We start from the raw sequence: 112,476 nt of genomic DNA on the forward strand, positions 1-112,476 counted from the left end.
CTCCTGGGTGTCCTTTGGCGTGGGCCTGGCGAAGCCGTTTGGTCCAGAACTTTCTGAGGTTTCCAGATCACAAGCTACCCAGGGACAGGCGAGAAGCCCAGGCTGCCGGCCAGGAGAGAGGCGACCCAGGCCTCCTGTTGAAAGCTGGTCTGTCCCGGGCCTCTGTCCTCGGCACAGCCTCTGCTGCCCAGGCCTGGGGTGGGCTCCTGGCCTGCTCCGGGCACAGAGGACTTCCCAGGAAGGCCCAGGGATCCCTTTGCCCTAGCGGCAAACCTGCCTGGCCCCGTCGTGGGCCACTGGTTCCCAGCGGCTGTCCTCGGCTGCGTGTGGCCTTCAGATGTTCCTGAGGCAAGGTCTGGGCCCTTCTTCTGCCTCAGTTTCCCCGTCAGTTCAAAGGGTTAAGTGTTCTTAGCCAGACTGACGTGGACACGTGTCGGGGCTTGGCAGGGCTTGTGGCTGCTGGCCCTGGCCGGGCCCGCCCTGCGCCCACCTGCCCGTCACTCGCTGCTCAGCGGCCAGGGAAAGAGCAGCCGTGCGTATGGAGCGGGTTGCCGTTCCCGGCACTGGCCGCCCTGCTCTGTGAGCTGGGCCAGTCTGCCCTGGGCCTGGATGACTTCCCTTCTCGGAGTGCAGGTCCCTACCCTAGGCTGAGATGGCCCCCACAGGAGAGGCCGCCCCTGGGGGTGCGCAGCCACCTGGCACAGATCCCAGGCACCCGGGGCGACCCTGAGACGCAGGCTGGGCCCGGAGCCCACCCTCCCCAGACAAACCCTGGGCTCCTGCAGAACACCCTGAAGATGCAAAAACCCCTCACTCCTGGCAAAGCCTGGGCTCCAGCATGCAAACTCGTGTTTACAGGAACGTGCCAGCTTGGTGCCAGCTTGGTGCCCGCCGGTGCGAATCCTGACCTGCGGCCTCCTGCCTTCCCTCCGAGGGAGACCCTTTTGCGGGGATGTGTTTGCCGGACTCCCCATGCTGGTTTCTTTGTTACTATTTGGGGGTTTGTTTAAGGTCTTTTTTTTTTTTCTTCTTTTCTTTTCTTTTCTTTTTTTTTTTTTTTAAATACGTGGCTGTGAACTTGAATGACCACTGCTCAAAATTTCTGCTCTTGGGGGTGGGGCGGGGAGGGAAGATGGGGCGTCTGTTTTATTCTTGGTGTTTTCAGTGCAATAAATAGCTGAAAACTTCTGTGAACTCCCGTGGGAAGTATTTGCTTCCTGTCCCAGGTCTCCCGCATGGACCAGTAAGTCCTGGCCTTTGTCCAGACTGGACCCCCTGGGGGCAGGTGCTCGAGGCAGAGCCAGTCACCGAGGGATTGCATCCGGACCGCGTGCCCTGGCCTTGGGATCGGGGCTGGGCGGGAGGCAGCTTCCTCCCAGGTGTGCCCTTCAGCGGGGCAAGCGGTGGATAGGGGTAGCCCGGCTGATGGCTCTCTCTCACGGGGGGCAAGGTTCTTCTGCAGGCCCCAGTTTTCCTGGTACTTCGAGGATGTTACTCCAAAGCCCCCTGCCTCACCCCTTCTCTTCTCAGAGTCAAGCCCCCAGGCCTCAGAGCTCCTGGAAGCGGTTTAAAGAACAGGGGACAAGGGGCTGCAGGTTCTCTCTCTCCACCAGCACACCTGTGGGCCAAGTGCTTGGGGCAGGGGCCTCAGGCTGCGGAGTGCAGTAGCCTGAGAGGAGCTACTGGCCAGGTGATGATGCGGAGGCTTTGCCCCTCGGCTGGCCGCAGGAGAGTGACCACCGGCCCCAGGATGCTGATGCAAGATCATCAGAGCTAAAATTGGGACAGCCGCAGGCGGGCCAGAGGACAGCGTCACCCTAAGCCATGCCCCTCTCCGAGGCGTGGATTCCACAAGGCCAAGGGCACGAGCCCACTAGAGCCCACAGTCCTGTCTCCGGCCACCCAGGCCTCCCACTTCCCCACATCAGCAGTGCTTTCCAGGCTGTGGCTGGTGTGGTCCCGAGGGGTGCCTAAGAGAGGTGCCCCTTGCATGTGTGAGGAACTTGGCAGTGAGAGCCTGGGCTGAGAGAGCAGAGATACCTGGGGGCTTGTGTTTGTATCTCGCTCTGGAGCTGGCAGACAGGGGCGCCAGGGCTTCTTCCAGCTCTGCCCTCACCTGGCACTGATACTGCAGCCCAGGAGGTGCACAAAGGCTTGAGGGCTTGGACGGCCATTGCAGGTACTGGCCAGCAGGTGGCAGCACAGGAGCGCGTTACAGGCCCTCCTTGACCTCTGTGCGGCTACCATGCTGATTTTGAGAAATAACATTGAATTCTCAGAAAGCACTCACTCCACCTAAAACACTGCCGTTATCTCACAGGAGCTTGATGCATTATAGCTCACCAGGTGCTTTCCCCACACATCCTGTCCCTGTTACATCAGCACTGTTAAAGATGACAATGACACTCAGGCCAGGAGGCTTCTCTAGGACACAGCGCTCACAGGCCTTGGTGTACCCCTCTCAGGCTGTCACGGTCACTCTCTTCATTCCCTGAACAGGAGCCTGCACTGCTCCAGGGGCCCCGGGGTGGGGGTGGGCCGGGAGAGCTGGTCTCCCAGCCATGGGAAAAGCCTGTTCCCTGTTCCTGCAGCTGGCTTGGCTCTGCGAAGACTCCTTGGGTCTGGCCCCCAGGAGCCCCTGACACCGTCCCAGACAGCGAGAGATGCTCTGAGAATAAGCAGTCTATGCCGGCTGGGACGGGGGCGGGACCTGGCAGTGCAAAGTGCACCAAAGCCCGGAGGGTGGGGGGGGAAGGAGAGAGTCCGTGATGGGCTGGGTGGGCTCTGCGGAGATGCTCAGTGTGGGGAGCATGGGGTAAGGCAGGGGCTGACAGCCCAGAACAGCGGGGCTGCTGGCAGGGGGGACAGAGTAGGCTGGGGGGGAGGGGGCAGAGGGGTCAGAGGGCAGAGGGAGCCCAGATGGGCTCAGACCTTCCAGGGTATGGGAGGGCCCCAGCAGGTGACGTGGCTCTCCCCAGCCCCGCCTCACAGAAAACCTTGGGAAATGCCCCCCAGCAGGTGCCCACAAGGTGGGGCAGGTATGCTCTTGTGGGAACTGCCCTTCCTGCTCCACCCAGGGCTGCCAAGGTCTCTGGGAGCACTTCCTCAGGGCAGCCTGGCCCAGAGCCTCAAGGGGGGGAGGGGTGACGGGGCTGGAGCCAGGCCCCCTGTCTCTCCGGGAGGAAGGGGTGCTCACCACTCTCTCCCATGCACCCTTGCTTGGGTCAGGCCCCCAACTGGGCCTCAGTTTCCTCCCTGGTGCCACTATGAGCCCAGGATCTTTGGGTATGGGAGTCGGTGGGGGGAGCAGGCCAGGTGCCAGACAGGGGTCCCGGCAGCTGTCATTTCACTGGTATCCAGGTTTGGGAACCCTGCGTGGAGCGCCTGTCCCCGGTTCCCACGGTTATCTGCCAAGCCGCCCCACCCCAGGCTCCCCACTTCCCTGACTCAGTGAGCTCAGCACAGCCTGTAGGTCCCTCCTTGCCACCAACTCCCACCACTCCAAGCCCCAGAGCTCTCGGAGACCCTGAGCGTGGTCCGCAGCACCAAGGCCAAAGCCAAGCCTGGGGCACAGACCATCGTCTTGTCGTGCCCACTCCCACTCTGCACCCTCCTCCTGCTGCTGCTGGGAGAAAGCACCAGGGCTCCCAGCGACTGAGCCAGACCAAGGCCATCTCCGAGGAAGGGGTGCTGCCGCCCACCCCGGCAGGCCCACAGCACAGCCCTAGGCACCCTGTCGAGCCCACTGCTCTCCCCCAGCCCCTTTTACTTCTGAAGGGCCAGGCAGGCCCAGCCTCCAAGGCATGTAGTGCTGAACCTGGCTCCATCTGGGTGCCCGTCAACGTCCCACTCGTGAACGCTGGCATCCGGCCAGAGCCTGGGCAGGAGCATCCGTGGGGTCCTCTGTGGCCCTCTGTGCAGGGATCCCCGCCTCTGCTTAACACCGCGGACGCTGGGTGCCACGGATCCGAAGCGGCAGACTGGCCTGTGACCCGCAGACAAGCAAGTCTGCCTGGGGTCCTCCTGGCTGCAGCTCCCCGGGGCTGCGGAACAAAAAGCATGGAGACCGAGGGGGCCTGGGGGGTGCTCTGTCCCCGGGAATGGGGGGCAAGGCCAAGGCTGCAGGAAGTCACGTGGAGGCGTAGCCCAGGGGCTGCTGGCCAAGGACTGGCAGGGCAGCCGGCCCCGGGCTGGCCCTGGACCAGCGTCGGCCGGGCCTCAGGCCCACAGGGAGTAGCCTGGGGCTCGAAGAGCCGGACTTTCCATGAGCCAGCAGCAAAAAATGAGCCACAGACCCCGAGGCTCCACACCCAAGGGTCACGCGGGATCAGTGGCCTGCAACTCTTAACCCTTGGCTGATTCTACCCAAAGCCAACAGAAAACTGCCCAGAGTTTTGTTTTGCTTTTAAATGTATTTATCTGAGAGTCAGAGAGAGAGAGCGAGCGAGCGAGCGAGCGAACAAGCGCGCATGCTCTCATCCACTGGTTTACGCTCCTAATGAGTGCAACAGCCAGGAGCTCCATCTAAGTCTCCCACATGGAGAGAGAAGGACCAAACTACTTGACCTATCACCACTGCCTTCCCGGGTACAAAGCAGCAGGAAGCTGAACTTAGGAGCTGAGCCAGGAATCGAACCCAGGTACTCCAGTGTGAGACGCAGTACCTTAACAGAGGCTTCAACCACCAGGCTAACCTGCCCCTGCCTGCAGCTTGCTGCTCCTAGGCACGAAGCCATGATCCAGCTTGGAGGGGTCATTGGGGCAGCCTGGAGGTGGAGGAAATGCAATTTGCTGGAGGCAGTAGTGGGCTGTGGGTGGGGCTGGGGCCATGGACACACACAGACGTGTGCCGTATGCCCACCGAGGCCAGGCCTGGGCTGGGGGCCTCACATCACCCCAGCCCAGGACGGTGCTGCCACAAAGGAGGCGTTGTCATTCCCCATGCTGCAGGGGGAAGAAACTCAGCCGAGAGGGGCCGAGTGGCCTCCCCGGGGTGGGGTGCGTGTGGCTGAACAGCTGCTGTGGCCCGGAGCTCCAGGCGAGAGTCCTGACCACACAGCCTGCGGAGCAGTGGGCTTGAGTCTGACTCCCTGCGGACTCCAGGCGTCCACCTCTGGTTGGGGAAGCGAGGACGGTGCCCGGAGGAGGGACCTAAAGGATGCCTGGGACGCCAGCAGGTGGCAGCCAAGACAAGGGGGCAGGCTGGAAAGCACTGGGCCAGGCTGGGCTACAGTATGGAAATGAACTTGGCTGTGGGAACAAGGGTCATGGGCGGGGGAACTGAGGGACCCCTGGGGTCTGCTGACCCTCGCCTGACCCTGGGACTCTGGCTGCCCCCCAGTGGTGTGAAGAGGAGCCCTCCCCCTGCTCGCCATGTTTGTTGGAAGTGACTGCAGATTCAGACCCTCGCGGCAGGAACACCTAGGACTGCAGGGCCCTGGGCACCTCCATGGCACCCCTGCCTCCCAGGGCCGCTCGCTGCTCAACCCCATGTCTGCAGAGTAGCCGGCCAGCACAGGGAGGGCACAGGTCCTGAGTCCCACTGCTTCCTGTTTTCTTATTTTTAGGATTGATTTACTTGAAAGGCAAAATGACAGAAAAAGAGAGGCAGAGAGAGAGAGAGAGAGGTAGGTCTTCCATCCACTGGTTCATCCCCCAAATGCCTGCAACAGCCAGGGGTTTGACCAAGCTGAAGGCAGGAGCCAGGAGCTCCATCTGGGTCTCCCACGTGGGTGGCAGGGACCCAAGTACGTGAGCCACACCCTGCTGCGTCCCAGGGCGCACATGAGCAGGAAGCTGGATCAGCAGAGGAGGTGGGGCTCGCTCCCAGCACCCTGGTGTGGACGTCCCAGTCAGAGGCTCAGCCCACTGGGCTGTGCGCTCCACCCATTTCACATCTTTTGAATCAGTCGCCCACATTTCAAACTGGGAAATTTCTCGTAAACCTTCAGACTTCCGGCTGCTCTTCCCAAGCCAGGGGATCTGGCACCTGGATCCGAGTCTCTGAAGTCAGGCGTGCTCTCCTCTCCCCTGCTCCGCAGTCCCCACCGCACTCCCAGAGGGTCAGCTGCCCTGCTCACCACCCACCGCTCTGCTCCCCGCTGAGGGAGGAGGGGGCTGGCGCTGCAGGACGTGTTGTCTGCGAGCAGTGGAAACGGAGGAAGCAAAGACTGGAAGACAGGGCCAGCGAGGACAGCACGGGTCCACGGTCCAGGGCAGGGTGGGGTGCGGGTGGGGGCACAGGAACAGAGGCAGGGTGCAGACCCCGAGGCCCCTCTAGCCTCCCACTTGGGACTTGGGGGGCTGGCCAGTGCTGGGGCCCAGGGCGCCTCCTCCCACGCAGGATGCTGGGAGCAGGCCCAGTGCCAGGGACCTGCCAGCCAGTAGGGGGCAGCACCTGAGCCGGGGAGGCCATTCTTCCAGCCACAGCCGTCCGCAGACAAGCCTTTCTGTCACCCAGATCCCCACACAGAGGGCTGCAGGGGGCATGGCCTTTGTCAGGGGGAATTTATTAATATCTCAATATGCCGCCCTTCCTTCCCACCCCCAATCAAAGCCTTTGCAAACACCCGGGCCTCGCATTTGAAAGGCCCTGGGACTCTTTTATATGACAAGGCCCTGCCAGGAGGGGGTGGGTGGAACCCGGAAATTCTGCAGGCCTGGGAAACTCTTGGCTCCTCCCAACCTTGGACTTGGAGCTCCAGCCCTCACCTGCTTCCCAGACGGAGGGAGCTGGAGCCAGCAGGGGCCCCTGTAGGGGATGGGGATGTTCCCCACACAACTCTGCCTGCCTGCCTTGGCTAGGTAGCCTTGAGCGAGTGCCTTCCCCTACATCTCCAACCACCACCACCACCACCACGCTGCCTTAGGGAAACCCACAGCAGGTGTGAGAAGCAAGGAGCACACCACAACAGGAGGCAGCTGAGCCCCAGCAGCCTCACCTGTCCAGGCAAACTGTTGGTGCCCCGTGCAGCCGCTTCTTGCTCTCGGTTGTAAGGAGTCAGGATCCGGAGGATGACCTCATTTGGTTTTATTAACAATCAACCAACACAGGACAGATGGGTTGGGGTGGCGCCAGGAGAGAGCCAGGGCCCCGGGCCCGGCTGCAGCTGCACGAGGGCGCCCTGCCCTGTGGGGAGGGCCGCGTGCGGGAGCCCCGATTAGGTACACCTGCACCCGCCCCCGGTCACTGCGGGCTGCCTCTCTGCCTCTGCCCTCTCATGGGCTCCAGGACCCGTGCTCCGGAGCAGGATGCGGGGCCATCTCCAAGTCCCTTGGTTGCCCTGGTCACTCATGGTCAAAGCCAACTTCCCAGCAGTGCCAGAGCTGGAGGAGACAGCGAAGGCTGGGAGGAAGGAGCAGAGGGGGCCTGGGGCCTGGCTGCGACTCCTAAGGCCACCTCCACAGCCGAGCCCTGGTACAGGGCTGAAGGTATGGGCCCTTCTCCTTTCTTCCATACCCCAACCGTAGCACCCTACCCAGGCCGTTTATACCTCCTGTCTGCCCTCCGCAGGCCTCCCACCTCCACCCTGTGCCCCCGGTCCTCCTGCTTGGACCCTACTCCCATGCAAGTCCCCACCCACCCCAGCACCCCTGGCCCGCCCACCCACAGTTCTTCCTCCTGACATGGCCGTGTCCGCCCCAGACAGCTCGGCCTCCTCCTGGCTCCGCTGGCAGCTCCTGCCCGGAGGCGCCTCAGCCTGCCCTCCTCCTGCTCTGTCTTCAGGCCTTCCCCATCCTCCAGGGCCCCCAGCCCCCGCCTCTTTCAAGAAACCGGGCCTGCACACAGGAGGCTATGGGTTCTTTCTTCCCACTTAACTGACCAACCCCCGACACCTGGGTGTGCGGGCATGGGCTCCCAAGAGAGGGAGGGGCAGGCCTGGACAGAGATGAGCTGTCCCATGGGAAAGAGGGCTGGTGGTCAGGAGGCCTGGGTCACATCCCCTGTACCATGTGACCTTGGGCCAGCGCCTCGCTCCTGGCCTCAGTGTGTCTGTCTGCAGGGTGGGGGCTGAGCTGGGTCATCCCCAGCTCTGCACGGGTGCACGTGCGTGTGTGCGTATGTAGGGGACCTGATGGGGCAGCGCTGCAGCGGGGACTTGATGGGGGGACTGGCACCACTGCAGTGACCTCCCACCCTCTCACAACCTCAGAGGGCAGGGTCGCCCTTCGAGGGCTCCCAGCAGGGCCTCCTGTCCGTCTGCCTCCTGCCTCACATTACAGACTCCTCCTCCTCTTCAGCAATCTCGCGGTCCACCTCGATGGCCGTGTTCTCGAAGCTGGTGACGCCGCCGTACTTGCGCATGTGCACCATCAGCGGCTTGGGTGACTGGCTCCCGGCCAGCGTGGCCACATACATGCCTGTCCGGTTCTCCTCCAGCGATGGGCCCCAGTCCATGGCCGGCCGGCTGGCCTGCTGGAGCCGCTGCACAGGCGAGGGCGGAGGGCAAAGCGGCGGCGGTCAGGGAGCGCCTACCGTGCCCGGCGGGGAACTGAGCTGGCAGAGTCCTTGCAGCAACCCCAGGACGTCCCCCAGGGAGCACTGCCTGCATCTCTGTGCAAATCCTGCCCTGCCACGCACACACCGTGGCCTTTGGGTGGTAACCGGAGCTCTGTGTGCTCCGCCTCCCTGTCCCTCCTAGGTTGCGGTAAGGGTCCTGGGAACGGAGGCTGTCATGTGGATGGGTGGCAGGCCTCCAGAAACTGCTCTGGGGTTAACTACTTGGCGCTACGGAGGCAGGGGCTCTTGGGAAAGAGCCGTGGACCCAGGGGTCTGAAGCCGGACTGCAGCCGCCCTTCTGGTCCCTCCCAGCCCTGACCTCCTGCCTCGTTCTGACAGTGACCTTGTCCTCTCGGAGTCCCAGCTGCGTGGAAGGAGGGAGCTGACTAATGATGACTCAGCCTGGACAGTCCCGACTTCCTCCTTCCTCAGACCGCACTCCAGGGCCTCTGCCTGCCCCACCAGGGAGAAGCGCTCCCCAGCCCTAAGGAAACGAATCGGCTGACAGGAGGTGAGGCCCGCAGTGGGCAGGGTCTCGGGTGGTGACAGGGCAGCCTCGGTGCACGGTGGCACTGCTTCCCATGTGCTAGGGGCGCACTTCCCACCGCTCAGGGACTGCCAGTGGCTTCTCTGGCTCAGAATGGGACCCAGAGCCTTGACCATGGCCTCCACGGCCTGGCCTCTCTCCCTCTCTTGGCTCCTGCCACCTTCCCTCTGCTCCAGGCACGGAGGCCTCCTGGCTGGTCTCAGACACGAGTGCCCCCTGCCTCAGGGCCTTGGCACCTGTTGCCCTTCTGCCTGGAGCACCCTTCTCCCTGTCCATGCGGCCAGGTCCGGTGCTTCCTTGGAGGTCTGCCCGGACCCCCACGGCACCACTCTATTCCTGTCTTCCGGGTTTTGGGTTTTGGGTTCCCTTGTGAAGTGCTATTGCTTCTATGCTCCATGCCTACAGATAGTAACTACCCCTTGGGTCTCAGAGACGGTTCCATGGCCAAGGTCATGCTGGTGGGAAGTGGAGGCCTGGGACCTGAACCCAGGCAGCGGGGGCTGGGCGGGGGCGGGGGCTGGCTCACCTCCCAGAGCGAGCCCTCCTCTCGCAGCACGGCCACCAGCATGCCGGCTGGGATCATGAGGCAGGACAGCAGGCCCATCAGGATGCCCAGGAGCTCGGCCCAGGCGGGGAAGCGGTAGCTGCCGTACTCGGAAGGCTGGTACTTGACAATGCTGTACACCAGCAAGGCCTGCCACATGGGGGGACAGGGACTTGGGGCACCATGGTGGGCCCCGAGTACCCAGCCCGGAGTGCCCCACCCCAGCATGCTGAGCTGTCCCAGAGCCCGAGGTGCCCAGCGGCCTCTGCGGGTCTCGGCTAGCAGCCCCGTTCCATGTTGACCCAACCCCAGCTCCAACCCCAAGAACCAGGCCCTGAGGACTGGGGAACCCCCACCCACTTCGCCAACCAAACCCAGCAGAGCTGGGCCCAGTGCTGCTGTGGAACCTGGGACATCGGGGAGACCGAGGTAGACCAGGATCCTGGCGCCCAGGAGGGACTCCTGCTGTCAATCCCAGCCCCGGTCAGCACCCCTCCCTCCCACGGCCATTACCAGGAGCGTGGCTGGGGACAGGAGCAGCCAACAGGCCCTGAAGTAGAGGCCCGGCTTGAAGCCCAGCATCATGTGGATGTCCCGGCAGAACCTCTGGATGCCTGCACAGGGCAAGGAGGAGGAATGGCCCACCCGCAGCCCCCGCACAGCCCCTCCTGCGCCCCAAGTGCCCCCACCTGGAACGCAGGTGCAGGGGGGCTGCAGGGTCGGCCCCCAGTCTCCCACCGTGGGGAGCCTCAACTGCCACCCAAGCCCTTCTCACCATACACCCTGGTGACGGCAAGGCACGTGGTGATCACCACCACCATGAGCCCGAAGCTGGCGCTGTAGTCGTCCAGGAGGACCAGCCAGTACATGCCCCCCTGCAACACAAACGGCGATGCTGGGGTCCCCGCAGCTCACCACGTCGGCGCCACGTCTGCCTAACCTGCCTCGCCCTGCACGGGCACCTTCTCCTCTGAGTCTACAGCCCGCATCCTGCTAGCCCTGTTACTGATGCGAAAATCAGGCCCTGGGTGGGCAAGTCTGAGACCACTCAGCAAGCGCAGGAGTGAGGCTCCCACCCTATTCACCCCCTTCAGGAGACAGGGCCCAGGGTAGGGAACAGGCGGCAGAGCCGCTGCTGGGGCCGAATGCCTCACCCCACGTGGCCCACGTCCTCCCTGCAGCGCCACTCACGTCCGTGGTGAGGATCAGCCCCATCAGGTACATGGCCACGCAGATGAGCCCTGAGAACACGGCCTTCTTGGGCCGTAGGTAGTACGGGAACTCATCCGTCACCGCTGTCACGATCGTCTCCAGAAAGGCAAACTGGAGAGGGCCGGAGGCTGGGAGTCAGCATTCTGCCCCTCCCCCCAGAGACCCCGCCCACTGCCACAGCCAGGGCTCACCTGGCTGTCCAGGCCTAGAGTCAGCAGCATGAAGAAGAAGAGGAAAGACCAGAAAGGCGACAGAGGCAGCATGGTCATGGCCTGTGGGTAGACGACAAAGGCCAGGCCGGGGCCTAGGCCCGGGGCACACGGGGTCAGCAGTGGGGCACGCGTAGGCCCTCACATGCACGCATGCGCACATACACACACACACACACACATGCACTCAAGTCCACTTGCACGCGCCCATTAGTGCAACCCAGAAATTAGTGCTGAATGCATGCTTCTGACGCTTTCTTGACTTCTAGGACGTGGTCCTAGATGAGAGCGAATGAGCTCATGGGGCCAGCGCGGGGACACAGTGCCAGGCTGCCCCTTGCCATGCTGGCATCCCGCACCAGTGCTGGTCCCGGTCCTGGATGCTCCGTTTCTGATTCGGCTCCTTTCTCGGCTAGCGTGCCGCAGAAGATAGAGGAGCATGGCCCAGGTACTCTGGTCCATGCCACTCACAAGGGAGACCAGGTTGGAGTTCCTGGCTCTTGGCTTCGGCCTGGCCCAACTGGCCGTTGCGGCCTTTGGGGGAATGAACCAGCAGATGGAGGAACTCTCCATCTCTTTCTGTCATTCTGCCCTTCAAATAAGTAAGTAATCTTTAATCAAGAAAGACTTAATGAGTACACAAATCAACACAGGACCAAAACGCAAACCCCCTGAGAATATACTTTTGTAGTAATTCTGCCCAGTTAGTCTCCAGGACACACGTGAGGGCTTCAACAAGTTTGTGGAAAGAAATTAAAAGATCAGCTTGTTTTGGTGTAGAACATTCTGAAATCCACACACAGCTTCTTTACAACACACGTTTTTCCATGAGCTTTCTGTTTTATTTTTATTTATTTTTTGCCAGGCAGAGTTAGACAGTGAGAGAGACAGGTCTTCCTTCCATTGGTTCACTCCCCTAATGGCCACTACGGCCGGCGCTGATCTGAAGCCAGGAGCCAGGTGCTTCTCCTGGTCTCCCATGCGGGTGCGGGGACCCAAGCCCTTGGGCCATCCTCCTCTGCCCTCCTGGGCCACAGCAGAGAGCTGGACTGGAAGAGGAGCAACCCAGACTAGTACCCGGCGCCCCAACCAGGACTAGAACCTGGGGTGCTGGCGCCGCAGGCGGAGGATTAGCCAAGTGAGCTGCGGCGCCGGCCCTCCATGAGCCGTTTTAAAAACCCCTGGTCTTAGGCCGGCGCCGCGGCTCACTAGGCTAATCCTCCGCCTTGCGGCGCCGGCACACCAGGTTCTAGTCCCGGTCGGGGCACCGATCCTGTCCCGGTTGCCCCTCTTCCAGGCCAGCTCTCTGCTGTGGCCAGGGAGTGCAGTGGAGGATGGCCCAAGTGCTTGGGCCCTGCACCCCATGGGAGACCAGGAGAAGCCCCTGGCTCCTGCCATCGGATCAGCGTGGTGTGCCAGCCACAGCGCGCCAGCCGTGGTGGCCATTGGAGGGTGAACCAACGGCAAAAAGGAAGACCTTTCTCTCTGTCTCTCTCTCACTGTCCACTCTGCCTGTCAAAAATTAAAAAACAAAACAAAACAAAAAAAAAAACCCTGGTCCTTACGCACACCCACTAGTGCAGGGTGGACTGACTTGAGTCCCTTCCACGCAGATATCTAGCACAGGACATGATTCACTGGGTAAACAAGACACAAGCCCATCTCATACAGGAACTCCAGCCTCAGGTTAATGTACATTCAGGTACACACCTGGCCTGGTGCATGCCGGTACCTAGACACCCATGAGGACAGGCACATGTGCACAGGTGCGCGCACACACACACACACACTCCCTAGCTCGACCCCACACCCCAGTGCCTGGCCACCTGCTCACCTGCTTTGGCTACTTGGTCCACAGGCACGCCTAACTCCTGAGACATGTAGCCCAGCACGGAGAAGATGGCGAAGCCAGCCAGGATGCTGGTGACAGCGTTGCCCAGGGTGACGATGAAGGTGTCTCTACCAGGAGAAGTCCAATCACAGGCCATGGTGAGCTGGCTGCACCCTCAACTGCCAGGCCCTCCCTGGCCACCAGGGGCTGGAGGCAGTGGGCACTGACCGGTAGATGTTCTGGTGAAACGTGTTGTAGGAGGCAAAGGTGAGCAGACCCCCGAAGCCCACGCCCAGGGAGTAGAAGATCTGCAGGGCAGCTTCGATCCACACCTGTGCCAGGGATGGATGAGGGAGGGCAGAGAGGAAGGGCTGGCCCCAGGTGACAGGCGGAGTGAGGCGGAGCCTGGCTCCCAGGGGACATCGGGCCTCAGCTGCCCACCCAGCATCTGGAAAGGGGTCTCTATCTTGGTCCAGTTCTGGAGGAAGCAATGCCGGAGGCCCACTGTCCGGTGGATTCGTGTGAACAATGAGCCTGTGTGACCCATTCATTTCCTCCCTGGAGTCGGTCAGAGGGGCCTGGCATTGGACCCCAGCCTTGCTGCTGTCCAGCTGTGCAGGCTGGCCAAGCCCCACCACCTTGCTGGACCAGAGGTCCCTGGTCCACAACAGGGCAGATAGGAAGAGTGCCCGCCTCGTGCTGGCGGTGGGAGAGATGACATAATGACTTAAAATGCCTGCACAGAGTCAGCATGCTCGCTGTCAGCGTTGTCACCAAGGTCTCCCTTGGGATCTGGGATCCGACACTCCCTGGCCGTGCGACCTTAAGCTTCCCATGAACCCTTTGGGACCTCAGGTTCTTCCTTTGCAAAACGAAGAGAACAGCATCTATGTCAAAGGACGGTTGGACTCAGTGAATGAGCCTGGCCCTGGGGCTGAGCACTGGGGGACTCCTGGCCCCTGCCCCTACTCCTCCCAGCGAACACGATTGCCTGTCCTGGGCCCAGCCGACTCCTCCCTCTGCGCCCCAGCCCTCCTGAGGGTCTCACCTTGGAAGACAGCAGGTGGTGGAACTGGGGGGTGAGATAGAACCGGATGCCCTTCCAGGCCCCAGGGAGGGTGACTCCACGGACTAGCAGCATGAGCAGGATGAGGTAGGGGAACGTGGCTGTGAAATACACCACCTGTGGGCGGCACACGGGAGCTCATGGCATGAGACGCTAGCTTCCCATGCTGTACCTCTGCCCCAGACCCTGCTCAGTCCTTCGCCTCTCCAGCCTGGGGTGCTCCACGCCCGGATCATCGTCCAGGATGCTCCTCCCTCCACTCTTTTGTCCTCCCTCCATGCATCTGGCCCGTCGTCGGCAGTTGCTTCCCAAGGCTGTCCCAAATGCCCCTCCCTTGCCACTCTCTGGTCCAGGCCACCTCCTCCTCCATGCCTGCCCCCCACCAAGCACTGCACGCGGCTGTCAGACACCTGACCTGCCCCAGCTGCTCGTGGTCCTCCCTCATCCCCCTCCGCTCCAGCCACTCCCGCAGCAGGTGCATTCCAGCCTCCACCTGCCCACTGCCCAGCTGTGACGCCGAGGACCCCTCAGCCCTCGCCAGATGGCTCTCTCCTGTTCTGTGCTTTGAGTGGCTCTCCTTGTGCACGCCTCCCAGACAGCCCGAGGGCCCTTCCTGTGCCTCCACCCCCTAACATGGACATGCGTGGCTTCGTCTCCCAGTATTCAGTCTGTCTGCTTCTGCTCACAGGGCCCCAACTTTCTCCAAACGACACTGATCCTGTCCCCAGCCCCAGGGGTAGGCACGTGATCCAGGCTGGGCTGAGCAGAGTGCTGCAGCCTCCCAGCCACAGACAGCGGTTCAGCCCCGCTGACCCAAGGAGACCGGATTCCGGGACATTTGCAAACTGGGCAGAGAGAGAACCCAGAGCAGCTAGCCTTGTGAAGAAGGAAGCCAGTGCAGAAGAGAGCGTTGCCCAGAGACCGAGAGAGGCAGATTCCTGAGAGCATCCAAGGAACCAGCAGCCCCTGCTGTGCCCGACACACACCCTCCAGGCGTCCAAGACTGTGACAACTGGACCCGGGTCACTCACATCTCCGAGAGCCCTGAATCATACCCTTTCTCCCATGTGAGCAATTCCACAAACTCTGGATGAACCCTCCAAGGTGCCTGCCTCCTCCAGGAAGCCCCCCCCCAGCCGACCCCCCCCCCAGCCTCCAGGGCCACCCCGACTTCACCTTGCCCGAGGACTTCACCCCCTTGAGGATGCACAGGAAGACGATGACCCAGGCCAGCAGCAGGCAGAGGCACAGGTTCCAGCGGATCTGCCCGGGACTGCCGATGCCCTGGCTGCCTTGGATGTGGAGGACATAGCGGCTGTGGGAGACAAAGGCCGGAGGGAGTGGCCCCCGCTGCCCTGCTCTGTAGAGCAGGGTTCAGGGCTCCAGCCCTCTCCACCCTTCTGCCTAGGCTCTGCTCCTGGGAGGATGGCCTCTCCTGCCCCAGCATCCAGCCTCCCTTCCTCCTGGGCTCCCACTTGGGTTTGGCGACAGCAGGAGACTGGAGGGTGGGAGGAATGAGGGTTCTGGGTGTTTGCATGCACAAGTACACACCCCATTGGGGGGCTGGCCATGGCTGTGCGTTTCTGCAGCCACTGCCCTCGGTGGGCATCCCCTCTCCCACGGTTTCCTTCGCCCCTCGTCCCTCGCCTGCCTCCTTGGTTTAGAGGCACTAACAGTGCTTCCCACTGCTGGTCACTGATGGAGCCTTTGCTAAACTGGCTGCAGTTAAGCCCTCTTGCCAGTGCTGTGTGCCTCCTGCCTGCAACCCAGGCCGAGGCAGTGGGCCGTGGCATCGCCATGGAGACGTCACATCAAGTTCCTGGGCTGCAAGCTGCAGACACGCTCGTCAGCGGGTGCAGGCACTGCAGATGGACTTGAACTGAGCAACCGAGTGAACTGCGCAGCGCATGCGTGCTGGAGACACAGGGCCCACCGGGGGCAAAATCCCAAAGAGCAGCCCTTTGCAGGTGCAGGAATAAGGCTCTCGGATCTAGGTTCTCTGGGCAGCCCAAGTCCCAACTCGGGAACCAGGCAGGCCACCTGAGAAAATTCCAGAACAGGATCAGGAATCAGGAGTCCTTGATGTCAGCACTCACTACTAAGCAAGCTCTGGACTCGTTTTCTGAGCTGTCGAGTGGGGAAGGGGACAGGCTGAGGACTAGCCGGGCCACCAGACACCCAGCATTCCCGGGGCTCACAGGGCGCCTGGCGCTGTGATAACCATTTCACCCGCGTTGCCTTGGGTAATGCTCACATCCAGCCCTTACTCTGCGATCGGCTCGTCTCTCCTGTTAGACTAAGCTGAGATCATCTACATCCCCGTGCTGCCAAGTGCTTTCCGCCTGTGGATACTGTAGCTGCTGCTCACGAGTGAATGACCGCGTCAATGGCTGGACTGCTTCCTAGAGGTGGATGCTACGATCAGCCCCGTGACAGATGCCAGGGTGTCGCCATCACTGGCAGCAACAGCTGGTCCTTGCTGAGCACGTACGAACCCCTACACGGACCGCACAATTTGTATGCACCTCTTCCTTCCCACCTCACCACAGCCTTCTGAAATCATCGCGCTCATCATCCCTATGCTAAAGACAAAGCAGCAGAAGCCAAGTCCAAGTTCAAGATCAGGCAGCTGGTCGGGTGAAGTGCTGGGGGTAGGATGTGGGGTCCACTTGGACCAGCACTGCACGCAGCTTTCTGGGCCCCCCTGCAGAGTCTCCGCACCCCCTCCCCACACCCCCAGACAGCTGCCGGCCCAGGCCCCCTGACCTCCAGTACTCCTCGCTGGGGCTGACGGTGCTGGTGAGGTTGAGGGGCAGCGCCCCGTTGCGGTCCTGGGCCCCCCTGTGCTCGTGGCAGAGGTCTGTGTTCCACCAGTTGCCACAGTGCTCCCAGGGCAGGTTGCTGGTGAGGGAGGCGAAGAGGTAGAAGAGCACGTAGGCGATGATCATGTTATAGTAGATGGCCACCAGGCCTACAATGAGCAGCATGGCCGCGCCAGCACCTGCGGGGCAGCGTGGGAGGCTGTGCTGTGGGGCCTCCAGCAGGCTCCACGTTTCTGAGCTTCTCTGGGCTTCTCGTCCCTGCCTGCCTGGAACTCGAGGGGGTGGGATGGGGTGTGTGCCACCACGGAGGCCTCACCTTTGAAGAGGGGGCTGATTTTCCACACGGCCAGGGGTCCCAGGCTGGAGAACTGACCCAGGGCGAGCTCCAGGAAGAAGAGGGGGATGCCGCAGATGGCCAGCATGAGGAAGTAGGGCACGAGGAAGGCACCTGCGAGGACGAGGAGGAGGAAGGCCGTGGGGAGGTCTCAGGCGGGCCAGCTCGCAAGCCCTCCTCCCCGGCAGATGCCACCTGCCCGTCGGAGGGAGCACCTCTCATGGTGGTGGGGACCCCGAGCCTGCAGCTCTGTTTTCTCTTTCACAGCGGATAAGCAAGGGCCACTGGCAGGGACCGCTCACCTCAGTCACCCCAGTGCCCAGAAGAGGGCCAGGCTGAGAGCAGACGCATGAGAAACGCCTGCTGGGTATGAGTGAGTGTGGGGAGGAACAAGTGGACTCCCCCACCTCCTGCCCCCAGGAAAAGGCGACCGGTGCAGCCCTTGGGGATCCAGCTGCAATCCACCCCTCCCCCTCCCCAGTCCCTCTGTGCCTCCTCCCATCGGGTGACAGCCACCTGTGGTTTCCTGGGCCTCCCAGCCCCTCCCCTTTTCTTCTCATATTGGCAGTCATCGGCATCGCCTTCAGAGAAGTGCCCACTGCCATATGGCTCTGGAACGGCTGCCAGGCCCAGCAGCCCAGCCCCTGCTGCCCTCCCGCCCGCCTCCACAGCCTGCCCGGAGCCACCAATCGCAGGCCTTCTCTGCGGCTCTGTACGCATTCATTCAGATCTTGCTGGACCGCCCTGGGGCTGCTCAGCCAGGCCGAGGCCAGGTTGAAGTCACTCGGGAGTCGCCTGTGGCCACCCCCACCCCAACTGCAGGGAGAAAATGAGGTCACTACAGAGAGACAAAGAGCCCGGAGCCAGCCATGGATGACATCGCGTTCCTGGAGGGTCCGGGCTGGCTCCACCCTGCACTTCCCAGTCACACAAACACACCCTCTCTCTGCCCCGTCTAGCTTTGTGCGGCTCTCACTTCGTCCGCGCGCACTGCCTGAACAACTCTGGTAGAGATAGTGGCGGGAACACACTGGGCCTGGAGAAGAGAGTCTGGGCTGTGGCGTGGGGTCTGCCGCTGTGCGACCTCGGCCAAGACCCTTGGCCTCTCCTAGCCCTGGCTGGCTCAGCACTTGTATGGTGCGTTTGCACGAGGGCTGTCATCGGGGTTGAACGAGATGGGCACGCAGCCCAGGGCTGGCAGGCAGTAAGTGCTCAACCCTAGCTCCTGGGAACGAGACTCAGAACAGCAGCTTGATGGGGAGAGGGACAAAGATGGGGGAGTGTGTGTTTGTGTCAGAATGGAAGGAACTGGGGAGGAAGGGGACTGAAGATGCTGAAAAGGGAGTGATGCAGGGAGCACGGCTCTGGAGGGGGTGGAGGGAGGCAAGTGCCCAGCCCGAGGGAGAAAACCACGTGGGCAGCCATCTGGGCGTGAGAGGGAAGGCAGAGGGGCTTGTGATGGAAGGGACAGGAGGATAAGCCCAGGCCACTGCGAACCACTTTCAACCAACTGTGTCCAAGGTAACGGACAGTGGCCAAGGCCACGGAAAGCTCCCTCTGCCCCTCCCCCCAGGCGCCCCCGGAGGGACCTCACCCCCACCTCCTCCGTTGGTGTAGGCTCGGTAGGGGAACCGCCACACGTTGCCCAGGCCGACGCAGTAGCCAATGCAGGAGAGCAGGAAGTCCAGCTTGCCCGTCCAGTTTCCCCGGTCTGCAGCCAAGTCCATGTCCAGGTCCACATCCCCCTGGTCACTGGGGGTCATCAGCAGGTCTGGGGTGATGGGCTTCCAGGAAGAGAGACCGAAGGGGAGAGGGAGAAGGGTGAGGCCAGGCTGGACAAGAATTTGGAACTGAGCGGGGCTGAACGGGAAACACAAGTGCTGGTATCTGGGCTGCACGAGCCATGTGCAGGAGCCCCCATGGGTCAGCAGGGTGTGTTGGCATTAAGAAGACTACCTTGACCTTAGCTCGGCTGACACAGAGGTCAAAGCCAAGGGCTGGCCCTAAGGATGAAGATGATGATCCTAGTAACCATTACTGGTTATGAAGCACTTGCTATGTGCTCACCACACCACTTCATTCATGTTGCCTGGTTTCATTCTCAAAACAACTCTGAAAAAAATATATGTACATATTTGAAAAGGGTGGTTGTTTAGCCTAACAGTTAAGGTGCCCATGTCCTACCTCAGAACACCTGGGTTTGCTACCTGGCTCCAGCTCCTGACTCCAGCTTCCTGCTAGTACAGATTCCAGAAGGCAGTGATAAAGGCTCGAGGAATTGGGTCCTGCACCCACTTGGGAGATCTGGACTGAGTACCTCACCCAGCCCAGTCCTAGCCATTGCGGGTATTCGGGGAATGAACCAGTGCATGGGATCTGTCTCACCTGCTCCCTCACTCTCTCAAAAACTAAACCAGAACCACAACTCAGTGCGCAGGTGCGCATCTAAGCTCCATTTGAGTCACAAGGAGAGCTGAAGCTCAAGAGGCCTCATGCTTAGCGAGCTTGTAGCAGGTTGCCTTGTGGAGGAGCTGGATTTGGAGCCCAGGGCTTCACCCTCCACTGCTGGAGTTCTGCTTCAGCTGTGGACACAGGGTAAGGCGTGTCCAGAGGCAGGCGGCCAGACAGGAGGGTGTTCGGGAAAGAGGCCGCAGGAGACAGGGGATGAAGCCAGGGGCCCTTAGCATAGCAAAGGCTTGGAGGGCATGGGAGGGCCCCTGAGGGAGGCCTTAAGAGGCCCACTGAGGACTGTGAACTTTGGCCCATGGGCAGGAAGAAGCCACTGAAGCCTGATCTGTCTTGGAAAGTCAGTCCTGCTATCCCCAGAGGAGACGAGAGCACAGGAGAGTGGAGGCTGCTGTCTGCACGACTCCAGGTGGGCAGGGAGACCCACTGGGCTTTCTCTCTTTGGGCTTGGGGCTGGGAGGTGAGGCTCTTCTCCTGCCACTGGGGATCCTAGCCCTGGGGGATGGAAGTTGATTTGTCCACAAGCTGCCTGGGCTTGGCACCTGGAAGGAAGCCCAAAGACACGGCTGGAGTGCCGACAAGGCAGGGAGCTGATCCCAGCAAGTGATCCTGAGGAGCGGGGCAGGAGGAAGGGCAGCCACACCTGGCCTGCTTGCCTCCGGAACTCACACCCTATGGCAGAGGAGGGTGGAGAGGCAAGAAGGCGGATTCCCCAAATACCATCTGGGGCTTCGGAGAGCAGGACCCCCTGCTGCCTGGGGGAAAACTGTGATGCCACTTGTCTGAGAGCCCACAGACTGCAATTCTGGTCCGGGGTCTGTGCCAATTCACTGTGTGACTTCAGGCCTCAATTTCCCCATCTGAACAATGGGAGCACTGTATGAACCAATCTTTCCAAAAAACATAGCTCTTGGAATATTTATAGGTATTCCATGGGACAAAGGGTCCTATTTTTTAAAAGCTTCATTTTTTATTTACTTGAAAGGCTAAGTTACAGAGAGAAGGGGGAGAATACAGAGAGAGAGGGCTCTCATCTGCTGGCTTACTCCCCAAATGGCTGCAACAGCCAGGGCTGGGCCAGGCTTAAGCTAGGAGCCAGGAGCTTCTTCTGGTCTCCCACACGGGTGCCACAAGAACTTGGGCCATCCTCTGCTGCTTTCCCAGGAGCATTAGCAGGGAGCTAAACGAGAAGTAAAGCAGCCGGGACTCGAACAGGCAGCCAAATAGGATGCCAACATTGCAGGTGGCGGCTTAACCTGTTAGGCCACAGCGCCGGCCCTGTTAAAGGGTTCTTGAGTCAAAGAAGTTTGGGTACAGTTGGGTTGACACAGAGTCAAAGCTTTTTCTTTGCTGCAGGACTTATCACACCCTGTAGTGGCCCAGTCTGCACAGGGACTCTCCCAAGAGGACCGGAACAGAGCATCCCAACTTCCTTTAAGAAACAGTTCTCAAGGGACCAGCCTGCTGGGACGGGATGGACCTGGGGAGAGGTGGGTTCACACCATCTCTCGTGGGTTTCTGGCTCTGACAGTCTCTGGAGCAGGATTACCTGTGCATTCTATGGGACACTTGTGGCGTCTGAGGAGCAGCTCAGAGCTGGCCAAGGGCCTCCCCCTAGGATGGTGTCAGCAGGGGGTGACAGAGGAGGCTTTGCCGGGGTAAAGATGGTGAAAGGAGAGGAGGGCTGCTGTGTTACAGGCCTGCAGGTGCCGGCTGAAGGGCAGGGCAAGGGCGAGGGCTCAGGTGACAGCAATGGGATAACAATGATGGGCTGACCCTCAGGGACCTCCATGGTGAACTTGTCTGGGGCTGGCTGTTGGCCCCTGGGGACAGGGACAGCCTGGCATGATTCCGGGTGTCAGTGACAACAAAAAGAGAATGAAAAAGCCACTTCGAAAGCAACGAGGCTCCAAGGGCGGAAGCACACATGCACCTGGCAGTTCTTCGGCTGGGATCTCGGACACGCCAGAGCTCCCAGACTTAACCTGCAACCCCCCTCCCTCCCGATGGCCCATTTCCCAAGGCTGTCTCTGCAGCTGGGCTGCAGCTCTGGCTCCCAGGTGAGCTCCAGGAGGGATGGGCAGCTGCCAGCTGACACTGGCCCCTGGCACTGGGTGGTGAGGCAGGGCTGTCACCCTGAGACCCCCTGCCCAGCCAGGCCAGCTGGCGAGAGGGTGTGGTAATGAGGCTCCTCTGATCCCCCCAGAGAAGCTGCCCTTTCCCTGCTCACAGAGCGGGTCTGGCTCTCTGTTTCCATGGTGACAAGAGTTCCAAGAGCAGGATGCTGCCTGCTCGTCCCCTCCTCCCCCAATCACAGGGAAGCCTGCTCCTGCTCCAAGAGCAGGGGATGGGGTCGGCCAAAGCTAAGCCAATCAGGAGGGCACCAGAGCTGCCAACCCTCCTATGGGTGACTCCCAGGAGACCAGCTCAGCCAGGATGGGGCAGGGTTAGGAATTGAATGAGACACTTCACACTTCCACCTGGGTGTGCCGATCCCACACCTGAGCCCTCCTCCCCACCTCAGGGTCATGCAGGAGCACGCGCCTAATCTTGCCAGGTTGCACCCACCCCACAGCAGCGGCAACGAGAGGGGCCGGGCTCCCATGGGAATCCTGAGTCCAACTTCATCATTGTGCAGGTGAGGAACCCGGGTTTCCTTCAGGGAGAGGAAGGAGTAGCCCAAGGTCACGCGGCACATTAAGGGCAGAGCAAGACGAGGGCCCACACTCATCCCTGAGCGACGCTGCCCCTCTGCTGGTCCCTGGCACTACTCGCTCCCTGCCCCCCTCTCCTGGAGACCAAGCCAGGGGACCCTGAAACAGGTGGCCCCACCCAGCCTGTTGGTTCCAGCAGCTCACAATCAGGGAAGCAATCGCCTCACTTGTCCTTGCCTCGGTTGCTGTGTTTATAAAGTGGGGACCACAGGCTGGCCCTAGGTTGCTGAGGGATTAAATGACACAGCTCGCTAAGCCCGCAGCCTGGCACCCCTGCAGCACAGAACATGGCTATTGACATAATGTGTGGCCCAGCAGGGTAGGCCAGGGGCTCTTGTGGGGAGGGAGAGCAAAGAGGGGAGATGAGGGTGGGGAAGAATAGGGACAGGGCCCAAGAGACGCACAGATGGCCCCCAGAAGTCACCATGTCCACAGTGAAGAAGGTCCACTTAGCCCTGCTTCTGGAGGGCAGGAAGCTTGCTCTCTCTCTCTCTCTCTCTCTCTCTCTCTCTCTCTCTCTCTCCCTCTGTGTGTGTGTGTGTATGTAGGAAATCCCAGCTCCTGTGGAGGGCTTCCCCCAGCCCTGCTAGTCCACAGCGCTCTGGCCCCTTCCACAGGCACACTCAGCGGGGGGCCTCAGGGCTCCACACTGGGGATGACCAAGGGAGGTTCGGACCAGAGAACAGACTTGGCCAAAGTTGCAGACCCAGACTCCTTGGTGAGGGCTGGCACTTTTAAGCCAAAAACCAGAAAGCTTCCCCCAGTCCTCCCACTCCTCACACTCCCTCACCTAAACTTGGCTGGGAAGTCCAAGCCAGGTGGGGAGAGGCTGAGATCTAGCCCAGCACCCCAGCCCCCTCTGGGTCTTCCAGCTCTACCTGCCACATCCTTGGGGCTCCCAGCCTCCCTCCCCACCTTTGCCTCCTACAGCCCTGCTGGGGGGCAGCCTGGGGGCTCAGCAGGGAAGCGAAAGCTGCCAGGCAAAAGGAGGGGGTGGGGAGGAAGTGACAATGGCCTTCAGGGTGGAGCAGGCAGGAAACAGGGGTCCCCTGCAGGCTAGTGGGGGCTGCTTCAGTTGAGAGTACACAGGTGGGGACAAGGTGGATACCCCCAGCTTCCACTCACGATCCCCCAAATTCATCCAGTTCGAGGCTGGTGCTCAGCCATTGTAGCACCCCTTTCGCCAAGCGATCAGCCCCTGGAGGATGTGGGGGGCGGTGGGGAGAGGGGAGTGCCCGGCCCCAGCCAGCCCTGCCCAGCACCACCTGGGGCTGCAGACACCTGTTGGCAGGGTCTGGCCCAGGAAAGCAGGGTCTCCAGCTCGTGCCATTTGGACCCCAGGTGAGGAGCAATGTGGGCGGGCTATGGGGGCTGGGAGGAACCGTGACCCCGCCCCTCCCTGTAATCGTGCCCTGGCGACCCTCAACTCCGCTCCCCCGCCCCCAGCGGGTTCTGGTGCCCCCTCTCCGGCCTTCCTCGGGGACTCATGGGCGCGGGCTTCTGCTGCCCTCCCTCAGGTGCGCCTCCGCCCTCATGCCCTACCTTGCGGAGGTGAGCTCCCTGGAGCTTCTTCATTCTGGAGAGCGGGTCGCTAGGGCTCGCCGGCTCGGCTTCCTCGGCTTCCTCGGCTTCCTCGGAGCGCAGAGAGCGAGCCGGGCAGCGAGAGCCTGGCTACCGGCTGCTGCTGCGCCTTTGCCCCGGCGGCTCCTGCGCACCGGCTGGAGCTGGGCGGGCGCAGGCAATGCCGTCTGGCGACTGCGGGCGTGGGGCGCGGGCCGGGCACAGCGAACGCCCTGCCTCTCTCTCTCTGCGAAGCGCCGAGGCTGGGGAGGGGTACCAGGCTGCACCCGCGTAGTCACCCAGACAGACCGGCTGACAGTCAGTGGGACAGCAGGGGGATGCGCGCGCGCCCCCGCACGCACAGCTGCGGATTGGAGGGCCCGAGCAGGTGGGGAGGGGGTTGGCGACGGAAACCCTCAGCCTCCGCTCCTGTCTCCTGCGTGACCTTGGGCAAGTGACCTGCCCTCTCTGGGCCAGGAGAGAGGCCATGCACGTGGACACTAGCAGCCCAGCGGTGGGCTCCAGCATCCCATTGCGTCTTTGCCTGTGGCCTCGCTGATGCTTGTCTGGAAAATGGGAATAAAACTATTACCTTACAGTGGTGGCGTGAGGATTTCAGGGAGGTAGAACGTAGAAAATGTGCAGGCCAGGGCCTGGCACATAGCAGGTGCACAGTTAACATCTATCGGCCTTGGGGCTGCTAGCTCTGCCCTGAGCCACCTATGCCACCATCCAATCTTGCAACACTTACTGAGCACCCGAAATGTGCAGGTCCTGAGCAGGGTGTCTGGAGAAACAGGTGCTGTCTGTCCTGGTCACCAGGTGAGGAAACTGAAGGACAGAGGGTCAGTTACTCGGTGACACCAGGCCCAGGGTCAGGCTCCATGGACCTTCGGGGCTAGCACTTCCGTTGCTGGGTTAGAGGTGCAATGGAGATGTTTGGGCTAAGGAGAAGAGACAGCCAAGTGCCACCATGCTGTTGTGACGGTTTAGGGCTCAGATCATTAGAACCTGGGCACAATGCACCAGCAGCAGTGGGACATTGGGAAGTTATGGTTTGCATCTGTGAAATGGACCCATGGCCAGCGTGTGTCCAGCTGACCTCTGAGAAGGTGCAGTGAGCTTGTGGCTAGGACGAGAGTGCCGTAGCTGGAGCAGACCTATGTGCCGGTTTGCTGGGACTGACCGTGTGTGCTGGGGGGCTGACCTGTGCAGGTGGTCCCTGGCTTACAGTGCTTCAGCTCCACGTGTCTTTGACTTTGTGATGGTGCCGAGTTATAGACGCTGAGCAGTGGAAAACAGGCTTTGAATTGGGGTCATTCCTGAGGCTAGCAACATGTGGTGTGATGCTCCCTGGCAGCTCCCAGCCAGCTACCTGATCCCAAGGGTTGGCACTGCAGCCCGGGCAGTGCCGTGTGTTGCTCTGCCCCATGCCAGGGCGGGGCAGGGGGATACGTGTATTCGAGGCGTGTTGACCTGTGACATTTCCAACTTGTGATGAGTGTGTCGGATGTGAGCTGAAGAGCACCTGTCCAGTCCAGATCCTGCCTTTTCACTCTCTAAGCATCCCAGCTGAGACATGAACCCCACAGGTGGTTGCCTGCCTCCCAGGAGACCCGGGGGCTCTGGGGGAGGCCCCTGGGAGAGGTGAGGCTAGGGGTCTTTTCTGCCCCTGAGCTTGGAAAGGGGACAGAAGGATTTCCGCTGAAGCTCGGGCTTGGGGGAGAGCTGCTGCCCTGCCACCCAGACCCCACCCAGCATCTCCTCCCCTGAAGCTGGCCACACAGGGCAGGCCTGGGCTCTCCTGGGCCCAGGAGGAAGGAGTCTCCTGTGTCCTGTCCCTGCCCGCACTTAAGGGCCTAGGGCAGCCATGAATGCTCTGGAGGCTGCATCAGCATGGACGTCTGATCCCAATTCTTTACAACAGTCTGAGAAAACAGGTGTGTGCATCCCACTTTCTACCTGAGCAACCGTCTCAGAGATGTGAAGTCATGTGACCAAGGTCACAGGGAACACAGAATCTCTGGGCTTCGAAGATAAAGCCAGGAGGGCTCCAGGGAGGAAGCGCCCCGGCCCTCTGTAGCTGTTCTCACCACATCCCTTCCAGCCTTGCTGAGCCTCCCTGCCCACTGGCACTGGCGCTGGCACTGGGGCTCCCTTCCCACAGGTGCAGATGGGATGAGACGTGGGCCTTTCCTTGGAGCAAGCACATTCCGGGTAACCTCTGAGCATCAGTGCAGTCACTGGGGCTGTGGGGTACAGGGCCCTGCAGATGGGGAAACTGAGGCCCAGAGGGGTCAGTGATGTAGCGGCCAAGTCGCAGCTGAGAAACCCCACCCAGTGTGTGTCACCCAGGTCACCTCTCTCCTCGCCGCCACAGCTCTGCCTGGGAAAACCCAGATTTTCTGGAAGATGTTGCCCTCAGCGGCTAGTCTGCCCGCTGCAGCCGCAGCCTCGTGGTCACACAGCTGGCTCGGAGTTCTGTGGCCAAGCATGCTTGACACTGTTTTCCACCTGCGTCCCTTCTCCCCTAGTCCAGAGGAGCTTTGGGTGCCACTCAGCAAGACAGCTACTTAGGAGTCCAAAGGGGGGACACTAATCTCCCCTTGCCCTTCCTTCAGCTGGCTTGTGCTCTGCCTCTCTCTCTCATTCTCACTCACTCTCTCTCTGTTTCACATCAACCAGAAGTGACATGGAGATGTGTGCTGATTCAAGGAAAGTGTTAGATGGAAATGCACTTCCTTTTATTATATAGGGAGATATTTTTAAACGCATATAAATAAACATTTTTAATTTGCTTGAACGCTCAGGTTTTGTCACTGCTGAGCACATGTTTGGTTACACCGAGGAGTGGCGGCCGTGAAAAGCGGGGTTGCAGACGGCTGGTCCATCTGGTGCGATTCAGAGAAAGAGGGTCCGGGGCGCCCCGCTGGGCTGGGAGGGCCCTGTGCTGGGCTGCCGTGCTGCGGGCACCAACCCCACAGTCCCCTGTTGCTGCTGCCTCTGTCTCACTCACCCCCTGCTGCTGGAGGCCTCCCTGCCCCGAGCACTCCACCCCCAGCCCCGAGCCCTTGCACTCTGCACAGCCCACGCCTGTGACAGGCCTGGCTGCTCCACTCACAAAGGTTCTCTCAATGGGGTCAGGAGCCACGAACCCCACAGTTGTGCAAGCGGAGTGCTAATGGTTGGCCAGAGGCCATAACTGGTCTGTGGGCCTCAGGGGCCCAGACCAGGCCAGATCAGATTGTTTTATGAGTCTCAAGTCTCCAATACCAGCACAGGGCCTGCCATCCAGCAGAACATAGTCACTCTATGCAGAGGGACCCTGGCCATTGCTCTTGGCCCTGGCATGGCTGCAGGGTCTGGTAGGAGCCTTTCCTGAGCCATCACAACTCCCCGAACTCTGGCAGAATCCCATGGGTGACAGGCAACCCACGAGGCACAGGGGAGCATACGAGTTATCTCGGTGAGTCCTTGCCCGTGGCGCTCCCGCACCCATTGACAATGGTCACCAGCCTACCTGTGGGCCCAGGCAGCCTCTGACCTTGCACGTGGAACCACAGCAGCCTGCCCAGCCTGTCCTGAGGCTGGGGACAGGCCCCCATCTGTCCTCAGCATCGGGGGCGGGGCGGGAGTGGTTAGAGCATCAGTTAGGCCTGGCAGCATCTCATGCGAGGATACGACAGCCCGGGCAGCAGGTGGCTAGCACTGGGCGCTCAGATCGGCTACAGGATTTTCTTTCCTTTAACCAGCAGAGGTGGCTGAGGCTCAGAGGAGCTCAGTACCTTGTCTGAGTCCCACAGCCCAGATGTAGTCACACGGGAACCCAGGTCATCTGACAACACACTAAGTTGCAGAGAGGGCGTGGCGTGTGGAGTGCAGTGGGATGCTGGGGGTCAGGAAGGGCTTCCTAGGTCTTAGAAAATGGGGAATGCTGGATTAAAGAAAACCCCAGGGGCCTTGTCAGAGCCTCTGATGTGCTACTATACCCTTGGGACTCCCCAGAGTAGACTGCAGGATTTCCCAAACCTGTGGTCCAGAGATGAGCAGATAGTCCAGGGTCACGCAGCAAATGCTTCAGAAGATCCTAAAACGATGCACTGGCTGCCTGCCACCCCGGCCGTCTCCCCCTGCTCTCAGAAGCCTGGCCCTTCCCTCTGGGATGCTCAGCTCCTGGGCCTCAGGTGTCTACTGCTGAGAGGGAAGTGCCTGCTCTCTGCAGGGGCTTGTGCTGGGACGGATCCCCTGTGCCCCGTGCCATCATGCATCCCCCGAGCAAAGGGTGGCGCAGGCAGGCGGCACACGCACTTTATGGCCTGGCCACCTCCCAGAACAGTAAGCAGAGGAACAGGTAGCTGGCACCAGAGCCCTCTGTGGAGGAAGAAGCCCCGGATAGCAGAGTCCGCTCATCTCTGCAAGGGAGCGGAGTGGAGCGGCTCCTCCGAGTTTTCCAAGTTGCACTTTCAGTTCGCACTCACATCCCTCTTGACCATCCTTCCCTTCTTGGCCAGCTGAGCACTCCCCAGTCCTTGAGGTGTCAGTCCAAATAGCACCTCCTGCAGGAAGCCTTCCAGACTTTCCACGATTGGCTAGGAGACTGCTCAGCTCTCCCTGCCTGGCGGGCCTGCGTCCTGCTCTACCCCGTCAGTCATCTGAGCACAGAGCCGTCTTCCCGCTGGGCTGGGCAGCGCGGGTGGGGCAGGGACCGTGTGCTTCCCAGGCCCAGCTATGCCTGGCACAGGCAGGCACCCATGACTGTCGTGTGTTGGAAGACGTAGCTCAGACACGCCAAGTGCTGACAGGCTGGGTCTGCCGACTAAATGGACCTGGCTTGGATGGCATCTGGTAGACCCACCTCGACCTGGCCCGTGATGACCTCTCAAAGGCATCCAAGGTGACCTTGACGCAGGGATGGGGCACGTGCCACTGACAGTTTGCTTTGCTGCAAGGAAGAACGACTTTTAGACGTGTTTAAAAACGGAAGGCAAATTTATTATTGAAGCTCCATCCTCATGGTTCCGCTCGCCACACAACACCCATCCAGCCGAGGGCTCCGCCCAGTCCCAGGGAGCCTTCGGGGCTCCCTGGGGCTGGGGGAGGAACCCAGCGGTCCCCAGCAGCCTCCCTCGCAGAGGAAGTGGCTCTGCAGCCCGAGGGGTGCTCAGTCCGGTCCCAGGGCCTTGGGCTCAGCCTCCAGGCTGGGGAGGGCCGAGCCTGGTCAGATGGGGCAGGCGGAGGTGAGGCTACAAGAGCCCCGTTCTCGCCCGCAGGTCCTGTCTGCAAGCACCCCATCGTCTCTCCACTCCATCCGCTTTCTCGGGGGGGGGGGGGCCCTCCCCAGTCTCCCACTCCACCCCCAGTAACCCACAGAGGAGGCGGGGCCTCAGGTAGCAGCCTGGGCCTTGAGATGTCCCTGGGAGGCAGAGCCTCCCCACCGGACTCCCTGCTCCCCCAGGGGCCCGGGCCGCAGGAACTGGAAGAGGCCCTTGCCCAGCAGGCTCGCTATACACAGGTGGCAGGGCTGGGACTCACCCTGGGCCTCTTGGGCCCCCCAGGAGCCACAGTCCTAGTGCCTGAGTCCCCAGGTGCCCCAGCCCGTGGGGCCGCACAGGGCGCTAGGGCAGGAACTCCTCCTTGACGGGCATGGGGGAGGAGGCGCCCAGGAGGCCAGCGCCGCTGGGGCACAGGCCCCCCAGGGGCGGCCCAGCCGGGCTGGCAGTGCCATCGAGGGGGGGCGGCGGCGGCGGCGGCTGTGGGGGTGGCTGCTGCTGCTGCTGCTGTTGTTGCTTCTTGTTCACTTTGCGCTCCTTCGCCCGCCGGTTTTGGAACCAGATCTTCACCTGAGGGGTTGGACAGCAGAGACGGGGGTAGGTGAGGGCAGGGGACAGACGGCAGGACCCAGCTTTTCGATGTGGCCTTCGTGGGCTTCCTCCGGGTCCAGCCACCCAGACTCCGTGGACCCCCGACACATTCTCTGGTCTAGAACTTAGTCCCTCCCCTGGCCCAAGGAACCCGTCTCTGTCATCTCCCTCTCCTGACCTCCCTAGGAGTGGGCCGCCACTCTCCAGGAAGTCCTCCTGCTGCTTCCTGGGACTGCTCCCTCCTCTAGACTTCAGAAGCCTGCCGTAGCCTATAGCCAATCAGAGCCCCCTCTTTGGAGGCAGCAGTGCTGGGTTTTGTTGGGGAGGGCATGTGGGTAGCAGCTCAGTTCCTCTGGTGCTGTGTGACCATGGCCTGTAGCCTTGACCTCTCTGGTCTTCCTCTCCTGAGTCCTCAGTCTGCCTGGCTGCCTAGAGGCCAGACTCCCTGTGCTGGCCCTGTGGCTGAGGTGGGGAGACCCACACACCTGCCGCTCAGTGAGCCCCAGAGTGGCAGCCAGCTCGGACTTCCGCCGGATGGTGATGTAGCGGCTGTAATGGAACTCCTTCTCCAGCTCCAGGCGCTGGTGGTCAGTGTAGACCACGCGGTACTTGTCCTTGGTCCGGGTCTTACCTGAGAAGCAAAGGGGCCAGCAGGGAAGGTGAGGAGAGGGAGGAGGAGTCTGTCAAAGGCCCAAGAAGGGCCCCTGGGCAGAAGGGCAACCCAGGCCAGCGGCCAGGGCTCACAGCCCGGCCCTGGGAGGGCAGTCATTCCGGGCTCACACAGTTTGCCTTGTCGGAAGCCGAGCACGGGGCGCTCAGGAGGCGCACGCAGCACACCTGTGTCCCACCAGGACTGGGCGGGACTCAGAACACTCTCCTACCTCCTCCCACCTTCCCGGTGTCCCCACCGCAACCAGCCTTCTGCTCCTGCGACCCAGCCCTGATCCTGCCTGTTCGTTGGCTCCTGCGGACTCGCAGCCCAGGGGGCAAGCAGTCCTCTTGTGCCCACTCGGGGAGGCGCTGAGGCTTGGGGTCGGGGGAACCTGCTGAGTGCTGCACAGCGAAGCTGCCAGTGGAGCTGGGGGCTTCCGGCCAGCCTCCCCCCGCCCCGACCTGGAGCCCCACGCTGACTGCCAGCTCCGCAGCTCCAGGCCACAGCTGTGGGCTGGCTGCATCCAGGAAGCCCTGAAGAACACAGCTCCGGGACATCCGTGCCCAGGTAAGCAGAGAGCCTGGGGTGCATTCTGCATTCTAAAAACATTTTTTATTTTCATTTGTATTTGAAGAGAGAGAGAGAAAGGGAGAGGGAGAAAGAGATGGACTGAGAGGGACCTCCCATCCACTCGTTCACTCCCCAAATGCCAGCGACAGTCAGGGCTTGGCCATGCCGCAGCCTGGTCTCCCACGTTTGTGGCCATCAGCACTGCCTCCCAGGGTGTGCGTTAGCAGCAAGCGGCCATCAGAAGGAGAGCCCTGACTTGAACCCAGGCCCTCTGATAGGAGATTCAGGTGTCCCGAGCAGCGCCGTAACCACTGTGCCAAATGCCCGGCCCTGCAATCTGCCTGTTTTTGGCAAACGGCCCAGGTGTTCCAATTAGAGCATCCTCGCCCACGGGGCTGAACGTCAGACACACAGGGCACACCTGGCAGGCGAGGGTCGCTTGATACACGGGGAACTACACCTGCCTCCTGTGCCTGAGTGGAGAGCAGGGGGAGGGGATTCAGAAGGACGCAGGACCTGGCTGGGGCAGGGCTCAAAGACAGGACTGGAGCTGCTGGTGGGCACCCCGGACCTGCCTGGACCTCAGAAGGCCCTGGCCCTGAGCTGGGCCACTCTGCCTGAGCTTCGCACACTCCTGCCTGTGCCCGGGCGCACAGCAGAAGCCACTGGGCTCCTTGACTGCTCACTTAGCTTCTGCTGGGGGCCAAGTGCTGGGGGCACCACAGTGAGCAAACAAAATCAAAACAGCCCTGCCCTCAAAGCTTAGATTCTAAGGGAGGGAGGGAGATGGACACAAGCAGCGAAAACATGGAAAATACTTGATAAGCGCTCCAGAGGAAAACAAAGCAGAAGGGGGGAATTCTAAAGAGCGGCCTCAGAAGGGGCAGGGGAATTAGAGCAAAGATCTGCAGCTGATGAGAGGCACAGGTAGGCAGATATGTGGGGCTTCCAACAGAGGGAACAGCCAGTACAAAGGCCCTGGGGTGGGAGCAGGTCTGCTTCTATGTGTGAGGAAGCTGGTAGGACAGGGGACACATGGAGGGACTTGGGGTTTTCCCTGTGGGGATGGAGCCATTGCCAAGGTCCAAGCAGAGGGGACCAGAGAGAGGCCTGAGGCAGGAGTTCCTATTACTCTGGCTGCTGCATGGAAAAGAGGTTGGCGAGAGGCAGGGAGACCTGCAATAGCCCAGCAGAGGCAAGGCGGTGACTGGGCTCCCATGGGGGGGCTCAGGCCGGGGACCGGGGCTGGACTGCAGCACTGCCCGGGGTTATGTCGGGGCTCCCTTTGGGGCTGGGATCAGAGATCTGTCTGGACTGAGCAGTAACAGTCAAGGCTGGGCTGGGCTGGGTGGGGGCCTGGCTCCCCACCAGCTGCTTTTGCAAGAAGCTGAGCGCATGGCTGTCTTAGGAGGCGCACACAGCATAGCCGAGTCCCACCAGGTCTGGGTGGTCTGAGAACAATCATTCACTCCCCGCAGTGTCCCCATCACAGCCGGACAGTCACCTCCCGGGGTCACGGCCCCAGCACCCCCGCCACGAAGTCTGCAGCTTGGCAGGACAGCCCGGGGCCTGCAGTGAGCCAGACGCTCCGAGGAGGGCGGGAGGCAGTAGCTGTTCCTTGGGTTTCCTGCTGCAGCGGCGGAGCCACAGGCACAGCCGGAGCTTGGGACAGCCTCAGCCCCCAGCCAGGCCTGGCCCAGGAAAGGGCCGAGGGGAGGCTACTGACGTCGCGGCTCCCAACGGGAACCCTCCTTGGCCTGGAAAATCCAACACTGGCTCAAAAACGGCTCTGCCTGATGCTGGCACTGCCGAGCCCCACGGAGTTCGCCGGACTGGAGCCAGAAGGGACCCGGGTTGGCCTGCTCCCATGTTACTGATCAAGGCTCAGCACGGTCCTGGGCAGCTGGAGACCCAAACCAGAGGCCTGCCGAGTCTTTGCAGCTGGAGCTCCGTGGAGAGACCCCATCGCCGAGGCCCCGGCAGACACAGAGCTGCCCGAGGCCATGACCCCTGGCCTGGAGCTCTCACCAATCCCGCTGGCGCTTAACTCAGGGCAACAGGCGTCAGCTATGGAAGCTTACATAGCAGAGCAGCCTTCCGCTCGTCCTGGGAAAGGAGACACTGGGGATCCCTGGGCTGGAGGTGAGGGTGGCTGCCCACCCAGTGCCCAGACCCAGCGTCTACAAAGGCACCCAGCCCTCACTCCCCAGTGCTGCTGACTAGCAGGCACCCACTGCGGCCATTTCATAGATGGGAGACGCCGGGCTCAGACGGGGCGATGGCCGAGGGCCATCCCTCCTGGAGGTGGCACAAAGCCCCGGGGTGTCCTGGCTTCCGGCCGGGTGGGAGGAGCTGGGGCCCTAGCTGTGGAATGAGCTGATGATGGCGAAGTGGTGAGCTGGCCCCCTCTCTGGGCCTGCGGTCAACTTCTGTCTGCTGGAGCTGCTGGGAGCACCTGGATTCGCTAATGACAACAGCTTTGCCGAAGAACAAACCATCCCTGGCTTTGCAACCAGGACTCCCATATACTGTCCAGGGAGTGGAAAGTACAACGCCCTCCACGGGGCCAGCCTGAGACACACAGCCACCCCTGGCACGCACGCACTCCTCCACCAAGAATGTCACTTCCAGCACTGAGGCCGCTGAGAGCCGCCCAGCTGCAGCGGTTTCTCCCAGCAACCCATGTGACTGTAAGGACACAACCAGGTGAATGAGAGCCGGCACGCCCACGCCCACGCCCACGCCCACACCCACACCCACATAGAGGGCCCGAATGCAGGCGTCATCAAGGAGGCACAGGAGTGGGTGCTGGGCCTAGCGGTGCTGATGCCGGCTACGATGTCCGTGTCCCACAGCAGAGTATCTGGGTTTGCTGCCTGGCTCCGACTCCTGACTCCAGCTTCCTGAGATACAGAGCCAGAGGGGAAGTGGGGACGGCTCCAATGACTAGGCTCCCTGCCACCCACGTGGGAGGCCTGGATTCAGGTTCTGACTCCTGGCTTTGGCCCAGCCAGCATGGGCATTTGGGAAGTGAACCCATTAGATGGGAGCTCTTTCTCTCTCTCTCAAATTTAAAAAAAAAAAAAAAATTCAAGTTATAAAATGCCATATGTACCAATATGGAGTGATTTCTAAGTTACATAGCCCATAGAATGCTATGCATGGTATGTGATGGCATGTTTGGGTAAACGTGGAGGAGAAACACACATACTCCTACACGTGTGTGCACCACTCCTACAGTTCTTTCTGAAAGAATATGCAGGAAGCCAGTGATAGGGGCTGCTGGGGGGGGGGGCGTGACGGGGAGGGGGATTGTTACCAGGTGCAGATATGAATTCTTAATTTTATGGACAGGAGTCTGGGCTCCATTCCCAGAATGGACCATTCTGGACCAGCATTCCTGACTGCTGCAAGCCATCTCCCCTTCCCTGTCCTCAGAGCACCTGTGTTGGCTCGGGAGCCCAGGGAGGAGGGGGCAGGGCGGTGCGTGAGAGTGGCAGGGTGGGGAGAGGGCCAGGATGAATGATTTACAGGCCCCTGGGAGGCTGAGGCTCAGGGGAAGTCCAGGCTCCCGTAACAGGTGTCTGATGAGGGGCTGGCCGCTCCCAGCCACCTCATGAGTAACCCTCTGGGCCAGATGCCAGTGGGGGTGGGCAGGAGGGAAGTGGGGAGCCCCCAGATTTTGGGGGGGGGTGAGTACAGGGGAAGAGCTCTCACTCCATTGAGAGACTTCTTTCCACCCTGGCTCACGCCGCTCAGGAAGACTCCCCACCTCTGGCCGCGTGCTCACTGGAGCTCTAAGAGGCCACGAGCTGATGGCTCCAAGTGCCTGAACCGCAGCCTCAGAAGTGCCTGGGGAGATTGTTCCAAGCATGGACTTTGGCTCCAGAAACTCAGACTGGCTGGGGGCGGGGGTAGGGGGACTCAGGGGCGTGGCCCTTGAGTAGCTCCTTCCCAGGTGGCCTGCCATGCAGCTGTTGGGGGTAGCCGACCTTGCGGGCTGTGCAGTGCAGGGGCTCCCTGGCCGGCTGCTCGAGGACATTGCCCTCACCCAGCCGAGCCACCCTTTCTGTACCTGTAACGTGGGGACAGCTGTAACTCGGAGGACAGCCGGCAGGTCCGGGCGCCGGGCGCACTGTGCCTGTCTCTTAACCACCCTGGGCTCGAGCAGCTGCTGTGCCTATCTCCCAGCTGAGAAAGCGGAGGTGGCCAGGGCCGCCTGGCCTCGGAGACAGCAGGGACCTCTGAACACCACCTAAGCTCCTCTGTCTCCAAGCCTGAGCTGCACCGGGGCTCGCTCGCTCGGAATGTGTGCCCAGCACGTCAGCAGGACCTGGGGAAGGGACCCATCTGTGTTGTGGCCGGCGTGCCAGCAGAGGGATCTGCGCGATGGCCAGTGATATGCTGCAGACCACTTCTCTGTCAGGTCCCGTCCCATGCGGGAATACAAGCTCTCAGCGTCTGCTGATTCCCTGATGCTGTTAGCTTGTTGAAAGGACTCTAAGCCCGATTTCCCAGCCCAGGAGTCTAGACAGCAGGCCTGCCCGGCGCGGGGCTGGGTGGGGCCTCCGCGCCCAGCCAGGGCCAGGCAAGGACAGAGTGCGGCCTCTGCTCCAGGAGGGGATGAGTGGCTCCAAGAAAATCAAACAGTCCTGGGTCAGCATTTCTTTTGCCCTCTTCCTGCTCGGCTCACGGCCCTGGGATGAGCAGCTCTTTTTTTGATTTTTGATTCTGACCACAGATCCAGCCCTGAACCATCTGTGACCCCTCCCTGGCTGGTCCCGTCCCAACTAGCTGTGCATAAGCAACTTACCCACCCCAACACACATATTCATACCTACACACACACACACACATACCACACTCACGCATATTCACATACACATACACCCACACACATGTATACTCACACACAACACTCACACACATACTCACATACACTCATACACACTCACACACACCATAATACTCACATATACTCATTACACACTCACACAATACTCACATAAACTCGTAACACACAATACACACATACTCACATACACTTGTAATACTCATACTCACACACACTCATACACTCACACACACCCTCACACACGCTGTTAGAAATGTGCTGTTAGAAATCACATTCCCAGGCGCCACCCCAGATCTGCAGCATCCTCATCTCCCAGCTGCCTTTGAGAAGCCCCTGCAGGTTCTGAAGCACCAGCCACAGTCGAGCCCTGGCCCGGTCTCAGACCGCCTGTGTGGCCCCGAGTGAGGCCCTCTTCTCTGGGCTTGTGCACCGTGTGCCCTCTAGACTCTGAAGTCCCATGTGGATTCCAGCCCTCCCCTGAGAACCAGACCCCCCACCCTTGCTGCCCAGTGCCCCAGGCGACACCCACAGGGGGAGCATGCTCCACCCCTCCTCCAGCCGGGTCCCCCAGACCCACCCTGGAGAGAGGGCAAGGGGCTGTGGGTGCTGCCAGTCTAGGATGACCAAGAGAGGAACAGGGGTTCTCGGGTGGGAAGGGGCTCAGGGAGGCGGTGGGGCGATCACGGGATGACACTGAAAAAAGTCCCCTTTCTCCAGATGAGGACTCAGGCCCAGAGGGGCTGTCGGGCCACCTGCTGAGCGAAGCCACAGAGCCCACAGGCAGACGGAGGGTGGGAGAGATGGGAGGGGCTCCCCTCCCCTAGCCCGGGAGTCCAGTGCCTTCCCACAGAGGCTTCTCTGGGGCCTGGTGGAGGTTACGCAGAGCCCCCAGGGGGAGTCTGGCTGTGGGACTAAAAGCTTTGATTTCTTGTCCCAGCCTGGCCCTGACTCACTGTGAGACCTTGGTCAGCACCTGGTCGGCTCTGGGCCTGGCTCTGGGCCTCAATGTTCCCGTCTGTCTGTTGGAGGGAAGGGATGACCCAGCTGGGGGCTGTTGGAAGGAGAGGCAAGAAAACCTGGAAAGTGGCATGGGGAAGAAAGACGGGGGCTTAGGGCGAGAAGGTGGGCATCGTTCAGGGTTCTGCAGGAGGAATTGCAAGTATGCCAAGCGTGCAAAAAAGTGTGCTAGAAAACACGTGTGGTGGCATCCACACCGACACGAGAAAGCAGGCGGCCAAGGTGGCTGTGCACCCTCGGGAGGTTTGCAAGGGCCAGGGTACAGGCGGTGCATCCCCTGTGCTTGCCCACAGACAGAGTCCCGGGATGGCTCCCTCCCTAGCTGAAGGACGTGACTCCTCTGGGCCAGCCTTCTCCTGCCCGGGGACAGAGCAGATGGGAGAGCGGTGCCGAGAGAGCGGAGCTGTTTGCTAAAGCCGATGTTGGAGAGGTGCTTGGGAGAGGCAGGAATGTCGCCTGATGGGGAACCGCCGGCCTGGGAGTGGGGAGAGAGGACCAGGTCACCGGGGGGACCTATTTGCCCACCTGCAGTACCTCTGTGGGGGCAGCCCCAACTGCACCTGCTCCACATCAGGGCCATGATGAGGTGCTTGTCCTGACCGAACCACAGTCGCCAGCTGCTGTATCACAGCTCTGCCCTCAGGGATGGGGCCGGCCAGGCCTCCTGATGGAGCCCAGTAGCCTTAGCTCCCCTCCCCGCCATCACTCTCCTTCCCACGCAGGGACTCGGTCATCAGTGCCTCACCGCACCCCGCCATCTTCACTTTTGAGGTCCCTGCTCTGACCTGGCTCTGGGACACAGCAAAGAGGAAGGGACTTGCAGGCACGATGGCCCCGATGGTGCAGACCCAGCCAGGCCGCCCAAGCCTGGCTGATGTGTCCATAACTACCCAGTGAGGACCAAGCTAAGGAGGGGATAGCAACAAAACCGGCTGTGACACGGATGACGGCAAAGCTGATGACAATGCAGCAGGCGCGAAGCAGCCAGCGGAGGCAGGCGAGGTTTCTGAATGGGCCATGGAGGACCCCACGCCAGAAGCCCCGCAAGGGTGTTTTCCACTCTACCCAATGCAACAAGCTCTAGCCATGCATGGCTGTTTATACCAAAATTAATTCAACGCGATATACACTTCTGTTTCTGACTAGCCATTTCCAAGTGCTCGGAGAGGCAGCGGCTGGTGGCCCGCCCAGGGGCGGCACAAACAAGGAGCATTTCCGGCACGGCAGGAAGTCCCGCTGGACAGCACTCCCAGTGGGCAGCTCGCACCTGCACACCGCGGCCAGATGGGGCTGGGACTAGCGCTGCAGCAGCTCTTCTACCTCCCACCGCCCGGCTCTGCTTATCTTCCTTAGCTTTTCTATGCGGCACTAAAAGCAAGGCCTGCACTCCGAGTCCGGACAGCCCTTCTAGGACTGCAAGCCCTTCTGTGTCCTGTGGTCCGGACAGCCCTTCTAGGACTGCAAGCCCTTCTGTGTCCTGTGGTCTCCAGGGCCCGGGTTACTTCGTGGCGGAGGCTCCTGGCCACTGCCCTGCTGGGCCCTGCTCCGGTGAGGAAGCGAGGGCTCCACCAGCCCTGCGCAGGTGGAAGCCTGGAGCCTCACCTGCAGAGAGGGGCCCTGGACCCCAGCCCTTTCTCCCCTAGGCAGATGCCCACCCCAACTGGCTGCTCCATGACAAGAGGCCCCAGCCACTCTGCTCACCCTCTGCCTACCATGTGCCTGGCACTCTGGAGTACTTGATGGACCTGCCACCTCCTCATCTTGGCAAGGGGCACCACCAACCTCCAGCCCCAGCCAAGCCCCCAGGTCTGCTCCATCAGCTGGTCGCTCAGCTCTGCCTGTGAAGCTGCCCCCCTAAATCCAGCCAGCAACTTTAAGCCGGGCACTGTCTGGGTCAGAACAAATGCAGAGCGCTCACTGCCCTCCGGTTCGCATGACTCCCAGGACAGAGGCTCGCTACTTGTTGTGAACTGGGGAGCATGCTGGGAAGAAGACCAAGTGTCGGGCTTGGATGCGGGGCAGGGAGGATGTGGGGCAGGTCTCCTGCGGGAGGGCATCTTTAAGCCAAGATCTGAAGGTTGAGAAGGAGTTTCCACGGGACGAATGCGCAAGGATGGTCCAGGAAGCCAGAACAGCATGTGCAAAGGCCCTCGGGCATGGTGAGGGCCAGAAATGTCAGCTCCCTGAGGGTGGGCACCGGTAGTCTGCCTTGTTCAGCACCTGGGAGAGTGTTTGGCACCACAGAGAACATCCCTGCCTGCTTCCTGGATGAGTAACTGAGAGACATCTGAGATGAGCAAGGAGAGGCCAGCAGAGCCTCCACCAAACGGCTTGGATTTGATTTCAAGAGCAATGGGGAATCAGCGGAGGGTGCTGAGCCTGGAGCGGCACTCTGGGCTTTCACGGGCACCTGCCCTTCTCTCTGCAGGTGCAGGCTTGTATGTGGGGGAGAGAGGGTGTGACATGGGGCGGGCTCGGTGTTAGCATGAAGACAGCCCTGACTCCAGATCCAGGAGCTCCTCTGTGCGAGCCTGAGAGGCCGGCCATTCAGATCCCTTCCCAGCGCCGCGCCAGCCCCTGCTGCTAACAAGGCCGCCCGGGACCTTGCGAATATCCCCTCAGCTCTGAGCGGCAGCATCTGCTGAAGCAAGGGGAGGGGAAACCACCCAACCAAAAAAAGCCACTGCCACCTCCTAACTGGGTCATCCCACCTCCCAGCTACATCTGAGAGCCAAGGTGTCAAATGCAGCTTCTGCCTTGAGAACCGGCTTTCAACAGCCCAGCCCCTGCTGTGCCTCCCCCTCCTCTCCCCCACCCAGCCTCTTAGAACTCAGCCCCCAGCTGGCCTCCTTTCCCGCACCTGGGCTGGGATGCACATGGCGGGATGCTGAGCACGTTCGCTGCACACAGTGCGGCAGACCCTGGGCCTGAGCGCTGCACTGCCACAGCCTCGCTGTGTGAGTCTGCCAGGGCACCCTACCCTCGCCGAGCCTCATTAAGCTTATCTGCAGAATGAGGCTAATAACACAGCCTCATGGCCCTCGGGGTTGTTGTGATCGCTCAGGTCAAGCCCTTGGCACAGTGCCTGGCACGTGGGAAGGCCTCGGCCAATGTCATGGTGATTAGCTTTAAGAAAAAGATTTATTTATTGATTTGAAAGTCTGAGTCACAAAGATGTCTTCCATCTGCTGGTTCACTCTCCAGACAGGGGCAACGAGCAGCACTGGGCCAGGCTAAGCTTCATCTGGGTCTCCCACATGGGTGGCAGGGACCCAAGCACTTGGGCCACCTTCCATTGCTTTTCATAGGTCATCAGTTAGGGAGCTGGATCGGAAGTGGAGAGCATATGGATCCATATGGGATGCCAGTGTCACAGGTGGTGGCTTTACCTGCCACGTCCCAACACTGGCCCCAGTTATTAGCTTTATTTTGAATTCCTACTATGTGCAAGGGAGGGTGAGGCTGGAACTGACTAGGACTGGTCCTTGAGGAGGATAACAGATGACAGCTGGCAGGGATACACAAGACAAGGAAAGTAGGCTGTCAGCGATAAATGTTAAACAAGAGCCTGCTACGGTGCTTGGAGGGGGAGGGAATTAAGGAGGACTTCCTGGAAGAGGTGGCCTTGGAGAATGGACAGCATCTGAATTGGTGAAGATGCAGGAGAGGGACGGGAGGGCCCAGACCGGTCAGGTAGGAGTGTAAGGTGTGTGCTGGCATGCACCTGCCAACGACTGGCAGAGGTGGCCACTGAGAACCTACTGTGGGCCAGCCAGGTGCAGGCGTGTGCTTTACAAGGTCACTGCTTCAAGGTGCAGTGCTGTTAACATCTTCATGTTCCAGTGGAGGAAACCCAGGCTCAAAGAAGTGGTGCAAGGTAGCTTGTCCAAAGACACAGCGTTTCACAGGAGCGCAGTCCAGGCCTGAGCTCTGCCCAGTGAGTAACTCTGTATCTCAGCAAGCTAGTGGAGCATGGCTTCCATACTGGGGTGGGGGCCTGCTCTCAAGAGGGCTCTGGGGGTGGCGCTGTGGGTACAGCAGGCAAAGCCACGGTCTGCAATGCCGGCACCCACACAGGTGCAGGTTCGGTCCGTGTTGCTCCATTTCTGATCTAGTTCTCTGCTAATGGCCTGGGAAAAGCAGCCTCTGCCACCCATGTGGGAGACCAAGATGAAGTCCTGGCTCTTGATTGGACCTGGCCCAGCCCTGGTCTGGCCCAGCCCTGGTCATTGAGGCCATTTGGGGAGTAAACCAGTGGATGGAAGACCTCTCTTCTCTTTCTCTCTCTACCTCTCTCCCTGTCTACCTCTCTGTCTGTAACTGCCTTTCAATTAAAGAAATAAATCTTAAAAAGGTGGGGAGCTCTGAATGCCACAGAAATAGGGCTGTGTTTTACAGCCATGGAGTGGTAATTCCACCAGTGGGGCCATGGTATATTCTTATTTTTTAAACTTTTTATTTATTTGAGTAAGAGAGAAAGAGAGTGCGATCTCCTGTTTGCTGGTTCACTCCCTACATGCCCACAATAGTCAGGACTGGGCCAAGCTGAAGCCAGGAGCCAGGAACTCCATCCAGGTCTCCCATGGGGGTTGCATTATCTGCTGTATCCTGGTTGTTCACTAACAGGAAGTGGGGGTTGGGACCTGGAGCCAGGTATTGAACCCAGGTACTCTGACGTGGGATGCGAGCATGTTAACCAGCATCCTAACAGCCAAGTCGAATGCCTGTCCCCTTGGAATGCTCTGGATCAGAGGGCGTGGCTGTACTCAGGCAATTGCAGCAGTGGGTTAGAGGACAGCTAGGGCACCAGAGAGGCTGAAGGGAAGAGGCAACGGGCCAAGGTGGAAGGCCGTCCCAATGGTCCCATCCTGGAACCAACTCCCCAATGGGCCACCCGCCTGCGAAGCACCTGGGGGCTGGGCCCTCGACACAGGACGACACACCCGCCTCCCAACAGAGACACTGGTGTTGCTACATGCCAAGAGGGAAGACCAGACAACAACACCCCCGGAGTCATTTCCAATCCCGGGCTCGGTCATGTGGCATGAACCATTTGCAACTGATTAATATCTGGCTTAGGGCTCGAGCCTGGCTGGTGTCCAGTGCCTCTCCCTTATGTTGCCCACGGTCCCCACCCACTTCTCAGAAGAAAGCCGCAGTCTCAGCCCCAGCTACTGTAATCCCCAGGGTTTTGCCAGGCTAGACAGTGACCTCTGAAACTGGGGTCAAGGTCAAGACTGAATCTGAGCTGTCCCCTGTCCTCTCAGAGCCGTCTCACTTGCCCTGCGCACCTGACAAAGTGTGCTGAGCACCTGCCAAGCACCATGCAGTGAGCTGGGTGCCTGGGATGCAGCAGAGGGTCAAGCAGGTAGGGCTCTGCAGCTCCCAAGAACAGGAACACACAAACCCATGTGGAAGTGACAGTGTCGAGGGGCACTGGGGAGAGTCTGCTTTGGGAAACTGCAGAGGTCCCCTCCGAGGAGGCACCCATTAAGCTAAGCCCTGAGGGTGAGGAGGAGCCGGGCCTGCAAAGTCTCGGGCAAACAGCTTTCTAAGGAGAGCAGCAGGCACATGTGCAAGACTCAAGCTAGACTTGGCACGTCTGAGGAACGCAAAGAAGGCTGGAGAGGCAGGAGCGGGCCCGCCACGGGGCCGAGGGCCTGGGGTGAGGTTGGGGAGGCCACCAGGGGCCAGGCGCCGACGCCAGGCAGCCTTGTAGACCTCAGGGAGCAGTATGGGGTTGGTCCCCAATGTGATGGAAAACCACAGGAAATGTCCAAATGGACTAATTCCACCTCCAGCCCAGCTCAGCCTCCACTGAGCTCAGTCCGGAACACTCCTTCTGACAGCCTTCTGGCCTCCCCATCTGCAGGCCTGGTCTCTAACTGTCCCGTTTGGATACTGGAGAAGGCTAGAGGTGAAGGGGCGGGCCAGGAAGGGTAGCAGGCTGGAGACCGAGGTGGGGCTGCACCCCTGGCCCTTCCTCAGTCGCTACCTACAGGGACGGTCCCTGGAAACCATGGAGGGAACCTGAGGCCAAAGAGGAGAGAGGCTAGGGGACAGACAGATGCCACAGCAGCTCCGGGCTTCACGAAGGCCCAGGCCAGGATACCCGCGGCTGCTCCCCAGGGCAGCCCCTTCTCTGGAGCTGTGGGACCCCCCAGCCTCCCCTGGCCCTTCCCTCCACTTTCTGAAAGGAAAGCAGGAAATGCTTTGCCCTGGGCAGAGTCACCCATCTGCACCTGACTTTTGACATCACAGGGGCAGCCGGAGCAGTGGCTCAGGTGCCCAGAGGGACCGGATATCACACACCTGACACTCCCCTGGCTCCAGCAGGTCCTCTGACCAGCACTGGCCGCCTCCTTCCCCGCATCCGGTGATGGCCTCTCTCCATGTCCCCGTCCATGGGGAACGCTCCCCAGCCACTGCCAGAGGCCCCTGATCGGCAGGAAGCAGCAAGAGGAACAGAGGAGCAGGGAAGGCAGCTTCCTCCTCCAGCTTCCCCACGGCCACAGCCACGGCCACGGCCGCAGGAGGCCCCAGGCCCTTCCCCCACAGGACCCACTGCTGGGCTGTGAACCTGGGGTCCTGGGCAAGGTTTCTGGGAGGTCCCAGAAGCCCTGAACGTGTCTGCCCAATAATGCCACATTTCTCTCTAGGTACCCATGCGATTTTTCAAAAACAGTCCTGTAATGCAAACATGGGTGCAAACCACTTCCCAACCTTCTTCCCTCTCATTCCACAGATGGCAAAACTGAGACTCAGAAAAGATGACCCCTCCGCCAGAAGCCTGCGTGCAAAGGATCACAGCACAGTCTGCTCGGACTTAAGTCCCAGCCCCACCGGCCACCGGTTAGATGGTCTTCAATATGGGGTGCTAACAGGTGCTACAACATTTTGAGAGTTCAATGAGTTGATACAGGTAAGGCCTTGGGCCAGCACCTATCAATAGGCTGGTTGTTTGATCAAGGTCACAGAAGCCAGTGGCAGAGCCCGGTCCCTGGAGGCATCCCTGGAGGATCTCCGTTCCTGGGACTTGGAGACAGGGGGTGCCATGCCAGCCAGAACCTGTCCATCAACCCTTCTCAGCATCCTCTGCCCCGGAGGGAGATGGGGGTAAAGACAGGAGGAGGAGGATGTCTCAGCCCTGCTCCAGCTGGGGGAGGGGGAGGAGGGGCGGGACATCAAAGGGTGGGCAGGCCGGTTCCGCCCCCAAGGCCAGGTGGCCTTTGTCAGAACAGGCCGGACACAGTCTGGACAATGGGGCGGCATGTTCACTTTCCGGCCAACAGGAGTCACTAGCGAGCCCAGGCACCGGCTTGTTACATGACAAAGGGGGGGGCCCATAAAGGAGGTCAGGCCTCCCCTCATTGAAGCCAGGCCTTTGTCCTGCCCCCTCCCCTGCCTTTGAAGAGGGTGGATCAGAGAGGCCTGCCTGGGGGCAGGAGGTTCACAGGCTCTGGGGCCTAACTGCAGCCACCTTCCCACTTTCCAACTGTTCCAGCTTCCCCTCCCCCAGGGTCAAGAGTTCAGGCCAGGCTCTGGAGGGCTAAGGTAGGGACCCCTGCCCGACCTAACCACAGAGGGCTCTTACTCAGTTCTGAGGCTCAGCTCCCGCCCCCCAGCCTCCTGGCTGTCAGATGCGGAGACCCAGCCCCAGAGAGCAAAGCGGTCTGCTCATGTTCCCAGGCAGTGGATGGACCCTTGTGGGGGTGGGTTTGGCTGCCTCTGCCGAGCCCTGGCACAGAAACCAGGAAGCCCCAGAACCAGTGTTGCTAAAACAGCCCTGGGATGGGGGCTCCAGGGCACTACTTTCAGTTTTTGCCTAGCCTGGCCACCACAGGGCCATTGCTTCACTTCTGGGGGGCGAGGTTTGGGGGTGTCTCAGTTCGCCTATCATGGATAGAGGGCTGGCTCATGCTTCCTAAGGCTCTGGGTGGCTGAGCTGCAGCCCAGGGGTGCTGACCAAACGTCCCCCTCATGGCCGGAGGGGTCGAGGGGTTGAGAAGGCAGCTCCGGGAAACCGAGCAAGGCCAGGGCAGAGGTCAGGCAGAGGGCGCCTGGGCCTGGCGTGAGCACCTGCCGGTGTCCAGGAGGTTGGGGGTGGGGTGTCCGCAGGCGCCAGGCTCCAGAGGGGTCCTTACCGCTGTTGCCACCGCCGCCGGCCGCCACGCTGCGCCGCATCCATTCGTAGGGCGTCCGCCTCTGTGCTCCGGGCGACGATGGGGCGCCCGGGCCGCCCAGGGGCTGCGCCAGGAGGCCCGGGCCAGGCCCAGGGGGTGCAGGCACCGAGCTAAAGTCCGGAGGGGGCCCAAAGGCCAGCTGGGCTGAGCTGGCGGCGGGGGCCGCGGGCCCGGGGCCATAGGCGGCCCAGTCGTCCTTGGGCGCAGGGAAGGGCGCGCCCCAGGCCGTCGCGGCCGCCGGGGCCGGCTCCACGTGAGAGTAGCCAGTGAAGTCAGGGTACTGCGGGGCTGCGGGGGGCGGGCCCGGCGGCCCGTAAGCTTGGGGGCCCAGGCCGAGGCTGGCGGGCCGGGCGGGGCCGGGGTACACCGGGGAGTCCTTGTCGAGCACATAGCCCACGTACATGGTGGCCGCGGGGCCCCCCGCGCATGCTGGGCCCCGGAGCCGCCGCTGCCGCCGGCCGCCCCGATGACGAGCAAGCGCTCACCTGAAGTTCCCAGCCCGGACACCGCGCCCGCCCCACCCAGGCCTTTTATAGCTCCGGGGCCGCTGCGGCCCCAGCCCTGGCGGGTTTGCATTTCAAAGCAGGGGGGAAGCCTCCGGCCGCGAATCAAAGGGGGAAACCCGTCGGGGGCGGGGGGGGGGGTTCAAAAGGAGACAAATTGCCGCCCCAAGCGGGAGGTGGACCGGCCCGAGCGGGCGGGGGCGCGGCCTGGGCGGGGGTCCCCGCACCGCTACCTGCACCGAGTCTTCCACCCCTGTACAGGTGCAGGATGGAGCCCCGAGGGGCGGGCTGGGGATCCCGGCACGCGGCGGCGGCAGCGGGCCTGACCCCGGTGCTCGGTGCTCGGCAGTGACGGGGACAGGGTGAGCCTGACTTCCAGCGGGGCTCCTGTCTGCAAGGTGGTGGCCCTTCCTCCCTTGGGGGGAGGGGGCGGGGTCACGACCCCTTGGCTGGCTTGAAAGCTGAGGCTGTTTTCCCGGGAACATGCGCATATGCGCAGGCTTGGGTCTACCAGCATTGAGAGTTTGTCCCTGGTCCTCGCTGGCGAAAGCTCTCACAGGCTGGATCCCCGGAGCCCGAGGCTTCTGGGGACATTCCGGGGAAACGGAACAAATTCTCTTGGCCACCCCTAGCCTTGTATTATTGGTATTAATATGGAGCAGTTTCAGACTGCACAAAAGCAGGATCGCTTGATGAGCTGTGTAGCCCGGCTTACCCAATTACCAAGGTATTGCCACAATCACTCATCTTCTCTCCACTTTTTCCTAAAGCCTTTTAAATTCCAGATGTCATATCATTTTCCCCCTACACACTTCATGCAACTCTAAAACAAGCGGGCATTTTCTTACATAACATACCAGGATCACATCTAACAAAACCGACACAAATTCCTGGTTATTACCTAATACACGGCTCGTAGTCAAAGCACTCCAAAGGATTCAAAAATATCTGTATAGCACTTGGTTTGTGTGAGTTGCAATCATTTATCGTAGCTGGGGCACCCCAGGTTTTAGTTACTTATTTTTAAGGAATTGCTTTATTTATTTGAAAGGCAGAGCTAGAGAGAGACAGATATTTTCCATCCACTGGCTCACTCCCTAAATGGCTTCAATGGCCAGGGTTGGATCAGGCCTGGACCAAGCCAAAGCCAGGTGCCTGGAACTCATCTGGGTCTCCCACGTGGGCGCAGGAGGCCAAGCACTTGGGCCATCTGCTGCTGCTTTTCCCAGTGCATTAGCAGGGAGTGAACTGAAAGTGGAGCAGCCAGTGTTCATATGGGATGCAGGCGTGGGGGGTTGGGGTGGGGAGGGGAGGCAGCCTAACCAGCTGCGCCTCACCTGAGTATTTTTAATGCATCCTGTGTACCCCCCCCCGCCCTCTCTCCATCCTGTTAATAACTGGGAAGCATTTCCCAGCCACCTAAGCTGGAGAGGGGGAAGGCTGAGGGCTGAGTGAGCTTGGAGCATGGGGCATGGTGGTGGGATATGGGGAGGGACTCGTGATGGCCAGGAAGCCTGAGGGAGCTGTACTGAAGCCCAGCCCCATGGGGGTTACACTCCCACAGTTCCTGAGCCCCCACCCCCCACCTAACCTGCAGTGATGTGTGGCACCTAGAAGAGGGCAGCCCCCCCCCCCCCTCGTATCTTCACACACAATAGGGTGCTCAGGATTCATTCTGTCAGCACCAGGCAGATGTGTCAAGGTCAGGGCCCAGTGTGCAGACCCCGGGACAAAGTAAACACGTGAGGGTCCTCAGAGTACCCCCATTGGGCCCTGTGGCGGCGCGCATTGGCACAGTGTTAAGCCACCGCTTGGGATGCCCACATTCCATATTGGAGTGCCTGGGTTCCAGTCCCAGCTACTCGGCTTCCCATCCAGCTTCCTGCTCATTGCACACTGGGAGGCAGCAGATAATGGCTCAGATGCTTGGGTCCCTTCCACCCTCGTGGGAAACCAGGATTGAGTCCCAGGCGCCTGGCTTTAGCCTGGCCCAGCCCTGACTGCTGTGGGCATTTAGGGGAATGAACCAGCCGCTGGAAATCTCCATCTGTCTCTCTCTTTTTCTCCACCTTTCAAATAAAATGAAAATAAACTGGGCCCTGTGTGACTGCACAGGTGACCTGTGCACAGAGCTGGCCCTGTACAGACTCCTGCTGTTCTATCGTAGCTGAGCAGCGGAATCAGTAAGCCTGGGGCGCGGCCTTTTGCTCAAAGGAATTCTTCCCATTTTATGGGTAGAAGCACTGAGGCCTGAAAAAGAAAGCATCAGTGCCTGAGTGGAGTTTCTGTAGCAAATGAAGGCTGCTGCTAGGAGGGACTGGGGCTGCTGGGTTGCCGCGGACACAGATGGGCACACGGCAGCCTGGGCTGGGAAGGAAGTGGACATGTTGCTCAGAAGCCATCTGGAGCTCTGAGCTCTGCCCGGGCTCCCACCTCTCAAAGAGTCAGTGAGAAACTAAGTGCACAAAGGCAAGGGAAGAGGGCAAGAGGCACTCCGTGTCTGAACTGTAGCAAGGGTGGAGGAGCGGAAGGCCTGGGGCCGGCTCTGCATCTGCGAGGGAGAGGGGGCAGGCAGGAGACCTAAGAGAAAACACACCGGCTCCGATCACCACCCCTGGGCTGTAAAGTGCTCTTTAAAGAGCTGTGCGTCATGAGATGGGCAGTCCTGAGAGAGAGCGAGCTCACCGTCATAGGAGGTATATAAATGACTGTTGGGGGGTCCCTGGTGAGGAAAGCTGTGGAAAAGATGCCTGTTCTTGGGGAAGGCACTGTTTAGGTGCCCCCTAGTGCCAAGAGGATGTTAGACGGTCTGGGCATAGGTGAGTGTAGGAATTCATTTGTCCCGTCTTCATTAACTGGGCAACTACACAGTAACGCACCTCCTTTGTGTTGTACTCTGTTCCGTACTGGGTGAGGCCCTGCCCTTGAGGTGCCGCCAGATGGGGAGTGGGGATAGGTATGAATCAAATAATCACCAATAAATACCAAGTCACATCTTGGTGAGGATCAGGACTGGGGAGCAAGGGAAGCCTTGGAGGCGGAAGTGACCTGTGAGCCAGGCCCTGGGGAGTGGGGAAGGACCCGTGGTCGGGGGTCAGTTCGACCACAGACTCTGAGGTCCCAAGGGCCCGTGCTCCCCTAGAACTGAGCAGGTCTGGAGTGTGTGTGTGTTGGGGTGGAGAGCAGTGAGGACGACGGGGTCAGCACTTGGGAGACAGTTGAGGGCTGGGGGCCAAAGCAGCAGGGAACTGTCTGGGCACAGCCAGGGCTGTGCTCCTGATCAGGAGAGGACAATGCCGGGAGTTGGAAAGCCCAGGGAGCCGCCCCTACTGCTCCTGTAGAGGCGGGGGTCCCTTAGTTCTGCACCCTGCCCGTGGAGTGGGCTGCCCTGGGCCCATGGTTTTCCCACACCCTGGCACTGCACCATCTCAGGCTGCAGGTGTAGCCCTTCCCTGGGCACCGGAGCCATGTTCGCAGCAGCTCCTGATGCCGGTTGCATGCTGGCCTTCCCAGGCGGCGTCTCTGCAGAGTCCCGCCAGGAAGGGCTCGCTGTTGGCCACACTCTGCAGCTCAGGACGCTGGAGGTGGGAGAGGTGCAGCCACGCGGTGGGGGCCACGCCGCAGGTCTGTGGCCAGTCTGGGAGTTCACCTTTGCTCTAATGCGGAAATACATGTGCCTCTTGCCCCCCAACATGTTAGCTTGGGTTTTGCTTAAACAAATAGCTGGTTCCTCTTCCTCCTCTGGGTTCTTCATGCAAAAACACCTCTGCCCCCCCCCCTCCAGGTAGAACCCCCCAGGTCAGAGTCCTGCGCAGCCTTGGCGGGACATCCCCCCAGCTCCCTCTCTGTTTAAGAGTCCCAGGCTGGGAGTCCTCCCCACCTTGACCTCTGACCTGCCAGGCGACCTCCAGCCCCAGGCCTCCTGTTCCCCGTGTGCAGCCGGACAATGCCCACCTCTCCTCTCTTAGCTTCCACGGGGAAGCCCCTGGCCCCACTATGGGCAGCCTCTTCCTCCCTGACAGCCCGTATCTCTGGGAGTGGTGTTTATTGGACCCCTCCTTCCTCTGGCTTCCCCCAGGAAGCCCTCCCTGCAGGCTGCTCTCACACACGCCAGGGCCTCCCTGGGTGGGGCACAGAGCCGATGGCCTCATAAAGATCTTGGTGATAACTGGGTCTTTTACTCGGGTTTATGGCCCTGCAAGAGGAAAGGCTCTGGGCCCAGCTTTCCCCACCTCCAGGCTCTGGAAGCTGGCTCTGGACTGCAGTGAAAAGGCGCGGAACTGAGGCCAGTCCCAGTGAACCTCAGCCTCGCTCTGTGACCTTGGGCAAATTAACTCCCTTCTCTGAATCCTGGCTTCCACCTTGGCAGTGAGGATGGTAACTCCTGCTCTGCCCAGCTCCAGGGGGGCAGAGGTGAGGCTTACAAGGGGCACTTTGCTCATCAGCCGCTTGTCTCCTCCCAACATCTTTCCTCCCCTCGCTGCCGTGCAGAGGCTGGGGCGCCACCCGCTGGGACTCTAGGCTGCTACAAGGGGGCTCATGGGCCCCAGGAATGCCAAGAGGCCAGGGCTGCTGGGGAAACAGCAGCTCCAGGCACAGAGACAGGAAGGGAGCAGAGGGGCTGCGGGAGCCCAGGCCTGGGGCCCAGCGCAGCCTCATGGGAAGCAGGAGGGTGTGACTCTTTGTGTGGAGAACATGGAGGAGCCAGGACCACTCACAGACGAGGCCCGGAAGTCCTGAGTCCCTCATAGGGTGCATTCCTGCAGCCTTCCAGGCAGGCAGAGAGTCAGGGCAGTGTTCAGCCTGGTCAGCCCCGCCACACCTTTGGCGCCGCCCGGACCCCAGCTCAGGCCTGGCTCATCTATGCTCCACAGCGCCCCGCAGTGGCCTGGGCTCCTCAGTGCCCTGTTTAAAATCCTGCAGTGGCCCCTGCTGGCCCTCGGGGTAAAAGCTGGACTGTCCTGGCCCCCGCTCTTCCTCCAGCCTCACAGCCCTCCCTGCCTAGCCGTTCTTCCTCTGCTCAGGCACACCGGCTCTATCTAAGCCTCCAAGTTTTCGCCCATGCCCTGCCCTCTGCCTCAGACACTGTTTTCCACCCCTGCTTTGTTTGTGGCCTCTCAGCCTGCGTCCGCATCGAAGTGTTTCTTCGTCGGAGAAGACTCGCTCTGCCCAGACGAGAGCCCGTGTCCGCAGCCTGTGTCTTTGTGTCTCGTCGTGCTGGGCACCCCCGGCAAGCCTGAGTGCTCTCCGTGGTGTTGCTCGTGCCGAGCTCCGAGGCCCACGATGGGCGCTCAGTTCACACTGTTGTGTGGGAGGATGGTCGGAGGAAGGAGGAAGGCCTGGGAGCTGGAGTGGGAGGCCCCCACCCCCAGAGCTGCTGGACACCCTCAAGCAGGTTCTGGCCCTTAGGGGCGTCTGTCCAGTGAGGGAGAGCCACGTGGCCTGCAGGGCCCTGCCTGAAGGTGCGACCCTTCTTCATGGGCCACAGGCACACTGCCATTCCCTGTGCTCCTGCGCCTCCCTCCGAGGCAGAAGCCAGCACTGGCGCTGGGGAGGGGCTGAGCAGGCAGAATCTTAAAGCACTCACCCCCTGGGATCCTGGCGCACCTCGGTGGCTACCGTCTGGCCCAATAAGAGGAGTCCTGGGCATCCGGGGTGGGCCTCAGGCCTGCTCAGATGGCTGCTGTGCTGAGTGTCCAGGAGGTGGGGACAGACCCCCATGCTGTGCCTCTCTGGCATCCCAGCCATGTGCGTGGGGACCTGCCTGCCCCACCCAGGGTCTGCACTGGGGAACCTCAGGCCAGTCCCTTCACGTCTGGGCCTCAGTTTCCATGCGCGACCAATGGACATGTGCTGAGGGCCCTTCTCTGGCCTCTGCCTGGGACATGTGTGCTGCTTCCTCACCCCACCCCCTCCACGGGGCCAGGCTGGGAGCGTGGGAGAGCCAGATGTGGTGGCCGCTGGCCCTGCCTGAGTGAGTGTTGAGCAGGCCTCCTGGGAGTTCTCCCACTCAGGCTCCCTTTCCGGCCCCTAACCCCCGCCCCACTGAGAGCTGCTGCTTCCGGCTCCGACCAGCGTGGGTGGGGGTCTTGAGGGGAGGAGGGGAGGGGATCTGTCCCCTTCTGAGGAACAGTGCGGGTCCTAGAGTGTCGACAGAAGCCTCAGTGGTGTCCCCAGTTGTCACAGGGCTTTGTGCAGGGCGCCGTCCCGCCCTGGCCTCAGTCATCTTGGCCGTAAGGTGAGCAGCTCACCCGAGCTCCCCTCCAGCCTTGTGTCTTCCCGTGACAGCAGCTCCAGCTCCAGCTGAGGATCAGCTGTCGCCTTTTGAGGCGCTTTCTTGTTGTATTCTAGGACATGCACAAAATGCCTGTGCATCCGTGCGCTCTCTCAGCCCTGTGAGGCAGGCGTGTGTGCCCATTTTACAGCCAAACGCACTGAGTATCAGGGAGCTCAGGTAATGCAATTGTTCAGGGTCCCTTAGCTAGGATGTGCTAGAGCTGGGCTGGAACTGCTGGCATCAGGGCCCAGGGTCCTTAACTCTTGGGTGTGCCTGCACACTCTGGAGAGGGGACGTGCTGAACCCTAAGGCCCGGAGGCCCCCCTCTCTCTACACATGTCAGGGTACACACTGCCCTTTCGCCCTCCCCAAGACAGGAGCATCTGGGGCTGGCCTGGGCTCCCAGCATCGTTGCCACTGCTGCCCTGCCCACTGGGACGTACGGGAAACACTCAGCCCAGGGGCACACGGGGACGGACTGCTGCTCCAGGGAGGGAGTCGCTGCTTCAGCGAGCACACTCCCGGGCACGTGCCAAACCCTCCCAGTGCACTACGGCTCCTGCCAGTCAGGAAGTAGTCCTTGAAAGATCTCCGTTTTGCAGTGAGGCGACCAAGGCTCAGGCGTTGACGTTGACTGGTCTAAACCCATAGGGTCCAGAACTGGAGAAGCTGGCCTTTGAACAGGAGCTCGGTCTCTGGCCCCAGACCTGTGCTGGCAGCTGGGACGCTGTTGCCTTGCTTGTCCCGCCATCGGCAATGCCCGGTGGTGCTCCACGTAGCTCCGTGCCTCCCAGCCATGGCTCGGTTGAGAGGAATACAACCTGGTGCCCACCAAGGGTTAATGGTGGTAGGGGCTAAGTGGTTCCAGATGGGCCAGCCGGACGGCTGGGCTAGCCGGAAACCAGGCGGCCGCCAGCTTCCCAGGGGAGCCACTACCAGCTGCCCCCTCCCCTCTGTGCCTCTTCTCTGGCCCCCAGCTGCTCTTCTGCCCTAGGACCCACCAGCTCGTCTCCCTAGCGAGAGTCCGGCTATAAGGGAAGACGCAGACAGAGCATCCCAAGGGCCTTCCAGCCCAGGATTATGTAACAGGTGGGGAAACTGAGGCTCAGGAGCAGCCAAGGCTGTATCTGAGGTCTCCCACAGTCTATGGTGAGGCCTCCTGGATCCCAGAGCAGCCTCTTAACCGAAGTTGCCCTGGTTGCAGCAACTGGGACAAGACTTGGGAGGTGGAAGGCCACGGCCAGTGCTAACAGAGGAGCTGTCAATTTCTGAGGGAGTTTGGGACCACAACAGATTGTTCTGGGGGCCCAAAGTCTGTGCTGTCTCTCTGTGCTCCCCCACGACCCTGCTGCCCCAGAGTCCTGGGCCAGGGCACTCTCATTACCTCCCCCGGTGGCCTGGGGCCAGCCTGAGACTCTCTCTCTTCCAGGCAGTGCAGCCAAGATGCCCCGCTAGGCAGTCCTGATGGGGGCAAAACCAAGAGATGATTGCAAGGTGAATTGCTGGGCTCCAGTGGAGCGGCAGCTCAAGCAAATGCCTGTGCTGGCTGCACCGGGGCCTGGGAGGGGCTGGGGAGGCAGAGAGGCAGGGGCAGTGTGGAGGACCCCCGTGTCCTGTGCAGCCCCAGTGCCTTTCTGCTCCTCCGGGACTCAGTTTCCCCAGGTGCACAGCTGTGGGAGCAGGGGTGCTCAGCTCTGCTCTCTAAGCCCCCTTAATTGAAGCAGTGTCTTATTGGCATCAGAGGGCTGGAGACTTCCAGTCCGAGGAAGAGCATCAGCCGGGGACCTGGGCCTTCGCAGACCCCTGTGGGGAAGGTGGGTGGGAGGAATGGAAGTGTGGCAGAGGGAGGAGGAGAAGGAGGGCAGGGGTGCCGTCTGCTGGCGGCCGTGTCTCCTCCAGCACGCGTCTCCCGAACCCAGGGTCTGCCAGCTCTGCCCCTGCCCTGTGGGCCCAGGAAGTGCATCTCACTTCTCTGAGCCTCTGTTTCCTTGCCTGTGAAATGGGTACAAATCCTGTTCTTGTCCTCTAGGGGCTTCGAGCGCCCAAAACATGTATCTTGAGATCTGAAGCAGTGTGCTGGGTGCCCTCGGGCAGATTGTGTTTCCTCCCCGCCTGGTTCCTGTCGGGCCTTGCATTTTCCCTCTGAGCATCCTGGGCATCCTTCCCTCCCTTCTGGGCCCCATCCTTGAGAGGCGCTCCCTGGTTCCCTCAAGCCTAGGTCACATGTCCCTCTCGGGGGCGGGGAGCCTTTTTTTTTTTTCTGCCAAGGGCCGTTTGGGTATCATTCCCAGGCCATACAAAATGATCAGCTTAAAAATGAGCCTGCTATAGATTTATTGAATTTTGGGCCCTGCCTGTGGCTGCCTTGGTAGGGCCAGGCCGAATGATTCCGTGCCTGTCTGACATGGCCCTCGGGCTGGATGATCCCCACCCCTGAGTCCACTCTCCCCACCTCTCCTCCTCCTCAGGCAGGGCCCCGGATCAGAGGTGGCTTCTATGCCACTGTCCGCAGCCCTGAGTACGCTGGCTGTCACATAGAAGTTGCTTAATATGCCTGCAGAAGAACTGACTGGTGGCTCAACCGGCCCTACAGGCGACCAGAGCTTCCTTGACAGCTGGGGAAACTGAGGCACAGGGTGATTTCTCCCTCTCCCCCAGGTGCCATGGCAAGAGGAGACTGCCACCAGCCGTCAGATACAGGCGGCAGGCGAGTGAGGCCCAGCCACTCTTTAATAAAAGTGACTCAGCGGCTGGCGTGGGCTGCGGAATTTCTAAACATCCCCTCACATCCTGAGAGAGCAGGCGACGGGAGGGAGAAAGCAGAGGGAAAGGAGGAAGAAAAACAAGAAACGGGGAAAAGAAAGAGAGAGGGAAAAAACCTGAAATTGAAAACAGACGCACGCGCCCACCCTCCCACCCTCCCGCCCGCCCGCACCCCCCTTCCCCCGGCTGGGCCAATCAGAGGCCGCCCTGCAGCCTTTCCCCCAGAGTGGGGGGGCAGGGAAGCCCACAGTGGTGTGAGCTCCTGGGGCTGCCCGGGCCGGCAGTCCCCGCCCGCCCTCTCTGGGACCCGGGACAGTTCTGCGAGCCAGAGAGGAGATCAACAGGGAGGAGACGGCCGAGCCCCTGAGCCCAGCCCGGCCAGTGCCCTGCCCGCTCGGCCAGCCAGACCCAGGGCGGCCCCTCCTGGCGGCCCCGCTCCTCCCCTGCAGCCCCCCGCCCCTCCGTTCCCCCGAGTCCCCAGGAGTCTGCCACAGCCCTTCTTGCCTTTCTACCCCTGCTGCTGCCCCTGTGGGTCCAGCGAAGTCTTTGTGATAACGGGAGAGGGCAAGAAGGAGGACTTCCTGGAGGGGGTGACAGTCCAGAGCCCGGGACAGTACTCACACCAGAACCCTCGGCAGCAAGGTAAGAACTGGGAGAGGTGGGAACCCCAGTCCTAGTGCCCTGTCCCCTTACCCCAGCCTGTGCCTCTTTGGGTAGGTAAAAAAAATAAAAAATGTGAAATATTTTTAACAAAACCAGATGGGAAGAGGCTGGGCGGCTCTGGGTGATGTCAGGACTGGAGGAGCCAGTTCTCTCCTTTCTCCTGTTCTGGGATGGGTGGCCTCTGCCCCTGTCTCCTACCCCCCATGAACCCTGCTGCCTCCTGCCCTCATCAAACACCCCCAGAAGTTTCTGGGGGCCATGTGGGGACCACCGAGGCACAGTACAGGCTGCGGGGCTGGGGAGAGCTGGCAGGAGCAGGAGTGAGGGGAACTGGGGGATGGCATGCAGGGGGGCAGGGAAAGGGGGCCTCCCAAGGCACTGGGGACCTCAGGGCCACAGCCCCTGCCCCTGGGCCCTAGCTCTGCTTCTAAGAATCGGCTCTGGCCCTGGGCCAGCCTGCCACTAGGCAACCTCTGGGGATTTAAATGGATTTGCAAATTTTCCAGATTCCTGAGATGTCCTTCCAAACCCCCAGCCGCTGGGAAAGTTTTGAGGGTGAGGGAGGCCCCCGTGGCAGCTGGGGCTGGGGAACTGAGGCCTGGCTGTCAGATCTGGGGGCTCCTTTGCAGGCGCAGGCGACAGCTCTCAGGCCCCCTCTTTGCCTCCCTCCGGCTGGACTGTGCCCCTCTCCTCTCCATCCTGGAACCAGAGGCTGCCGGTGGCTCCCCAGTGCCCACTGGAGCCCCAGCTGCACCGCTTGGCGCTTGTTGCATGCCAGGGCTGTGCTTTGTGAGCGAGCTCCGCTGTGGTGCTCACCAGAGGCACCGGGCGGCTGTTTTCCCTGCTTTCCACGGTGGGGGGTACAGTGAATTGGGGGCAGGTCTTGGAGAGGTTGTAAGCGCCCCTGCCTCGTTACTGCAGACTTGGCCCTTTTGTTCCTGCCAGGCAGATCCTAGAATCCTAGCGAAGGAATTTGCATCAGCCTGCCTGTGGGCATTTGCCCTCGCGTCCTCTGCCTGGAATGCCCTTCCTCATCACTTTTCTTCCAGGGATCCTCCCTGCTCCGTCTCTTCCAGGCAGCCCTCCTGGCTCCTTCCAGTCTTGCAAGTGCTTGCCATGCACTTCGTGTGGGGGCCTTGCTGCTCGGCCCCCTCCTCTTGCTTGTGTGCTACTTACGCATCAGAGCCTGTCCAGGCCCCAGGCTTCCCTGTCTTGTGTTCTGTCCCCTGCGCCAGCCCTGGGCACCGAGGGATGGCTCTGCTTGCCTCTGTCACCCCCAGAGCACACAAAGGCCTTCAGCAAGCTGCTTCACAGTCATTGAGTCCTCCTGTGTCTCACCCATTCGGGGACATCCAGTCCCAGGCAGGCACACTCTGCAGTCTTCTTAGCGAGGCTTTGAAATCCTGTTGTTATTCCACTGTGCAGATGAGAAAACTAAGCCTGGGAGAGGCAGAGTGGCTTTCCCAGGGCTACGCAGTCAGTCTGGTTGGTGCTGGGACCAGAGTCTGTCTGAAGCCAAAGGCTTAACCCTCCTGCTGCCAGAGCACTCCTGGCCAGGGGGCAGTGGGGTGCGTGCGGAGCCTGCCCCTGGTGGGAGGGTGTCTGTCTCTGCCGGGCCCTCGCCTGGTCTGCAGAGAGGAAGGAACACCCTGCCCTCCTGCTCTTAGACAGAAGGTACCGGGCAGCCCTCCCTCCTCTGTGGGGAGAAGAGCTAGGACTTGTAATTGGCGCCAGATGTGAGGCAGGCGGTGGAAAGCACCGTGCATTCACAGTCAGCAGACAGAGCACTGGCCCTGCTCATTCAAATCCGTGTGGGGCCAACCTCAGAGCTCCTGTCCCCTCCCCAGGCTGCTTCTACACCTGGGAGGCAGTGGGCACCGTGGATAAACAAAGCCAGGCTCGGGCATCCGATGACCAGTTAGTGACCAGCCCTCTGTCCCTCCAGCTTCTGGCTGTGTGACTCTGTGCCAGGGCTTTGCCTCTCTGGGCCTTGGTCTCCTCGGTGAGCAGCAGGGCAGTTTGTGGGAGCCGTGAGATGACCTAAGGCGCTGAATGAGGCCCCTGTATTTCCTGGGGGCAGACCTGAGGCCACTGGCCAAGCGGGAGTGACGGAGCCGGGGCCTGCACCTGGGTATCTCTGATTCCAGAGCTGAGTGGGGTTGGACACCCCTGGGGACCCAGCATCAGCTGTGGAGGCCACATAGCTTTCCAGGGGTGGTCAGCAGCCCGTCAACCCCTGTGACCATGGGCCAGTCCATCCCTCTCTGGGTCTCGGTTTTCCTATCCATCCACCAAGGAGGTAGGCACAAATGATTGCTGAACTCCCTAACAACCCGAAAACAATTCCAGGATCCCAAGCCTAGCCAGCCCAGATCGGCCCGTGCCGTGTGCTCAGGGGTCATGCATATTTAACGTCACGATGAAAGGGGTTTTCTTAGCCTTTCTCTCTACAATTACCAAAAGAGGTCAGGATCGATGGCCACTAATGGAAAACTTGAACCTGCAACAAGGAGGAGGAACCTTTGAACAATGAGAGCAGCCCCTCTGCACGCTCAGTTTCTCTGGGACTCAAAGGGTGTGTTCCTGGCGAGCCCACCTGCCTGTTTTCCTGGGATCGTGAACAAGGAGACTGGGGCAGTGGGTCTGTTAGGGCTGCAGATGCGTGTGGTGACCCTGTGGGCCCCGTCCCATGTGGTTTTCAAGCCTCCTGTGCTCTGATTTGAGGAGGAAGCAAGGATCGGTACCGTAGAGTGCTGGGGTCTGGAGGGAAGGGGGAGGAATGGAGGCAGAGCCCACCTCTGGGGACAGTGAGTGTGGATTTCACACACTTGCTGCAGCCCCTCCCAAGCCTCAGGTCCAGAGCTTCAGCAAAAGGGCTGCCAGCACCCCTCAACACCAGATGATTTCCAGGGCACCCCACCCCCAGCCTGCCAGAGGAGATTGGAAATCAAAGTGTATTGCTGCGTGAATGCCCTCTCTCCACCTCCCTTCAGATCTGGTCTATTTGATGTCTCGGGCACTCGAAAGCTTTGGTCTGCCCGAGGTACCTGCTTCCCCGCCCTGTGACGCACAGGGCCGTCGCTAGGGAGAATGGCGTGGAAAGTTCCTCAATGTCAGAGGTGTAAAAGGCTTTCAGGGCCACCTGGGTGGACTTCCTCATGTGTGGGGGCCACAGTAGCTCCCAGAGAGGAGAAGGGATGCACCCAAGGCCCAACAGATCATCAGGGATGGCGCTGAGCCCGGGACCCGTTTTCCTGTGCACCGCCGTCCGTGCCAGGACTTCACCAGCTCTGTGTCCAGGGCTCAGCCGCCACGTCTCTCTGGGGTGAGGCCAGAGGGCAGAGTTTGGGCTGGAGAGGAGCACGGCCATCCCAGGGAGGGAGGGGAAGCCCTGGGTAGCTTTCTGGACGAGCGAACCTCGGCTCACTCCACTTCTCCAGTCCGGCTGAAGTTTCCTCTTAGGGGAAGTCGAGGCGGGGGGGAGGGGAAGGGGCCAGAGGGAATCTCAGGGACCCTGGAGGTCCACCTGGCTATGTCCTTAGCCCCGGAGCATCCCTGCCAGGCTTCTCGTGGCTGTTTTCCCCCATCCTTGGAGGTGCCCTTGGTTTCCCTTCCTGGGAAATGGAACATAAGCTGCTCCGTGCCTGAGGCTGATCCTGGGTGGGTGTGGGGGAGGGGGGGTCCAGCCATCCCCAAGGGGCAGGGCTCAGCTTTATAAACATGTCACAAAAGACTTGGTCCTTCCCAACCCAGACAACGTCTTGAAGGAAAGGCTCACCTTTGACCCCATGGACTGTGGGTTAGTCCTCTGTGTTTATGTCCTTGTCAGCTTCCAGCTTGGCACTTACCTGCTGAATGGATTTTGCAATAGTGAATAGATAGATAAATACATGGAGAGGTGCAGAAGTGGGTTAGTGGGAGGATGGATGGATGGATAGAAGGCTGGATAGACAATTAAACAGATGGATGGATGGATGGACGGACAGGTGAATAGATGGATAGATGGATGGATAGATAGCAGGCTGGATGGATGGTTGGACAGATGGATGGATGGATGGATGGATGGGCTCCCCCTTAGTCCAGGGAGAAAGAATGACTTTCACCCTCATGGAAGCCTCTTGCTTAGAAGGGTATACGCATGGTTCAGTCTCTGCACCCATCAACTCAAAACTCCTGTTATTTTAACAAGGAGCCTGCATTTTCAATTTGCACTTGCTCCACAAGGTATGTCCCTAGGTCTCGTTAGGGAATTCAGGCTGGGTTTGGGGTGGCTTCACGTGAGAAACTGCCCTCACTGTCCCCATCTTAATCCACAGCCCTCCCTAAGATGCCACTCTGCTCCTGCCCCTCCCCTGCACGAAGCCCCCACTCCTCCCACCCCCAGTGCCTGGAGCCGCAGCATTTTTGTTGCCCGGCCAGCAGCCAGCCAGCCCCCATGACTGTTGATGGCGGAAAGCCGGCTTCCCTGCGCTTCCAAAGAAAAACCCTGATCCTGTCCCAGCCCTCCAAACCTTTCCCAAAGCAACCCACTGCTTGCCTCTGCCGAGAGCCCCAGGCTCCAGGCTGGCAGAGCCCTCCCTGCCATCTCTCCCACATGCCTGTCAATCTCCCTTTCCTAACCTTGCTCACACATAACCCTCGAAGGCCTAGCTCAAGGCCACAGCCCGCAGGTGGCCCGGCTTCCCTCTGCCCTGGAATAATCCTACAATGGCAGTGGTCGCTGTCTACTGAGGACCTTGTTGGTATCCAGTGCTTTTCCTCACCGTCACTAACCCTCAGAGCAATGTGGTTTTCTGGGAAGTTGAGACGCTAAGCAGTTAAGTTTAGAAAGGTCTCACTGTTACCAAGTAGCAGAACCAGGACTTGCATCTGAGATTAGGTGGCTTTGGGCTGGAGCCTGGCTGAGCTCCCATGCCTTGCCATGACCTGGCGGTACTGGGCACAGCCTGGCATGGCAGAGTCCCATGCCTGTGTTCTACCTGCACCCACTCTCCCTCATCACCCCTCTGGAGGGCGAGTCGTCATTGCCTGCACAACCCAGTTCCCAGCCTCGTGAAGCCTGTTATTGGGGTGGGGGTGAGAGGGGCAAGGGGAAAGCAGGAGCTGAGACCCCAGGCCCGAGGACCAGAAAAACCGACCTTGCAGAGCCGTTTGAGCTCTCATGCTGGGTGAGCATCCATTGAGCACCTGCTGTAAGCCCAAGTCCCATCTGAGGAGCTCAGAGATGTTCTAAATAATTATTACATGGGGTTTCTGGTTTGTGGGCAATCAAATTAAGGGACTAAGACCGAGGTATCGGAAAGCTCAGTAGATGGTGGACTAGGAGTCATCAGCCTTGGGTTCTGATGCTAGCTGGGTGGAAAGTCCCTGCTGTGCTGGGCCGAGAGCCCCCGGCTGAGCCTCGGCGTGCTGGGATGGCTGCAGCTGCTCCTACTCCCTGCAGGCACAGCAGCTGCCCCTTCCTGAGGATGCTTTTTGGGCGGGCCGGGGTTTTTCTGCACCATCTCATCTCTCACGCGCACCCCTTGGCTTCCAAGCCCAGCCGAGCCTTCTCGGCGTGCACTTGGGCTGAGGGAGTGACTTACTCCCCCGCAAGAGAACCGGTAATAACAATCAGATGTCCACTGGCTTCGCAGAGGGCTGTGTGCCAGTCCGTGTTCTAAGCATTTTGCTTGTCCGGCCGCCTTGGACCAGTCTCGACAACTTCACGGCCAGCCCCACTTTACAGGGGGGGAAACTGAGGCAGTGAGAGTCACAGCACATGGAGGAACCAACAGGGGAGCGGACGCCGAGGGAGCAAGAGGGTCAGTGCAGCAGGGCCTTCTCGCCCTGCCCGAGTGGCCGCACAGGAGGGCTCTGAGGGGAATGTCAATGTCCCCTAATTAGAATCAGTCAATGGCAGGACTCCCCCTAGCACGCAGCCCCTGCCCACCTTGTGGACTCTGGCTGGTGGGTCGGTACGTGGGGGTCCTGCCCCCTGCCCACTTGGCTCTGAGGACCCATTCCATTGGCTGCTCCCACCCCGGCGCATGGCCGGTCCGGGGCTGGCAGCAGCCCGGGGAACAGAAGGTTTGCTTGTCTGCGCCTGCCGCGCCCCCCTCCCCAGCCTCAGCCTGGGACCCCTCTCAGGGGCTCCTTCGGCTGCCAGGGCCTGGCGCTCTCCGTTGCCATGGCGCCGGCCGGAGATGAGGCTCCGGGGGGCAGGGGGCAGCCCAGGGATGGCGGAGGCCTGCAACTCTGCAGCTGCAGAGGGCCTGCCGGCTGTGCAGGGTGGAGGGGCTGCTGGGGCCCCAGCGGGGGCAGGCCTGGAGCAGCGCTGGCCACACACCTAGCACGGCTGCCGGGATGCTCAGCTCACATGGCTTTGGGACAGGCACTGCCATTGGCAGACCCAGGGTCTCCTCAGCCTCGGGTGCTGGCCCTGAGTGTGCAGTGCGCACAGCTTCTGATTTTATGCCCAGCCCGGCATCAAACGGTGGGGGACCTGGGGCAGGCTCCGCATACCCACTGCCCTCAGTGACGCCCGAGGCTCCTCCTGTTTCTGAGAGCCTGGATTCTGTGTGGACCCCACGTGCATGTGTGCCACACGGGAGCGGCTCTCTGCAGACAAAGGTGGTCTGGCCTGGTGGTCAGGACTACAGGCTTGGGGATGGGCACTTGGCTCAGTGGTTAACCCAGGGTGCCTGGGTTCAAGTCTTGGCTCCACTCCCGATTCCAGTTTCCTGCCAGTGTGCATCCTGGGAGGCAGCCAGTGTTGGCTCAAGTACTTAGGTCCCTGCCACCCACATGGGAGACCTGGATTGAGTTCCTGGCTCCGGGCTTTGGCCTGGCCTAGCCTCACCTGTTGCAGACATTTGGGGAGTGAACCAGCAGATGGGAAATATCTCTTTCTCTTCCTTTCAAGCAAATAATAATAATAATATAAAAATACAGGCTTTCAGGCTTTCGTGTCAAACTGGCCTCATCTTGTCCTGGCTTCTTTACTGACGGGCCACGTGACCCAAGGCATCCCCCCAAGCTTCTCGGAGACTCAGCTTCTTCCTCTGTGAAGTGGGAATAATGCGGGGCCGTGAGGATGAGCCGAATCAGTGGGGCATCCCGTGTAGCAGAGTACCTGCCTCTGATTAGCAGGGGCTTGGGTTTGCTTTCAGTTTGGGGAGTGGTGAATGGGCCGGGAGGTCGGTGGGTGGAAGCAGGACCCAGCGAGGCAGGCTGTGCTCAATGCAGTGAAGAACATTCGTGGGTCGTCTGGCCTCTGACAATGAGCTGCCAAGAACGGGGTGGGCCGCAGGGGAGGGAGTGAGACCCCCGTCACCAGAGATGTGTGATGGCAGGGAGGGAGGGTGGCACGTGCGGCCCCTCCCAGCCCCAGGATTGTAGGGCTCTTGAGAACAGCTGTGACTGTGTACCCCTCAGCTGCAGCTGCGCCCAGGTGCACAGAGAGTGTGGGAGGATGAGGGCAGGCGGCGGGAAGTGGCCGGAGAGAGCGAGGCCGGCAGCGTGGGTCAAGCTCCCCCGTGAGTGGGGCTCCTGCACGCTGCGCCTGCCTTAGACGGGCTGTCACGGGGACCCTGAGTCTGCGCACTCTGGGGCCGTGTGGCCAGCCAGCGAGCTCTGGGGTCTCGGGTCAGCGATATCCCTGCCTCAGTTTCCTCGTCCATCAGCCCTGACAGCCTGGGCTTGCTCTGATGAGGGCTGCGCCAGGGGTCACTCTTCTTTCTCCTGGTGCTACTCTGAAGGGCACCAGGGTCCCTGTGCCTTTTCCAAGGGCTGATGAGGGCCCATATGGGAGCCAGGGGGCCTGGGCAGAGCCAGGCCATAAGGCCTAGGGGGTGGCTGCAGGGCTGGAGAGGGGAGGCCAGCGAGGCGCTGAGCGAGGCAGGAAGTGCTCACTCTGCGGGCTGCAGCGGCAGGGGCAGACGCCGCTGGGCCTCCCTCCCTCACTGACCTCCTTCTCGGCTGTTTCCCAGCCTTGTGGGGACCCGGGCCCCTCCCTTGGGCCCCCAGCGGCCGGCCGTGAGGCACACACTGAGCGCTTTCCCACGCGCTGTTCCAAGGAGCTGCCGCACGCTCTCCCCATCCCCCAGGCCCAGGGCTCTGGCTCTGGAGGGTGAGGGGGCTGTGCTGTGGTGGAGAGGAGGGGGGGTCCCTAGGGGGATCTGTCTCTTTTTTATCAGCCTGGCTCCTCTCCAGACAGATGTTTCTTTTTCTCTTGGACTTCCAGAAAATAGGTCATTTCTTTCCATTGTGTCCCTGGGGAGGCCCCCTGGGGAGGGTGAGTGACAAGTATGGGCCCTGGGGAGCTGGTGAGGAGGTGCTGTGGGCAGGGCCAGGGCGCGCCACTCAGGGCCCATGAGAGACAGATCTGGGCTGTGTTTCTGAAGGGTTCCTTCTGGTGGGACTGACAGCAGGTGAGAGTGAGGCATTGGAAGGGCGGGGCTGAGGGGCACCTGGGAGGGCTTGAGGGGCAGGGCTGGGGGTCAGGACAGCCTCCCATGAGCCCACACTGCTCTTCATCTTCCTGGACCGGGAGGCACCGGCTTGGTGGCCTCTGCTGCTCTGTGCAGGGGGCCGCCGTGAGTCCCTGGCAAACACCACAGTCCTGAGGCTGCGTGGCAGAGGTGCCGGGCCTGGGTGCCACCGTGCCACATGGGCCAGCTGCTCACCCCCTCCCTTCAGCCCTGGCTCGGACCCTGAGCCTGGTGGGAGATTTCTACCATAGAAGTGGGGTGTTGAGCCTTCCCCGCCAGACATAGTGGGGTATAGGATTTAGGGGGGCAGGCGGGAGCCTCCACCCCTTCCCAGGGGCCTCCCTAGTCCCTGCCACTGCTGTCTGTCCTGGCTCTCAGGGTGACTGCTGACCCATGCTGCACCGTCACACACATCTCAGCCCGCCTGGGGAAGGCCGCAGGGGCCAGGCTCGGCCAGGTCCAGGCTGGGCCGCTGTCACTGTTGTACTCCCCAGCTGTGGGCGGAGGCCTCCTAACCCCAGTTCTAGATGTCGCTTCCCCCCCAACCCTAAGTTGGAGCTGGCTGCCTTCTCTGAGCTGAGTCATGACATCCTGGCTGTCCCTCTGCACTCCCCCCCACCCCCTGCCCCCACCCCTGCATTCCAGCTCAACGAAGCTGTCTGCCACAGCCGCAGCACGTCAGCCCTGTCCACACCACTGTACAGATGGGGAAACTGAGGCCCGGGGAGGGGCAGGGCTGGGACGAGAACGCAGGCCCCTGTGGTCCCACTGTCGGTGGGGGCTGTGAACCAACATGCTGTGGACGAGAGGGGACCAGGGCTGGCTCGGTCTGGAGCCTGGAGTCTGTGTCCCTCCTCTGCCAGCCACTCGGCCAGTCACCTCCTCCAAGCCTCAGTTGCTAATTCCTGCCTGGCAGGGACAGAGCAGGGGGGAGGGGGTCTGCTGCAGACAGGAGAGGGAGGGATCTGTAGTCCGGAGCCTTGAACCCCCTCTCCCCCACCCTCACATCTGAGCAGGGGCTAGGGGCAGGGACCACCCAGCCCAGCCCCTTCAGGCCCCTGAGCCCCCCTTCCCAGAGCAGCAGGACCTCCCCCCACTTAGCCTCAGCTTCCCCGTCTGTTCAATGGGGCCCGGGGAGGGGCTGGACCAGACAGATGACCCCTGGGGGCTGTGCAGCTCTGACATTCCAAGACTCTGACCCCGTGATCCCCAGGCCTGGGCCTCCTCCTCCTCCTCCCTCGGGCATCTTGTTTATTCCCGGCACCCCTGGCCTGGGACCTGACCCGGCAGCCCCTCCTCCCTTCCCCATCTGCCAGCTGCTTCCGCCCAGCCTGTCCCTGCCCCAATCTGAGTGTCCCACTGTCCACTTGGAGCCCCCAGGCGCCTCCACACCCTAAGCCAGCTCATGGGCCGCTATCAGTGCTGACCTTTGGCCGCATTCTAGGCTGGCTCCAAAAACGGCCTTGTCCCCGCAGGGCTCACACCCTCCTGCCTCCCAGTGTTTCCAGCAGGGGTGTGGGCTCCTCTTTGATACCGCCCTCTCCAGCCTATGACGCAAAACCACCAAAGCTCACCTCCGTCTGTCCCTGTCCGACTCCACTGCCCTGTCTTGATCAGAGACATGGTGGTGTGGGAGTGGCGTAGAGCTCTGTGCTCCTAGGCTCTGGGTTTCTAGGCCAGGTTCTCAAGCATGCTCTGCCTCACTTTTCCCACCTCTCGAATGGGGCTGATCACTGCATTTTCCTCGTGGAGTTGACTGAGGATCAAGTAAATCCTTATGTTCAAGTGCTCAAAACTGTACACGGCACACTGGCTTTCTAGAGTGTGCGTGCGTATGGTTGTGTGTCCAGGGGAGGCTGGGGGTCCCGTGCGCACATGCTGTGTGTGTGTCGCATATGCTAGGCCCACATGTGATCTGTTGCCCATGGCTGTGTCCCTGCCAGGCCTGGGAGAGAGCACCAGTGGCAGTCTGCGCCACGTGCCTGTGCCCTGGGTGCAGGGGGAGCTTGTGCATGTGTGTCCTGTGTGGGCGTACACATGTTGAGTGCACATGGCCTGCTGCACACATACGTGCTTCCCAGGAGCGTGTGAGCGAGCGTGTAGGCAGCCATCCGTGCTGTGTGCATATGCTGGCCGCGTGCAGGCCTCCCCCTCCCCTGCCTGTGTCGTGGGAGCCTCAGGACCCCGAGGGAGGGAAGCTGCCGCTGGCGGATGTGGCCAAGATGGAGTGGATTTATTTAGATGAGGGCGGTGGGAAAGGGGGGAAGAAGTGTATGTGCTGGGAGGAGGGAGGGCTGGGGCCCTGGGAGCGGCGTCTGACGCGTCCTTGCTCCCCTGCGCTGGACTTGACGTTCGCACTCTGCTCCCCTGGGGCTCCCTCTCCTCCGCAGGGAGGAGCAGGACCAGGACCCTCTCTTCAGACCTTTGTCCTTCCGATCTGGACCAGAGCGGAGGCATCACGAGGGCCTCCTGGCACACAGCACCCTTCCCATGGGCAAACAGGGGTGGGGAGCTAGCATGATTCAGGCAGAACAGTGTGGCAGGGAGGGGGTGCCTGATCCCTGACCGTGGCACCCATGTTGTCCCAGGGGGCTTCTCTCCACTGCACAGCCCTCTCCCTAACGAAGGGGCGTGGTCACAGGCAAGCCCACTGCCCTCCCCAGGTCAGCTGCCTGGGCCTTCCTGGGGAGGGCGGGAGCCACAGCCGCCCCTGAGAAGCACGAGGAGGTCCTTGGGTGCACAACCTAGGGTGTCCGGGAGTCATGCCCGATGGCCCGGGAGGTCACGTCCAGCCGCCCTGCGTCCCTTCTGGGTCATCTCTGTCCTCCAGCCTGTTGCCTGTGCCGCCCGCCCCCTACTGCCCCCTACCGGTCGATGTTACCACTTCATTTGGCTGAAAGTCCCCTGAATACCTGCTGTCCTACTCCCGATTGTATGGAAGGGGAAACGGGCCCAGACAGGGAAATAACTTGCTCAAGGTCACACAGCAAGTGTTCCATGGAGCCGTCAGGAAAACTCCAATGAGCTGGGATTTGGATTTGCATATGACTGTGCCCTCAGGAATGTGGCTCTCTTTCTCACCAGCTCCTACCTCCTCAAACCACCCCAGTGGGAATAACACTGACTAGAAACGTCTCCCTGGCCAGACAAGAAGACAGAGCAGGGGCCGGCATTCAGGCAGCTGGGATGCTTGAATCCCACATCAGAGTGCTTGGGGGCGATGCCTGGCTCTGGCTCCTGCCTCCAGCTTCCTGCTAATGCAGACCCTGGGAGGCAGCAGGGATGGCTCACGTGATTGGGTTCCTGCCACCCACGTGGGACACCTGGATTGGGTCCCTGGCCTCGGCCTGGCTCAGGGCTGCTGCAGGCTTTTGGGGAGTGGACCAGCAACTGCGAGCTCTGTCTCTGCCTCTCAAATAAATGTAAAAAATAGCTTTTAAGGCAGCACTTTAGAATAGGGATGCTATTTTTTAGGCCAACAACTTTTTTTTTTAAAGATATATTTATTTGAAAGGCAGAGTTACAGAGAGGGGGAGAGAGAGAGAGAGAGAGAGAGAGAGAGAGAGAAGTCTTCCACCCACTGGTTCAATCCCCAGATGACCTCAACAGCCAGGGCTGGGCCAGACTGAAGCCAGGAACCAGAAGCTTAATCTGGGTCTCATCCACATGGGTGCAGAGGCCCAGGCACTTGGGCCATCTTCTACTGCTTTCCCAGGTGCATTAGCAGGGAGCTGGATCAGCAGTAGAGCAGCCGGGACTTGAGCCAGCACCAATATGGGATGCTGGTGATGCAGGCAACAGCTTAACCCAGTAAGCCACAACACCAGCTCCAAGCCAATAGCTTTTAAAAATTTTATATTTATTTTCATCTACTTGAAAGACAGAGTGAGAGCGAGAGCGAGAGAGAGGGAAAGAGAGAGAGAATATCTTTTGTCTACTCATTTACTCCCCAAATGTCTGCAATAGCCAGGCCTGGACCAGGCTGAAGTCACAAGCTAGCAGCCCAGAACTCCATCAGGGTCTCCCACAGGGATGGCTGGGGCCCGAATATTTGCTGCCTCCCGGGCACAACAGCAGGAAGCTGGACTGGAAGAGGGGTTGCTAGAACTGAAAGCAGGGCTGCAATATGAGACATGTGGGTCCCAGATGGCGGCGTGAGCGGCCGTGCTGCCCTGCCTGCCCTGCGGACAGCTCTTTGAAGGACCTCTCCAAACCTCTGTGTGGGGATGGGAAAAAGGCAGAGCCGGCTGCAGACCGCTCATCTCACAGTGGGTGCGAGAATCCTCGTGCAGGGAACACACATGCTTGCCTCGTAGCAATGCCATTCCAGGCTCTAGGGGTGTCTACAGACTCTCTGAGCCTCTTTGCCTAGCCTGTCCCTTGTGCATAGCCTGAATGTACCTTTTTGCCATGCTACTGTAGCATGCGCCTGTCTCTCTCTAGACCTCTGCTACCCATTCAAGAAGGGTCCCTCCTGGCTTGGAGTGTTAGAGACTCTGAGCCACCCCTAGTCACAGGCCCAGCAGGAGAGACCCTGGAGGAGAGGCGACTGGGTACCACAGTGGAGCAGCATCGGGGGCCACATGCCACGAGGGCCCAGCCCACACAGCCAGCCGGGCCAGCCTCTTTGCTGTGACCGCTCCTCTCCCGGCCAGCCGACCAGATTCCTTCTTTATAATAATAAACAGTGTGGCCAGCCAGGGCGGCTGGGAAGGGGTGGGGGTGGGAGGCTGGGCTGCAGCCCCTCCCCCAGTCTGGGCTGCTAATGATTTTCTTTGGCTGAGATCTCCGGCAGGAAGAGGGGAGCCAGAGGGGCACCCACCGAGGGGCACATGGGCCTCTGTGGGGGCTGCTGGCTCCGCTGTGGCGCTGTGCCCTCCTATCCGAGGGGGCCTGGCGTCCATCTGGAGGGGTTGGGGCATGCTGTGCAGGGGGCACCAGGAGGGCTAGCTTTGACCTTGTGGAGCAAGTCAAATCGGGGAGAGGACCCCCAGGCAGGCCGGCCGGAAGAGAGGGGGTGGAGGCGCTGGAGGAGAGCAGATCTGCTGAGGCTGAGGGTCTGTCCCCCACAGTGTGCGATGCGGCCCTGCTTGGGTGGGACACTGGCCTTCACTCCTCATGGATAGCTGGAGACCAAGGCCGCAGAGATGGCCGTGGCATGAGAGGCAGGCGTGCCAGGGCTCAGGCCTGGCTCCTCGGCCCTGAGCTGGAAACACAGGGTGAGGTGGGGCTGTGGGGATGAGCTGGGCGGGGCCCTAGGGCAGCACCAGGCTGGGCAGCTACTGAGGAGGCCTGTAGCATCGGGAGGCTCCTTGTCCTTTCCCACAAGTCTTGCCCTTGACCGTGTCCACCTCTGGCCTCCCTCTTATCGATGCTGTACAGACCCTGGCCTTATCTGGTCCTTGGTGGTTATTTGGGATCCAAGGCAGGGACAGAGCATGGAGTCCCCAGTTCAGCCTGCTTCCATGCGTGCCTCCCACGCTGTGTGTCTTCGTGGAGCTCCTCTCTCTGTGTCTCTGGGGTTTCTTCTGTCTGCTTCTGTCTCCATCTCCCTCTCAGAACCTTGGGCAAACGTCCTTGCTTCTCCAGCCTCAGTTTCCCCCATCTGGCCACCCGGGGTATTGTTCAGTGGCCTCCACGGTCCTTGGAAGCCTTGCTGAGATCCCGGGCCTAGTTCCCAGCCCCTCTCCCCTGGGCCTCTCTGCGCTGCTCTGGGCTGAGGTGAGGGGGCCAAGCCCACCCCCCACATTCCACAACCCTGATCCCCCTCCCCGCTTCCCTTCCCACAGCCGCCTCCATTTCCTGTTGTGCTGGGGGAGCTGTGGCGTTCTCTGGGCTCTGCTCACCCCTCCTTCTCCTCCAGGCCTTTCATCACACTTTCCCAAATATTTGTCCTGGCAGATAAGAGCCTGGTATTGAAACTGTCACCCAGAAGATGGGCTGTCAGAGTCGGCGGCCCAGGCACGCTGTCCAGCCAGCCTCCCCACCCCCGCGCATGTGCAGGGAAACTAAGGCCGGAGAGAGGCCGGGGCTCAGCAGCGGGGGGTGGAGGGTCGGGCCTGTGGTCAGGAGTGGCCCTCAGCCTCCGACTTCAGCCCCATGGACACAGAGGCTGGGTGGCCCTGCTGGGGCTTACTCTGTAGGAGCCAGGTGCTAGGATGGGCCATGGCCCGGCCTCTGCCCACTGCGGGCCCTGATCCCTGTTTAACTCCACAGGACACCATGCAGCTTCCGGCTGTGGGGCCAGCTCCGGGGCTGAAAGGTGGGTAGACTGGGGAGCCACCACTACAGTGCCCCTCAGCCTCCTTTTCCTCTAATTCCAGTGGGTTTCCATGGTGAACACTTGGACTGCTCCCGGGTCGGGGTAGGGGTGGGGGGAACCTGCATCGGAGCTCTGCTTGTGCAGAGCCCTTGGCACAAGTCCTCTATTGGGTCCTTTGCAGGCTGCCATCCGGCTCTGCTCAGCCCAGGGCCTGGCCTGGTGCCAGCCTCGGGCTCCCTTCTCCTGTCAGTTCCCCTCATTGGTTGGGAGCTCCCAAGCTCCCTCCCTGCCCCAGGCCTCTCTCAGCACCCCCTTCCCTCCTGCCTGCCCACGTCAGCCTTGCTCCTCAGGGCTGGGGCTGACCAAGCAATCAGTGTGCAGCCCAGCAGGCCCAGTGACTGCCCACCTGTCTCATGAAAAGTCCTTCCTCAGAGGATGTCCCTGGGAGGACCAATCACTGAGTACCAGAGCCCCCAACCCCGGGCCCCTCCAGCACCTGCTCCCACTCTGAGCACCTGAGACCCTGTCTCCTCCGCCCTCCAAGTAGGCCAGCTCCGGGCTTCACAGGAGCACGGGCAGCTGCGGGAAAAAGGCTCAGAAGGTGACCTGGGAAGTCATGCAGGAACCGCAGGCCTGGGAATTGCTTCCCCAGGATTTCCTGAGTCTTTCTCTTGCCTCCTGCCTGGGCACAGCGCCGCTGCACGACGCGGCGGTTGGGGGTCTGCAGGGACTGGGACTGAGGTCTGGAGGAGTCCCAGGGGCCCTGGCACTGGGCAAGCAGGCCCCGGAATCCGGCGGGGAGGCCCCAGTCTGTGAGGGACGGGGGAGGTGAGCCCCCCAGGGATGTGGAGGCTGTACGTGCAGAGCCTCCTCCCAGGGTCAGCTCAGGAGCGGCTCTGAGGTCCCCGCGCTCACCCCTGTTGCCTCCTGTTCCGAAGGCCGGTCGCTGCTGCTGTCTCTGCTGTTGCTGCTGGGCCCGGAAGCCTCCCAGGGCCTGGTCATCACTCCTCCAGGGCCAGAACTGGTCCTCAACATCTCCAGCACCTTCGTGCTCACCTGCTCGGGTTCGGCTCCGGTGGTGTGGGAGCGGCTGTCCCAGGAGCCCTGGCAGGAAGTGGCCGTGAACCAGGACGGCACCTTCTCCAGCGTGCTCACCCTGAGCAATGTCACTGGGACAGACACCGGCGAGTACTTCTGCAGCTACAACGGCTCGCAGGGGCTGGACCCCAGCGAGCGGAAGCGGCTCTACATCTTTGTGCCAGGTGAGGCCCTGGCCCGAGTGGGCTCCCTCTCCCTCCCCTCCTTTTTCCACTGCAGCCGTCAGGGGCGGTACAGAGAAGGCTCCCGAGACCTCGTGAAATGCATCTGTGTTAGAAATGTAGACTCGCTGGGGAATCCAGCCTGGCTCCCCCAGGACTCTGTTCATCCCCCCTCCCCACTCAGGATCCGCATGTGCTCCTGGCAGCCAAGCCCACTCCTGTCCCCCAAGACCTGGCTGCTCTCAGCTGGCTCCCGTCTGCTCCTCTTGGCCTCCATACCCCACCCTCCTTGCTCCCCAAGCTTTAGGTGCCAGCCGCACTTGAACTTGAGGTTTCTCTTCTTTCTCCTGGTGCTGTCCAATAGCAAATGTTGGAGTTGGAAGGGACCTCTGAGAGCATCTGGAGCGTTTGGTGCTGTAACACAACACCCAGGATTTGTGATGAACAGAAATCTTTTGGGTCCAAGATCACTGGCCGGCACCTGGGGAGGAATTTCTTGCTACGTCATCCCATGGCAGGAGGCAGAAGGACAAGAGAGAGCAGGGGGGAGCAGACTTGCACTTGGGAATGGCACTGTCCCACTCATGAAGGCGGGGCCTTCATGGCCTACTCACCTCTTCATAGTGTTGCCACGGCAGTTACAGCTCAACCTGAGTTTTGGAGGGGACAAATGTCCAACCTGTAGCAGCACTTTCATTCTGTTATTTGTTTGTTTGTTTGTTTGTTTGTTTATTTGAAAGGCAGAGTTACAGGCGGGGAGAGAGAGAGAGAGAGATAGAGAGAGGGAGGCAGGAGGGGAGGGAGGGAGGTTGGCTGGTTCACTCCCTAGATGGCTGCAATGTCCAGAACTGTGCTGATCCAAAGCCAGAAGCTAGGAGCTTCTTCCAGGTCCCCCACGCAGGTGCAGGGGCCCAAAGACTTGGGCCATCTTCTCCTGCTTTCCCAGGACATAGCGGGGAGCTGGATCAGAAGTGGAGCAGCTGGGACTTGAACCGGTGCCCATATGGGATGCTGGCACTGCAGGTAGTGGCTTTAACTGCTACACCACAGCGCTGGCCTCAGCACCTTTATTCTGGAAAAGGGAGACTGAGGGCCAGAGAGGGGAGGGGACTTGCTCGAAGTCACACATCGAGTTAGTAATGGTCGGAAATCCTGTTCCCCTGACCCTCCTTCTTGGCTCCGCCCCGGCAGATCCCACCATGAGCTTCCTCCCTACGGAACCTGAGGAACTCTTCATCTTCCTCACGGAGGTAACTGAGACCACAATTCCGTGCCGAGTGACAGACCCTCGGCTGGTGGTGACGCTGCACGAGAAGAAGGAGGACGTCCCGCTGCCCATCCCCTATGACCACCAACGTGGCTTCTCGGGGACCTTTGAGGACAAGACCTATGTGTGCAAAACCACCATCGGGGACAGGGAGGTGGATTCCGATGCCTACTACGTCTACAGCCTCCAGGGTGAGCCCCCCTTTGGGCCCGGTGCTAGGCAGAGGCAGGTACACCCCGTCACAGAGGCACAGTCCTCCACGGGCCAGCAAGCATCAACTCCATTTTTCTCTGGGCCCTCAGATAGCCTGGGAGGGGAGGCAGTGCTGCCCCGTTTTACACATGAGGAAACTGGAGGCTTCCAGAGAGGGTGGCGCTTGCCCGTGGTCAAGGACTGTGTTCAGGGCGGACCTGGGCTGTACCACGTGGTTGGCAAAGACACAGGCTTTGGAGCCAGCTGAGTTTGAATCCGAGCTCTGCCACTTCCTATCCGAATGACTTTGCCCAGGACACGTAATCTCTAAGTCCTGTGCAAAACAGGAATAAAAATTCCTGCCCATCCTATGGGATTATTGTGAAGATTAACACCAAAGGCAGAGGCTCCTCATCCAGGATGTGCAGCCGATTAGACAACTACCACGGCTCGAGAACGGAGATTTTGTCTGCTGCGTTCACACAGAGCAGCCCCCGGTGTACAGCACGCGTTCACCAAATATGGGTTGGAGGATGCATCGGCATTCGTTCAGCCCTCTCCGGACCCCTAGCGCATCCTCAGGTTGAATCGCTGGTGGCTGGGGACGGCTTCCCCAGCCTTGGGTCAATCTCTCTCCTGCAGTGTCATCCATCAACGTCTCTGTGAATGCGGTGCAGACCGTGGTCCGCCAGGGCGAGAACATCACCATCATGTGCATCGTGACCGGCAACGAGGTGGTCAACTTCGAGTGGCGGTACCCCCGCCAGGAGGTAAAGCCGGCCCTGGGGCTTGGAGAGGGGAGAGGCCAGGCAGGGATGGAACCCTCAGCCTGCAGGCTGACTTCTCACGGACCCCTCCTCATCTGGGGGCTCGTCCTCGCCTGTCCCTGCAGAGTGGGCGGCTGGTGGAGCCAGTGACCGACTTCCTGTTTGATGTGCCCTCCCACATCCGCTCCATCCTGCACATCCCCAACGCCGAGACAGGCGACTCTGGGACCTACATCTGCAACGTGTCAGAGAGCGTGAATGACCATCGCGATGAAAAGGCCATCAATGTCACTGTGGTTGGTGGGTGCCTTGGGCCCAGTCCCCACCCCCAGTCTGAGCTGGACCCAGACCCTGGCACAGCCCCAGGGTACAGTCAGCCACTCTCTGGGCCAGCTTTACCTCTGTGCCAACCAAAGCCCCAGTTCTGGGAAAGACCCAAACCAAAATGCAGTGTCAGCCCCAAATCCACCCCGAATCCCAGCCTACTCTTCCTGCCTGACCAGAACCCCAGCTCCAATATGATTTTTAATCCTGCCCACCATCCTAGGCCCAGGCAGCCCCCTTCCTAAATTCAGCTAAGCCCAGACACAGAACTCCAACTCCAAGCCCCACCTCAAAGCTGGGCCCCACACCAACAGCTCTTGCTGTTGGCCCAGCCCCAACTTGCACCTGGCTCCTTTGGCGCTAAAGTCTGAAGCTCCGCCCCCCAGAAGGCGGGGCTCCTTGGGTGCCCACTTGATACCCAGCCCCCGGTTGGCACTGCCCCATTGGTGGCCGGGCATGGCCCCGCCCTGACGGCCCGCCCCTTGCAGAGAGCGGCTATGTGCGGCTGCTGGGAGAGCTGGGCGCGCTGCAGTTCGCCGACCTGCACCGGAGCCGGACGCTGCAGGTGGTGTTCGAGGCCTACCCTCCGCCCACCGTCCTGTGGTTCAAGGACAACCGCACCCTGGGTGACTCCAGCGCTGGCGAGATCGCCCTGTCCACACGCAATGTGTCCGAGACCCGGTGAGCAGCCGCTCGGCGCACCCAGGCCCACCTCTGGCACCCTGGGGGGTGCTGAGGCTGTGGTGCAACCAGAGCAGGGTCCATCCCTCCTTGAGCATCTGGTCCAGCGGGGGGACATGGGCGCCAGCCAGATGGTCACTCCGACACTTGTGATGAGCAGAGCTGCAGGTGGTAGCCACAGGAACAGCCCGAGCCGCTACCTTGGAAGCTTGGTCCTGCTACCTAGGAAGCCCGAGCTAGATACTGGCGGATACTAGTGGGGTTAAAGCATGCCAGACCCTCAGGAAGGGGGTGGAATAGGGCCTCCCTGCCCGCTCCCAGTCCCTCCCCGGCCTCACCTGGGACACCTGTGCAACTCCCAGGGCCTTGTTTCTCCTGCCTGTCCAGGGGAGCGGGGGGGTGGGGGTGGGGGGGTGGAGGAGCCCTTCCTGCTCTGACAGCTGGCTCTCCCGGCCTACACTGCTCCCCAGGTACGTGTCAGAACTGACGCTGGTGCGGGTGAAGGTGGCGGAGGCGGGCAGGTACACCATGCGAGCTTTCCATGAGGACGCCGAGGCCCAGCTCTCCTTCCAGCTGCAGGTCAACGGTGAGGGTCACCCCTGCCCCCTTCCCTGCTGCGTCTTCCCACATCCACGCAGGAAGCTGGAACCCAGGAGACTGCGTCCTGGGACCCTACCTGTGGCCCTCTGATCCAGGGGTGTCCTCTCCCTGGGCCTCGGTTTCCCCACCTGTCCAAGGTGGCCTTGGCTAGATGGGTATTTCTAAAACCTCAGGCGTTCATGCACCAAGGTCACAAGTTTCCCTCCTTGCATCACACTCATTGTACAGTAGGGGGAGCTGCGGGCGAGTTCTGTAGGTTAGAAGGTAACAAGGGGAAAAAGGCAGAGTCAGGCTCAGGAGGGTGGTGAGCAGGGTGGGCCTCACGGGGGAGGTGCCATCTGCTCTACGACTTGAAGACTGTGAGGGAATTGGCCAAGCGGATGTTGGGGTCAAGGCAGGGCAGAGGCCAGAGCCATGGCAGAAAGGCCCGAGTGGTCAGAACAGGGGGAGGGGAGGTCAGAGAGCAGGGAGGCAGTGAGGGGTGGGCAGAGGGCGGGTCCCTGAGGGCCCGGTCCAGCTTTACCACAGCCCAGATGAAGAGCCTTCCCAGGGTTCTGAGCTGACGGATGACACGATCCTGACTCCGTGTTTCGTCAATCGGCTCGCCTAAAATAAGCTTATTTTGAAAGACAAAATATAACCTCCCAATTGTAGATGGAAACTCAGCGTCACATGTCCTGAGTCTAAGGCAGCCACTAAAATAAGCTCAGAGGAAACAAAACAATGCGATTACACGCCAGCTCTGTGAGCGTGGCCGCCCCAGCTCCAGTCGCAGGGCCGCTCCCTTCTTGTTAAAAAGGAAGATTAGCAAGTCTCGGAGAGGTGTTAAACACACAGCAGTCCCTCCTGAGACTTGCCCTTTGAAGTGCCCTGAAGTGCCCGCAGCTTTCCTGGTAGTCAGTGTTCACCTGCTTTTAATGTTCGCCTCCCTGTCTCCCCCACCCTTCCAGGGGACCCGAGCAGGTCCTCCCTGGCCAGTCCCTTCCTGCTGACCCCACACTTCCGGGCCCTGTCCCCTCTCCCCGCAGTCCCTGTCCGTGTGCTGGAGCTGAGCGAGAGCCACCTCGCCAGTGGGGAGCAGATAGTTCGCTGTCGTGGCCGGGGCATGCCTCAGCCGAATGTCACCTGGTTTACCTGCAGAGACCTGAAAAGGTGAGCCCACCCAGGCCGGGCTCGGTCTCCTGGGCACCCACAGCCTGTGTCTAGCCCAGCCCTTTCCTCTGTAAACGCTGCTCCAGGCTGCAGCCACATTGTGGAATGCCAGCCTGCCATCTCCTTGGACACTGCATGACCCGAACTGTCGCTTCTCCTGACCTTGATCCCTGAGCGCCCCAGGAACCTCACCTGATCAGGGTGGTTCGCGCGTGATAGATAGAGGCAGGGTTCAGTTCAGGTTCTGCCTCTACCCCTGACACGGCCCCCAGCTGTGTGACCCTGGAGGCAAATGAGTGGAGTGGATCTCACAACCTGGGGTTTTCCGTTGTGGAGTGGGATCGCCCCCTGCTGGTCATTCGACGGAGCACGGCGCCGAACCCCGGGTGGAGGGAGGCAGCAGGGGACTGGACAAGCCCTCCTTGCTTCCCCCACCACTCGTTGGCTCTGCCTGCAGGTGCCCATCCGAGCTGCCGCCCACACCGCTGGGGAACCGCTCCGAGGACGAGAGCCAGCTAGAGACCAACGTGACGTACTGGGCGGAGGAGCAGGAGTTCGAGGTGGTGAGCACGCTGCGCCTGCGCCACGTGGATCAGCCGCTGTCGGTGCGCTGCGTGCTGCGCAACCTGCGTGACTACGACACCAAGGAGGTCACCGTGGTGCCGCACTGTGAGTCCGCCGGCGTCCCTCGCCCCTCCACACCCCTGCATTCCTGGTGACTGTGCCCAGGCGCCCACACGGCGCGTCTGTAGCAGCCCAGAGCACTGTGAAACTGGCCAGGGCACATGCATGTGTGCAAACACAGGTCTATAAACTGGATGTGAACGAAACTGTGTGTGTGGCACGTGTAACCCGTCTGTGCACCTGTGCCACATGCCTGGCACGTAGGGATCTGTGAACCGGGTACTGAGAGGCGCCTGATCCCCAAAGATGTGCGTGAAGCTGGCAGGTGCATCTGGGAGCCTGGACTTGGGATGCCTGGCTGTCTGGGTAGCCGCCGAGGGCGTGTACGTGAGCGTGATGTGAGCATGCCTAGACCCTGGGTGGACAGGCCCCTGGACTTGTCCATGCACGTGCCTGTGTGTGCACAGACCTGCCTCCTGGCCCCTGCCCTGTGGTACGTGGGTGGGTCTCCTACTTCCGGCATCACCCTCATGCTCCCTGTGGGCACACACATCCCTGGGCCAGCTGCTGTGTGGTCAGACAGTGTGGACAGCGGCCCACAGACCAGCTCTGAGTTGTTGTATGGTGCCCGGAGTGGATGCCATGCACCAACCAGGGACAGCTGGGGTGGCTGGAGGAAGCCTCCCCTTCCTTACTCAGAGTGGGCTCCTGGAGAGATGGGGGCTTGCTTCCCAGGATGGAGGTGTGGCTGGTACAAGTGACATGGGCCAGGGACCCTGAGCAGGAAGTGTGGGGAGGAGACCCTGGGGAGGCAAGACAGCGCTCTCTGTGGGGTAGAGAAGGGCAGGTGGGAGGGAGAGTTTCCAGGGTGCCCAGTGGGCAGGGCAGGGGAGAGTCTGTCCCAGGTAGATGGGGAGGAGTGGGGACGTGTGCAGCAAAGCTGTGAAGGAGACTCAGGCTTGGGTGTCCCAGTGTGGGGCCTGTGTGCTTAGTGAGGTAGCCCTGTGGATGCACTTCAGAGCACCTGTCACTGCCCTACCTCCCTTCCCAGCTCACCCCCACCCCATGCTCCCGGGTGGAACTGGGCAGGAGGCAGAGGCTCTATGTGCAGCTTCCTGCCCCTGAGTGGCTGCCCACGCAGGTCATTGGCCACTGGGTCAGGCATGGAACTCAGCTCAGGTCCACTCAGGCATGGTTTCAGAGAGAAATGAGAGTGGCCCAGGCCGCATGGCAGGCCCGGGCAGTGGACAGGATGAAGGCAAGGGGTTTGGCCCTGGCGCGGGCAGAAGGTGGTGAGGCCGGCAGAGAGCTGGGGTCATGGGAGGCATGGGGTGTCTGCCGGGGAAGCTAAAGACGTGACTGGAGCCAGGATGGAGAGGCTGACCTGGTGGGCCGCTGGGCAGGGTCACGGCGGGGTGGGAAATGAAGACAGACGACTTGCGAGGCCAGCGGTCAGTGGAATGAAGGAGGCAGCTGCCCAGGCCCTGCTTACCCAAGGCCTGCTCTGCTCCCTGCCCCCAGCGCTGCCCTTCAAAGTGGTGGTGATCTCGGCCATCCTGGCCTTGGTGGTACTGACGATCATCTCCCTCATCATCCTCATCATGATCTGGCAGAAGGTGAGTGCTCCCCAAACCCCGCCAGGAGCCCCATTCTGCAGGGGCTCCCCTGCCCTCCCGCGCTCGCACCCTCCTGGAACCCTGCTTGAGTTGACCGTGTGCGGGGTGCAGCCTGGAGCTCACGTGGGGATTTATAGAGAATGACGCTGGGTGTCTGAGCCGCCTCCACCCCCAGCAGCCTGGGCTATCTGGGACTTCCGGGCTGCGACTGCGCCCCAGGACCCCTGCTCCAGCATCATCCCTCTCATCCCAGCCACAGGGCACGGCCTCTTTGGGGGAAGCGCACTGGCTTTAGGGTTCTTTGGGCTCCCTGCACGGACACGCCTGGGTCCACTGAGGAGCACTGTGCTCCTCCTAACTTTAGTGTCTGTTCCGACCCTTCACCGCTCTGTGATGCCAGCGGTGTACGGTTCCCGACCCTCTCGTCCCTGTCCGGTGCTGTGATCCCAACATCCTGCCCTGAGATTCCTGCTCTGCCTGACCTAGCCTGGGAGGCCCCGTCCGCCCCCAGCAGAGTCCCCCTACTTCATCCCCTTTCTTTCTGGGGCTGCCTGTGCTGCTCCTCCCATCCATGGAGCAGCTGGGGCTCTGGGAGAAGCTGGCATGGAGGTTCTGATGACCCAGGCCCCACCATCAGCTGCTCCTCAGCTTGCCAAGTCCCACAGGCTCCTCCGCCACTGTCCCCTCTGGGCCCCTGAAGGCTGTGGCTCAGCCGTTCGTTTGCTGTGTGACTTCAGATGTGGCCCTGTCCCTCTCTGGGCCTCCGTCTGTCCTCTGCGGGGCTGGCCTGTTGGACCTTAAGGTCAGAGACCCCCATGACAGTCCATTCCTGCTCTTGGTGCTGCAGAAGCCACGCTACGAGATCCGGTGGAAGGTGATCGAGTCCGTGAGCTCTGATGGCCACGAGTACATCTACGTGGACCCCATGCAGCTGCCCTACGACTCCACATGGGAGCTGCCGCGGGACCAGCTTGTGCTCGGTCAGTGCTAGGAGGCCTCCCGTGGCAGCTCTGAGACCTAGGGCTGGAGTCTTGCCTTCTTTGGCCCCCAGCGCTGAGGTCTTGTGACGGTGAGACCCCTCCAAGGCGAGAGAGGACCTAGGAGGACAGGCTGGGGAAGTGGGGGTGGGGGGTGTCGAGGAGCCATGTGCCCTGGGGAGACAGGACGGCTCTGGGGGTGGTTGACCCGGGAGAGTGGCCCTGCGCCCCCTGAGAGGGGTGGCAGCTGCCACTTCCTGGTCGGCCAGGAGCTGAGGGCTCATCTCTACCCCAGGTCGCACCCTTGGCTCCGGCGCCTTCGGGCAGGTGGTGGAGGCCACAGCCCACGGCCTCAGTCACTCGCAGGCCACCATGAAGGTGGCAGTGAAGATGTTGAAATGTGAGTCCTGGACCCCACTCCCCCCGGGCTCTCTGTGGACGTTCAGTCTCTCTCTGGGCAGACTGTGCGGCCACACCACACGAGAGGGCGCCACACCCCGGCCTCCTGGTGCCTCCCCCACCCCTGGCCACTTGGTCTCCCAGCACGGGAAGGGGCATCCGCAGAGCCACAGTGACAGGCCCTGGCTGGGCCCCTCTTGCCCTCAGCCACAGCCCGGAGCAGCGAGAAGCAAGCCCTCATGTCCGAGCTGAAGATTATGAGTCACCTCGGGCCACACCTGAACGTGGTCAACCTGCTGGGGGCCTGCACCAAAGGAGGTGAGCAAGCCCACTCCCCGGAGGCTTAGGGGAAGCACCTGGTCCCTGGCCACTCCCAACTCGCCCCCCCCCCCCCCCCCCCGGCCGCAGGTGGTTCACAGATACCAGGACCCTCCCGCAGGAGGGGCCCCACCCAGCCCAGCCCAAGCCCTCATTTCACAGTCCCAGACATGACACTGGTGCAATCAAAAACACTCCGGCGCAGGTCCCAGCTGCTTCCAAATCCAGGTGTCCACTTGATTTGCACAACACGTTTTGAGATATTAACAACTCATGTGACCCTGGGATGAGTTACATGAGGGGGTGTCTGAAAGTTCATAGCAGAATGAAATCAAAAGTTGGGTTTATTTTGGGGCAAAGATTCTGAACTCCATGCAGAGTTTTTGCATAACGTATATTGATTTGCCATAAACTCCTGGGACACCTCCATGGGAGACCCCCAGTGTGCTTTCTCTCAGATCCTGGAAGGATGTCTCTCTGGCCAACTGTGTTTATTTGAAAGCTCTGATTGCAAGTTCGACCAAAAAAAAAAAAAGTTACTATTCTGCAGCTGTGTATTGTGATATTTGGGATTTTCCTTGGTATTGAGCAAGCAGAACAAAATACGGAAGTACGCTGTGTGCACAGGCCAGCGGAGGTCCTCAGCGATGACTCGTTTCAAAGTTAATGTTTCCCTCAATGTCTTAAAGCTCCCGCTGATTGAGTAAAGGCATTGAACTTGCATAGAACCCGTAAGCTCTGGCTCCATCGTCAGCTTTGCCTTGCAAACCTATCAGTCATGGCGTGCTTGGCACGCGCCATGCTGACAGAGACACTGTGGCACTATCTCATTCATCCTCTGAGTGTCGCTAGCCCCACGGAATAGATGTGCAAACTAAGTCCCAGGGAGACTAAGGGCCTTGCTCCTAGGAGAGCCTGGGTCTGCACGGCCTCGAGCCCCCGGGCGAGCTGCCTCTCCCCCAGCACCCTGCCTGGTGGTTAGCGTCTTGGCCCTGAGCCCGGTGCCCCCACAGGGCCCATCTACATCATCACCGAGTACTGCCGCTATGGCGACCTGGTGGACTACCTGCACCGCAACAAGCACACCTTCCTGCAGCAGCACTCCGACAAGCGCCGCCCGCCCAGCGCCGAGCTCTACAGCAACGCCCTGGCCGTCGGCCTGCGGCTGCCCAGGTACCCAGCGGGATGCTGCGGCCCGTGGTGGGGGGGGGCACCTGCTCGCTGCCTCCTTGTCCAGGAGAGGAAGCTGAGGCCATGGGGAGTGGTGAAGGGGGGCGCCACAGGCTGTCCAGCCCATGTGAGGGAATGATGGGGTGATGGTAGCAGTGCTGGGGACGCCTGCCCCCTGCTTGGCCGTGCCGGAGTGCCAGGCCCTGGGCCACGCCCTCTGCAGACGTGACCCCGCGCACTGGCCTTGTGCTCTGAGTTCTTGCTGTCCTGCCCGGGGCACGCAGGGGCAGAGGCAGGGGCGGGGTGAGAGTCAGGCCTCCCGAGTCACAGCTTCCCCGTTTCTGCCCCTCTGGCCTCCCCGGTGCCCCTGCGGCACCCAGCTCCCGTGGTCATTTCTAGAAGACCGTGTCTTAGTTCTTTTGCTGACTGCCACAGCAAAGGCAGGAGAGAGTCCAGAAGGCATACGGAAGAGGGGAACACTCAGCCCTGTTGTCCCGGCTGAAGGATCGGAATCCTACCCATCTCCCTCCTGGCCGCACAGCTCGCTGGGTGCCAAGACTGCTGATGGAGATCCGAGGCCAGCCCGTGCTGCCCACGCAGGGCAGGTGCCGGCACTCCCGGGGCCTCGTGCCTGGGTGGTGCTGGAGGAGCCACACTTACCTGGTGGCGCTCGTCCCAGGGAGCAGTACCCGCCTCATGTGAGCTCACTGAGGACGTGTGCCCAGCTGCGTGTCCTTTGGGCAGCCCCAGAGCCCAGCTTGGGGCCTCACGGGTTGCTTGAAAGGGCAGATCTGTGGCATGGGGACCGATGGAAGGAGAGTGAGTGACTGAGCCTTGTGCGCAGGGGGCACAGGACAGGGCAGAGAAAGGAAAGCCCATGGCCTCTCCTGTGACGCCCTCTGCCCACAGCCACATGTCCCTGACCGGCGAGAGTGATGGCGGCTACATGGACATGAGCAAGGACGAGTCGGTGGACTACGTGCCCATGCTGGACATGAAAGGAGACGTCAAATACGCTGACATCGACTCCTCCAACTACATGGCCCCTTATGATAACTACGTCCCCTCCGGTGGGTGGCCACCACGTCCTCACATATGCACATACCATGATACCGCCTTCTTGCCCAGCCTTGCGGTAACTCTGGGAAGAAGGTGGCCGTGTGCCCATTTCATGGATGTGGACACTGAGGCCTGCCACCTGCACAAAGCTGCTGTGTATTGGATCCTATTTACAAGTTCAGAGGCATGCACATATCATGCAGGCACAAGAGGGGTGAGGTGGGAGTGCCAGGGAGGGAGGGGGGGTATGGCCTTCTAGGGCCTGGGTGTGACGGAATCTGTTCACAGCCAGCCCCAGCTGCTCTGGTGTCCCTGAGAGTCGAGTAGTCCAGGCTGAGCAAAGTGGGCCCAGGGCTAGCACCAAGTTTTTCTGACCAGTGAGGGCACCGATGAAGTGGGCGTGGCTTAGGTTAGCAAGGAGCCCCTCCTGTCGGGGAGAACTGCAGGCTCAGTAGCCACTGCCCAGGACCCTCGCTCCCTGGAGCTCTGTGGGCCAGGAGCAGACACAAGATGGCCATGACCCTCTGTGCTCCCCCAGCCCCCGAGAGGACCTACCGGACCACTCTGATCAACGAGTCCCCGCTGCTCAGCTACACGGACCTCGTGGGCTTCAGCTACCAGGTGGCCAACGGCATGGAGTTCCTGGCCTCCAAGAACGTACGTGTGGCCTTGGGGTGGGGGAAGGTGGCTCTCCAGATAGCCAGAGTTCAGGGCTCCTCTGCTGGGCGGGGCCAGCCAGGGCACTCAATCCCCCCCCCCCCCGCCTGGCCCCGCCCCCTCGCCCAGTGGTGGAGGGTCTTCCCACCAGGGCCCCGAGGGCTCAGCTCCCCACTTGCCCCGCCCAGTGCGTTCACCGAGACCTGGCGGCCAGGAACGTGCTCATCTGTGAGGGCAAGCTGGTCAAGATCTGTGACTTCGGCCTGGCCCGAGACATCATGCGCGACTCCAACTACATCTCCAAAGGCAGCGTGAGTGCCTCCTCGGGGCCCCCGGGGGTGGGCTCCCTCCCGATCAGCGCGGCTGGGGCTCTTGTGGGGCTCAGAGGAGTGGGAAGAGGCAGGAAGGGGCCGGGAGGGAAGCCCCCCAGATGTGCACAAAGCAGGAGGAGGAGCAGATGCTCAGGTCCCCTAGGTGCAGCCGGGCTGGCAAGGACCGACAGGCTCCCCAGGTGGGTGGGAAGGAGGAGCAGACCAAATGTGGTGTCCCAGGGGTGGCGGGAAGATGGGGAAGCCCAGGTGACACTGTCTGAGAGAGCAGTAGGTCCCAGCCATCGCTGGCTTGGCTGAAGTGTGACCATCCAGGACGGGCGTCTGGTCTAGCGGTGAAGACACCACTTGGGGGGCCCACATCCCATGTCGGGGTGCCTGGTTCCGTCTGCTCGTGCCTCCAGCTTCCTGCTAACGGGCACCCCGGGAGGCAGCAGGTGACAGTTTAAGTGGTTGGGTCCACATGTGGGAGACTAAGATTGAGTTCCTGGCTCCCAGCGTTGACCCCTGGCTCAGGGCCAGTGCAGCATTTAGGGGTGAGCCAGCAGCTGGGTGCTCTGTGTCTGCTTGCCTCTCAATTAGACAAATTTTCTTAAATGCGTCCATCCAGCCTCCCACTCCTCTCCCCCTTTCCAGTGAGCCAGGATGAGAGGTGGGTGGTAGCGCCACGGCAGGTTCCTGACTCCCCTGCCTGCGTGCCCACCAGGCAACCCTCCTGGGCTCGGAAGGGGGCACCTGTTCTGTGAGGGACCCTGGGACTTTCTCCCAGCCAGCGAGCCAAGGGACAGTTTCCTGGGTGCTTCGGCGCCCCCGAGCCCCAGGCCGCACACTCCGGCCCCGAGCACCACGGGGCTGCACTCAGCCCATCCCCCCTCCCCACAGACCTTCCTGCCCCTGAAGTGGATGGCCCCCGAGAGCATCTTCAACAGCCTCTACACCACCCTGAGCGACGTGTGGTCCTTTGGGATCCTCCTCTGGGAGATCTTCACCCTGGGTAGGCGCCCTTCTGCCCCCGGCCGTGCCATGGCATCCGCCTGTGGGACAGGTGCTGAGACAGGCTCAGGGGCTCTGGGCCACACCCCAGTTTTTCTGCTCCCCCCTGCTGTGTGGCCGTGGCAGGTTCTTGTCCCCTTGGGACTTCTGTATCTCTGCGTTTGGGTATTGGGAGGGAGAGTTTGGACAGTGACGCCCAAGAGCCTGGTTATCAGGTGTTCTGGGCAGGGTGGCAGCCCACATTTGCCAATGCCAAGGGCCCTGCACCCTCACCCCCACCAGGGCCAACCTGCCTCCCTGGGCCCGGTAGAGTAGGGTCACCTAAGCCTGCGGGTCCCCTGTCTCTACTCTCTGACAGGCGGCACACCGTACCCGGAGCTGCCCATGAACGAGCAATTCTACAACGCCATCAAGCGGGGCTACCGCATGGCCCAGCCCGCACACGCCTCGGACGAGATGTGAGTGGAGCCTGCCCCACCTGGGAGGGTTTTGTGGGTGCAAACCACAGATACGCAGCCCTGCCGGCTTACACCAAAGACACATCCCTTTGCTCAGCCGAGGCAGGACTGGATCTGGTGTTCAGACGGTGTCATGAGGACGTTCTCGTCCCAGCCTGGGCTCTCTCTGCTTTCCTCTGTGCTGGCCTCGTTTCCAGGCTGGCACTGCCCACGCGGCTGCCGGTTGCTGGCACCACAGGTCCAGCAGGCATGCCGGAGCTGACTGTCCCGGGCCAGCCGGTGTCACGGGCCATCCACAGCCCACCACCGAGCGGAGGGGACGGCAGCTCCTGTGGGCCAAACCTGGGGCATGGGCTCCCCAGCGTGTGGCAGACAGATTAGGGGTGCTGGGAGGGAAGGCCAAGGCCGCGATGGCAGGCAGCGCCTGTCCGACACCCTCCCAGCCCCCTTGCCTGGCTGCTGCGTTCCCAGAGTTGCCGGCTCCAGCTCCCCTGGGCCCCAAACCCGAGATCCTGAGCCGCTCTGCCTCTCTCCCCAGCTACGAGATCATGCAGAAGTGCTGGGAAGAGAAGTTTGAGATTCGGCCCCCTTTCTCCCAACTCGTGCTGCTTCTCGAGAGGCTGCTGGGCGAGGGTTACAAAAAGGTAAACTGAGGCAGGGTGGGCGCAGAGTTGTGATGCAGAAGTTGGCCCCCGATTCAGGGCTCTGCGTGCGGTGCTGTTGTTTGGAGGAGACCCCCGTACCCTCTCTGGGCCTCCATTTCTCTGCTGCTGCTGGACAGACCTGGGCTGCGGCGATGAGCTACCTTTTTGGTGGCACAGAGCTCTTCAGTGGGCTCCTACGTGGGCGCTGACTGACTCGGCACAGGGCGGGGCCGCAGCCCTGGAATCCTGCTGCCTTCCCAGACCTCTGCATCCTGGCCAGATCTGGGGCTCTATGACCACAGCAACCCTGTCATAGGCTGCTCCAAGGCACACAGAGCCGCAAGGACCCTAAAATGCTGCCCCGTCCAGCAGCAGGAGCCAGGGAGAGGCGGGGAGGTGCAGACGCGGCCCTTCCTGAGGTCTGGCTCTCACCCCTGTGCCCATGCCCGGCAGCATTCCCAGGGACCAGGGAGATGTAGAGTCATCGCCTCCTCATGGTGAGGGCACCTGGGGACAATGGGGGCAGGAGGAGAGCGCTAACCTGCTCTGCAGTGGGGAGGGGTGAGGCGCTCAGGCTGTGCTGCCTCCACTCCCTCCCTCTGGGCGGGGCGGCGTAGCAAACCCCGTTCCTTCCTGAGCCCCCGTGGCCCGACTTGCTCAGATGGTCCCTGAAGCCATCTCTGTTTCTCTGGTTCCCCCCGATGCCTGGCGGAGCAGAAGTACCAGCAGGTGGATGAGGAGTTTCTCAGGAGTGACCACCCGGCCATCCTCCGGTCCCAAGCCCGCTTCCCAGGGTTCCACGGCCTCCGATCTCCCCTGGACACCGGCTCTGTCCTCTACACGGCCGTGCAGCCCAACGAGGGCGACAATGACTACATCATCCCCCTGCCTGACCCCAAGCCCGAGGTTGCTGATGAGGGCCCCCTGGAGGGCTCCCCCAGCCTTGCCAGGTAGCCGCACAGCATGCATGGTGTGTGTGTGTGTGTGTCTGCCTGGGGCTGAGCTGGCTGCAGGTGACATGGCCAAGTACTCATTCCTATGAGTGGACAGGACTGACCTGGGATGACGTCAGGTGTGAGGCAAAGACCAGTCATAGAAGGAGGGGCTGGGGATCATTTGTGAGCCCTGCCTTTTTTTTTTTTTTTACACTTTTTGACAGGCAGAGTGGACAGTGAGAGAGAGGGAGACAGAGAGAAAGGTCTTCCTTTTGCTGTTGGTTCACCCTCCAATGGCCGCTGCGGCTGGCACACTGCAGCCAGAGCACCGCACTGTTCAAAAGGCAGGAGCCAGTTGCTTATCCTGGTCTCCCATGGGGTGCAGGGTCCAAGCACTTGGGCCATCCTCCACTGCCTTCCCGGGCTATAGCAGAGAGCTGGCCTGGAAGAGGGGCAACCGGGACAGAATCCAGTGCCCCAAGCGGGACTAGAACCCGGTGTGCCGGCGCCGCTAGGCGGAAGATTAGCCTGTTGAGCCACGGCGCCGGCCGAGAGCCCTGCCTTTTAAGAGGCTCTGGGTACCCTCCCCTCTCTGGGCCCTGTCGTAGCCCCAAGGACAGGGTCATGGCCAGCCTCAGGCCTGTGGTCTGTCCTTCAGCCCTGGGAGCCCAGCGTGGCTGTAGAGGCACCCACAGCAGTTCAGGCCAGAACTCAGGCCAGGAAGGAGGCTGGTGGTTTTCTTCTCGCCTTGGGATGCCTGAGGCTGCCGCGTGGGACAGCCCTGGCTGTGGCCTGGGATTGCTGTTGAGACAGGATCCCCCCTCGGCTGAAGATCGGGGCTGCCCAGGAGGCCAAACCCACCCCCAGACGAGATCCAGCCCAGGGTGGAGTGGGGCAGCCACCGGCTGTTACCGCTGCTATGGTACCTGCCCAGGCTTCTCCCCTGCAAGCCTCGGTTTCTCCACCAGCACTGGCAGTGCACGCAGGCCAGAGCGGGCCCTTTGTCCTTTTGGCTGTGCCATGGAGGAAGCCAACATCCTCAGGCTCCAGGGAGACGGCACAGAGGAGTCACTGTAGAGTTCAGTTGGTGGGGGTTGTGAATGCTGACCCTGCTCTGTGCCCTCAGCAATCGGCTCCACCTCTCAGAACTTCAGTTGCTCTTCTGTAAAATGACCACAGTGAAAGCCCTTCAGGTAGGGGTTGGTGGGAGGATTAAGAGACAGCACAGTCCTTTAGGAGGGTAGATGCTGCTGGCTGAGAAATGGACTTTGGGGTCAGCTGCACCTGCTGGGAAGTCCGGCTCCTCCGCTCACCTGGGCCAGGGACATTACTTCCCTGAGCCACAGGTCCTCCACGGTGCAGCCCTTGCGTAGTCTCTACAAGGACTGTGGGAGCCAAAGCATGCCCGTGGGACACTCAGACAACTAGTCCTGAGAGCCTCCTGCGTGTTCCCATGTCCCCTCCCCGCCTCACTCACCCGCCTCCTTCCTCTAGCTCCACCCTGAACGAGGCCAACACGTCTTCCACCATCTCCTGTGACAGCCCCCTGGAGCCCCAAGAAGAAGCAGAGCTCGAGCCACAGGTGGAGGCACCAGAGGAGCCCCAGCCGGAGCAGGAGCAACCGGCAGATCCGGGCTGCCTGGGGCTGCGGGCCGAAGCGGAGGACAGTTTCCTGTAGGGGGCTGGCCCCGACTCCACCCTGCCTGGAGCCCCCCCTCCTGCCTCCCAGCACCCGGCACCGCCCGGCCACCTGCCCCCTTCAGCTGTCTTTTCTGGGAGGCTCTGCCCCTGACGTGTTGGGTCCCAGACCTTGGGGCTGCCCTGGGAGGTGAGAGCCGGGGGGCCTGGGAGGTGAGAGAGCCGTGACCGGCCCTCTGCCTCTGGCTCTGTGCAGGGCCCTCCCAGGAGACTCCGTCTCCCCGCAGACACGATGGACGAGGTGGGTTTTCCTTCCGGCAGGCAGGTGCACAGGTGGGAATCCCTGGGGTGAATGAGGCAGTCTGTCGCTTCTCTCTGTCCGGCCAGCTGCCCTTGATGGGGCTGCGGCTCCCTCCTCACCTCGCAGTTGGATCCAGCATGGCTGGGAGGGACCCTGTGTCCCCAGCTCCCGGCTGAGCTGGGGCCCGCCTTGGACAGAGGTGCCCCTTCCAGCAGACACCTCCCCTGCGGCCAGTGTCCCCTCTCCCAGGTCCGAGCTGGTCTGGGGCCTTCTGTGTTTACTGAGTGCTGTTAGCTAATGCAGGATGCCCTGGCCCACACCTGCCACCCAGGGCAGTTGGGGCATACCCAGCCATCAAGGTGCCCATGTCCCATCTTTCGGGTCCCGTTGTCCTGGGGACTTTTCCTCATTGTCCGTGGTCTGGATGCCCCTGCTGGAGACTTTGGGAAGGCCCCATGTGCAATGTGTACTGCTGATGTGCCAGCCTGAAGCACCACGTGTATGCACCAAGACATGGCCCGGACTCTGCGCTGGACCTGCTGTGAGATCTTGGAGGAATCCTTTGCCTTCCCTGGGCCTTGTTGACCCCTTTGACAAATGAGCACGTTGGACTCATTAACTCCAAGTGCCTTGCCAGCGCCAACATTCTAGAATAGTCCAAAGGCCTGCACTTCGCCCAGATGAAGCAAGGCCGAGGGTCTCAACTCTTCATCCTGAAGGTCAGCTGGGCCCTGGGGAGATTCCAGACCACACAGCACACTCTAGGGGTTCAGGCACAGTGCTGCCTCCCCCAAGGCCCTGCAAGTCCCAACAGCCCAGCTGCTAGGACCTCGACTTGGGGTGAGAGCTGGGGAGCTGGAAAGCCCCTGGCAGCTTCCCCGGGGGGCATGGCAAGGACCCCACTCCGCAGTGACTCTGACCTCTGGAGTTCTCCTGGGTGAGGGGGCCCAGAGGACACATCACATGACCACGTGCGGCCCGCGACCCCAGCGCCTGCCATCCACGTATGTGCTGCAGGCGGGCTGGACAGCGGGACAAGGATGTCCCCTAGAGGACGAGAAGCCTGGAGTGGGCACCGCGGACAGCGGTGTGAGTGATGGGCGCCTTGGACACTGCCCTCTCACTTGCCCGAGGCAGCATGCCATGGGGCGTGGTGTTTGTCACTGCCCAGGCCTGGCAGTGGCATCTCACTGTCCCCAGCTCAGTGGGCATTAGATGTGCCAGGGGAGTAAGCGCTATGGCCAAGACCCTGGCAGGGGCAGGGCTGGAAAGGGAGTGAGGAAAGGTTGACCCCGGTGGGTGCCAGCCAGCACCTGCCCCGGGACCCCCAAAGCCTGGTCGAAGGAGGAGGAGTGGGGTCTCACTACGGTACCAAAGATATACTCACCTAGGTTTACAAGTATTTTAGGACTCACAGTAACTCACATTTATACAACAGAAGTGCTATTTTGTACGCTAAGTTTTCCTATCCGTGTACTTTTTTTAAGGGAAAGATTTTAATATTAAACCTGGTGCTTTTCACTCGGGGTCTCTGGTCTCTCCTGTGTACGGGTTTCTGTGTTGGGTGGGAGGGGGCGTGCGTGGGGTAGGCAGGGGTTCCCCCCAGCCACAGGTCCCCAGACAGGTCCCTCCAGTCCTGAGTCGTGTTTCCTTCCTCCCAAAACTGGTGGTTTCCACTGCCCATCCCGTGCTGGGGCTGGCTGGCCCAGACCTAGGTTGGCTTCCCCAGGCTCGGGGGGAAGAGGTTTTCTGGGCCTGTGGTGCAGGGCCCTGGGTTGGGCCGCAGGGCATGGGGAGGCAGGGCTGTTCAGAGGCTCTGGTGCCAAGGAGCCTGAGCCCCTCCTGTTGCCTGCCCCTCAGCATGTGCCTGGGCTTTGGCTACTAAGCTGGGACAGCCTCTGCCTCCCTCCTCTGCCCACAGCCCACGCCGAGGCTGGTGTGTGTGGCTCGTGAGTGGCGTCGGCTGGAGCCCGGATTCCAGGTCCGGGTGAGTCATGGTCAGGGCCAGGTAGGAACACGGAAGACACGGATGCCAGGGGTGCCAGAGAGCAAGAAGTGACGCAAGGGAAGAGGAAGAGGAGGGTGGGATGTGTGGCAGGGTGAGGGCAGGGGAGGGAGAGGGGAAGCAGGCTGTGGCTCGAGGGTAGTGTCTGGCTGGCCGTGTGCGTGGGTGGGGAGGCGCGGCAGACGTCTGAGCTGTAGAGGTGCAGTGCTTGTGGGACTGGCACGAGCCAGGGGTCCTCGCCCTGTAGACCCCAGACTCGCGGGACCCAGGCCACAGCCCAGGGACAGGGTGGAGCTTCCCAACTCTCCCCCCCACCAGGGCCTTTGAGGGGAACCTCATGAGGTCCCACCTGCTTGCTGTGCTCTTGGGCCACTCCCTGCTCTCTGAGCCTGGCCAAGGACACCTGGGCCTGGAGGGAGCCCCACGTCTTCCTGGACCATCTCCAAGAGCCAGGCTGTGGCTGCACTGGGGCAGCCATGACTCACAGCCCAGGCGCCAACTCAGGGGCAGCTGAGCCATGCCAGGGAAAACCCCTGTGGCCACAGGGCCTGGCCACGCACAGCCCACCCTCCCCAGAGCCTGGGACTGCTTGGCTTCTGGCTGTGGCAGGAGCTGGAAAAGGCAGTACCTCTACGTGCCCTGTTGGGAGAATGAACAACCCACATTCCAGACGGGGATTATCATGGCTCACGGGAAAGCGTCCGCCTGGAGGTCAGGAGACCTTGTCTCCTTCCACGGACACCTGTTACTTACAGGACTTGGGCTGGGTGACGCCCCATGGGCCTTGGTGTTCTCGGAGGGTAAACAGCCCTAACGATGCCCAAGAGACAAAGCATGCAACAGGTGCCGAGGGCAGGGTGGCCCCGTTCCTTTACTCACATTTTCTCATTTTACCCTCGCATCCTCAAGACGGTGGACCGCATCCTGCTAGAGTCTCCTGTTAGAAAGGAGATGCTTTGGAAGGACTTGCCCAAGACCCTCTGTTGGGTGTGGCAGGGACGGGAGAGGCTCGGAGCTGGGGTCTGGCTGAGACCGGGTCAGCGCTCAGTGGTGGGGGTCAAGGGAGCACCGGCCCAGGGCTGCAGAGCCTGGGAGGCGCAGCCGGGCTCTCACTGCTGTGTCCCGACTTCTCGTTTCTGATGCTGCGTGATCCTGAGAGCCAGGCCAGGGAAGTGTGGCTGAGCAGGGAGAACCCGGAGAAGCTGAGGGCTGGTGCAGTCGTCCGACCTGGCTGGGGGCACGGCCAGGCCAGAGCAGGTGCGGGCTCTGGGAGAACCGCAGGGCAGGCCTTGGTGGGCTTCCACATGCCGGGGAAGGAGGGTGAGCTGGCATTTCCCTCCCAGACAGATGAGCCATGGGACTGCACGACTCCTCCACCACACTCCTCACAGTCAGGCTCCTGTTCCTGGAAAAAGAGGAGACAGAAAGGGGCTCTTCCCACTGGGGCCGACCCTTGGCGACTGTGCGCTGTGCTCAGCTGCCCTGGGGGTAGGAGCTGATCCTCTGTAAACTCTGTTTCTCACTGCTCACAGTTAGTTACATTTTTCAGGAGTTTTCCTCCTTGCATCCATCCTGATGTGATTTGTGTTCTATATTGCCGCCGTACCTGCAAGACATACAACAGCTGTCTAAAAACACAACACTAGCATTTTGCAACTTTTTGCTTTCTTCACTTCGCAATGCATCATGGACAGACTCCCAAGTCCGTGGTATGTGCCGGTGTTAATCAATCATTCTGAGAGCTGTGCGTAATTTGAAAGCATGCCTGTGCCAGAAACTACTCAAGCCATCCCCTGCTGATGGGCCATTAGATTGTTTCTAACTTTTCAGAGTTATAAATTGTGCCACAGTAACCTTTGTTTGAAAATATATTTGTATCGGCAGGTGTATGTACATATTGTTCCCATAGGATAAACTTCTAGATGTAGAGTTGCTGAGTAAAGAGAACGAGCATTCCAATATCTTACTGGGATCTAACAGTTCCCCTTGAAATACACAAAATCATGGTGCTTCTGTGGGCCAAGAGAATCCAACACAAAGGGCGGGCATTTGGAGCAAAGCTTAAGACAACTGCAAAAAAACCATCTCAGAGCGCCTGGTCTGAGTCTTGGCCACTCTGCTTCAGATCCAGCTTCCTGTTAATGGACCTAGGAGGTAGCAGGTGATGGCTCCAGTACCTGGGTCCCTGCCACCCACGTGGGAGACTTGCCTGGAGTCCTGGACTTCAGCCAGGCCCACCCACAGCTGTTGCAGACATTTGGAGCATAAACCGGAGGGTGGACGATCTCTCTCTCCCCTCTCTCTGTCTTACCAATAGAATGGAAGTAGTTTTCTTGAAAAGGAGGAAAATCAAATATGAGAAGGACGAAACTCCCTCTCATCCAGCTCAGCACTCGGGCGTCGCTGGAGTTGGCTGAAGAACACAGCAGGGGTCAGAGGAGTGAGTGTCCAGCTGAGCTTTCTCTTCGCAGAACTGGGGGACACCTGACCCAGGTGCAGCTGGGCACCGCTGCAGGCCAGACCCCCGGGGCACTGTGAGAGGAGCCAGCTGGGGAGCTGCCACCTGGAGCCCTGGCGTGGTGGCCCAGGCCCAGGACAGCCCACTGCCAGTGTGTGGACCCAGAGGGTCGGTACTGAGCCCCCTGCTCAGGGTGCGCCTCCCCCCCGGGGCTGGGGCTGGGTTCCCACAGCTCAGGATCAGCTCTGCCATGCTGAGCGGCCCCGGGGCCAGGAGCTCTGTGGCTGCCTCCTGCCTCCCCTCTGCACCCCACCCCCCACCCCAGGGCACCTTCCCCCTGGCAGGCGTCCCAGCAGGCCACCCCTCCCCCTTAGTCTCTTTCTGGTCTCAGGCTTTGTGGCAATCGCTGTAAGGAACTAGAAAAGTCACCAACACGGGGAAGTCATGAAACTTCTGGAAAATCACTCACTCCTGGCTTCCCTCCCAGAGGGATGGAATGGAAGTTTCCATGGCTGGAGGTTTCTCGCCTCCGCCGTTCATCTTCAGCAGCGCAGGGATATCTCGGCGTTCCCTTTGCTCCAACGATGGCTCCCCAGAGCTCCGCACAGTGCAGACTCCCTCGTGTGGGCTCCCAGGCCCATCTGCCCCAGTGCGGACTGCACGCTTTCAACCCTGGCATCCAGAATGCCCAGCCCTCTAAGGCTGAAGGCCAACACCTTGCTCAAGCTTCCAGCCCAGCACAAGCCACCTCCTCCAAGAAGCCTTCCTGACTTCAGCTGGAAGTGGTTTCTTTCTCCAGCCCTCAGTGCGGGTCTTATGGGCTGTGTGTGTCCTGGATGCTTAGCCTCTGCAGCCCTGAGTATTCTGGTCCCCCCAGGTCTTCACTCTGCAGGTTCTCCCCCCTACTCCTCCCTGCACCTCCCCCAACTCCTTCTCATTCTTCCCAGCTCAGGTAGTGCCTCCCCGGACTCCCTCGGCAGTGCTCCTGCAAGTCCGCCTGCAGCCTGCTTTCTCTCCCGCTCTGTCTCCAGGCTGTGAGCTCCAGAAAGGAGGGCCCATGCCCGCCCTGTTTACTGCCAAGTCTCCAGCACCAGGCAGAGAGAAAGGCCCAGAACGTCCCTGCTAAAGGTGCCACCCCTGCACGATGGCCTCACTGGTCTGAGTCAGCTGAGGGCAGAGACCTGGCTGTGGCACACAGCTCTGAGTGTCTGGCTCCGAGCCCAGGCTGTCCCCCCATCCCTCAGAGTCCTGCCCGTGGACAATGGTCGGTGGTTGAACTGTGGGCTCTGGGCTGGGTCCTTGCTTCTAAACTCTGCCACTTAGCAGCTGTGCAGCTCCGGGCAGGTCACTTAACATCGCTGAGCCCGACTCCACCGTCTGCAACCAGGGGTAACCACAGCCATGGCAGCTGCCCCGAGGCTCGGTGCGAAGGGACAGGGTTGCTCAGGATGGGTGCTCACGGCCAGGGCTAGTGCAGTGAAGAGCGCCTTTCCTGTCTGAAGCTCCCCCCGTTTGGATGAGCTGTCGCGTCAGCACCCACAGATGACAGCATTGCCAGCGGCACTGTGGGATCCCTTGGCCAGGCCCTTGCAGGCAAGGGACAGCCCGAGTCTCGGTCTTTCTGGGCCTGAGCAAGGCCTGGCCGCCCAAGCATTCTCTAGGGAATAGTCTCGGGGAGCAGAGAATTCTCTGTGCTTTCTTCCTCTGTGCACCTGGCTGTGCCTTTATTCATGCATCCAGCATGGGCTGAACGCATGGCCAAGTGCGGAGGGTGTGAGGAAGAGCAGGGGGGATGCAGGCTCCGCTGGGGAGCTCCTGCTGGGCACCGACGGGGTCAGAATGACATCAGACCAATCACCACCCTGTGGCGCACCTGCGCCCACGGTGAGACGCTCAGGGGCTTCCAGCGGGTAGGAGACAGGGAGGCAGGCGGCAGAGCGGAGGGCAGGAGAGACAGAGGCAGGAGCACGTGGTGCAGCAGCAGGAAGGGTTCAGGATGGCAGGAGGGTGTGTGCAGTGAGAGGGGGGCACGGAAGGCAGCTGGGGCCAGGGTGCAAAGGCTCTTGGAAACTGCCACCAGGTGTGCACTTGAGCTGCATGGTGGGCGGAGAGTCCATGGAGCAAACAACCCAGAGTGCTTGAACTCAGACCCTAGAACTCACTTAATCGTCAGCCTGAGACATGGGTGCCGAGTCGGCCCAGTGCAGGTCCCTGGTTCCAGCTTGGGCCCCTCCTCCCATTGATGGGGGACCTCTGGGTGTCTGGGCAAAGGCTGCAGCTGGGGTTCAGGGCATGGGAGGGTGAGGGCTGTGCCATCCTCAACATGCAGTCTGCAGTTTCCAGGGACCGGGAGTAAGGCAGGGACACGAGGACGGTGCAGAAATGTGATGTGGCCCACACGTCCGTGCCAGGATTTCCTAATCCTTGGGCACACCAGCAAACCCTTCTCAAAGTTCCTCTGCCACAGGAAGGAGTGATGTCAACCTGGGAGTCTTGCTCACTGCCTGCTGTCAGCAGCACTGGGGCTTCCTACACAGAAGTCACCACACGGAGCCCCACGGGACTTCTGCTCCATGTCCATGGCGTGAGCATGGCTGTGTGGTGGTCGGGAGCCAGGTGGCCGGCTTCCAGCTTCAGCTCTGTCATCCGCTGGCTCTGGGACTCCGGGCGAGTGACCTAGCCTCTCTGAGCCTTGGTTTCCTCCTCCACACCCCAGAATGAAGCTCATGGGTTGAGAGGCTTAAATGAGATACATGTGAACAGAGCCTGGCGCGGTGCCTGGCACATGTGCAACCTCAGGAAACATTACACCTGCAAGCGTCGTCGTCCCAGGACAGCAGAGCGCCTGCCTGCGCCCGGGATTCTGGAATACAACGTCTTGCACGGACTCATTCGGTCTTCATGCACCCAAAGCTGGTGAGGCAGAAAAGTCAGGTATACCACAAGCACAGGAGAAAGCAACTTAGCTTCTCTGAGCCCGATTTCCTGCTTGGCGAAACAGGGTAATAACCACAGCTGCCTCTAGGGTTGTCAATGAGAAAACGCCGAAGAGCACCTAGCGCGCCGCCTGACACCCGGAGCCCCTGAAGAGCCGTGGTGGCTTGGCGAGGGGGTGAGCCCAGCAGCCCAGGGCTGCAGAGGAAGGACACCTCCCCATGTGGCAGGGACAGGGGAAGCCTCCTGCAGGTGGCGGCTACAGAAGTCATCTGAGCGGTTAGAAATGACGGCAGGGTCATGGCTGACCCCGCCCCTCTGCCAGCCGCAGCCCTCCACTGCCTCCACAGACCAGAGAGGGGTCTCTGCCAGGCTCATCAGGAACTATGTGGGCAGTGCAGGAAAGTTAGCACCCGTGAGGGTTCTTGAGTTTCCTCCCGGGTACCCAGGGGCTTTAAGGATTGATGGACTCAGCCATGAGCGAGCATGAGAATCCCCGTGAGTGCTAACCTGGGCCCGTGCCACCACTTGTGCCTTATTTGGCAGCCTGGGTTGGCCCTGGAATCTGCCTTCTAACAGGTGCCCCTGCCAGTTTGAGGCTGGGGTCCCCACACTGTACACAGAGGTTGCAATGATTTGCGTGGGTTACAGCTCCTGAGCTCACATAGCCGTTTAATCTACAGAGTCGTAAATGAGAGGTGCTAAGAGGCTAGAGGCTGAATCCAATGGTGGTGATTACAGGTGGGGCGTGCCCTTGGCAGGTGGGCCAAAGAGCGGGCTGGTTATAAAAGCAGAGTCAGGCGGCTTCTCACCCCGCTTCCTCGCAGCCCTGGGGTCTGTGCTGTGCCCTTGCTCCTCTCACTGTGCGAGGCTCCGCACCTCATGCGGGCTCCCCCAGGAAGAATGCTGCCCTCAGTTACCAGAGCACAGCAGCTGCCTGCGCTTGGAACGGGACCTTCCAGAACCATGAGCCCCCTAAACCCTTCCCTCACGAGTGGCTGAATTATTTCGTTGAAATAACAAAAAACGGATGCAGAGGTGGGTACCAAGCAGCGTGGTCGCTGCTACGGGCATGCCTAAGGATGTGCAGGAGGCTTTGGAATTGCTGTTCTGGAGAAGCTGGGTGAGTTTGGAGGTTGGGTTATTGGAAAAGTCTGGAAGGGCAGGCTGGAGACAGGCAGCGGCTCTGTAAACAGCACTACTGGTGGTCCCGGTATGGGGAGCCCAGAACGCAGGCACAAATGTGTAGCTGACGCCAAGCAGATGAGGCCCGGGCTGGAAGTGACCGTTGTCTTGGGAGCGGGACTGCAGCCGTCCTTGTCCTAGTGAAGAAGTGTTCCTGGCCGGACAGGGTCCGTGTTCTGAGAGTTTCTGGAATGGCCGTCTTAAAGGTCATGCTCTCACGTGGTTGGCACAGGTGAGTCAAGGCAGCCACGTATTTACCGTGCGGCCTGGGTGCAGGGCGGCTGCCGTACGTCACACTGAGAATTGGGAGCCAAAAGGAGCAGAGTGGAAGGTTGGGAAAATTCAGTCTGCCCCGAGAAAGCGCGTTGCTGAGGGCGTGTGTGTGGGACAAGGAGGTTGTTGGAGCCGACCAGCGCAGGTGAGACAGAGGCCTGGGATCTTTGTGGCCACCTTCCCATCACAGGTCCAGGGACTTGGGGCAGAGTGGTCTCCTGAAATGTCCGCTCACTTGCCAAGAGCTTGCTTAAGACCGCTTGTGCCATAGTAGGTCAAGCTTCCGCCTATGATGCCAGCATCTCCTGGATGGCGGTTGCAGTTCTGGCTGTTCCACTGCTGATCCAGCTCCTTGCTAATGGCCTGGAAAAGCAGCTGAAGGTGGCGCAAGTACTTAGGTCCCTCCCAGCCATCCGGGAGACCCGGATGAACCTCCTGGCTTTGGCCTGACCCAGCCCTGGCCATTGCAACCACCTGGGGAGTAAACCAGCCGATGGAAAATCTTCTCCCCTTTGCCTCCACCTTCTGACTTAAATAAAAGTATTTAAAAAAAACACCTTGGAATTCGGGTGCCTGGGATCCGCTGGTGAAGCACTCGGGGCTGCAGCTGTGTTGAGGGCCCAGGTGTGGCTGGTGCTGGCGGCCTGACCCTGGTGGCCTCTGTGTGGTGCAGGCATGCAGAATGTGAGCATGGCGGGAGGCCAGGCGGGAGCCAGGGAGTGGGGGACCCACCATGTCGGCCTGAGACCTTGAGCACCCCAGTTCTATCCGAGTCTTCCCCAATAACCTTGTGACCTCGGATGAGCCCCTCGCCCTCCCTGACCTTCCTTTTTCGTATGTGTGCAGTGGGGACGACATGGCTGGGACCCAAGGCTGGGTGAGAACATGGAAATGAAAGTGCTGGGTTAACAGCACTCAGCTGAGCCTCCCTGAGAGCGCCTGGAGACCCGGAGTCACAGAGGCTGGAAGACTGGACTGCACGCATGTCACGGGCTTCTGTGGGAATAAAGACCAAAAGCACTTCATATTTTTCTGAAAGATTATTTTGTTTCTAAGGCAGAGGGAGCAGGAGTGGGAGAAGGAGACGGATCTAGCTTTCAGACGCTGGTTCACTCCCCAACTGAGCACAACAGCCAGAACTGGGCTAGGTCAAAACCTGGAGCCTGGTACTGCATCGTGGGCTCCCTAATGGGTGGCAGTTTGCACTTGGGCCATCTTCGACTGCGTTCCCAGGCACGGTAGTGCAAAACGAGCCGGGACCAGAACCAGCACACGTGTATGGAGCGCTGTGTTGTAAGCGCTCTGTGCCACAACACCAGCCCACCAGAGCATGAAATAAGGAGCGGCGGAGTGGTGGGGGATGTTCTCAGCGTTGGTGGCAGTGGGCTGGTAGACACAGTGCAGCCGGAGAAGAGTCCTAACCAGTCCAGACAAGACACACGGGAAAATGGGTGGAAAAGCATCTGGGATGGAATACCCATAGCCAGTACATGTGAGAGAAAGCCTGGATTGCATTGTGAGTCTGAAAAAGGCATATTAAAACTGCAGGGAGGGCCGGCGCCGCGGCTCAACAGGCTAATCCTCTGCCTTGCGGCGCCGGCTCACTGGGTTCTAGTCCCGGTCAGGGCACCGGATTCTGTCCCGGTTGCCCCTCTTCCAGGCCAGCTCTCTGCTGTAGCCCAGGAGTGCAGTGGAGGATGGCCCAAGTGCTTGGGCCCTGCACCCTATGGGAGACCAGGAGGAGCTCCTGGCTTCAGATCAGCGCGGGGCACTGGCCGCAGCGCCCCAGCCGGGGCAGCCATTGGAGGGTGAACCAACAGCAAAGGAAGACCTTTCTCTCCCACTGTCCACTCTGCCTGTCAAAAAAAAAAAAAAAAAAAAAAAAAAACTTCAGGGAATTAACTTTTTAAAAAATGATTTCAAAGGCAGAGATAGAGGTATATCCGCTGGTTCACTCAGCAAGTGGCTGTTAGCCCAGGCTGGACCAGACTGAAGTCAGGAGCCAGAAGCTTCATTGAGGTCTCCCACAAGGTGCAGAGGCTGAAGCACTTGAGCTGCTTTCCCAGGCCGTTAGCAGGGAGCTGGATCGGAAGTGGGGCAGCAGGGATGCCGGGACGGGATGCTGGCGCGACAGGCAGAGGCTTCACCTTCTACACAGGGTCGGCCCCAACGTTTTTTCCCTATCAGGTTGGTAAAATCTTAAAGATCAATAATGGCAGATGTCAGTCAGAAATTAGTATGCTGGAACTCTACACCCAGTGCCCCTGGCCTATGTCACAGCCCAGTGTAAAAATATGGGGATATTTCAAGAATTAAATACGGAGTGCAGAAAATTCCTGAGATTTTTGCATAATTTTTCCATATGACCTTTCCAGGAACTTTCTCAAACACCCATTGATGAGTAGATTTCAAAATGTTTCTGCACCAAAATATTTTGAATTCCATTTTCCACAAAGTTTTTAAAGTTGCTTGTAACTCCACTTTGTGTTTTGAATCGGAAAGCCAGAGATGGACACATGGGAGACCTGGCATCAGCCTGGCCCATCTCAAGTTGTTGGGGGGCACTGAGGGGGAAAACCAGCAGATGGAGGATCTGTCTCTGTTGCTCTGCCTTTTAAGTAGATAAAAATGGCAGCGTTGTGGTGCAGTGAGTTAAGCTGCTGCTTGCACTGTCAGCGTATCATATCGCAGTATCTGTGAATCCCAGCTGCTCTGCTTCCAATCCAGCTTCTTGGTAATGCACCTGCGAAGACAGTGGATGAGGACTCCATTGCCTGGGCCCTCACCACCCGTACTGGAGACACCCTTACGGGATGCCAGTGCTGTAGGTGGTAGCTTTACCTGCTATGCCACAGTGCTGGCCTCAGCACTGGCTGTTGGTGTTATCTGGGGAGTAAACCCACGGATAGAAATTGATCTCTGTCCATCTCTCCCTTTCTCTGTCACTCTGCCTTTCAAATCAGTAATTAAATCTTGAAAACATTTTTAAAAGGGGTTAGGAGGGGCCTGTCGGCACAGTGACCCTGCCTCGGGCCCCTGGCATGCTGCTGGCCGGCTGGTGGGTGCGCGCGTTGCCTCTGCTGCTCATTGCCCTCCAGATGGCCTCCTCTCCCTGCCTCTCCCCAGGCCTGCCTCTCTTCCAGTTAGCTTTTGTGGCTTAGCAAACAACCCCACAGAATCCCAGTGCTGTGCGTCAATGAGCGTTTACTTCTCCCCTGATACAGTTGGATGGGTTGGGTTCAGTGAAGCAGTGGGGGACCCGGCAGTCAGCTGGGCTTGGCTGGGGCACCTTAGCTCAGGCGTGTGTGTGTGTGTGTGTGTGTGTGAGAGAGAGAGAGAGAGAGAGAGAAAGAGAAAGAATGTGACTTAGAAGCACAAGCAGGCGAGGAGGAACATGCAATAGTTCTCGAAGCCCAGACTCGGGACTGGCACAGCCGCATTTCCATCTCATTCTAGGGACCCAAGCAAGTCACGTGGCCAGGCTTGGGTTCAAGGGGTGGAGAAATGGACTCCACTTTCCGAGTGGGACTGCGAAGAACCATGGCCAAGAGCTTGGGTGTTGGGAAAACGGAAGAATGGGGGCCCCAGGTGCAGTCTGTTCAGACCCTACCAAGAGCAGAAAGACAAACTGAGAAGAGAGAAGATATTTGCAACTATGTGTGAAGCTGTATTTCATGCATGTTTTTTAAAGACTGACTTGAGAAGCAGAGTTAGAGTTCACTCCCCAAATGGCCGAGCAGAGGCTAGGTGGAAGCCAGAAGCTTCTTCGGGGTGTCCCACATGGGTGCTGGGGCCCAAGGACTTGGGCCATCCCCTGCCGCTTTCCCAGGCCACGCACAGGGATCTAGATCAGAAGTGGAACAGCCCAGACTTGATGCAGCACCTACATGGGATGCCAGCGCCACAGGCAGTGGCTTAACCTGCCATACAGTGCCAGCCCCCAACTCTTTGCTTTTTAAAAAATGTATGAGGCTGGTACTGTGGCATAGTAGGTTAAACCTCTGCCTGTCACATCTTCATCTCGTATGGATGCTGGTTTGAGTCCTGGCTGTCCCATTTCCGATCCAGCTCCCTGTTAATGGCCTGGGAAAGCAATGGAACATGGCACAAGTGCTTGGGCCCCTGTATTCATGTGAGTGAGAGACGAAGCTCCTAGCTTTGGCTCAATCTACCAGCTCTGGCTATTGTGGGCATAGGGGGAGTGAGCCAGAGGATGGAAGACCTCTTTCTCTGAAACTGTGCCTCTCAAATAAAAAACAGAAAAATTGTTTTCACTTGAAAGGCAGAGAGTCTGAGGTCTTCACCTGCTGGCTGACTCCCTAGATGTCACCAAGCAGAAGCCAGGAGCCGGGAACATTGAGTACAACTTAACTGCAGGTGTTTTGCAGATGGCCTTTGTCATGTCCAGGAAGCTCCTTTCGTCCTAGGTTGACAAGGGTTTATGGGAATGATGTTGAATCTTGTCAAGACTTTGTTTCTGGCCGGCACCATGACTCACTAGGCTAATCCTCTACCTGTGGCACCGGCACACCGGGTTCTAGTCCCGGTCAGGGTGCCGGATTCTGTCCGGGTTGCTCCTCTTCCAGTCCAGCTCTCTGCTGTGGCCCAGGAGTGCAGTGGAGGATGGCCCAAGTGCTTGGGCCCTGCACCCGTATGGGAGACCAAGAGAAGCACCTGGCTCCTGGCTTCAGATCAGCACAGTGCGCCAGCTGCAGCGTGCCGGCCGCAGCTGCCACTTGGGGGTGAACCAACAGTAAAGGAAGACCTTTCTGTCTGTCTGTCTCACTGTCCACTCTGCCTGTCAAAAAAAAAAAAAAAAAGTTTCTGTAGTCTATTGTAGGGTAAATTACACTGTTTGAATTTTGAAGGTTGAATCCACCCTTAATTCCTGTAATAAATACAGCTTGGGCATGATGGATTTGACTTGCTGAGGTTTTGTTCAGGAAATTTGCATCTATTTTATAAGGGCACTAGCCTCGCTGTGTTTTCTCAGTGCCCTTGTGTGGTTATGATACCAGGTTGGTACTTGAATCATAAATTAGGTTGGGAAGCAGTCTGTCCTGTATTTTGAGAGAGTTGGCATGGAGTGAGTATTATTTATTACTTGTTTGGTAGAATTCAGTGACACAGCTAGGCTTGAAAGAGTTTTGCTGTTGTGGTTAGATTTTACTACAAGTTTAGTTGCTTACTTAGATACATATGGCCCTGTTTATGTTACTGATTCCTTCAGTGAGTTTTGGCGATTTGTGTCTGAAGGAGTTGGACGAGTTTTCATGGTATTCCCATCTTTCAGTGGTGTCCACTATTTCATTCCTGATGTGTGTAATTTTTTAAGGTTTATTTTATTTATTTGAAAGGCAGAATTACAGAGGCGGAGAGCGAGAGAGTCTTCTATCTGCTGGTTCACTCTCCCAGATGGCCACAATGTCCAAAGCTGTGTCAATCCAAAGCCAGGAGCTTCTTCTGGGTCTCCTACATGGGTGCAGGGGCCCAAGGACTTGGCCATCTTATACAGCTTTCCCAGGCCATAGCAGAGAACTGGATCAGAAGAGGAGCAGCTGGGACTTGAACCGGCACGCATATGGGATGCCGGCACTTCAGGCGATGGCTTTACCCGCTATGTCACAGTGCCAGCCCCTGATGATTGTAATTTATATGTTTTTTTTTTTCTTGGTCACTGTTATTGATAGCCTCCACCGCATGAATGAAAGAGTGTTTAATTTTACTAATTTTTTCATTCTTTTATTGTGAATTCATTGATTTATGCTCTTTGTTTCCTTTTGATTGCTTTTTAAAAATTTCTCAAAATTTTGAGTGGAATTGACAGAGTGATCAAGAGTAGTCCTCCATTCATTCACTGGTCACTCCCCCAGTGCCCACAACAATCTTAGCTGGCCAGGCTGAAGCCCGGAGTCAGGAACTCAGTCCAGGCCTCCTACACGGGTACCAGAGACCTAATCCTTTGAACCATCCCCTGCTGCCTCCCAGGGCGCACATAGGCAGGAAGTTGGGATGGGAGCAGAGCTGGGCACTCTGCTGTTAGCAGGTTCATGGTCCTAAGTGGGAGGTCTCTCAACCACTAGTCCCAACACTCACATAATCGCTTTTGGTATAATTTATTCTTTTGCTGGTTCCTTAAGGTGAAAACAGACATCTGATTTGTTCTTATTTAGTTCAAAATATTTTCTAATGTCCCATTTGGCTCACAATTTTTGTTAGTATGTTGTTCAAATTCCAAATATTTTTGATTTCCCATTTATCATTCTGTTTGTGATTGCAAGTTTAATTCTGTTGTGGCACAAGAAATGTTTTCTATAATTATTTAAAATTTTTAAAGAAATATTTTACTTGGGCCGGTGCCGTGGCTCACTTAGGTAATCTTCCACTTGTGGCACCGGCACCCCGGGTTCTAGTCCCGGTTGGGGTGCTGCATTCTGTCCTGGTTGCTTCTCTTCCAGGCCATCTCTCTGCTGTGGCCTGGGAGTGCAGTGGAGGATGGCCCAAGTGCTTAGGCCCTGCACCCGCATGGGAGACCAGGAGGAAGCACCTGGCTCCTGGCTTTGGATTGGTGCAGCGCACCGGCCATAGTGGCCATTTGAGGGGTGAACCAATGGAAAAGGAAGACCTTTCTCTCTGTCTCTCTCTCTCACTGTCTAACTCTGCCTGTCCAAAAAAATATATATATTTTACTTATTTGAAAGGCAAAGTTAGGGAGAGATAGAGATCTTCCACCCACTGATTCACTCCCCAGTTGGCTGTAACAGTCAGGGCTGGGCCAGGCCGAAGCCAAGGAACTTCATTCAAGTCTCCACGTGGGTGTGAAGGCCTAAGGACTTGGGCCATCTTTTTTTTTTTTTTTTTTTTGACAGGCAGAGTGGACAGTGAGAGAGAGAGAGAGACAGAGAGAAAGGTCTTCCTTTTGCTGTTGGTTCACCCCCAATGGCCTCCGCGGCTGGTGTGCTGCGGCTGGTGCACCACGCTGATCCAAAGGCAGGAGCCAGGTGCTTCTCCTGGTCTCCCATGGGGTGCAGGGCCCAAGCACTTGGGCCATCCTCCACTGCACTCCCTGGCCACAGCAGAGAGCTGGCCTGGAAGAGGGGCAACTGGGACAGAATCCAGTGCCCCAACCAGGACTAGAACCCGGTGTGCTGGCGCCGCAAAGCAGAGGATTAGCCTATTGAGCTGGGGGCGCCGGCCTGGGCTGTCTTCTACTGTCTTCCCAAGTACATTAGCAGGGAGCCGGATCAGAAGTGGGGCAGCACCCATATGGGATGCTGGTACCTCAGGCGGGGGCTTTACCTGCTGTGCCATAGCACCAGCCCCTATTTAAACTTCGAATGGTTTACTTTACGCCCCAGAATTGGTCTATGTTGGTGAATGTTCCGTGTGCCCTTGAGAAGCATGTGTGTTGTGCTATTAGGGCAGGTTGTTTATGCTTTGGATTGGCTTTGCTATAGCCAGATTCCTTATACAGATTCTTTCTACTTGGTCTGTCACTGAGAGCGGACTGTTGCAAGACTGTATATGTCATCTTTGAGTTCTATCAGTTGGTTTTCACGTAATGTGGGGTTATGCCCAAAGGTGCATACCCATCTAGGATTCTTCGATCTTATACTATTGATCCCGTTGTCATTTTGTGGTGTCCCTTATTATCCCTGGAAATACTCTTTTTTCTGAGAGTAACATAACCAGTCCAGGTTTCTTCTGATTACTCCTCACATAGGATATGCTTTTTTTCCATCCTTTAGTTGTATCCTATCTGTGGTATATGTCTTGTATGTTTATTTTGAAGGAATGAAAAAGAGAAACAGAGGGAGCTCTTCTAACTGCTGGTTCACACCCTCCATGCCAGCACTAACCAGGATTGTACCAGGCCAAAGTCAGGATCCCAGAACTCCATCTCAGTATCCCACATGGGTGGCAGAGGTCCAGGGACTTGGACCATCATCTTCATCCCAGGGTGCATCAGTAAGAAGGTGCATCAGAACTGGAGTGGCCCAGATCCCAGCCAGAACTCTGATATGCAGGTGTCTCTGGTAGTGGTTTAATTTGTGCCACAATGCTTACCCCTGTCTTTAAAGTGGGCTTCTTGGGGGCCAGTGCTGTGGCACAGAGGGTTAAAACCCCGGCCTGCAACACCAGCATCCCATGTGGGCACCGGTTCTAGATCTGGCTACTCCTCTTATCCAGCTCCCTGCTAAGGCACCTGGGAAAGCAGTAGAAGATGGCTTAAGTCCTTGGGATTCTGCACCCACATGGGAGACCCGGAAGAAGCTCCAGGCTCCTGATATCAGATCAGCTCAGCTCTAGCTGTTGTGGCCATTTGGGAAATGAACCAGTGGTTGGAAGACCTCTCTCTGCCTCTGCCTCTCTATAACTCTTTCAAATAAATAAGTCTTTTTAAAAAAATGAGTTTCTTGTAGATAGGAAATAGCTGATTTTTTTGTTTTTAATGCAATCTGAAAAATCTTTGGCTTTTAATTGATATATTTTTTAAAAAGATTTATTTATTTGAAAGTCAGAGTTACACAGGAGAGAGGCAGAGAGAGGGAGAGAGGCCTTCCATCTGCTGGTTTACTCTGCAATTGGCCACTACGGCTGGAGCTATGCCGATCCGGAGCCAGGAGCCAGGAGCTTCCTCCGGGTCTCCCACATGGGCGCAGGGGCACAAGGACATGGGCAATCTTCTACTGCTTTCCCAGGCCATAGTGGAGAGCTGGATTGGAAGTGGAGCAGCCAGGTCTCAAACTGGCACCCATATGGGATACCAGTGCTTCAGGCCAGGGCTTTAACCCGCTGCACTGCTGCGCCACAGCTCCAGCCACTTAATTGATATATTTAAACTGCTTACATTTAAGATCATAGTGGCGCAGTTGGATTGTTAGGTGTTTTCTATTTGCTTCGTCTGGTTGTCTTTTTTTTGTTCCTTGTCTTCCTTTCGATTAATTGAGTATGGTTCATAACCGTTACCTCTTCTGAAGGCTTACAACCTAAGCCTCTTTAAAATGATTTTAGTACTTATCCTCATTTTTACAACATGTGTCTTAAAGATTTTGCATCTTGTCTATTTCTGCATACACAATGTAATTGCTGAGTTAAATTTCAGACAAGATTACATGGCCACTAAACCTGAATTATTTACTCTCAGGCTCTTTATAGGAAAAAGAACAATGCGTCTGCTTTAGACAGTCATACTTCTTAGCAAATAAAAGGTAGCTATTCATTCATTTATTCTGAGAACCGGAGGCAGACACGGAATGAGAGAGTGCCTGTCTGTGGTCCACTTTCCCATTGTCTGCAATAGCCAGGGCTGGGCCACGCTGAGGCCAGGGTCACAGACTCAGTCCTGGTCTTACGTGTATGTGGGTGGTGGGAACCCGATTACCGGAGCCATCAATTCTGGCTCCAGGGTCTGTGTTAGCAGGAAGCTGGAGTCCGGAGCCAGAGGCAGGTGTTGAACCCAGAGCACTGATGTAGGACATGGGCACCTTAACTGTTGATTTAACTGGTAGTTTAAAATGCCTGCCCATATTGTTAAAATGACTGCCTATATTTTTAAACACTTACACTTATTCCATTTCTAGCCTCTTGAATATTAAATTTGTGTTCAAGTTGTTGAATACACACATTTACGTTCTTCTTTGCCTGAAGAACATGCCTTAATGTATCTTTTTTTTTTTTCTTTTTTAATGCTGGTCTGCGGGCAATGAATGTTGCCTCCTTTGTGAGCATATATAATCTGATAATCAAATGTTTTTGCCCACCTTTAAATTGAGTTGTCCTTTGATGGGTTGTAAGAGATGCTGCAACTTTCACAGGTAGATATTAGACCTTCGCGAGGTATGATTGACACAACATCAAGTTAAGCACTCTACAGTGTCTGATTCAGGGGCGTGTAGGACACTCCCAGTGCTGTGCAGTCGCCACTGCTACACGGTCCTGAGACCTCGCCATCTCCCCAGAAGATCTCACGGTTGTTAAGTGCTCCCTCCCAACTTCCCTCTCCACAGCCTCGGGCAACCACTCATCCGCTGTCTCTCTCTCTGGAGTTAACCTTGGAGAGGTTTCCTAGACATGGAATCGTACGATCTGTGACGCTGTGTGCCTAGTGTCTGACTTAGCACCCTGTTTCCAGGGTTCATCCATGTGGTAGTAGGCATGAGCACTTCATTCCCTTTTTATGGCTGAATAATACTGCAGTGTGTGGCTACACCACAGTTTATGTATCCATTGATCAACTTTCTCCAACTTGAAGCTACTATGAATGGTGATGCATTGAACATTGATGTGAAGTGGTTGTTGAAATCCCGATTTTCAACTATTTTAGTTATCTAGGGGAGGATTGCTGAGTCATATGGTAATTCTAAACTTCACCTTCTAAGGAACTATCAGTGATTACCATATCAGCTTCATCATTTTACTTTTCCACCAGCCATATACAATTTCTGCACATCCAAGCCAACACTTTTTTGATTTTCAAATGATGGCCCCCTGTGGATGTGAGGTGGTATCTCACAGCGGTTGGATTTGCACTTCCCTGATGTGCAGTGGCATTGAGTATCTTTTGATGTGCTTGTTGGCCGTTTAGATATTTCTCCAGAAAAGATGAACCATCAAATTTTTTGCCCATTTTAGGTTGAGTTGTCCTTTGGGTTGTAGGAGAGCTCAACTTTCGTAGATAGATACTCTGGATACAAAGCTCTTATCAGGGCTACGATATCAGCCCTTATGCCTGAAATGACCAATGCTGGGCCAGGCTGAAGCCAGAGGCTTAGAATTCAGCCTGGGTCTCACCTGTGGGTGGCAGAGCCCCACTCCTATGAGCCATCACAGTTGATTCCAGGCTCAGCATTATCCGGATGCAAGAGTAAGGAGCCAGAGGTGGGCATCAAACCCAGACATTCCAGAGACATGGTGTAGGCCAATTGCCCACCCCTGCGGGGGAGAAGGTAGCCTCATTTGTGCCCTACTTGAAGAGAATCGACCATTAATGGCAGAAACAATCATTGGAACTGGAGACCTCTCAATGGGTTCAGCTTACATGATTCTGAGTAAACAATGAATATGTGTAAATTGTCCACTCAATGGATACTGAAAATGTTGTACCAGACTATCCACGTATCCACAGACCAGAGCAGAGCTTTCAGTGGACTTTTTTCTTTATAAATTCTTTTTCTAAAAAAAAAAAAAAAAGATTTATTTATTTGAAGGGCAGAGTGAGAGAGAGAGAGATCTTCCATCCGTTGGTTCACTCCCCAAATGGCTGCAATGGCCAGAGCTAGGCCAATCTGAAGCCAGTAGCTTCTTCCAGGTCTCCCACCTGGGTGTAGGGTCCCAAGGACTTGGGCGATCCTCCACTGCTTTCCCAGGTGCATTAGCAGGAAGCTGGATCGGAAGTGGAGCAGCTGGGACCTGAACCGGCACCCAAATGGGGTTGCTGGCACTGCAGGCGGTGGCTTTACCATTATGCCACAGTGCCAGCCTCTCAGTGGACATTTTAAACAAGTGTGATAAAGATACTACAGACGTTCTTTGAAGCGTTGCACAGGGGATGAAATACGGCTTTGCCAGTACATTCATGAAGACAAAGCACAAAGTACCGGCTGCCTAAGCGATGGAAGGGGTCTGGTTGGAGGCAGAGCAGACCAGCGGAGCCCAGAGATCACGGCCGTGGCTTCCTGGGAAACTCGGTGCTTTTTGGTTGCTGACTTGCTGGAGGAACAAAGAAGGGTAACATCTGCTTATTAAGAGCGTTTGAGAGAAAACTGGGCAAAGCATGAGCAGGAAAACCCCTAGCAAGTTTACCAGAGGGTTCTTCTCCAGCACCGCAGTGTTCTGGGCTCTTCTGCCTGTCCAGCAAGGCTGATTCTGCCGGAGCCTCAGTGGAAACCATTAGGTGCTTACATTGTAGTCTGGATGTGATTCCTTCTGTCTTGTTTCCTAATTAAAAACAAAAACAAAAAACTTTAGAGGGCTGGCTTCTCTCTCTAGATAAGAAAAAAAGACTGGATTGACATGGTTAAATTTCTAAATCCTTCAGCTCTTCAGGGGTGGACCAGATGGCTGGGCTTACAGCTTAGAAAGGTGTCTTGAACTCCATAGAGGTCATATTGAGAAATAAAATGGATTTTTTTCTTTCAATTCCATTTTTTCTCATGAACTTTTAAAGATTTATTTATTTGGAAGAGTTAGAGAAAGAGAAAGATCTTCCATCTGCTGGTTCACTCCCCAAATGGCCACAATGGCCAGGGCTGGGCCAGACTGAAGCTAAGAGCCTAGAACTCCATCTTGATCTCCCACATGGGCAGTAGAGACTCAAACAATTGAGCCATTCTCTGCTGCTTTCCCAGACATGCAAGCAGGGACATGGACCGGAAGTGGAGCAGCTACAACATGAACTGGCCCTCATATGGGATCCTAGTGTCCCAGGTGATGGCTTAACCCACTGTACCACAAAGCCAGACCTCCTGGGACTTGTTGAAGTCCCACCTGCAGACAGGCAGGCAGATAGATAGATAGATAGATATACATACATACATATACATATACATATAGCTATATATAGTATATATTGATCTAGTATATATATATAGTGTGTATATACAGAGAGAGTTTTGATTCTGTTCTTTCACTCTCTCAGTAATGTTCTTTGCACCAAAACATTCAGTTTTGATGAAGTCTGATTTATTTTGTTTGGTTGCTAGTGTTTTTGGTTGCAAATCTAAGAAAACATTCTCAAGTACTAGGACATGGACAATAACCCTACATAATCTAAGAGTTTTATAGTCTTGGCTTTTCTGTTTAGGCTTTTGACTGTTTTAGTTTCTGTATATGGAGTAATGAATGGTCCCATTACTCATTTTTCTGAATGTGGATAACCAGTTCTTTCAGTGTCATTTGTTAGGAAAAAAAATCATTCTTTCACCCCATTGAAAGGTCTTACCACTTTAGTTGAATATCACTGGACGATTAATGTGAAGGTTTATTTCCTTTTACAATCTATTAACAATTGAGGGGCACACAGGTTAGGGGCAGTAGGGATGGGAGGGGAAGTGGCTTGTGCACAAGTTCTCATCTGCTGGTTCTCTCCCTGGGCGTCGGCAATGGTCTGGGCTGGGGCCAAAGGCTGGAGCTGGAAACCGGATCTGGGTTACTCAGCCTTCAGTGCTGCCTCCTGAGGTCTTAATTAGCAAGAAGCTGGAGTCGGGAGCCAGCGCCCAGACCAACTCAAGGATTCGAGGGCGAGACGCAAGCTTCTAAACTGATGTCGCAACTAAATGCGTGCCCTGGGGACATCCTTCTTTGAAGATTTATAAGCAGAGTAACAGAAGGAGAGACTCAGATCTTCCACACACTGGTTCACTTCCTAAATGGCCACAGCAGCTGGGGCTGGGCCAGGCTGAACCTAGGGAGCTCCATCCTGGTCGTTGATAAACACTTGGGCCATCGTGCACCACTTTCCCAGGTGCTCTAGCAGGGAGCTGGGCTGGCAACAGAGCAGCTGGGACTCTGGCACTCTGATCAGGGTGCTGGCATCTGCACCCTAACCTGTGCGGCGACACCAGCCCCAGGGATTTATTTCCCAATTCTCACATTTAGTCCATTGATCTATAGATCTGTCAGTCTTGATTTCTGTACCTCTGTGGGAAGGTTTGAAACTGGGTAGTGTGACTCCTCTGACTTTGTTGTTTTTCAAGACTTTTTGGGGTACTTCTGTCCTTGAGGTTCTGTGTGAATTTGAGAATTAGCTTTTCCATTTCTACAGAAAAGGCTATTGGGCTTTTATTAGATATTGCATTGAATTTAGGGATCACTTTGAGTATTGCCATCTTTTTTTTTTTTTTTTCATGATCATGACTGTTTCATTTTTTTCCCCCAGAAACCTTTTATTTAAGGAACAAAAACTTCATGTGTTTCAGAAATACCACTTTAGGCACATAGTCATTCTTCCCACCATGCCCCCCCACCCTCTTCCTCCTCTTTTTCCTATTCCCATTCTTATTTTTTACTAAGCTCTGTTTTCAGTCTACTTAATACACATACCATTAACTCTATTATAAGTAAAGAGTTCAACAAATTATACGGGAAAAAATTTCCTCAACAGTTGAGACAAGGGCTGTTCAATCATTGCATCTTGAAGTGTCAATTTCACTTGTATAGTTTACCTTTTAGGTGCTCTATTAGTTATCACAGATCAAGGAGGACATATGATATTTGTCTTTTTGGAACTGGCTTATTTCACTAAGTATGGTGTTTTCTAGTTTCATCCATTTGTTGTAAACAACAAGTTCTCATATTTTTTTTTTTTACTGCTGTGGAAGATTCCATGGTGTATATATCCCATTGTTTTTTGTTGTTGGTGGTGGTGGTTTTTTGCTTTGTTTTGTTTTTGTTTTGTTTTTTGTTTTGTTTTGTTTTTGACAGGCAGAGTGGACAGTGAGAGAGACAGGGAGAAAGGTCTTCCTTTTTGCCGTTGTTTCACCCTCCAATGGCCACTGCGGCTGGCGCATCTCGCTGATCCAAAGCCAGGAGCCAGGTGCTTCTCCTGGTCTCCCATGGGGTGCAGGGCCCAAGCACTTGGGCCATCCTCCACTGCCTTCCCGGGCCATAGCAGAGAGCTGGCCTGGAAGAGGGGCAACCGGGACAGAATCTGGCGCCCCAAGCGGGACTAGAACCTGGTGTGCCGGTGCTGCAAGGCGGAGGATTAGCCTGTTAAGCCACGGTGCCAGCCCTATCCCATTGTTTTTTATCTAGTCTTCAGTTGATGGGCATTTGGGTTGATTCCATATCTTAGCTACTGTGAATTGAGCTGCAATAAACATTGGGGGTATAGGTAACTCTTTCATCTGGTGATTTCATTTCTCTTGGGTACATTCCCAGGAGTGAGATGGCTGGGTGACATGGTATGTCTATATTAGATTTCTGAGGTGTCTCCATGCTGTCGTCTACAGTGGTTATATCAGTTTACATTCCCACCAACAGTGGATTAGGGTACCTTTTCCCCCCACACTCTAGCCAGCATTTATTATTTGTTAATTTCTGTATAAAAGCCATTCTCACAGGAGTGAGGTGAAACCTCATTGTGGTTTTGATTTGTATTTTTCTGATGACAAGTGATCCTGATCATTTTTTCATGTCTGTTGGCCACTTGGTTTTCCTCTTGTGAAAAATGTCTAAGTCCTTTGTCCATTTCTTTTTTCCCCCTAAGATATATTTACTTGAAAGGCGAAATTACAGAGAGGCAGAGGCAGAGAGAGAGAAAGATATGGCTGCAACACCCGGAGCTGCACCAATCCAAAGCCAGGAGCTTCTTCTGGCTCTCCCACACTGGTGCAGGGGCCCAAGGACATGGCAGAGAGCTGGATCAGAAGTGGAGCCA

The 112,476-nt window shown here is 59.1% G+C and overlaps 3 protein-coding genes and 1 long non-coding RNA gene across 4 annotated transcripts; 2 read left to right on the top strand and 2 right to left on the bottom strand.

Moving 5' to 3' along the window:
* Positions 1-8,212: 8,212 nt before the first annotated feature.
* On the bottom strand, positions 8,213-23,820 carry SLC6A7 (solute carrier family 6 member 7). The gene is made up of 14 exons (XM_062188853.1): positions 23,788-23,820; positions 18,666-18,849; positions 17,048-17,179; positions 16,676-16,910; positions 15,086-15,224; positions 13,892-14,026; positions 13,072-13,175; positions 12,847-12,971; positions 10,995-11,107; positions 10,783-10,914; positions 10,367-10,466; positions 10,105-10,205; positions 9,574-9,741; positions 8,213-8,425 (listed from the first exon to the last, which is right to left on the bottom strand). Exons 1-14 carry the CDS (start codon positions 23,818-23,820, stop codon positions 8,213-8,215), a joined length of 1,914 nt encoding a protein of 637 aa, XP_062044837.1.
* Positions 8,726-23,821, top strand: LOC133757917 (uncharacterized). Its single transcript, XR_009865747.1, has 3 exons — positions 8,726-9,011; positions 12,871-19,940; positions 20,888-23,821. It is a non-coding gene; the product is annotated as an uncharacterized LOC133757917 (long non-coding RNA).
* Positions 23,822-29,420: 5,599 nt separating this feature from the next.
* On the bottom strand, positions 29,421-45,346 carry CDX1 (caudal type homeobox 1). Its single transcript, XM_062188854.1, has 3 exons — positions 44,905-45,346; positions 30,152-30,297; positions 29,421-29,645 (listed from the first exon to the last, which is right to left on the bottom strand). The coding sequence occupies exons 1-3, from the start codon at positions 45,344-45,346 to the stop codon at positions 29,421-29,423; spliced, it is 813 nt and encodes a 270-aa protein (XP_062044838.1).
* A 9,693-nt stretch (positions 45,347-55,039) lies between these two features.
* Positions 55,040-89,763, top strand: PDGFRB (platelet derived growth factor receptor beta). The gene is made up of 23 exons (XM_062188856.1): positions 55,040-55,128; positions 69,837-69,882; positions 70,821-71,144; positions 72,333-72,599; positions 73,243-73,370; positions 73,493-73,667; positions 74,180-74,372; positions 74,843-74,958; positions 76,001-76,124; positions 76,582-76,793; positions 78,270-78,364; positions 79,212-79,344; positions 79,637-79,741; positions 79,948-80,058; positions 81,072-81,231; positions 82,138-82,298; positions 82,826-82,944; positions 83,133-83,255; positions 84,156-84,267; positions 84,625-84,724; positions 85,263-85,368; positions 86,086-86,318; positions 87,798-89,763. Exons 2-23 carry the CDS (start codon positions 69,843-69,845, stop codon positions 87,979-87,981), a joined length of 3,321 nt encoding a protein of 1,106 aa, XP_062044840.1. The 5' UTR covers positions 55,040-55,128; positions 69,837-69,842; the 3' UTR covers positions 87,982-89,763.
* Positions 89,764-112,476: the final 22,713 nt, after the last annotated feature.

Source organism: Lepus europaeus, chromosome 4 (assembly GCF_033115175.1).
Source record: "Lepus europaeus isolate LE1 chromosome 4, mLepTim1.pri, whole genome shotgun sequence".
Taxonomy (NCBI): domain Eukaryota; kingdom Metazoa; phylum Chordata; class Mammalia; order Lagomorpha; family Leporidae; genus Lepus; species Lepus europaeus.

Bases quoted from the DNA above. Each gene is read 5' to 3' on its own strand.
- PDGFRB (XM_062188856.1), top strand. From the start codon at position 69,843: ATGCAGCTTCCGGCTGTGGGGCCAGCTCCGGGGCTGAAAG. The intron at 72,600-73,242 runs GTGAGCCCCCCT...TCTCTCCTGCAG, and splicing joins CTACGTCTACAGCCTCCAGG to TGTCATCCATCAACGTCTCT. The intron at 79,742-79,947 runs GTGAGTCCTGGA...TCTTGCCCTCAG, and splicing joins GGCAGTGAAGATGTTGAAAT to CCACAGCCCGGAGCAGCGAG.
- SLC6A7 (XM_062188853.1), bottom strand. From the start codon at position 23,820: ATGAAGAAGCTCCAGGGAGCTCACCTCCGCAAG. The intron at 17,180-18,665 runs GTGGGGGTGAGG...TCGTCCTCGCAG, and splicing joins AGCCTACACCAACGGAGGAG to GTGCCTTCCTCGTGCCCTAC. The intron at 10,915-10,994 runs GTGAGCCCTGGC...GGCCCTCTCCAG, and splicing joins CTCTAGGCCTGGACAGCCAG to TTTGCCTTTCTGGAGACGAT.
- CDX1 (XM_062188854.1), bottom strand. From the start codon at position 45,346: ATGTACGTGGGCTATGTGCTCGACAAGGACTCCCCGGTGTACCCCGGC. The intron at 30,298-44,904 runs GTAAGGACCCCT...TTTGCTTCTCAG, and splicing joins CGGCGGCGGTGGCAACAGCG to GTAAGACCCGGACCAAGGAC. The intron at 29,646-30,151 runs GTGTGTGGGTCT...CCAACCCCTCAG, and splicing joins TGGGGCTCACTGAGCGGCAG to GTGAAGATCTGGTTCCAAAA.